Consider the following 129,658-nt stretch of genomic DNA (forward strand, 5'->3'; position numbering starts at 1 on the left):
GGTATTTCAGGCAACAGCTCTAGGAATTTTTGTCACACATGGCTTTGAAACTTAGACAGCATAAATTTCAGATGGTTAATGTTGGCAATAGATTTTGGGAAGCAGCTAAAAGCTAATGCTTCAAAATTAAATCAGCCTCTACCAACTGAGGAGCAAAGGTGGTCCGTAGTGATGTCCCCAGTATTAGGACTTATCTGCAATTTCTTTTTAAGCATCTTCTACTGGCCGGGGGTAAATCTGGCATTCAGGCAAAACAAACACTCCCATGAATGGAGGATTTTTCATCATTTTATACCAACAATATTCAATATTTGTTTGCTAGAAGTAGGACAAGATTTGTCTTATTACGATCCATTCTTCCAGGTTATAAATGTTGTCTCAATCCTTAGATGCTTTGCCTGGTTGAGTCTGTAGCGTGTTATGGCCACACTAATGCCCTCTCTGAATTCCTGCTGGAAATCAGCATTGTATGTGGAGAAAATTCTGTTTGTTAGCATGGAGGAAGAGCTCAGCAGGTAGAACAGCAGGGAACTGACAGTTTAGGTGATCGAGAAAGCATCTCCAAATATGCAAGGGATGCTTGGAAGCACAGCTTTGCACCTCACTCTATTTTGTTTGTACTTTTACAGCTGTTTTTCCTCTTTCTCTCTCTCATTCAGTGCTTTGTAAGATGGTCCTTTCGTGTGTTAATCCTCTTGCCTCTTCTCTGTCTCTTAGGAATATGCTCTCTCTAGACCCTGCTCTCACCTGCTGATGTCAGATTACTTTTCCCTGGCCCACCACCATGAAAAACTCTGAGCCAGTTTAAATAAATCAGTAATAAGTTAGATCTTTGACAGGAAATTATCTACCATCTACCACTTTACTTACGGACCTTTATAAAACAGCTGCGTTTGCCCATCAGTCTGTGAAATGCTTTTACCAAGGATTTCAGTGTTAGTCAAAGTGTGATTCACTGGTGACTGAGGAGAGCCCATGTTCCTCAAAGAAAGTCCTAGAATTCAAAATTCCTCACTCTGGATGAGCACTGGCCTTTGATCTATAGAGGCAGACTGAAAATGGGGCAGGGGATGCCCTCTGCTCCCGCCTCCTGGGTCTATTATTTGCCATGCAGACAAAATCCTTGTGAAGGACAGAGGTGTGGGGTCTTTCAGGGCTGCAGGGACTCTCCAGCCAACCAGCCCCACACCTCAGGGACAGTACAGTGGTAGCAGTTCTGTTGGCCATGTTTCCTGCTGATGTCCCTTGGGTCAGTGAGCACAGAGACAGCAATGGCTTGGTCACACTTGTGTGCAGGGAATAGGTCATGAGGAATATGCTCAGAGGGTCTGTGGCCCATAAACACTGAATCATCATCATGAGGCATGACTCATCCTAATGCAAATTTTTCAGAGCCAAGGAGACACTCACTTCTCACAGAACAATCCAAATTCATAATAAAAAATACAAATCTTGAGCAGAATCCAGACGTGGATTAGTTTTATACCTGTCTCCACGCAGACTAAATCACTTCTATCACATCAGGATGTGAATGGGCTTGAGCTACCCTACTAGTCTCTCCTAAGTACAGAGTCCACAGATCAATGAAAAAAAAAGCTGTTACAAGTCCCAGCAAGCTTCATAACATCAGAGAGTGGAAGTGGGGATAGCCTTACCAGGCAGGGTGTCAGGCCCTGTGATTTTCAGGACAGCAATATATTCATGATCTGTAATCTAGTAGTTTGTCAGATCCCAAATATTGCAAGAAGAGTCAAGTTTAGGGTTCTTTGGTACTAGACTGGTCCACAGGACACTGGACTCTGTCCATGCAAAATTAGTCCAGCTCACAGGAAAGGTGATGGAGTACAAAGTCTGGGGACTGAGATTTGGCCAACGCTTTCTCTCTGCCTCAGTCCTCTGCTTCTGCACATGCTGTGCAGAAACCATAGATGAGTCCAGGCTTGGGGCTGAGTAAAAAGGATTAGGCAGATGGGCTAAATAGATAGGATGAACTGCCCGAAAGCTTTCAGAGCTTTGCTTGAATTAGCAGAGCCGGCACTTACACACTTTTGACTCATTAGACAAGCAAATACAGACATTTCAAACACAGAAATACTTAGTATTGTTTCATCATCCTAAGGAAGAGTCTCTTTAGAGCCACTAAGTACAAATTACCACATTTTCAGAATATGTTAATTCTCTAGTGAGTTTAATATGAGAAATATTTTAAACATGATGATAATAGTTTGCTAATCAAACAGTATTATCTTCAAGATAATGATTTGCTGTGCACTTGCAAGATTAGCTATTTCAAGAGGATATTAAAAATGTGGACTTTTTTTTTGCTAATTTTCATATAGTACCTCATTTTCTGACAATTACAGAGTTATTTGGCATGTTCCAATACCACAAAATGAGGGGAAACATGAAAAGAAACCTTTTTTTTTTCCCCCCTAACCACCTTCAATTACATCATTGAAATCTGGAAAGGAGCTTTTGGTCTGAAAGGCATGAGCTGTTAATCCTTCCTAAGCAGCTAGACAAGGCAGCACAGGATAGAAACCTGGTGACAATAACTACAGAAATACAAGACTAGGGATGACTGGACAAGCAACATTTCTGCACAAAACAAGCTCAGTCGATATCTGGTCTAAAATTGAACATAAGCAAATTTTATCTTGTTTTAACAGAAAGGATTTAGGCATCTGATGTGTTAGTGTCATTTAGGCACAGGTCATCCTGCTAGAGAAGAGGGTTGTATCACCAACCTTACCAAGTCCCAAAAAAAGGCACAGCTATGTAGGACTCAAAAATCAAGAGTTACATGCTAAACTCATGATACCCACACATATATAGAAAATACTGATTGTGGGATTTCTGTTTCTTTGCCATTTCGACCATAAATCTTTCTCTGCATTGCAGAGATCTACTATTTCTCCCATGGTCAAATCATTCTGGGACAAGGGCTGGACAAAATTGCACACCACCACAAATATCACCAAAAAAGCATTTCTCTCTCCTAGACCAGACAAACCCACTGGAAGTCAGCATCCATAATGCAGTGGTTCTGCTGGCATGGGGCAGTGAAGATGAGCCTAGGATTTCTGTGTCTTTTTCTGGTTTTCAGCACAGGTAAGGATGATGGTTTGGTGCTCCCCACGGAATAACCCCCACGGTGTCTCTTTTCCAGTTGCTCCCACGGACCCATTCCCACATCTGTGGCAGGCTCGGTTCTTTCACCCTGTGTAGGCAAGGCTGATGGGCTGGAGCTCCAGGGCTGGTCCCATGCAGCAGAGCAGAACAGATTATGTCTATTCTTGGATCCCATGCCAATAATCTGGGGTCAAAAAGGCTTGTAAGTAAAGGGAGAGAAGGGTTAAAAAGGCTCCTAACACTTAGATTTTCAGTCCAAATTTAGCTCTTACTAAATGAGAGTTGTTAATACATCTGATTAATACTGAGGAGTCACAATTTACAAGCCCTGGACCATAGATTTCTCCTTTACACAAACACATACGTGTGTGTGTGTATGTGTATAAAGGGGAGCCTGGATGGATTGAGAAGCTGAAGCTTCAGAGGGACTTGGAAGTTTGGCATTTGCTAGCTTTTATTTGAAGATCCTTCTACATTACTCTTTGGCGGCATTCATCTCTCCACTGGTGGGACAGGGAACCTAAACCCCAAACACCTGTTTTCAACCTGTTCTGTGATGTCTAAATCACTGCTCTGCACCTCAGTTGGTTACTGAGCAAATTCAAGAAAGCCAGTCCAATCTCCTGAGCCCAGCTCCAGCTCATTCCTCTTGCAACACAGCTCTTGAGAACAGGTCTCAATTTCATGACAGCTTCGAATAACAGACATGCACACAGGCTGGGAATATTGGTTTAGATATGGCCTTATTTTACTGTGTGCCTTGCAGCAAATGTTGTGTGCAAGCCTAGTGAAGATCTCTACAAAAGTTTACTACTATATTTTTCTTTTGATTCTTGAGGGTCAAGCTCAGACATTAAATCTGTTTTCTTTCCTTAGCTGGCAGCTGAAGGACCTGGCAAGTCCTTTAGTACATCCTTATTCTCAGGCACTTGATGAATGGATGCTTGCTGGCCTGCTCTGCAGTGTTGATGTCCATCAGCTTCTGAGCTCTAATAAGCAAGAGCAGAGAGCTCAACAGAGAGTTGTGTGGTGTCTCAACAGGGAAAACTGTTCTTCAGTCTCTTTCTTCACTTTTCAGCTTCGTGCATAAGAAGAGAAAATAAGAAAGAGAAGCAAGTGGCAGTGCTGGCTACTGCAGGTAACAAGTAGCACGTCAGGAGACAGAGTGTCTGGGTGTTAATGGGAGGGCTGGGCATGAAGGTGGCAGCAGATGGACCCTTCTCCTTCAGAGTCTGTGAGCCCAAACCCACCCCTGCTGTAAGGGCACCTCACCCAATCCAGGACTTACCCAAGTCCTGGGCCAGGTTAACCACTATCCTTCCAAAATCTAATCTGCTTTCTCTTTTTCCTTTCTCTCCTTCCCTGCTCTTCATTCACTTTTGTTTTTCCTTTCCTCTCTTCAGTGCTGTGGACAACCACTGATTTTAACCCTAGGGTGCAGCTTGGCTTCAAATTGTTATAAACAACAGTGATGTCATTGGAAAATTGTATTTCTCCACAAATTTGATTTTGTTCTCATCTCAGCTTTCTGTGCTTCATTTTCCACCCTGTTCTGCTTTTCCTCTCTGTCATGCACACACAGACCTTCCTCCTCTCACACAGACGCCGACCTGCTCTGCTTTGGCGTGACTTTGTGTGAGGGAAGCAAGAGAACATCTTCAGAAATTTTGACTTGGGAAAAACAAATAAGCGACATCGACAGAAAGAAAGCATGATAAAACAAAAAGTGTGATTTGGCTGCGGTAAAATTATTCTGTTGTAGCAGTAGAGCCATTGAGGCAGCTGAAAAAAAAATCTGTATTTTTGTGTAGGGTTGGGGCAGGGGGAATATTTCCTGGGCAGTTGCTCTGCTGTTTCTTACCTGTGAAGGGAGATCTACTGCTCTGTTGGGAGATCTACTGCTCTGTTGGGAGATCTACTGCTCTGTTGGCAGCAAACACCCATTGCCCAGCAGGAGGGGGCACCAGCGCGCCAGGGCTGGCTGGGTCCTGCAGCTGCTCAAGGGCATGCTCAAGGGCAGAGCTGACAGACCTGAATTTTGGCCCACCGTGCACTGCTACTCTATCTTGCTATTTTCCAGACTCCTCTCTGCACTCCTGGAACTTTATTTCTTCATCAGTGTTTTTTTGGTGTGCTCTGGTACATAATCTGCTCATTTTGGTTCTCCCGTTCCTGAAGATTTCCACTGTACATAAGCAGATGAGCAGCCGTTTCCTCGCACCTTTATGCACCCCTTTTTTTTCAGAGCTGCCGGCAAAGTCCCTGGACCTGGCTGCTATTAACCTGACAGAGTTGGTGAATGGGATGCTGAGCTCTGCACTCAGAGGTAACGGGACACAGCTGGGGAGGTCACAGCCTGTCAGCCCAGCAGATAAAGCACTAACAGCATTAGCAGGAGAAGCTGTAAACATGTGCTATCTGCCTCCAAAATTGCTTCTAGGAGCACATTAGCCTCACACACTTATAATGCAGGTGGCTGTCTGACCCAAAAAACTAAGAAATTAGCGTGGGTTTATATACAAACACAACATAATTACTTACAGGATGCCTTTAGAAAGTGCTTTACAATCCAGTGTAGGTTTCAACTAAAAAAAAAAAAAAAAAGAAAGAAATAATACAACTGATCCTTTTCTCAGTGGAAATGAGAAGGAACTGAGTGTCAGGCAGCTGTATCATATCAGCACCTCAGGAATCCTTTAGGCATTAAATTAGCAGAGTCAAAACATGCTGTTCTCACAATTTGTTCCAACTGCTAATGGCATGGGCATGTGTTTCTGCAGGTACCAAAAAACTGTTCTCTTTGTTGAGTGTCACGTCTTACAGCTCATTCGCCTTCCACAAAGTGTCAGTCACCATTTATAACAGTGAGTGTCTGGTGCTTTGCTCTGCTCAAGGGTGGTTTCTCTCTCATAGCCTGTGCAACAAGATACTCATTTTTTCTCTCTCTTCCTACAGTCTCTAATGCAAAAAATGTTGACCCTGGCAAGTTCCCTATGCACTACTGCTACTGTTTGAACAACGTGACAAATGACTTGACAGGTGGGCACACAAGAGAGGTTGGTAATTGCATGTGTTTAAGCTGAATTATTTCCTTTGGAGCTGAAGGCTGTAGCCTGAATTGTGCAGACTGCATCCTTATGAGTAGCATCACCATACTGAGATCAACAGCCATAACTCATGATGAGTGGCTGCTCTGACTCAGTGAACCAGGTCTCAGGTGGCTGCATCCAGCCAGCCAGTCTGGGATGGAGCCATCAGTCAAGTGGCTGGAGTGGTTTGCCTGGCGAAAAGACCTCCCTTTCCTCCTCGGAATACAAATTGCAGCAGAGGAGAGACAACCACCAATGTATGATACATCACCTTGGCCACTTTTGCTCTCCTGAGATAACCCACAGGAGATAAACAAGGGCTTCTCTGTGCCAATGGACTCCAGCAACTTCAAAGAGCCCAAGAGAAGTGAAAAGCAAGGACCAATTTTATACAGCAGTTTGATTCAGTGTGAAATGCTTTTGGGCAAACTTAACCTATAATCCTCATTCACACCCCTGATCTCACAGTATTTGACATTTCAGGATGCATCTGAGCGTTTGGATTCTATGACTGATTAATGTAAGGTATCAAGAGTAGCTCAGCAGCTTGGGACCAGAACCCAAACCCTCTATGCTGCATGTGGTGACCCCATCTATGAGCCACAGTAGCTTTCATGGCTTTTTCTGGACCCACACATCTCACGAGCCTTACTGCATAATGACCCACTCTGCCTTGGACAAAAACAGAGAAACTTCAATCTTTCTGCCTCAAATCCAGAATATTTTGGTGATTAGAGCATTCTCCAAAGTAGTAAAAATTAAGGGCTCAACACAAGGCTCATGTCCATCACTCCCTAAGTGAGAACACTGACCTGTTACTGCTAAAAGGTACCAGTACAGCATCAGCAGCCATTTTTCAGGCTGACAACTTCATCTGTATGTCTGAGAAGACAGCCTGATGCCTCTTGGGAGATCCTACACGGCAGATAGTCAGTTAGAGCAAGCAAAGCCTGCAGGCTCTAGATCTCCTTCTACATTTAAGCAAACCACGTCGAGTATTACTTTAAAATGTTCTCTTGAACAGATAAATTCCATTCAATTTTACTTTTAACCACATTGTTGTTAATTTGGATATCACCTTTGAAATATATTTCTGCAGAATATTCTCATGGCTTCTTGAGTCCAGTCCCATCCAGGAAGAACATCGGGAACTTTAAAACATTTTAAACCTTGTCATATATGAGCATATATCCAAAATATCATCATGTGTAAAAGTGAATTTTTGACTCGGCATAGATGATGGACTATGTGCTTCAACAGTAAATTTTCTATATTTGTTTTCTAGATTTTACAGCTTTACTTGTTGACATCACTGGAAACTCCACCAGTTATCTCACAGAAATTTTTAAATCCACTTCTATTCTCTCAGGTTTGAATTTCTTTTTAACATTATCATTATCTTATTTGTCTCCTTTACTTCTGGCATGGAAACAAGCATAGAAATGCAGATAAAAGCCTACTGCTCTTACTCAGCAGCAATTGCTTTGCAAAGCATGGAACAAGTATGTATATAATGTGTGTGTATGTAATACAGAGACACATGTTTCTATGAGCAGCTATGTTTTGTTTGAATGTTTGGTTAATAATTACTAAAACCTGGTACTTTTGAGAATCATTATTAAATACTCGTATTTGGGGAAATTATGATTCCCAAGAATAATTATGAGCTATATTATCTGAATATTTTTTTTCCATATAAAAATACTTGTAATTTAGAATTTTTATTAGATAGAAACATTTTCCCTGAAAATCTTGAACATGTGAATTTGATGCTGGTTTGAGGTTTTGTCAAAAATCAGATGAGAAGGAAAATATTTGACCAGCTGCCATAACCACATACCATATTTTGTTTGTTTTCTCAACTGTTTAAGATAATGTCATATAATGAAAAGTGGTAACAATGATCTCTTTTACATTTTTTTGCCTTTCAGTACGTCAGAGCAATGACTCAGATTGTATCTATATCTGTGTGATGACAGGGCAGACAGGTAAAAGTTAAAACCATTCCACCCGAAAATATTGCCCTGTTTATTCTCAGTGATGACATACTAGGAAAAAAAGCGCCTTTCTTGATATTTGTAAGCATTTCTATTTGCAGGGAAAAATCTCTCTGACTTTTGGGAAATATTAGAGAAGTCTCCTGTTATTAATTACACATTTTCCAGTAACACATCATCTGACCTGGGTAAGTACATCCTGGGGTATAAAAGGAAACAGCAACAACAGTGAAAACCACATCCATGTAGCACTTGCAATGAGTACTCCATCTTCATAGTGTAAAAATACTTTAAATGTTATTTTATATTTTTATTATTGCTATATAAGCAATAATGTATTTACACATTATTACGTATTTTACTATAATTAAAATAAAATTATATTTTATATTATTGTATGTTTAATATAATAATCATATCATAAATATAAGTAAATTTTACAAACTTTTAAATTATTTGTTACAAGGTCTTATAGTGGAGGAATAAACGAAGCATGCTGTGATGAGAGCTTTCACAGAATTCAGCACTGGGCTGGGGAGGGTCCCTAGTGCTCTAATCTTCCTTAGCTCTCAGCACAAATAACCTCCCATGTGAGTTAGTTACCTTCAGAAAGGAGTGGAATATGGTCAGTGTGCTGCATGGTTCCTCCACCCAAAGATGCTTTGCCAGGTTGAGCTGCACTTCAGATGCTCACCTCTCACTTCTGCCCATGACTCTCATTTTCAAGGCTAGATTAAAGCAGGCAGATAGACAGTGAAATCAGTGGCAAGTTACATGTGCTGAAAGCTGTAGGACCCTTCTCTCCTGTTAAAAATAAAAAAATCAGGTACTTTGGAAAAAAATACAAAAAAAAGAAAAAAACAAACAAACCTTTAATTAAAAAAGACAACAGCTGTTTCTATGATACCAGAACCTGATTTCTTTCTTTTTTATCACAAAATACGTGATGGATGGTGAGTGCTCTAACTCTGCCTTCTCATACCTCAAAGACCTAGAATCGATTTTCTCAAGTTTCGTGAAATTACAGGAAGAGCCAAACAAGATCCTGGATCCATCAGCAGAACATGTGTGGACACTTAAAAGTGAGCACATATTGTCAGAACTAAATTTGTGCCATCCTTGACTAATGTCTTGACAAGTGATCATGTATGTTTGCTGCACAGCACTGTGATGTTACCTACAATTGCAAAGTAACATAAAAGTTTGTTGGAAATAATAGAAGGTGAGGTCAGTAATGCATTGGCTAGCTGGAGGATAGAAAAACTATTATAAAAAGTAATTTTATTAGAAAAATATGTCTTAAAAAGGGACAGAGAAGTAAAAAAAAAGGTTGTTGGCTTCAAACCAAAAAACAAGACTGTTTAAATTGTTTTCTCTTCTTTTTTATTGCAATTTTTCTTTGTATTCATCTCTATCTTCCTCTTTATATGACAGTCAGTTGTTTTTACCTGAGTATTGCATAACTTCAGTAGATTTAACTTTGCCACAGGGCTTCAAGATAGCAAAGTGCTGGTGTGCCACATTTTGGAAGCGAAAAAGCAAGGCTTTGCACTTGCTCGCACATAGTAGAAATCAATAGAAATTCCGACCTTGACTTCATACATCCTTGTCACTGCAGCTGCATCTCACTGCTACAAAATTTCCACATTTCCCATAGTCAGTCTGATGTCTTTTTATAAACTTTTTTAATTTCCTTAACCACATGCCAACCTTTATCATCTCTTCTAGCCATGAGTGTCATTTCAGTTCTCAAATGGCAATATTTGCCTCCAGTACCTGCCTGCTCACCTTCCCACAGAGATCTTTTATCTCTTTCCTCTGTAGTGAAGCAGCTTAGGAAATAAAAAAAATAAATTATGTAAAGAAAAGAAACAAAACACTTTGCAGTAGCATTTTTGTTTCTTTTTTTTGTTTATGAAAATTTGCACATTAAAATGTTCTCAGTTAAAATTTCAAACATTATTGGCACTCCCTGTGTTTTCATACTTAAAATAAAATGGAAACATGGTCACTTACCTGGCAGAAACACTCAAGGATTAGATGGGATTTTCTGGGTGTATTTTAGATATTTTTATTCCTCAGTGTGTTGCACTCTCTGCTGCCTTGGGGCACCAGCGTCCCCAGTGTGCTGGTGCCCTCCCTCTGTCTCTCTTGCTTCTCCAGCCACCAGGATCCCTCTTGCCCAGAAAGGGGAGGAAATCCCCACCACGAGGTTCTCACCATGGCCAAAGACAGCTGGAGCAAAAGGATTGTGGTTTCCATCACCCCACGTGGAAGCTTCCAGATCACAAGGCACAGCTGGATCCCCTCCTACACCTGGGAGAAGCTCAGTCCCATCCCCAGCCCCACAGCCCAGCCCCAGTGAGTACAGGGAGGAGGACTGGAAGCTGCTTCACCCCACTGGCTGTGGGGTTTGGCCAAATGTCTCTGGGGTGGAGGTTGGGAGGTCCTTCAGGGAGACTCACTCTGGGTCACTACTGAGTTGATTACTTTATTGCAGAAGTGCTAAAATCAGCTATAGGCAACCAATGTGTAGTTTCTTATCCTTTAGGAAAAAACTCAGTCTTGCTCCTCATAGATGCTTCTGCTGCTTGGGTCTTCCCTCACATTTTGCTCCAAATTTGGTGAGCAAACCTGTGGAAAAGCAATATAGAGCTGCTTCTCTTGGTCTCCTCTAAACACACCTTCTTTAAATCCTGCCCTTCCGTAGCCCATAGGCTTTTCAAACTCTAGTCAACTACAGCTTTTGTCCTTCCTGTTTCATCTTGACATTTTTATATGCTACTGGCAGTACTGGGTGAGGGACTCTGGCTGTTGAGCTGTCTCATACACAGCAATTCTTCTCAGTAGACAGATAAATAACAAATATGAATGACAGGCAGCGTGTCTCTCTGTTCCCATAGCTGACATGCCCATGTTTTGGATGCAGACAGTGTCTCTACAAGAAACCAGCAAACAGATGCAAACAGAGCCAGGTAAGACTGGTCTGGGATAGCAACAGAGTGTGTCAGTTGGCACATTTATTAAATAGAAAGTAGTATATAGGAATACGTGGCTGATAATGTATTTATACATCAATGTCTATGTAAGTGTTTATTAGTGAACTATGACTTCAGTGTTTGTTTTTTTTCTTTTCTGTTACTACTTCAGTCAACTTTCCTTTTTGTTTTAAGGCGTCAAAGCAAGTTATATTTGTTTCCTTCCCTCAGATTTGCCTTCCTCAGTGCTGTCTGTGCCACCCTCCTACAGACCTGGTGTGACACTGAAACTTTACTCAGCAACCAGTAAGTAGATGCACCTCATGCAGCAAAAATAGTAGTATGTTTGAAAGTAATGCGAGATGCAAATTTTCCCATACAGACACAACATACATGTTTAATTTGCTTATGATAGTTTATGTATATAAACCACCCAAGATGTCCAAGGAACTGCTTCCATAATTGTTTCATACACAATTGCATATTCAAAACATATATTATACTGTGCTGATAGATATAACATAGGTACTCTGTGTGCCAATTTTAGCATCGATTAGTTATTGGAAAATCTTAAAATTCATTCTGAAAGAAAATGTCATGCTTTAAATCTTCTTATTGATACAAGTAAAAAGATGAAGCCAACTCATACCACGTGAAATCTCCAGAATTGTTCTGAATTTCCAATACTGCAAACTGCTTCCTCAGATAAAGAAAGATCATCATCAACTAGATTTCCATGAAAGCTCATTCATTTTAAGCACATAAACAAAGGGTTAGAAATTAAGAGCTAGAGTAATAGTGTCTCTCTATTTATGTCTTATATATATATTGACAGTAAAACTATATTTACAGAGAAGTATTTTGTAAGAAACTACATACTTTGAAAAACTGGACCTGATTCAATGCCAGGAGGACAGTCTGAACTCTGGGAGAGACCAGGAGCTACTTTTGATGCTGAGCATGTGTGTGTGTCTGGCTGGTGTGAAAGCTCCTATAGTACAAGATGCTGGGGCAGTGCCTGTGCTCAGCTTGAGACTAGAAAAGAAATAATGGTCCTCACTTTTCCAAAAAAAAGCGGGTGGCTCAGTTCCAAATTTCCCCTTCATTAGGACTATGTCCTTCCAGTTTGGCTGCTTAGAGTTGTGATGCAGCTCTGAGCCCATGGGATGCTCAGGGAAGAGGAAGAGACCATTCTTCGTCCCTCCCCATTGAAGTTGACTCTCCTGCTACCTCAAATAAGTGAGAATGTGAGCCTGGCTGGGTGGTGAGGACTGATGGAGGCAATTTTGGAAGTCTGTCTCTCACTTGCTTGTGTTTCTGTGCGGTGACTGTCTCTGAAAAGCATAGATGCTGTGTAGAGCAAAGAATATATTGGACTAAATTGCAGGGGTCTTCAATATCCTTTGGATCTGCTATTACAGATAAAACCAGAGGAGTCTAAAGAACTAAAATAGCAGGCAAAATATATTTTTCAAAGGTCTACTTGAATATCCAGGAAATAAAACCAAGAAAAATTGGTAATACGAATGAGCAAAAAAAGACTTGCATAAAGACTCCGAAGGATGGTAGGTGAGAAGAGCAGAAAGAAATGCTGATTATATGGTTTGGGATGGATTAACAGGAAATGTGGAAAAAGTAAACTGCACTATTCTTATATTGTCAAACGAAATTGTGGGTCTTTGATATGGTTTCCTAATAAATCTGAATAAGAGAAGATTGCTGCCTGTCAAAACAGAAGAGGTGAGGTGAAAACTGAGCATCACCAGGCAGGTTTGTGCATGAAGGGAAACTACAGCCTTGTGGTCCTTCTCTGCTAGTGGAGCTGACCCTGAGCACCAGGGGTACCACCAGCTCCCTGGCTCTGTATAGGCAACCTTTGGATCTTCATTTTGGGATTATTTGGAGGCTCGAAATGCAAGCTCTGATCTGGATTCCCTGCTAATCTCACAATTTTTAGTCATATTTGGATTATTGACTTCTCCTGGCTCATTGATGAATTCCAATGTAGTTTTACTTATCTGTAAAGGTGTTTTGTGGGGGGTAAACATATGTGACTCCGAGAGAAAGGTTCTTTCACAAATCTTCAGTTTTTCTGTCACTGGGAATAATTGCACAGTGAGCAATAGTTTCTTACAATTTTGGTGTCATTTGCTTCTTCCGTTGGTTTTGCTGGTTTTGCCTATTGCAGCAACCCAAGACCAGGATCCTGTGCTGTTACTTGTTTTAGCTTTTGTTGATATAGATCAAGTTTTTCATAGTCCCATTCTGGTTGTCTGAACTATCAACATATGTTGGGTTGCTTGCCTTCCTTTTTTTTTTTCCCCCTCCCATACTATTAGAAAAGAAAGTATTTAAGGGCATATTGCTCAGTGGGTCATCTGTTTTCAGAATTAAGTAGCATTTTCAAGTTAAGATGATGATAAACCCCAAAGTTTGACAACATCCTCTAGTGATCATACAAATACAACTGCTGCAGACAGGCAGTGTCAGAGGGAGAGGAAATTATTGCCCAGGAGGCCTGAGAACACTGCAGTAAAAAAACTATAAACTGAGACTCATTTCCAAGGAAAAGACTCATTGGTGCTGAGCCAAGGAGCAGTTCTTAATGTAAAAGACCCTTCAAACCATGGAGATACGAAGCCAAATAACTTCAGATTTAATTGTCATCTTTTTAACTCTGATAATGCCTCTGATTTCTGAAAACTGATGATCTTTCTCTCATTTAAAGATCTCCAAATACCAGAGTATCATCTTACCCCACATGACATACACTGAAGGAAATGAGTCAATGCCATAACATGTGAATATAGTTTGACTTCTTGACACTCTTGATGGTGTGAAGAGAAGAATTTAGGATAAACTAGGTCTTCTTAAACTTACTGGGAGCAGAAGAATATGTTACAACAATTCTCATCCATCAAAGATTCTGCAAAAGACCAAAGTTGTCTGTGCGTCTTGTTTGCTTTGGGTGAATTTGAGTTGAGGATTAACCAGCAGTCAACCAGCTGGAAGTTGCTGGAGTGTGTGACTGGACTTGTGGTGTGCACAGTCCGGAGTTTGTTCATGTGCCCCTGCTGTCAGGTGGGCAACTCTACAGACCCTGGAGAACCTAGGACTGTGAACAGCCCATTTTGAAAGGTTGGGAAACATGGATTTCAGTGAGATCAGTGCACGGCAAGTCACCAATTGCCTCTCTGTCAGAACCATGATGGCAGAGGCTGTCTGCCTGTATCTAACAGTCATGAATTTGGGGAAATAAATCGAACGGTGGGATCACAAAGCAAGGAAGGACATCAACATTGTTCTGGGCGCTGAGACATTATTCTAGTAATTAATTTCTTGAATCACGAAAGTTGGTGCCAACTTGTAAAATATGCAAATGTGCATATTAGAGCATGAAGGGAGGGATATTTTAAGTCTGAATCATTTGCAGTAACCATAACGTTGCTTTTCACTGGCAGCAAAATTTAATCTCAGTGTCAGAGGGATGTGATATTGAGTTAATAAAGGAACTGTCTGTTTACTTCAAGAGTTGGTCACTTCTCTGCCTGTGACAGTAATGTGCCAATTTCAAATACACAGAGCAAAGCTCTGCACAGCAAGCTCTCGTCCCTGCCTTTTCTGGTCTCTTTTGACTGAATCAATTTCTTAGGAAAGAGCATTCTTAGAAAAGAAAGCTCTGAAATAATTCCTACTTTTAATTATTTTTTTTATTTCAATCCAAATCTATATGAGTTTATGAATGGAATGCAAAAAATACATTTCACAGTAGATATGTATTACAGAAGAAATATAAAACATGACTATGGATCACTGAAAATTTTAATTTCAATTATATGATGTGAGTATACTATGCATTCCAAAAGAAATTAAATACTACATGAACTGAAAAAGAATTTCAGCATTAAATAAATAGAGTATTATTCAAATGCATTGTTAATTTAAAATTAAGATGTTGTCAAAAATGAAAACTAGAGCAATTTCCTTAGCTTTTAGCTTTTTTATTTGACTTCTCTTTTCCACACAGATTCCACTCCAAATTGAAATTGCCATTGTTCAATGTACAGTTAGACAAAGCTGAATTTCTGCTGGAAAAAAAAAATAGTTTGAGTAAAGCATTTAACACCCGTTTGGCAGGATAGGAGTCCACACATTGGCAGAGGCTGAGATTCGCAGGACAATAGCCTTTAGGAAGTTTGGATCATTCACATCAACTGTAACATTACTTTTCAGGGGCAACTTACATTGAAACCTCATTGCCTCATGCTTTGATATTTGGTTATTAACATGAAGTATATTTACTGTAGCAAGAAATCATTAATTTTTTATTGATATTGAGTGAAAAAATGTCAAAGTGTGTCAAATACTATTAAGTGGACAAAGCCTAATTGCATTTATACAAAGTAGCTGAGGTTAAGAGAAATGGGGCTCCCTGACTAATTACACCTGATATTTGTGTAGTGCCTTTGATACACAACTAGTTTTCAGATGGGCCTGTGAGTTTGGGAGCTGTCAGTGTCTGCCCCTTACTCCTCCATGATTCCTCCTACCTTGAGCAAGCACTGCCAGAAGAGAAATAGTTTAGTAGCAATCTCTTTCAGGTTGGCAGAGCCTTTATTTTCCTCCTGCCCAAGAATGCCATTTTATATTAAACTTCTTGTCAGCACTAGATGACTCAAGCTTATTTCAACAGAACTTCATTAGTCCAAATTTAACCCCCATAACCTCTGCTATCACATAACATAAGATGGCCCAAAGCTATAAAGTGTGGGAGACATGTGAACCTGGAAATGCAATTACACTGTCTAAGGGGATTATGCTCAGCAGGTAAGTCAGTTTATCCACACATGGCCAAAGCCTGCTGCTAGTTACACAAATGGAAGAAATAGCTGACAATCACACAGGGGCCACTTTTGCACTGCTTGTTCAGCTCTTCCACCCCAATGGGTGCATGTGAAGGGGACACCCATATCATGCAAAATGTTCCTTCTCACAGCCTGTGCCCTGATTATCTTTTCAGAGCCCCAGGGTGGTGTTTTCAGGGGTGTCCCTTACTTTTCAGAGTGCTGGGGTAGGGAAGACATTGTTCTGGAGCTCATAGCCCATATAAAGTGTTGCAAGAAGTTTAGTGGGACGAGTATTTGGACTAGTTCAGAGCTGTGTTTTTTCCCCCAGGGTGCCCACAGGCAATCCTCAGAGAGCCTCGTGTGACCTCCCCTCCTGTCACTCTTATAGTGCAGAAGATCAACCCCTGTGTGATGGAGCTCTGTAGGTTCTTTCAGCTGTGCCTCTGTGTTGGTCAGAGAAGATATTCCAGAAAGGAAGCCATGAGGTAAAACCTGGCACTAGTTTCTCTTTCCTTCTCTGCTTTAAATACTCCATCAGGTTTTTTTCCAAATGACAATTTTCAATCACTAATGCTTATTTTTGAGAGTCTGTGGCTGCTGGCTGAGACCCAAATGGGTCCCAGGGCAATGATCAGTACCTGATCTGGCTTACTGTATTCAGACTAAGTGAATAAAGCCCAGCTTCATTTTTCCAAATATCTAATGACATCATTGTAGTTGGACTCTAGCCTTTTATTTCCATATTCAATAGTACCAGCATGGTATACTGTGCTTATAGAATCATATAATGGTTTGGGTTGGAAAGGACCTCAAAGATCATCCAGTTTCAATCCCCCTGACATGGACAGAGAACATGTTCCAATAGACCAGGTTGCTCAAAGCCTCATCTAGCCTGGCCTTGAACACTTACAGGGATGGGGCATCCGCAACTTCTCTGGAAAACCCGTGCCAGTGCCTCACCACCCTTCTAGTAAAGAATTTCTTCCCAATGTCTAATCTAAACTTGCTCTCATTCAGTTTAGAGTCATTCCCTCTTGTCCTGTCACTACACGACCTTGTGAAAGTCCCTTTCCTTAATGAAAGATAAGCTGCTACTCTCCTAACTTTAACTACATCTTCAGGTACTGTGTTGAATACTATTCCTGGTTTGTGAAAAATGCAAGTTATGTCTGTGAAAGAGTCAAAAGAGTTACTTACTCCCACAGTAAGTACGTTTTCTCTTTGTATCTCTATATCTCTACATACCTTATTGTGTAAATATAACAAAAAAATTTTACATATCCAAAGACTATTTGTTGTCTTTCATCAGATAGCTATTTTATCTGATAATGATCTTTAAGGGATTAAAAAAAAGGATTATTTGACCTTCATGTATGTTTTTAGTATTTCCTCATAAACCCTAATGAACATTTTCTTGTGTTCTTCCAGCCTTAAAGCAAAAATGCCTCAAAAACATCTGTGCGTCAGTTTAGAGCATGGAGAAATGATACTGCAAGTTGGAAGACTGTGGCAGTTTTAGTTGTCTTTTTTGATTTCTCAGTGTAAACACCAGAATGCAACATATTTTTTGCAAATATTTGTAATAAGAAAAGCTATTAACCAGATGTTAAACCTAGAAACCTCTCTTCCTCCAAGGCATTGTAAAAATAATGTGTACAAACAGATATATTTTATACAAGTGATGTAACTACAATAAAAGAATTGAAAGGCTTTTAAAAATCTTATTTTATAAAGGATATTTATGTGGTTGGCCAGTAAATGAAAATAGTTTATACTAGTTTTGTTTACAATTAAGACATAGTAATCAACATGAACAAATACAAAATAATTTAAAAGCAACCTGAAATACTGAAAACAAGGAGGACTTTCCCTAGTGTTAAACACCAGCAGATTATCTTCTAAATCAAGTTTCCCAGTACTCAGCAACACATGGATTGCAGAGGTCAACCCAGGAAGTGTTCAGGCCTCTTGTACTTTCACTCTGAGACATATTTGTGTGAGCTCACCAGGATTCATAGAAACAGAGAATCATAGAATTGTTTGGGTTGGAAGAAACCTTAAAGTTCATTTACTTTCAATCCCCCTTCCATGGGGATGTCACCCATGAGATCAGGTTGCTCAGGGCCCCATCCAACCTGGTCTTGGGCACTTCATGTCCTTCTTTATATGCAAATCTGGTGAACTAAAAGCCAGTTCTAAAAAATGAAACAATTACCAAATCAATTGCATGAGCCCATAGTTTGCTACCCTGCAGCAATATCTTTCTGCTATCTCCCCAAAGTGTATCATCAAGCCATTAATATTCTTTTAAATAAGAAGTTTGTTTGCACCCTATCTTGTGCACATTGATGTTTCACTGAAGAAATAAGTATTCAAAGTAAGATAAAGCTGAGGAGAAAGGTGGCACCATAAGGAATGCTGACCCCAGGGAGAGATGGGATGGCAGCAGCCCTCTTTCCAAATACATTTCACTGTTGGGCACATGACAGAAGCATTTCTGTCATGTCAAAGAGCAGGATAGATTGGAATAGTACCAATTACAGTTCATATTGAAAGTTAGGCTAATGGAATAAGTAGGAATGTCGATACATTGGGAATGTTAGCATGGCTGAGATGAGATTTCGCTCTGCAGCAGCTCTCTCAGTGTGTGCCCACTGCCTCTTGTCATGGGAGGCTCTTATCAGAGACTGGCTCTGTCCTCTTTGCACCCTCCCCTCAGGTGTTCATGGGCATTGATGAGGTCCCACTGCAACTTCTCTAATGAAGAGTCCCAGCTCTCTTGTCCCCTCCTCATGAGAGATGTTCTAGTCCATCACCTTTGTGGTCCTTCTTTGAACTGTCTCAAGTTTGTCCATGTCTGTCTTACACTGAGGAGCCCAGAACTGGACAGAGAGCTCCAGATGTGGCCTCACCAGTGCTGAGTAGAGGGGACCCACTCCTTCGATCTGTGGGCAGTACTTTTCCAAATGCAGCCGAGGACATCCTCGGCCTTCTCTGCTGCAAGGGCATGCTGCTTGCTCAAGTTCACCCTAGTGTCCAGCAGGACCCCAAGTCCTTTTCTACCAAGCTGCTTTACATCTGAGTGGTCCCCAGCATATATTTGTGTATGAGGCTGTACCTCCCCAGCTGCAGGACTTTGCACTTGTTGAACTTCCTGAAGTTCCTGTTGGCCCATTTCTTCAGGGTGTTGAGGTCCCTCTGGATGGCAGCATGACCCTTTGAAATGTCAGTCACTCCTCTCAGTTCAGTGTCATTTGCCAACCTGCTGAGAGTACGCTTTGCCCCATCATCCAGATCATTGGTGAAGATGCTAAGCAAGACTGGACCCAGCACTGACCACTGGCACACACCACTAGTCACTGGCCTCCAAATAGACTTCGTGCCACTGACTGCCTCCCTCTGGGCCCCACCATTCAGTTTTCAACCCACCTCACCAGGCATGTCCAGCACAGATATCAACGCCTTCTCTATGAGGATCTTATGGGCCACCGTGTCAAAGGCCTTTCTGAAAACCATGTAGTTCACAGGATCTGAAGGAGCCAAGCCTTTTCTTCATGTGAGTATTTTCACAATTTCAGATTTGTCAAACTTCTCCATACCAAAATTCAGTGAACAGTTTGCCTTTGTTGATGGACTCTTTACAGGGTAGTTGTGTCTGGCCCTGGCAGAAAGCACACTTTCCCAATGAGAAGCCTTCCCAAAGCTCGTTGACTCAACCTTTCCCTGGATTTGTCTCAGCCTTGGATCAGAGACTCCGTGGATAGACAAGAGCAGACTTCTCAGCCCTGAGGAATGCCAGTGTTTAAAGCTGTGTAAATTCTCACTCATCTTTCATCACTGAACACTACCTCTTGCTAAGCTATTAGAGCCACATTCACATGCCCAAGAGATTTCGTGAGTGATTAATAACAAAGGGATGATTGTTATTTAATTACAGCCAAGAGTATTAGGGAAAGTTATTATACAGTGAATGCACCTGCAGAACAGACTTCTCAGTATAGATCCTTTACATGGCTGGAGCCATATTGCTAAATACACTGTGGGCATAATGACTCTAAGGAATCTTATGCAAGAATTAATTAATAAATGTTGAAGTGAGTTTGATAAAGGAAGTGATCACATGGGTGACATCTATATACAAGTGGGTATAAATAACTTAGTACTGACTTTGTTGAAATCCATTTGTCTTCCATCCAACTGCTTTTGAATAATATCCCTCAAGGTAAGCCTTTCTCAGCGTACTCTACAATACGGGAATCAGGAGGAAAATGATGTAGAATAATCTATTTGTGACTGTGGAGTTGTAGAATAAAGGGTAGGTAGAGAAATTTGGGATAGTAGACTATAAATATTTAAAGCTGTTAGATTTATAACCTCACTTCCTGATGAAATATTACAAGATTTTATAACAGAAATGAATGTAATATTTGAACTTAGAAAACAAATAATCATCAGGAAGTACATATTTGAAAACTGATACATAAATATTCATTTATTTGTCTGTAAAAAGCTCCATGCCTGACTTACTTGGAAAATCATTCTAAATTTAGAGTAACCTGTGACTGTAGTTAAAAAACAATCTTCCATTTAATGTATATCAATTCAAGACTTTTAGCTTCAGAAGAATTCTTTACGCATTTCTGTAAGGTCAAGCACAGCCAGAACTTGAAGATCTCCAAACATCATGGAGATCTTTTCCTATCATTAGGAAAATTTATGATACGTTAGATCAGTCTCAACACAGGTTAGAAAAAATGTTTGACTACAAAGTGGGAGAGATTTCTGTGATATGAAACAAACTCATATAATGCATTGAAGATTAACTGGAGTTAATAGAAGTAATCCCAGAATATCTTTTCATTTACACAGTGTTTCATGATATCTGCATTTAAACATGCAAAGAATTGTTCAAACATCCTGTTAGATCAAGGAAAATGTGAAAACTGCAAACCAAAAGAATTTTGAATTGCATCATTTTGATGATAAATTGCACTTTCACAGAGTCTGTTGACTCACTTAAAACAACACCAAAATAAATATTTTCAGTCAGATTTGTAGAGGACTTTGGTAAAATTTGAAGGATACATAAATATCATCATTTCTGTAACATGTGCATTTGCTATGATAAGGGTAAAAAATTAATTGTATCAAGCAGAAATATATTCAGGCTACAAAAGAATGATTTTCTAAGCTAATGTCTTCCCACTTCCAGAGTCAAGAGATAACATTCTGCCTAATATTTTACTTAACTCACCAGGCACACCAGTCTGCTGTGTGGCTTTTTTTCTTGTCTTTGGATTAAACAAAAAATGATTGTAATTCTGCTGATGTCTATGTCTGTGGTGGTGTACAGTGGTAAGTGGCAATGTATTTTTATCATTATTTGACATTATGCCAAAATACTATTTTAAGTATGAGCATTTGGAAACAATCCTTTAGAAACACGCCTTCTCTCCCCTCAAATTTGGATGTTGTTGTTCAACATCCAAATGCACTTAAATAGGTTTATTTATGAAGTACTTATAAAAATATTTTTCTCAGGACATCTAGTGAAGCAAGAAATATTTAGTGGGGTTAAAAATATAACCAAAAAATTGCTACTTCCCTTTGCTAGCACTTGGTCTATTTAAATCTTTTAGACTCCAAAAATTGCAGGTTACATATACAGAGATTCTACTCATTAAGTACACGTGTATTGTCTTAATTCTCCAAACTACTCAGTGCATCCTGAAATATAACCTCTGTTCACATAAAGCTCCTCTTGCAAATTTTACTATGAATAGGATTTTTTTCTTCATGTAACTCATTAGATTTTATTGTTACGATTGAATGAACATCCCAGAGACAGGGATGGGGGAACATCTCAAATTTCTGCAGTCCCTGCACTGTGTATGAATGTCAGCAAGAGTTGTGAAAAGAAGGACTCTTAGAAGGTCTAACACCATTTCTGGTCAATCCACGGGGTTATTTCTAAAGGGAAAAAAAAAGCTCAGAACAAACTCTGCACTGACCTACTTCAGCTTCACCATTTGCCTCTCTTCTGAGTGTTGCTTGCATTGGAATTCAAAAAAACCCCTGGATCTAACACAAGAAACCACACAGGGTAAAATATATTGATGAAGCTGAACTCTAAGTCTCCCCTATATGGAGAGAAATCAGTGAGAATATTCACATTTCCCACTGCAGTGATAGAAAATGGTAAAATACCTGCACCATTTATTAATTTAAAAAATTATTTTAAATTTTTAATAGAATTTTTTAACAAAATATTTAAATTTTATTAATTTTTTTAATGTTGATAGTGCACTCAAAAATATCTGGTCACTCATAAATTTTTCTCACATAACATTTGAAAGAGACCCCAAAAAGCACAATCTAAGCACAAAGATTTAAAATGTTACCATGTTTAGGTTTGGAGAGGATAATTGATTTATATTTGTGTGGGATCTATTCTGCTGATCTCTGCTTTGAGACTGAAGCAAATATCCATACATGAAGTAGCATCTTTGAGAGGAGTTAATGTGATTTACCTTGAATAAATCAAATAGGTTGGGTTTGATGCACCCTGACTTTTCCTGGCACAATCGATATTTCTTCTCCCCAAGGAATATAATGACTGTAGCTGTGCCCTGTATTATGACATTTTAATGAGCCACAATTGAAAAAAAAAAAAAAAAAAAACAAACCTGGAGGTACATTGATGGTTTTTTGATGGACTTTTTTTCAGGCAACACTTCAGAAAACTCTTGTCAGACTAGGAAAGTCACAGATGCAGAAACAATTTTACACGTAACTGAATGTTGAAAGAAATTCCATGGATAACATATACAAAGGGAAAGCCCAAGAGCTGATGTATGACACAAGTCTCAGAATATGTGCCAAGCTTTTTAGCAGATTTTAGAGAAAGTTGAGAGAAGCTGACATCCTCAGGGGCTTCTGAGATTTAGAGGATTGAGTTTTGTAGTGCAACCTTTCACTGGCTGAACAGGGAATGATACAGGACCAGTAGCTCCAAATACATGATACCAAAAGAAGAAAAGAGAATAATTAATCCAGAAAGTATTTTCTCTTTGTTTCTCCCCCCCCCCCAATTTAAACAAAAGTGAGTAATCTTGTTAGCAAACATCGGTTCATTGATCTTGACTTAGTGACAATTGGAAATATTGTTCTTTGTAATTGAGAGGATTAGAAGAGCCAATGGTTTACCAAGCTGCTGCCCTTGTGGCAGAGATTCTTTTCCAGGGGGAACTTCAAACATTTATGTGTTAATTGTGTGTACAGTTCAGTTTGCTGAGAAGAACTAAGTGCAAGTGAAGGATACTGGAGCAATCACAGCTTCCAGCAGCCCTGGAATATGGCTCCATCAATATTCTCTTTTGATGCATTTCAAATGAATGGGATTTTCATGTTTTTCAAAGTTTTGCTGAAAAGACTAAATGATCAATGGCTGTTCATCAACAGACACTGTGTTTGAGCCATGGTGTTATGCAAACCTGGCCCTAGATACACTTGGTAGAACACAGCTCAGAGGAAGGATATTTGTCATTGCAGAGGAAATACAGGTTTTAAGCCTGAAAATAAGGATCAGTTTTTCTTTAGCAAGCATATATACAAATATAGCATTCAATGCTGTTTTTGAAAATCATGCCATTATTTTTCTTGAATCTAAATTCCTTATGGCCATCAAGCTTTCAACAGACTTGTTCCAGTTCTGTGAAAAGGACAGCCTTTATCGGGAGACCTTTTCTGGATTGTGGAAAGCAATTTTTTCCCCTTGGATCTGCTGCAATGATGGACATTTCTGACAAATTACTGTTTATCTGAAAGCTTCTTGTGACTAAGGCTTTCAGGAAAAGAATAACACAAGAGGTAGCACCTCTTTCTGCCTCACTCAATCCCCTATCCATATCTTGCAACTGAACTTGAGAAATGAATTGCTGGATTGTTACCATGAACGTCTTGTTCATGCCACAAAAGTCGTGGGCATCCTGAGAAAGCCCTTATATGTGATTAAAAAAAAAAATCCTATTTTTCCTAATCCTTTGCTAAACGTGCAGTTAAGCTTTACACCTAAAAAACCACTACTCTGCTTTACTCTCTTCCACCTATATTTATGGCAGGAAAATGTAACAGATGAGTAAGAGAACTCTTTCCCAGAATCTTTTGTAGAGAAAAGGGACAGCTTTCCTAATGCCAGTTATTCTGAGACATAAGATATGCCATATATTTAACATTATGGGTTTTTTTAGTTTTCAGTTTTTAGATTCTTGAGACAGTAAATACCCTTGACTTACTATGTTTTTTAAAGAAAAGCTAAATTTAAATAAATCCAAAGTAGCACATTTTCTTCCAAAATCATCCAGAGGAAAAGAACAGGTTAAAAAAATGGGAAGGGAGATAACAAGTATTAGATTTCACTCTAATTCAAGACTTGGCAAACAGAAGAAAAATGAAAGTGTTGAAAATATACCAAATATACCACAGCATCCTCAAAAAGAAAAAGAGATAATTAACTTCATGAATAAATAAATAGTGATAGGAAGAGAGGCAATGAGGCAATAAGGTAATAGCCAAAAAGGACTCAGAAAAACCAAACAACTTGTCTTCAGATAACCTTGCTTCAAATAAGAGCACAGGTTTACAGAGTAGAAATATTTGGGGCATAGTTGGGCACTAAAATAGTTTTAAATAATTCTCCTGATTTATCCCAGTAAGGGCTAATGTTCAGGTGAGCACAGGAAGACAAAGGTTAGCACACCCTCAACAGCAATACCTGTCTAATAGAGACTGGTTTTTGAGCTGAAGTGGATGTGACTTACCTCTATGCTTCTGGGCTTTCCTGGGTGTGGGTGGAGCTGAGCAAGTGCTTCATGGCTTTGATAAATCAGCTTGTCAGTGCAGGAAGGTGTTCAAAATGCCTGCAGGGTATGTGTCATAATGAAATATATGTTGCTGGTTTACTGTGTTGTTGTGGTTTTTTTTTTAAAAACCTTTTTCTTCTGAAATTTGTTTGCTGAGATAGGTGGCCAAGACCTGGAGCCACCAGCATTCCTGCCAGAGCTTCTTAACACGCCTGAGAGAATCTTGAGTAAGAATGGTTTAAACTATACTTTCTGTGTTCTTGCATGGCAGTGGGGAATCCCTCCTCCTCCAGAAGCATTGCAGGGAAGTGGACTGTGAGCAAATAGCTGGGAACTCATCTCAGAATGGTTTAACACCTGAAGCAAGACCAGGGACAATCTAGAGACAGTTACTGTCATTTACTTTTTTAAAAAATAAGTGTGGTTTGTTTATTTTTTTCGTTTAGATAATGCCACACTCTTCAACGGAGTCTTTCAAAATGTGGAAAGTGTTGCATTATTTTTTGGTAAGTATGTGTTCCAGTTGTACTTGAGCACTGAACAGAAATCCTGTAGAGTTTGCTTTTATATCCTTACTGAGAAGAAACAGGAGTTTTTGAAGCTGTAGATTTCCCCAAAGACTACTGTAATACTAAATACTGCTGAGTGCCAAGCACTGCTCAATGTCCCTGTGTTACTGCCTTGTGTAGGCTTCATGTGAATGTGAATGACCCACTCCTGGCTCACCTCCATTTACCATGTGTTTTATGACTGTTCCCTTTCCAGACTGCCTGGGTTCTCACTTCACCTGGTTACAGTCCATCTTCACTAACTTCCCTGCCCTTCTCAACTTTGTGAACAAGATGAAGTGTGTTACTGGGTTTTGCCCCAGGGATTTTGAAGACTATGGTTGCTCTTGCAGGTTTGAGATGGAAGGGCTCCCCGTGGATGAAGCTGATGAGTAAGTCATATCCATGAGATGTCCTTTTCTGCCCTGACTGTCTCTAAATACCCTCATGCTCTGATTATCCAAAGCATAACACGAGTGTAAATGTTTTCAAGACAGTTGTGAAAAAAAAAAATTATTTGGGAGTAAATAAGACCCACACCATCTGGCTCTGTTTAATTAATCATCACTCACTTGCCACTGGAATGTCTGATGTGACCAACGAAAGATAACTTCAAGTCTGGTCTATCAGCCCTTCCTGTGTTATTCCTACCTGCTGGTGAGCACTGTCTGCTTTGCTGGGCCAACAGCTCGTGCCAGTTGCCTCAGAGCACGGCTTGGGAACAGACCTTTGTGAACAAAACCTCATTCATTCCTTGGTACTGGGGAATTCTCCAGAACAAGTAAATCAGTGACAAAAACTAGAGACCCTGTTAATAAACAGAGTGGGGGAGCTCTAATCTGAGCAGTTTGGTGGGTTTGCAGTTTTACCAAACTGTTGGTATTGGGGGCTGTGTAATAAACCAGCAATCTAAGTTCACAGTGGACTCTAATAAAAATCTTGGCATCTGAGGGGGATTTAAGCATCAGCAGAATCAGGTTACAGCTAAGTATGACTTTAGGTGGCGTAAGGAGCTTAAGTAGATCATGCCCTGAGTGCCTTTGTACACGACAAGGTTGTAAGACATGGGAGCATCAAGGCCAGAGAAGAGCAATGTAGCTCAATGTTTCTTCTCAGTACCATGCACCAGGAAAAAAACCATCCAAACTCCACTCTGTGCTTTGGAGGGACATTGCCCCAGACTGACTGGGCTAGTGAGAAAAAATGTAATCTTGGGCCAGGACAATCAGATCATTGTTCACTTATGTCAGCAGGGGGGTTAAAAGGAAATTCAAAGAGAATCAAGATACATTTATGTGTTTGCAGAAAAAAGTGTTTCCAACAATATAGTGTATTAATTCCCTGCATGAAGACAGCAATGGCTCAGAAAAGGCTGATGCCTATAGCTAGATGGAAATTAATCCATCCACTTTGCAACATGGGATGACTGGGAGAATGGAGATCTAACTCTGCTGCTGGAAAACAGCCATGGAACTTCTCTATGAAAGGTTTTCTGAACAATTGTGATGACATCCTGAAATGAGAGCTCGAGTCAGTTCAATGGATTGATACCCAAAGAGCTGAGCACCTGGGCTTTTGCTTCACTCAGCTTTATTTTAATGTAGACCAGCATAAAACCAGAAACTACAGAACCATCCATCAGCAGGTTTGTCCTGAGAAACATCCACAGAGTCAGTTTGTGTTTACAAATTGGTTTCCAGCCCCAGGGTGAGGTATTCTTAGCAGCACAGAAATCTCACTGCCGTGTGCAGCGAACGGGGACTGACTATTGCTTTGCCACTGACACAGATGTGCCCTTGGCTCAAGAGAGCCTCCAAACCAGTGGCTGTTATGTGTTTGTCCCAGAGACAGTTCCCAAAGTGTTGCAACTTTTTTCACTAACTTATTTCTTAAAAACTAGTTTAGCAATCCTTGGGTTTTGTCCCTGTCATTTCTGTTCCACAGGAAAGGGCTGAACACCTCACTGCAGGTTCTTAAGGCATTAGAAAGTGCCTTAGTGCCTATAAAACCAACCCTTTCCTATTTCCCAGAGTAGTTAATTGTCATATCTAAATTAGGAGCCTAGTCTACCTCCATAGTCCACATGAAAAAGAAGCATGACCAGGGGACAATCCATGCCTTACAATCTCCTGCTTACAAAGGCAAAGTAAGTAAATTTTCGGATTAACTGGTGCAGTAAGTGTTGATGTAATTGTGATACTCTAAACAAACAAGAACTGCATGGAGCTTGTATTAGACTAATTATGCAGCTAGAGGAGCTTTCAAATGCTAACACATCACTAGACCTCAGGCAGAGACAGGAGTGTTTTGAGACATGTCATCAGCTAGATCTTTAAGACCCTGTTCCTGATGGAGCTCACAAACTTCAACCTCACCTCTGAAACAAGGCACGGTAGAATTTGTGGTGCAGAGGAGCCACCAGGGCCTCTCTGCTGAATGCTATTTCATTTGTTAGCTACATTATTTGGACTCCCCTGGTTGTGAGGACAAATTAAATATTGTAATCATTATTTATTAATATGGTAAGCTATTAAATATTAAATGCTTTCTAAATATAGAAAGTGAGAAAGTGCACTTGTAGCCTAGAAGGGAGCCTGGCAAGGGACAGGTGTTTGCTCTGTGCTCTAATCACCGCGGGACTGTTTTGTCCCCTGGTGCCTCAGGGCTGTGGGTGATGTGTAATAACATGTTTCACTGTGCCTTTAACAAAAATCCCACGTGAGCTTAACTAAATGCAACTCCTTACTTTGTGATCACAAGTTCACCCTTCCTGGCAGCAGCTGCTGGATGTGGGTGTTCATGTTGTCTTTACATTTGGCATGGTCCAGGCCAATGGCAATTCAATAACAGACCCATATGCTGAGTCCCTTTCTCTGAAATGAGGATATTTCAATCTCAATCTAACAGCAAACTTCTGTTTAATCTATACAACAATTTTACATGGTTTAAATGATGACTTCAGTCTTTTACTGGTGTTTCATTTACAGCTGATGTCAGTGTACACAGATGCTGCTACTATATAAAAGCAGATGATTTATCTGTACAAACAGGTGAAGAGAGGAGAGGATTGATGAAGACCTTGTTGTTTTACTTGAATTTTTATTGCTATTCACAGCTATAGTGGCCATGCAGGCATTTGAGGTTTGCAGGACAGCAACTGTGTAGGAAAACACAAGGTTTCTGACTGCCTGTGTTGTGTGGAGGTAGGAGAAAGCTGCTTCACTCCAGTGTGAGAAAATTATTTGTGGATAAATGATGCATTTTAATTCTAATTGTTGCATAGAAGTAAAAGAAATAGAGGATGACAGTACCTGTATTTATGCAGTCCCAATGAGACACAGGGATCCGCAAGGCATTGCAAAGCCATTAACCCTCCATGAGTGCCAGGTTCGGAGTAGTTCTCCAAATTTGCAATGGGAAAGGTTGGGACAGGACTGCATCCAAGACCTCTAGAGTCGAGCCATGGGACAATGTTTGTCAGTGAGGTGACAGTGCTGGGGGGAAGTATTTGGGCACTGATAGTGGATTTCTTATTTAAGCTGTCTGTAGACTCCTTGTAAGCTCAGGTACCACAGCAGGACAGAAATGTGTGGTCACACACAGCACGCAGACCCGCTCCCACAACTCAGTGCTGAATCCAGATATCTTTATCTGACTACTTTCACTCAGAGAAAAGCAGTACCCAGCCCTTCTTTTGTCTGGGGATCACACCATGGATCCCCCTTTTCTCCTTTAGCACCTTTTGCGTTGTTGTGCAAGAGCAACATGGCAGCATTACAGTCTGACTTCGAACTGAAACTAAATTGTGAGAACTCTCTGTTATTTCGTTCTTAAGATGCTGCTTCCAGCACCGCAAGTGCTACGAGGAAGCACTGGACATGGAGTGCACATGGGACCCATCAAAGATTTCTACAGATGTCAGCTGCTCTACTGAAAACCTGACCTGTGGTGAGATTAACCTGTCACAAGAGCTAACACTGGAGCCTCACTATGACCAGAAGTGCATTCTGGTCTATCTACCAAAAGTCATAGACAAATTAAACAGAAACCACCAGGGCTTGCCAGGGCTCCTGCAGCAGGCAGCCTCTCCCTGAGGTTTCCCTGACTTTTCAGGACCACTAAACACTGCTTGAGACGTCTCCACACAACAGAAATGCAGCAGATGCCGAGTAGAGACCTGAAAAACAATTCTCTTCTGAGGCGTCAAGGTCTGATTTTTATAAATGAACCAGAGAGGCAATAATCTTTTTGCCAGGCATGCCAGACTTCATTGGTTTGTGTTTCAAAACCAGTGCTGGACTATGAAACTTGACTGTGTTTGGCATGGAGAAGCTCAGTATAAATAGGTTTGCACTGATGAATACAGGCACAAACCTTACAAGGAGGAAAAAGCAGGTGGAAAATGTTTTTCAATAGTGCCTTGTTTGGATTTTTGTTTTATTTCCAGAGTCTGGGGATCCCTGTGAACAGTTCCTCTGCACCTGTGACAAAGATGCCATTGAATGCCTTGTGAATGCACATATTAACTCTTCCCTGAATGGGCTGGATGTCTCCTTCTGTCCATCTCCAATTACAGGTAATAATAAGGATCTGATCCACTGCCTCCTCCTGCCAGTTTGTCTGCCAGTATCGAATCTGACCCAAGGAGAATGAAGCAGTAGCTGGGTGCTTTCCCGCCATAAACCTGGCAGTCTGTCCTGTTCTCAGTTTCATGTGTCCTGCCCATTTTCTGCTACTCAAGTGAATATCAGGAGAGGAGAAGGCAGCAGACCAATTGCTGTCCTGGAGCAGGTCCAGGAGAGGTTATTGGGATGGGGAGGGGGCTGAAGCTCATAATGAAAGAGAAGGAGGCTAGGGGGAGATGTTTTTGCTGTCCTCAGTACTTAGTGAGGTGTGTAGAGAAGATGGAGCCAGACTCTTCCTGGAGGTGCATAGGGAGAGGACAAGAGGCAAGACACACAACTACAACAGGGAAGTTCCAGTTAGATACGAAGAAATGTTTTTCTTCGGGAAGGTCCTGTCAGCCTTGTGAGGCTTTTTGCAGCTGGAATGAATGAGTGATATGTGTGATGAGGTCACTAGCAAGAATGCTAAAGATATTGCTGGCCAAAATCTTCCCTGGAAAAGTGAGAAACAGGCTTATTCTGGTCAGTTACTTGGTTTCCATTTTGGAAGGAAAAATCCCTGCTAAAGGTGAAGGGGATGTTTATGTCCATTGTCATACACTGATCCCAGCTCTGTAGCTGAAATTACAGCCTTGCGAGACCAAATGCCTGCCCTGTGGGAGCAGGGCTGGATTAAAAACTTCATTCCTATGGATTGCAATTGGAGCATGGCAGGGGGAGGACCTTTGGACTCCCAAACTGAGGGAGATGGGAAAAAGCAACGTTAGCTTTTCTAATCCTTTTGGCTCATAGTCACAGACCTCGGTGCTGAGATCAGGCATCTGTATCATGCTCTGGATGTGTGCATCCCCTCCTGAGTAGGTCAAGGGAGAAGAAAATGCCCCAGGCAAGTTTGCATGGAAGCCAGGTTGTTTTTTTGGGGCTTGTTGTTGGTTTTTTTTTTTTTTTTAAGACATTAATCTTTCACTGGGATCAGATGGCCCTAATATACAGTATGGTAGTTCCAAGACACTGCAAATAAAGGGGAAATTGTTAGGTGCTAACAGGAAAATCATGCTGGTTTTACCACTGCTGATAAAGATGGATTAATTTTTAGGTCCTGGATACCTCCACCGATTTTAGGTTCTCGATTATATTTCTTGATACGAAAAAAAAGCCTTTGAATTAAATATTTTTATTTAGTATTCAGTCATGTTACTATCCTTCTGTGTAGCTATTCTGTTCAGTTCAGATTTTGGGGAGAAAAAATCCTATCTGGTAAATTTACAGGAAAAGGATTTTGGTAGATTCTTTATTACAGAGAAAAATTTTAGTGAAATGGGCATGTGTTTGACTAAACCTTTGTTTTAATAGGAATACATTCAATGAATGCCTGACCTATTCAGATCAAACCTATTCAGATCCCCTTCTCACACTTTATGAGAGACCTTTCTCTTTTTCAGAAACAATCAGCAACAGAGAGCTGACAACACGTCATACAGAAGGTAGGTCATCTCTATAATTCTTTGTCTGGAACATATTAAATTGAGACCAATTTATACTCAGAAAAATAACCTGCTGAAACAGGAATTTAAAGAATGGTGATTGCTAGCCAATTCCTATTTTTTATGTTGAAACTATTTGAGATTATTTTTTATTATTATACTCTATGTTGCTGAGTAGAATTTAGTATCAGCATGGTATAAGTACTAAATCAGAATTTTAATACTGCTACTGTAATTATAAATAATTAGGTTTATATTTTCTATATTTATATCATAAAATAACTGCACAAAAAGGACAATAATAATATTTAGAAATAAATTCTCTTTTGATGACTCTTATCATGTTATGCCAAGATCCAGCCTAAGGAGCATCCTAAGCCATGAGTCTCTGGAGTTAACAATGCTTTTCCTTTTGCAGAGCTCCTTCATCGTGGGACTGATGAAACATGGGCAGTGACTGCATCTGTGGAAGAAGGTTTGCAATTTAGAGTGCAAGAAGCTCTGTTTTCAGCTCCCAAAAGCTGAAAGAATACAAGCTGTTCACTTTCTTTCAGCCCTTCTAAAAGGACTGATGTAGAAGCAGATACAATGTTTTGGTGATTGAATTCAAGACTGAATGGGAAGGTGCAATTTTTCAATTTGTGCATGTAATGTGTTTAACCAGTGTTTACAGTAAGTTTCCCAAGAGCTGAGAATGAGCACTCTACAACAAAATCTGTTTTCACAAACAGCCTTTTTTTCCCCTGGGAACACAGGCTGGAGCAGGTGAGCTGCTTGGCAGAGACGTGCTGTGTGGGTGCCAGCCACTGGACCCACAGCTATTTGCATATTTCTTGTCTTTAAAGAGATGTTTGTTTAATTCCACAAGATCAAGCAAGAGCACGAGGAAATACTGAACATGGTTTGTGGCAATGAGGCAGCAGTTTGGTGATTTATTTATTTGTAATGCAGAGATCCAGGTTGAACTCTTCTCACTCTGGTGCCTCCTGGGTGAGTCCCTAAACCATGAGACCAAGTGGTTCTTGTGACAGTCTTCATTTTTCTTCCTGCTACATTCAGTGTTTGTCTTATTGAGGAGTCTATGCTTGCAAAAACTCATTGCTGCAGTGTTGTAGTTTGAGACCCCCAAAATCCAGTTCTTAAGTCCAAGCTCCCCTCCCCACATCTCAACCAGTGTGAGATGGGTTTTCCAGACACCACACAAGACTCAGTATGGGGGGAAAGGGGATTATATTACAATGACTGCACAAATAAATATCACAATACATCATATACATAATCTTAACTATCTTTCCTATGATAAATCAGTATTTACAATGGATCAATCTTTTCTCCCTCCAATAAAAGTCCAGAAGGGAAAAGGAAAGATCCTTTCCACTCTTTGAGTAGCAGTCTCTCTAGGGCAGCAGTCTCTCTTCTATCTTCCATGCAGCAGCTGTAGCTGGATCTCTTTCCATTACACACGAGGACGGTCTCCAAGCCCTTCTCAGCCCTTCGACTTCAAGCAAGGGTCTTTCTCTTCCGTGGGCTGCGTTCACCAGGACAAAGGTCGCTTCACCACGTCATATCACGAGTGCAGGAGTCTTCGTGACAGTCCCTATCCTCAGGGGATTCGAGCTCCCTTGCAGAGCTCCCGTGCTCTGTCTCAGGCTGTTAACTTAGCAGTAACAGTGGGGGGGGGGGGCAAGGTCACCCCCTCTGCATTCCATCTGGCCATCCCAGTCCAGTTCCGGGACATCTTTGAGCTTCTCAGCTCCTCTCTCCGGTGCATGCTGCATTTTAGGACTTCCATCCAGTAGGAGTGCACCCCCTCCACTTAGGAGAGGTCACAAAAGGGTTTTGGGGGGTTTGTTTTAGTTCTCACCCCAAACTTTGTCTCTGTAGGGCTTAGTTCTGCTCTCTCTCTCTCCATTAGAGATCTCTGTGTCTTCCTTAGCTGCATGCCATCCCTGCTGCTCCTTATCTCCTTCTGGCTCTCTGCCACTGTTCTCCGGTCAGTGCTGTTTCTGCTGCTGCTCCGTCTGCCCACTCACGATGAAGAAAACTCCTTCAGCTTTCTAGCTACAGATCTCAGTCCAGTTTAACACTGTCCAAGTTCCTGCAGCCCCCCAGCTGGGGCTGGGGGGGCCTAGCCCCCAACGGGGCTCTGGGCCCCTTCCTCGTGGCTCTACAACACGGCCACTTCAACAACAACTACTACCCTTCTTTTCCAGTCTGGCTGTTGATATGTTTATATCTTGCAGGAGCGCTCATTGGCTCAACCCCAAGGGTCACCACCCCCTGAGGGGGTTACCATTTCTTTTAACTCCAGCAGGAAAACTTTTTTTCCCCCACTACATGCAGTATGAGAAAACTACTCTCTTCCTGCCTGCATGGTGAGCACTGCAACACGAGAGGCCAGGGACAGAAGTCACCCAAAGCCCTTGACCTCTGGAAGGGCACACCTGATAAATGAGGGCCAAGTCCTGCAGGCAGGAAATAGAGACGGAGACAAGTCTTAGACCAGCCATTGCCCAGTTTAGCTGCTGAACTCTTGCTATGAGGCTCCCTTACAAGCAAAGCCCCAATGCCATGTTCAGAGACCCCCTATCTGCCAAGCATATGAGCACTGGGTGGGTACAACCAAGCCACTGCTTAACTCAGAAAATCACAGAATGCTTTGGGTTGGAAGGGACCTTGAAGATCAGATGGTTCCAATGCCCCTGCTGTGGGCAGGGACACCTTCCACTAGACTTGGTTGCCTGGGGAGAGGTGGAAAGTCGCATTTTTTTAGAACTTCAGGACCTGGTTTCAAGGTGTAGTGTGCTCCTCTCTGTGAGCCACTGCCCTAAGTGTCAATTTGGAATAATGAAAACCATACAGAATCTTACTTTTTTTTTTTTTTTTTTTAAGAAACAACACTTCTGACTTTTAAAGTTTTTTTTTTTCTATTATTTTTTTAAAAAACAGCACAGGCATAAGTGTGTGTACTTGAAAAGGCTGAGTGTAAGTGCTGGCTGTTCCTTCATATCTCTCCTGTATTATCAAAGTAGGTTTTTTACCAGATATTTCTCATTTTCACCTAGCAACAGCTCCAGTTTTGGTCCATGTTTTTCTAGCTGCTTCTGGGAAGCTTGGTAATAGAAAACTGAGAACTCCTGAAGGAGCAAGAGCACCTGTATTTGCACATCTGCAGCAATCTTTTACTTCCTGAAAAACAATTACTCATGCTCTCTAAAGAGGCATAAGTCCAACATAAGGCTCAAAATATTACGAAGGGATAAAAACCTGTACTAGGAATTTTAGAAAGCTGAAAATGTATCACAGATAACATACCTAGTCAGACTTTGAAGGAGACATTTGGAGAACCACCTACCATTTAATTCTCCTCGTTCAAGCCCAAAGGAGCTTCCAGTTTGACAACTCTGGAAGATGCATTAAACACAAGTTAAGTATCACTCAGAAACTCATTCAAAGGCAAAGGCATTCTTCTTCACATCCCAAAGCCCTAACAACACAAAAAAAGAGGCAGAGATGATTTTTTGGATCCTTTGATAGCCATGCTTCTAATTTGTCAAAAGGTAACTGACAAATGATCAGTTTATCAGGTAAAGAAATAAATTAGAGGTTAGGGAGTTATTTGGCCTTATAGCTGCCCGCCCATATCTGTGCAGGCAAACACAAGGTGTTCACAAGGAATGTGGCATCCTTCTGTGCACAACAGTGGGATTTCAGACCTAATCCTGTTTAGTCTATTTGTGTGTCAAATGGACTTCATTTTGAATTTCCCACTTCAGTCATATTTATGCAGCTTCTTTCATAGAAACATAATCCTATGTTAGTGCAAAGTCCATTATTTGCATGCAGCAATGAGATTATTTTATCAATAACACTTTGTCTACAACAATCAGTACACCACTGAAAAAAATAGGCAAATCTCTCTCCATGACATGCCTGGGTCTTCCTGTTTTCAGAATAATCTCTTAGCAACTATTCATAAGAGTCTGTGCTGGCAACTTGTTTTCTGAGTTTACATTTTCTATCTTCAACAGTGATTTCTTTTGAGCCCAGTGAAATGATCTTGGTGACTCCCAAAGCCAGAGGTAAGAATCTGACTAAACTTCTATTAAAAATTTGGTGGTCTTGACTCAAGGTGAAGTTGGATTTTCATTTATGAAGCTCTGTGGTGTCACAGTCAAAAATCTGCAGCACAGGATTTCTGGATAACACCTCTACTACTTCTGCTGACTCGCACATCCTTCAGCAAACCACTTCCTTTCTCCTAACTACCCTTTTTATAAAACCACGCTAATAGTGATGTTTGTTTAAGCTTCATAATGCATTCAGGAATAGTCACTCCAGAAATGCACAGCAGAAATGCAGCAGGTAGGTCACTACCACCATGCCTCTGTTTTTTGTACAGTAACCACGAGGGACCACAGAGGAACAGCTCCTGCTCCTCCCATCCTGTCGATAAAAGGTCAGTGACCCTCAGCTTTCCTCTTTCTTTGACTGACACAGCAATTCTTTCTCTAAAAGCATCACAGTTAAAACCCTGTGCATGGTGACAACAGGGCTGCCAGAGAATCAAATTTAGATCAGGGTCAGATAGCAGATACACAAACAATAAAACCAGACTGAGAAGCATTAGCTGTTTCTTGCCTCCAGCCACTCATTTGCACTCCTCACCCAAGTATTTCTGAAAACTTCTTCACATAAGGTTTTCAGATGTAATGGTTGGTGCTGTAAATTACATTCACAGCATCCGCTGCCAGAAGGGTTCACTTTGATTTTGCCTCCTCCTTTATTATAGATAATTTCATCAAATTCTTTACCAGTCTAAAACCTGTTTCAGCTTTCACAGGTGTCTGTGCTTCAAGCACAGCCATACCAGTAGGTACAGCTAAAAATGGAGCACCTTGGTAGACTTGGAACTTTTCTGTGGCCCTCTCTGTGTAGAAAGGATTATCCAGACAGAATGAAATGCACCAGAAAAATGTCAAGGTACACCGCATATGGAGAGTAGAAAGTAATCACTTTTTGACTCTGATTACACTGAGCAGTATCCTGTCTCCCACCTCAGTGCAGAAATTTGGCATTACTGTACAAACACTGGTGAAAATCACTAAATGTTCTCCCCCTTAATTTGAATGTATCAGAAAATCTGTGTATTGTGTTCCAGGCCCGCACAGCTCCCAGGAGATTATTTGTAATATTTATTCTTTGTGCAGAACTTCCCAAACTCTGGGTTTATTTTTTAAATCTAGCAAGAATCGCTTTCATTTCAACACATCACTGCCACAGTGGTATAAAATGTGCATCTTGCTGAGCCATCAAAACTAGTGTGTGACTATTGATCGCTTTCTGCCACCTTTCATGGGCTTTGTTGTGTTCTTAGCAGTACTTTCATTTCTTCTAATCTGTTCTCTTGTCCTATGACAGGTTATTTTCAAAACATACTAAAACCAGAACATCAGAGAGACAAGTTTAATGAATTTGGGTTTAGTCCAATTAAAAATTTCAGCCAAAGAATTCAAAAGAAAAGCTCTTAAAATATTGAAACTCAAGCTCACTGGTATTTTCAAAGTATTTAGTTTGTGAAATGCCACATGCTTCATATTGACATTTAGAAAAAATGAAACCATTTGATAACAGTGCTTTCTTTTACAAGCTAGCTTATATAAAAAAGGTTTAAAAAGAAAGAAAAAAGGATGTTAAGTATCCACAAATCTAACAAAACATTCCTGCTCAACAATAAATATATACCAATTTAATTTTTAAACTAATCTCCTGAAAATAATGTATTTATATGTCAAATTATTTTGCCCTTGGTATTTCCTTGTTTACAACTCAGTAAACCCTTCAGTCAGCCAGCTCTGCATCAGTCAAATAATTTCCCGCTTTCACTAATGTTGCTCCACATTTTGGAACCTTCAGGTGAACAGACACTTTTTTTAAAGCAATTTACTCAGAAAATGACATCTCATGACATCTCACCTGGGCTTTATCTCTCAGTACAGCTGACTAAGAAGCAACCAACATGGTTTTCAGCAACTGGCACAGCTCTTTTTCTCAGTACACATAAATAAAATTAAAATAAAAAATCAGCAGTTAAACTGATCATCGTTAACAACAGTCCCTCCTTCTGAAAGGCAAGGGATGTGAAGAAATGACCAGTGTGGATACTCTTTGCTTTTCCAATTTTCCTGTTGAATGTTTTTTCTCTATGACCATCAATTCCCACTGGTTCTGCCTGAGGATATTACTCTGACCAGCTATCTAAAATTAAAATCTTGCTGTTTATTTTCCACGTCTTCTTCTGCTTTCCTGTTTCTGCTTGCTCAGAAGAAGATGGATTTATGGCAGCTGTGGCCCCAGTGGAAGCAATAACCACCTCCCCAGCCTCATTCCCAGGAGATATTAACTCGATGCAAGTCAAAATTGTCCCCACCGAGAAGATTTCCACAGGCACATCTGCAAGGACAAAAGAAAAAGGCAAGTAAAAAATTAATTTATAGCACTCCCCTATTCCTGTTCACAGCTATCTGAGGAGTCAGCATTTTTCATGGATATGTAGACTAACATTATTTTCTCCCTAAATCTGGATAGGTTACATAGAATGCGGGGTGCACAAAACTGACTGACCCTGGAAAGGGTAGTCTGACTGGACAAGGAAAGCTTAACTGACAAGGAAAGCTTAACTAACATTTAATGAACAGCCTCCCACTACAAATTTAAAAATTTTAGAAGACTGCCAGTTGATTATCCTTCAGAATGTGCACACATCACTGAAAGAAGAATTTATTCTACCTTCACAAATGTAATCTATGCATCTGTCCTCTCCAGAGACAAGTCCTGCAAGGGGTGGCCCAAGCATAGCTTCCTCTGCAATAGCTCTGGAACCAGGACTGTCTGACAGGGGACCTAATGAACCTGCAGGAAAAGGTAAATAAGGGGTTATTTCCCCATTATAGCTGATAAAATATTCATCTACCTCTATATTAAAAGTAGGTATATATTACATATAGAGATTATAGTAACTCTAAACCAGTTAGATAAGCACAGATGTATTGGTATTTATAAGAAAGGAGATGCAGACATCTGCAAAACCTTTCGTCAGCTTAACCTCTTCTGCCAATGTGCTATCACTAACACTTAAAGAACCTACTTATTATTAGGTTATAAGAACATTTTTCATACAGTGCAAAATCTAAAATGAGCTCAGTGAATGTTCCCACTTGCTTTTAGGCAGTTCCTACTGCTTGTAGGCAGTAATTTAATCACATTTTTAAGTTACCTTGTTTTACAGCAGAAGCAGAAGCAATATTAGGAACTTCCTTGGTCCTCATTCTGACCGTTTGCAAGTCTTGCCAGAGTCAGACTTTTTCTCACCATTTCTGATTCTATTCCCATTCCTGCTCAGAGATCCCAGAAATCTCAAGACATTTCAGACCTGATACTGCTGTAGATTCACACTCATGGACTGTACCATCCATCTTGTTTGGTTTCCCAATGGAGAGAAGCAGCCCCAGAACTGGAAAAGAGCAGACATGAAGACTCAAACTAATCTTCCACCAAAGTGGAAAATTTGATTGTAAAATATCAGCTGTTAGAGAGCACATGTCAATGCATGAACCTTGTGGTTCATTCTCAGTGAATTAACATGAGAGAGTGAAGACTCAAGCAGGAATATAGGCAGAATTTCTTTTTGGAGGCAGTAAGCCGGGGTTGTCCCTGGAAGAAGCAGGGAGTCAGTCTAGAGCTGCAGAAGGGAAAATGGGATTACTTATGGGAGTGAGGAGGATGCAGAGGGAACAGAAGCCCTCCATATCTCTCCTCCAATCCAACCAATCAGTCCCTTCAAGTCCTTTCCCTGGCAAAGTCTCAGAAGAGTCCCCCTTGACATCGTTTTTCTGATATGGAACACTGTGTTCTCTCAAATCTTAGGAATAATTCCCACAACATCAGTTCTTCTTGAGTGGGGGGAGCCACAGAGACATTAGGATGGGGACATGGTGATGCCAAAACCTTGGCACCACAGTAGGCACTACAACAGATCATTCCTGCATCTGGACTAGGGGGATTATAGATTGAATTGAACTATATTTCAAATGAAACCAAAAAAGATACTGCTTCCTCCAGTACAACATGGTCATTGCCCAGCTATCACTGTGCAAGCACAAGGGGTATTTGCTGAATCAGCTGAGACAGAAGCCACTGAATACTCAGAAGAAAAATTTAGCCATGAAGGATTACAAAGGACTGCAAAGTATTCTCATTGCAATCCAATTTGACTTGTAATTATATTTTCAGAGGAAATCTCTCTCCCGTTTAAATATTTCCCTATCCTTCTGCTGTCTTGCTCAGCAGAATTCTAAGAGCCATAATTCATGGACTGGAGCAATAATTTACATATTATAAAGTGTTGGCTTTCAAAGTTTCTGACAGCTCTGAAAACACTTTTGTCATGACAAGGGAGCCCCCAAGCAGTGAAAACATGATGTGTCAAATAATAACTTTGCTTTACAGTGTGTGAGCGATTAACCTTTCTGCAAGAGAGGGGAAGTGGAAGAGCGAAGAGGGAGCTGCCCCAGCTTGGAGAAATGCTGTTCTGCTTAACTGAGCGATGCCCAGAGGAATTTGAGTCTTATGGTTGCTATTGTGGCCAAGAGGGAAGAGGTCATCCCACCGATGCACTGGACAGGTGTGGGCTCTTCTGTGTTTGCCATTAACTGTGGGCATTATCGTGGTGCCCAGGGACTAAAAAAGATCAGTGCATCTTTTGGTGGGCATTGAATAGCTACGTATCAGTAGTCAGGTCACATTTTGGGGAAAAAAAATCCACTTAAATACGTTAACACATGAAATACTCTGATGTCACTAAGACCCATTCTACTGTTGCGACAGCGTTTTGGAGAGGACTTACTAACTCAAAATAAGAAAGGAGAATGATGGCAGGTAAGCAGAGCAGAAGGAAGGGTATATTAAAAGGGATGAGGACAAGTGAAACTTGGCTAACAGGTGGTTTGGAAAGTGAGTTATGAAGAGTTAACATCCACCCACACTGCACTGTCCTTCAGAAGAGAGAAGAGCTGGACTGAAGTCCCCCTGGAGCTGCAGCCCAAAGCCCTTCCATGCCTGTGTGCTGTTATGGCACGGCTGTCAATGAGGAATAATGAAGAGAATTCAACCAAAGTAAAGACATCTCCTCTGAGAGTATTGTATTTACAAATAAAAATCTGTCCCTCTGTGGAAGTTGGGGCACATCAGGTCTAAATATAGCACCTGGTACACAGCACACACCTTTTTCCTACACTTGCACACAAGCAAGACTGCCCATGCACGAAAAATTAGGCTAGATGAAGGCTAGTGATCTGGCTATTGTGATGTAGTTTTCATATTTTCAGCCAAGATTTGAATACTGCAAGACACTTCTCATGGCAGATTAGGTCATGGTCACAATTGTAATTATGTGCCTTAAAATTAAAACAACCCCCCCTAAAAAACAACAGCATTGTTAAACATGTGAAACAAAGGAATTAGGAAGGAATTAAAAAAAGTAGGAACAAGTATAGAAGGTAAGCAGGAATAGTTCGGGTTTTCTTCTTTATAGAAAAAAAAATCCATGGTATGAAAATTTCTATAATTTCTAAAATTTCTTAGTTTTAATGGGCATAGAAAATAAAGGCCTACAAATAATTGTGAGCATTCTGGGATGCAGGAAGTCTAAGTATTTTCCATTTACATCTACTGTTTATTTTAGATGCTGCTTCTCTCATCACTGTTGTATGGAACAAGTTAAGAAACTTGGATGTCATGCAGAAAGAAGTTCCAGATCTGAAGTATTATGTATTGATCATATGCCAAAATGTAAGTTTGTGTTAGAGGAAATTCTCATGTCCTGACAGTCTATCAGCATGACAGACTGAGTGCCACCATGACTGAGAGCTGCTAGGGCTGAGTATGGAGACAGAATTATTTAGTTTAGAAAAAGTTTGCAACATTTACTTTAAACTAGAGCTTTTTTCCTAGTTGAGACAAAGATTATTACACCACTGTGCATGATGTGACCAGATCAGGGTGAGAAAATTACATTCAGACATTTTGTAATTGCAGACAGGAGTCAGCTCTTTGTGTCTTTACATTCACAAATTCAACTAAAGCCAGTTGGACCATCTGCTGCCGAGCACCTTGGTGTCAGGCTTGTATTTAGATGGCTAAAGGTGAATTTGGAGACTAAAATTTGAGGCAGATTTGAAAATTTTATCACACATTGGCTAATTTTAACTGCTTTCAAACATTAATTCTTAAACTCTTCTTTTTAAGGCATTGGTTGGAGCATATGTGAGAAACTCCTCTGTGCTTGCGACACGGCGGCGGCCGAGTGCATGGCCTCTGCCTTCTTCAACGAGAGCCTGAAGCTTCCACACGGGCGGGAGTGCCGGGAGGAGAAAGCCTTCTGTCAAAGTGACCCTTATGAAAGGCCCCCAGTAGGCACAGAGACAGGCACAGGTGCTTCCAGCTCTGAGGAGAGCAGTGAAGAGGAGGGTCCACTGCGGAAACAATTAAGAAGAGCAAAGAGAGGGACACGCCGTTCCGTTGGGAACTCCAGAACTGTGGGACGTGGAGGCAGATAACCAGCCACCTTCATGGGCTTGGGAAGCAGCACGGAGCCTTTTGCAGTCAGCCACCTTACTCCTCCTTACCCTCTACAGGCTGCCTTACACAGCACACAGATGATGTAATCATAGACTAGGAATTAGAGTTAGGCTGTATTAACTCATTACTGTAGGGAGGTCAGCACTACAGACCATCTATCTAGGTCAGATACAACACTAAATAATTATTTGACAGTGTTCTGTATAATTTCACTTGATTTTTATGTAAAACCTGTTCTGATCACAGACTGATTTTTGTTAACTCTGTGCTTGGTTCAGACTGAATCTCGCTGATGGTGGCTAAGTATTTCAGGTTTTTAATTAAACCAATCTGCAACTACTGCAACTCCTTTTGCAGACATTCTTCCTTTACTGAGCTTAGCAGGAAACACCCAGAAGGAAAGCTAAAGTAATTACATGAAGATGAGCTCCTTTTTCCATTCCTATCTATAGCTGTGTGTGACTCACTTCTGAGGGGAAGAGAAGGTCCAAAATGCTGGACAGACCCTTCTCTTAGGGAAGTGTCTTGCTTCCCTGGGGCCCAAGTTAAGGACATCACTAGGAAAATTCCCAGGTTGGTATGGCCCTTGGACTATTACTCATTACTGTTCTTCCATGTGAGGGGCGATGAAGTCATGACGTGTAATCCAAGGGTGATCAAGAGACTTCAGCACCTTGGAATGGTTGGTCACGGAATGTGGAGCACAGGTAATTTTTAGCCCCCAGAAACAGACAGACCCAGTCTATTAATATCTGTCTCCATGGTTGGTGTCACTGCTAGAATTTTGGGGTTTTCTGGTAACAGCACCAGACCTGCTGGTGTCAGATGGGATTCACCTTTCTCACAGGGGAAAGAAGGTTTTTGCTCATGAGCTATCAGGGCTGACAAGCTTTAAAACAGACTTGAAGGGAGAGAGGGGTAGTATCAGGCTGTGACAAGTCTTTAAAGGTCCCTTCCAACCCAAACCATTCCATGATTCTATGACTCACATTTGTTAGAATAAAAATTTTTCTACAAACTTCACAGGGATTCAGATGCTCTGAAAGGTCTGGATTTCTTCTCTATCACCTCGTTCTACAGGGCTGAACTTTGTCACCAAAGTTTTCCTTAAAGACCAATGACTGTATCCTCATGCTGGATACAGAGATGCTACCTGTGTTTTTCCAGATCATGCAGCAGTTACCTAAGCCCCAGCATTTGATCTGTGCAAACTGAATGGTGTGAGAACTGCAGATGAAAACTCCAGTGAATGTTTTTGGATGAGCAGTTTATATGGTATAAACCTCTGGCTGGTGCTAAACCCCTCTCAGTATTTTTCCTACATTCAAACTGCAAAGGATTAGTGCAGTGCAAAAAATCCCCCAAAAACCAAAACACAAAAGCAAAAAAAACCACCACACACACTCCCAAAATAAACCCCCAAAGGTGCTTAGTCACGTGAATCCCACTGGATTCCAGTGGCTACACCACCAGCACTAGTGAAAAAACAAAACTGAATAAAAGGACATTTTTTAAGGGAAGGCAGAGAGGACAGCCAAGTGATGTGAGAAATTCTATCTGCAGACAAGATTTTAATTAAGTTCCTCCTTATGCTGTAAAGAAAGAGGACATCTCAGTTCTGAAGCAAAACGCTACAACTGCAAAATGCCATTTTTGCCCTATGCTGAGGATGACATCTGCATTACACTGGAACTTTCATCAGCCTTTTATCTTAGGGATGAAAAATTATTTTATATTTCACAGCATTTATAAATAAAGACGGCAATGAAAAAGTGAGATAATGAGCTGAAATGGGAAAAACTGGCCTTTAAACAAGTGAATGAAGTGCACTGCTGAGCAATTATAACACCAGCTCATTTCTCTGATGAGAGCAGTGCTGCTGCTCTGAACACTGCACCTTAAAATAAAAACTCACTCCTTTCTGCTAATTATTAGAAGCCAGTATTAACTTCATGGTTATACAAATAACACATGCACATACTCACTCAACAACGCTGAATTTTCCGATTGCAGAGATAGGGATGGATCATCTGAATCGATCAAGTAACAGAGAAATTACAATATAAATATGCTGTTATTCAGGCAATGTTGTCATTAATTCCTTTGGGCTTTTTTTTCCAGTATCTCTTAGTTCAGGTGAAATTTAGCACCAAGTTGTGCCATAATTACTATCACATGAATTGTGAGGATAAAGAGAAGTCTTAAATAATCTAGCTATGATTAGCTGTATTTATTGATTCTCAGAGATCAGTGCTAAAATAACAGAAAAATGTCAAAAAGATCAAGAGCATAGCTTTCTTCTTTCTCTTCTCATTCTCACAGTCACTTTATCATATTTTTCACAGATTTTGGGCACAGATGGCTGAAACCTAGTTGAGGCTGCACTCAAATCTCTCTGTCCATGTCACTGAGAAAGAGGTTAAGAAGTGTCAGTCCCAATACCAACACCTGAGGATGCCACTCATCACTGGTCTCCACCTGGATATTGAGTCATGAATGCAACCATTCAGCCAATTCCTTATCCAATGAAGTGGGCCATCAGTCAAATCCATGTCTCTCCAGTTTAGAGACACCTCCAGGAATGGCGACTCCACTGCTTCCCTCGGCAGCCTGTTCCAAAATGTGGGACACCTGCTGAAGGAGGTGGGTGGTTTGGGAGAGCAGACACACACAGCTGAGGCACTCAAAGGGACCTCAGAGGTGATACAGTTTCTGCTAAAACCAGGTCAATTAAGAGGCCACACCTGGTACCTCAAGGCTGCATGCAGTTGGGTTTTGAAAACCTCCCAGCACAGACTGAACAACCTCTGCTGTGCCTTCCCATCAGCAAGGTCTCCCAGACTCTGTGTAGGGACAGGGCTCAAGAAGCAGGAACAGCAGCAGGTAAGCTCCGAGTCACCAGTCACTTGGGAGGACTCTGGGTTCCTTCCAGCCTGATTTATTTTATGACTGTACCTCCAAAACAAGGGGCAGAAAACTCACACAATTGTATCAAGTGACTAGAATTGACACTATAAACCCAACAGGTTTTTTAACCAGCAAGGCAGGCCTGAAAAGCACAAGTTATTTATCTTGTCAAAGCTTATTTGCTATTAGAAAATTATTTTTGTATCGCTGCACTCTCAAATTCTGGTGGTCTTAGTAACAGCAATGGTTTAATAGTAAATAAATGTAGTATTTTAATAATGCTGCAGTGCTGTAACGTTTGCAAAACCAAGTAAAATGCTGTGTAAAATGAGCTCTATTTTAAATGCTAAAAATGATGTCATTGACATCTTAACTGTGAGCAGTAAATATAAACTGACACACCTTAGAAAAGATTAATTTGAAATTTTGGTTTATTTTATTGCTTAAATATAGATTGCACAGTGTGTTCTTACATTTATTGAAACTGGTTCATTACATACAGTACAGAATATATGACCATCAGAACAACAGACAAATTAGCCCTACTGTGATTTTGGACAACAGGCTATTTCTATCTTTTGAAATTACCACAGATTTACTTTACCTTAAAGTGACCCACTACAAAAGCTATATTTTTTTCAAAATGACATAATGGGAAAGAGAACCCAAAGCACTGGAATACACTTAAACAGCTGGGTACCAATTCATAACCATTATGACAGTGCACAAAATGTTGCAGATAAAACAGGACCAGTTTGCATAAGGAGCTTTTAAAGCTCTGCAACTTGTCTGAAGAACATAAAGAGAGAAGTGAAACATAGCAGCTTCATACTGTACAACAAACAGCATTCTTAATTCTTTTGGTTTCATTCATTAGCTACCTATAACAATAGCTACCAAAACAATACATTTTACAGTCTCTCCCATCACCCATATGTCTAGAAAGGCCAAAGTGAACCAATTACCAACTTACAGACTCCCTGAATTTCCAGAAAGGAAGAAACTAAATATCAGGTGAACACGCAGAGTGTTACAAGCTCCTTGTTCCCTGCACAAAACCTGCATTTACCAAACAAAGCTCATTTGAACACTGGAAACATGGAAACCTGCCATTAGCATAAATGAAAAATACTTCATAAAAAGAACAGAAAATGAAATGCTGAATCTAGTTATTTTCACATGCAGCATTCATGCAACAGAATTCAATCACAGAAACAATCCTGTATTTACAGCATAGTCTTCATACTGCACAAGTGCAAACAGAAGTACATTCTTTATTACTTAGACTCCTTATTTTCTTTTTGTACAAAAGTGCCGAGTGATATTCTCAAAAAATTACAGCGTGGAGAAATGTTTTACATTGTATCCCTAGGTTAGATTTACTGTTTAAAAAATTACACTTTTTATATAGGCCAAAAAGCTATTGGTCTTACCTTACAAAAAAAAAAAAAAAAAGAAAAAGAAAACTAAAGGCTAGAGTCCTATTTATGTGTAGACTGTGGTCTGATCAGGCTGATACGCTGCAGCAGTAAAAATCGCAACGGAATGCTGTAGATAAGGGGCTGTTTCGTCATCCACTAACAGCTGTGATTGCACTGTTAAACTGAAAAGAAGGTCTCAATTACCTTTTGAGCTTTGTGAATGCCTTCTGAAAGTCTCAGCATGTCATCTCATAGGTTTAAGTAGCTGATATTTGTCTGATGTTATGTCACATCAGGCTTTTAAAAGTAGTTCAGCAGAATGCTGAACTACAGTTCAAAAAACTTAAAATCCTTCTTACAGTGGGTTTGCAAGTGCTTCAAACAGTCAGCAAATTAGCTGGGCTGATAACCCTTCAGATGGCAGAGTTATGCAATCAAAGATTAATTTAGGTTGGGACTTCTGAAAGTCATCTAAACCAAGCTCCTGCTCAAGGCAGGGCTAACTGAAGTTAGATCACTTTGTTCACGGCCTGATCATTGTTCATGCAAACCACTGGCTAAATTAAATGTCTACATTTATTACCGATTTTTGAGAGCATTCATTCATGTTTGTGCTGCTTCAGTCAGATTCAGAGAGATTAAGGGACTTCAAACTTAATATGCATGGGATCAATGAATGCTGTTTTTCTTTTTTGCCTGCAGAATTTAGTGAGTCATAAAGACAGTCTTGGCAATTATCATCAAATGTCAGTGATTTCCTGTATCACTTTTACTTTATTTACATTCAATAGTATGCTCAGATACATAAACCTATGAAAGTTACCTTAAAGTTTTGAGAAATGAAACAAAAACAAACACAGAGATGCATCTCTAAAAATGCTTTTGCTTGAAAATATATGTAATAAATTCTTGATCTTTAAATGGTTTCATTTAGTTTTCTTTCAATTTCTAAAATATCACTAAAAAGCTGTAATAAACTACAGAGAAATGCCTCATAGAATATATTTATAATTTCATTAATTCTTATTTAAAATGCCCTCAGTTTATTTTCTGCTATACTAAATATATCTCTCGTGTATTTATACTAAAGCAGACAGTAAAATACTACTATGTTTTCAAAAGTACAGTCTGTAAACCATACACCTTAAGACACGAAAAATATTGCACAATTTCTTGCTTCGAGAGGAGATTTCTCCTCTCTTATGCAAAGCATTAAACTTTTAGCAAGAAACACAGGACATATACTGGGCATATCTACCTAAAAAGCATGTTATGTGATGCATCCAAAAAATACTTAACAAGTGTCCATTAATTCATTCATTGTACTTGAACACATGTAAGGTATTGTTTTTTTTCCATATATTTCAAACCAAACAAGTTGACTAGCTATGACAGTATGAACAAAAGGGAGCTACCGGGAGTGCTCCACTGGTTACATTTAATGAGATGAAGCAAGGCAAAAGCATTCTAGTTAGACATAGAATTAAGGTGGAGATGAGAAAAAACCCCAACCAACCAAAAAAAAAGGGAAAAAAAAAGATTTAACAGGTTCTTCAGTTACAGTATCTCCAATTAAAGGAATTTGCAGCAACACAAATTCCTAGAGTAACTGAAATATTCACCTGTATGGCAAGACAAGTTTTATATCTGACTTTTACATGTACTCAAAGATGAAAATGAAACAACATGATCTATGAAAAACCTAATTTACAATATATTACAGAAGAAAACAATTCAAGACAATTTCATGAATTTGGCTAAAGTAATCTGTATTTGGCTCATGTCCATCATTATATTACTTAGTTTAGATACAGCAAACAATAAAATTTGAAAACTCATCTTGTTCTTTCTATTGTACTCTATTCTAAATAATGTCCAGCAGACTTCAGAAGACACTTAATACACACAAAGATCTGGAAACTTCATCTCATAGACTGGAACAGAATGGTAATGAGCATGTCCAGCAGTAATGGTCATCGTTCCTGAGGGGCTAGGCGGAGGACTGTGTGAGAAGCACAATCAATATATGTAATTTATAATTATATGGATTGCTTTGTTATAATTTTACACACTAATTGCTGAGAAACAAGAGTAAACTATCCCCCCACCCCCAACCAACAGTATCTTCTCCTCCTCCTGAAATTCTAATGAAATTACCATGCCCCAGGGATTTTTGTATTCTCGTCTATATCATCAATTTCACTGATGTTACAAAACTACCCAAATGCATTTTATTGCTAATAAATACTATTTATTCTGAACAATGGATGTGCACAGCTCTGTAATAACACCATGTACTATTTTGGGTTGTATCTAATTACATTCTCAAACAGATGCAGCAATGGGAAAACAACAGCATTCTGCAACACTACTGATAGACACAGAAATACTGTAAGACTGTGAGACACTGTGACATGGTTTCTGGAGAGTCTTCACTATCAAAAAGATTCAAAATAGGAAGAAAATCAAAGTGATTTGATGAAGAGTACTCTTTTTCAGTGTACTGTTTTTGGCTGGGACTGAGAATTCTTTTTACATTAGCTGGTCTGGGACTGTGTTTTAGATTTGTGCTGGGAACAGTGTTGATAACACAGGGATGTTCGTGTTATTGCTGAGCAGAGCTTACACAGAATCAAGGCCTTTTTTGCTGCTCACGCTGCTGTGCCAGTGTGAGGGCTGGAAGTGGGCAAGGAGTTGAGAGGAGACACAGATGGGACAGATGACCCCAACTGACCCATGGGATATCCCAGACCATGTGGTGTCATGCTCACCAATAAGAGCTTTAAGGAAAGAAGTAGGATAGGAAGGACATTCAGGCATTTGTCTTCCCAACAAGCCCTGATTTCCTGGAGATGGCTAAACACCTGCCCACCCATGGGAAGTGAATGAATTTCTTATTTTGCTTTGCTGGCATGTGGGACTTTTGCTTTACCTATTAAGCTGTTCTTATCTCAACCCATGCTTTTTCCCACTTTTACCCTTCCAATTCTCTTTCTCATCCTACTGAGGAGGGGTAAGCCAGTGGTTATGTGAGGCTGAAACGCCTACCACGGTTCAACCACAGCACACAGTTAAGCCCATTATTTTCTCCCTATTACATGTGTTTATGAACACTGTGACATAACCAACTGAAAGTAGCCACAATTGTTTTATAACTCATTTTTCACTCATGACACTCTTCCTGCATAAAGCCTTACCGAATGGTGAGTTCCAGTATCTGTGCAAGTCTGTCATGAAGCAAGTTTGCCTAGAGAAGAAAAATTAAAATTGAATTATTAACTCCTATATATTGAACTGAGCTCCGATGAATGTGCCAGGCCATACTCAGTGAGTGTGTTCTGCATTGCCACATGCAAATCTAGGCAGCAATTCCTGTCCCATTTTCTCACTGCTGAAAGGATTCGGAGCCTTGAAGATGCATTTGAGATTGAGTGAGCCTGTCCTGGAGTGCCAGGAATTATATAGCAAATTCTGCTGTTGCAGACAGGACTTTAGCAAACCTGAAATACATTTAGTTGTTCAAAATATATAGTGGGGTAAATACTGCTCCAGTTATCCCAGAATGAAATAGGAATGGACTGTGAATGTGGATTTCAAAGATAGCAAGGAAAGCATTAGGGTGAAGAATATATGAGATATCCATTCCTTTCCAAATGGTCTAGGAACAACCAAAAGTATTCTTTAAGTTACTGGAATCTCCCAACATTGACAACAGTGGAGAACAAAACAAAGAACTGAACTTCTTCTTTACAAGTAACAGCAGCAGTGACACAACATAAATCACCTGCAGCCAGCACATCCCCATTAATGCCTACAGCAATTTCTTCAGTGCTGTATAACATTTTCCAGAAACTCACTTTGGTTTCACACTGGGCTGCGATTTCTTCAAATGGCGCTTTTTGGAACTTTTCAATCACAAGACGCCTTTTTTCCTTTTCCTGTTCTTCAAGTCCATTGTTATCTTAAAAGAATAATAAAAAAAATAGAGACAACTGCAATCTTTGCCTATCAAGTATAACTGATATAAACGTTCATATGTGCACTGCAGAAAAAGCACTGTGCTTGAAGTGATGCACCCATTCTCAAGTAAGGTGTCATCTGGCATTGCCTCTAGTGAAATGCAGATAAAATTTCAGGGAGCTGGTCTGAGGACCCAGTTTTGCCCCTTTCTTACTAAGTGTTTTAATTATGAGTACATCTAGACTCCCTTTTGCTTTATTGCCTGGACTCAGGCCTGCACTTGGGTGCAAGCTGGTTCAGACTCAGAAGAAGGAAGCATCCTGCCTCCCAGTATCATGCTGACAGGTGGCCAGAATTTTCTAATAGAATTTGGGAAAAGTGAGTTCAACCTCCATAGACTGAGTGAACTTACAAGCAGCTGGAACTTTCCAGCATCTAATGAATTTAAGTACCTCGCGGAATTAGGCACATGTGGAAGACTGACAGATTAAATTATTGTTTAAAATATCAGTGTCTATTGTTTAACACATCAATGTTTAATCCATATTTTGAACAGGATTTTAGTGGACTAGACAGCATTAATTAGTAATTACTTATAGTAATATGAAATAAGGAATTCGAGTAATTCTGTGTTCTTGTAGCTGGGTCACTTGTTACAGAAATGTTCTTTTAAAAAATCTGAGTTTTTTTGAAGTCCACAATGTGCACCTTACAATCTGTTTCCTGAATGCATTGAAGACCTTAAAATCTTAATACAATATTTAATACAAAATCTTAATACAATCTTAATAAAAAATATTTAAGTTGCTTTATAAATAATCATCCAATATAGCTTGCAAATCTCATGTTATTTATGGCTTGGCCTGTAAGGCAAATTTAACAGATGACAGGCATTTCCAGATGCTTTTCATTCAGTCCCATTAACTTCAGAAAATGAATTCACTAACATTGTATCATTTCAGAAATTTAGAAATAAATAACTGAAGTTTTAAACAAATTTACTAGCTGAAGAGAAACAAATGTAATGTTTTCATTATGTTATTCTGGCCATTCCTTTTTTTCTAGCAATTACATAGTAATTGAAAACTATTCTGCATAAACACAACTGTAATAAATCTCACCAATGGCTTTCTTCAAAGCTTCAAAGGTGATTTCTTCAGTATTATCAATCTAAACACAAAGAAACAAAACCCTTAATCATCACATATAACATATAAGCTTCAAAAAAATAAGGAATGTGAAAAATACAGAAGGCCAAAGCGGCCAGGGCTTTTCTGCCCTACAAGTCTCTAATAGCTTTATCTGGAGTTTCTGTGACAGACAACAGAACACTAATTCACATTTTTAAAGCCACTGCAAATAGTGGGGAAATTTTTATCAAATGAGGTGAAGGAAAACTTTGCAAATTCTAGTCAAGATGCTCTATAGCAACTATACTTTGGAAAAGGACTTGAATTTTGGCAGAACACTCCTTTGGGTCAGGAATAGGCTGTAGTGTTTCTATACTGTAAAGTCTTAGTATTGGGTTCTTAAACAACTGATGTGAATAACAGCAACTGGTTCCTGAGACTTGTTACCAGCAATGTGATGCTAAAATAAGAGATGGCAGTAGAGTGGAGAGTGCAAAATGGTTATTGCTTTAGTCTAACTTTGTACCAGTATGGGCTCCAAATAATTTGGTGCTTATGTCATAAACACAGGAGTTAAAGGGCTCTTCATAACAAGCTATGTCTGATGCACTGAGAAAATCTGTTCATCTAGTGATATGAATATCCATTTGCTGCAGATGTACTTCATTAGGAACTGCTTGGGGCTGCAAAATTACCAAAGACGCACGACTATTTCTCTGAAGAGCTCCAGCTCATGGATCTTCGTGTTTCAATTCATTACAGACCTGGAGTTTCTGTAGAGTTTCTATACCGGTAAATATATTTACAGTGAAACCACTGTGATGATATTAGGGGAGAATACTTAGATGGCAGAACAGTGTTCACCTGAATATAACATGGTTCCTTGGCTTGAACTGCCTCACTTCAATCCTTCAAACATGTAAATAGGCAGCACTTTTATTTTTCCTTATAAACGCTAATTGTTTAGAATGGTCTAATATGATTTAAGACGAGAGATCTGTAAGGCAGCAAAAAGTTACTTCATCCAATTCAGAAGACTCTGAATTCTTTCAATATTTTAATTCATTGGCTTGAGCTATTGTAGAGGAAAAAGCCAGCAGAAATAGCTGTTTCCTTTTTACTTAAGTGTTATTTCAGGAGATGGAGCTGTAAATGATACTCTTCTATCATTTTACTACATTAGCATTGTATTCTCTACCTCTGAATATATAAAAGAATAATTAATAAACAGTGAAATACCCTTTGTGTCAAATATTTGTGATATGGCTAGAGATCAAGGGTATTCAGGTTCTGAAATAATCACCTTTTATACAATTCACATTTGGTGAATTAATCATTAATTCTAAAATTTCCATTAAGTAAGTAGGTAATCCTCTCAATCATAAAGCTTTATGCTCCTTTTTTTTCTGCAGTTTAGTTCTGCTGACAGTTATGGATTGTTATACTTACTAATCTACAAAGCAAGAGAACCAGATTTCATATATAGCTACGAAGGTGCAGTCAGTAAATTGGAAAATATTGGTTCTTCCTTTGCTTTGTAAACAAACATCCTAAGTAAGGGAGAAATACTTTGCTTCCTGTGTTTCTGATTAATAAAATTCTTCTTTTTAAGAGGTAAAACAGTAATTCATTATCCAAGACACTGGACCACATTAAGACCATATTAAACTGAGAACCCATAAAAAGGTTTTGATTTATCTACAACCACTACGACCACTTCAAAAAATGTCTATATATCAATGCTTGATATAATATCAGCATAATAACTTGAAATCTGAAGTGGAAACTTCATTCATTTAATTCTGCTTTCAAGAGAGTTGTTCAATCATATATAACCACATATAATACACAATCTTAAAATGAATACTAATGTCAAACACCCCCAATCCTACGAGGACCATTCACTTTCTTCAGAAAGCTAGAGATCTGATTGTCTCCCTTATTTTTCAAATACTTTTTTTCTTCTTTCTCCTGAACTTTTATCTGTATCCTTGCTAAAGCACAAAAGTGAACGAACACATAATATCATCTGAGGTACCATCAGCACAAAGCAGAAATAAATAATAATAATAATCATGCAAAATATAGATCATTCTGTCTAAAATGAAGCTTGCTCCTTTGCAATAGCACTCAGCTTGACTAAGTCCACATATTCTGCCTCATGTCTTTAGGCAGTTTGTGCTTGAATATGCCAAAGGTAAGAATCATCTGTACTTCCTCTGAGGTACAAACACCTCTATTTCAACAGCTAATCTCCACTGCAGCCAGCAGAAATCTGGTTAATAAAAATAAGCAGAACTTTGAAAAAGGTTCAGTAGAAATTTATTTTAAGAAATACTTCAAATGAAGTGTCAAAAGATGTGCGATAATTTTAATTATAAGGCAGTCTTCCTAAGGGATAATTAGCATCAGCTCCTGTACCCTACATATGAACTTTCTGTTGCTACTTTATCCTTTCTGTGAGTTTAAAGTGCCGTGTGCTAAACTCTGCTGGAAGGGAACACCATGGTGCACAAAGCCTGACTAATCTTCACCTGTCCCTCTCAGAGACGGTAGGTCAACCACTAGTCTTGCATCTCTCTGGTTTTACATCTCTCAGCACCATGTTGATGAACAAGTTTCTCAAATACTTCAAATGATGAACGGATACAGGAATTTACTGGTTGCCTCAAAAGGCAGATAAAACATTTCAGAATATTTACTCATAGAACATCAGTTGTTCAGTGTGTATATGTATTGCTACCCCATATTCTGCAGCACTATCAGTAAAAAACTACAGTGATAAAATACTTAACATTTTTATACAGCAAGACCAGCACCAGTGTCTTTGACAACACATTTCTGCAAAGACAACTTAAAAAAATCAACCCCTTGAAGTATTTACAATGCTAGAATAATCAGATATTAGACTTTCTGGAAAAACTTCACTTGCATTCCCCCACTCCCTCCAAGATGCTGCTTTAAAATATTCTGGGATTTTCATACCTTATCCTCTGTGTTGTTGCCAGGCAGAATATCCACCTGAAGAGACACCGTGTCCACAATGCTTTTTCTCCTGGAGAGTCTGTCCTCATCTAGCAGAAAAACAACTTCTCTCACTTTTTGTATAACACTTGAAACATGATCAATCAAATTTCTACCCATGAGATGCAAATTTGTTTCCATATGCCTATTTTACCCACGATCATCTATTTTATCATTTGAATAGTTGTGAAAAAATGATCAGTTACGGCTTTAAATTACTAAATATGAAAGAAAATAACGTTTTTATTGTCTCTTTCCCACCCCAGATCTTGCCAACTTTCCCTTGAAAGCCCAGAATTTTAAAAAATGAGATGAGCTCTTATTCAAATGCATAATAAGTAACATAGCACATGATGATATATAGCTGCAGAGTTCTTTACAAAAGCCTGAACTTATTTTCTTGGTTGTGAAATTTAAATATTAAGGTCTTAATCTGAAGGTATTCTGAAACAGAAAAGGGCTTCCTGGAAGATGACTCATTAACAGAAGAAAGATTTCTGAATGGAAATGAACAACAATCCTTCCTTATTCTTGTTGCTACAAGTACCATATTCAGCAAGTCTAAAAATCTACTGGGTGAAAAAAATTCTCTCCATTTCACACTTCCTACAAAGATTTTAGCAGGTCCAGCTGGCCTAAAAAGTTGTCAGAATAAGACCAACTGTGCTGATACTAAAAGCAGCACAACAATTTCATTAATGCATAAGCAGATTATGATCAAACCATCCATCAGTTGATGGATTTTCCTTCTGTGACTCCATTCCTGAGGCAGTGCAGCAATAATCTTTTCTCATTTTTAACATTTAGTATATTAACATGAGATTTTAATAAACAGTAAAAATGTATTTTAAGACATGTCATGAGAATCCTTCAATAAAGAGAGACTCGAGAGGTCTGACTTTTGTGTATCTCATTTACAAAACCATGAATTGCAATGTCACATTTTAAATTTTAGCCAAGATCAAGCCATTTGGACCTGGCTACTATTATTTGATGACTTGCACTGCACACAGTTAGAAGCACCTACAGGCACTTGAAACTAAGACTGAGAGAAGGATTTAAAATTCCCCCACCACAAGGTAATTTATGCTGGTTCTTCTACAAGCTTTGTTTAAGCCACTTCTAGCAAAGTGCTTTTGCTGTGCAAATATTGAGCATGAACAAACAGAATTCATTCCAGCAGAGCTGAACATCCTCAGCTTTTAAAAATCAGAAAAACTTTCAGAAATCACATAAATGAAATGTCATTTTAAGATCAAGAGGCAGTGAAAGAACAAGATTAGTGGAAAACATCTGAATTCTAGCTATATTTGCCAGGTTCCCAGAGACCCTGAGCATTTGAAGTGGCATTCTGAAGGATTTACTTAATTTTTAATCCCTGATGGCTCGCTGGTACATGACCCAGTATATACAGAGTCTGAGGAAAGCACCTCAGCCCTCAAAAGAAAACACAAGACAAAACTACATCTCTGCTGCCATCTTGCTGCTCTCTCTGTAACTGACACACAAACACCACAAGATACATTTTTGGGGCTACTTTGGATAGAAATCATTTTTGTAATGGATGCTTCACTGTACTTGACTGAGAAAAATACCCATTTGTCTCTTATTTAAACATATTAAGTGGCTAAAAAAATGGTGAAAGTTTCCATTTTTTCTGTTATATGATACAAAGCTCATTTCCATACACACAAAGGAGCCCAGAGGCACCAGGACAACCCCAACACCCACTGCCCCAGACCCTGACAGGCCTGTCCCAGGAGCCTTGGCTCCATGGCCTGGGAAGTGGCACCCACACCATGGGGCAACAGGAGCTGCTCTCTGCATCCACCTCACTGGCTGATCACTTTTCAGAAGGGCATGTAGGAAATAGGACAAGGGGGAATGGCTTTGAACTAAAAGAGGGTAGATTTAGATTGGGTATTTGGAATAAATTCTTTACTGTGACGGTGGTGAGGCACTGGAACAGGCTGCCCAAAGGAACTGGGGCTGCCCTGTCTCTGGAAGTGTTCAAGGCCGGGTTGGATGGGGCTTTGAGCAACCTGGTCTAGTGGAAGGTGTCCCTGCCCATGGCAGGGGGGTTTGGAACTAGATGATCTTTAAAGTGCCTCTTTTCCTGGGTGAGGAACTCTATTCTTTGTGCAGTTATGTGCATGGGGGTCTGAGCACAGTAACTGGAGTCAGACCACAGGTCAGAGGCCTGGTGGGTCTGGAGCAAGCAAAGGTGCACAGCATGATGATTCCCATGTGATCATGAGGGAACATCAAGCCGGACCAGCAGGCAAATAGGCCAAGTGGTCTGGGAGCCAGGGGTGACCGCGTGTGTCTCGCTCTGTGTGTTCCTGAGGGGCAGGCCCCTGGAGAGACCAGGAGGCCCAGGTCAGCTGTCAGGAAGACCATGGAGCCCGAGGGGTTGACTGGGATCCATGGACATGCACATGGGCATCACAGTGTGCAAGAGGGATCTGTACCAGCAGCTGGACTGGGGCTGTGGCACTTGAAGGACTCACATGCTCAGGTGCCAGTGACTGGGGAGATTGGGAACCAGGAGACAGCTGGTAGGAAGACAGTGTCTAAGCCCAGTCCTGGTGGGATGCACACAGCTACTGGGATGCAGACAGAACATATGTACATACACATGTTCTGCTAACAGACCTTTATCCTGAACAGCCAGTGAATACAATAACTCTTCATTCTTTGAACAACTGAGAGCTTCTTCCAACTTTCTACAAGATCTTGTAATGTCACTCAAAGAGGTAATTAGTACCATCACAAAAATGATACCTCTAGCCCTACTACCTGCTCAGGAAAAGAAAACAGGAAGCTACTACCATTGTAGAGTTTCAAATCAAGAGTAAACACAAAGGCAAACCTCACAGCAGCTAACAGTGCTACAGGTATTTCAAGGAGATGAACAAAAAGAAGCATATGAAAACACTAAGTACAGCAAGTACAACACAATTTCTGGCCTAAAGATCTAAAGGCCTTCTAAAAGCATTTTTTGACAGTGCACATCCTATAGAGACACCACAGGCAGCAGGAGAGCAGGCTGACCTACAACTCATTTTTACCTTTTGACTTGTGTTTGCATTTATGAGGTTTTTTGCCTGATGGAAATAGAGCTGAATTAAAAAAATATATATGTACTGACAAAAAAAATTATTAAAAGTACATTTAAATTATCAGTTTTCTCCCTCCCCCAAGTAAGGAAGAGAAAAAGGCAGATAAAAAAACCTGCAGATATGAATGTCTTTCAAACTGACAAGAAATATCAAAACATGAAACAAAGACAGGATGACAAAATTATGTCTACAAGCCATTGTTAAGCATTGTGTCACTGATATTTGGAAATACCAGAAATAATCAGGATGAAATATTTACTGGCTTTTTGGGTTCAACCCTAGATTTCACAGGAATATAGAAAAATGGATTATTTTTTTACTAAGATTAATGATTTCTTTTGAAACACTACATTCTAGCATTATAATATTAATAGCAGAAATGAAACATTTCATTGCATTAAAAAATTAAAAGCTTAGGAATTCCAAAATATCCAATTGTTCCTGATTTAGTTAAAAGAAAACATTGGAAGCTCAATATTCCACAGAATTAAAGATTAATGTATTTATTAGCTATGGCAACAGACAAGGAGAGAGTTTTGGTTGCTGCTCTTTACAAAAAAATTACAAAAAAACCCAAACCCATCTGACTCACATATACTAAGATTTAGGATTAAATATGGCAATTTCTCATCACGTGCAGAGGCAGTTAATCACATACTTGCAGGTAAACTCACTTAATCTCGCTGTCAGAACTTTCATGTCCTCCTGTGTAGGAATGCATTTTCAGCAAAGTATCCAAGAAAACCCTAACAAGGTCATTTGGGCACAAATACACCTTGGTTTCTAGAAGAGGCTTAACGTAAATTTCAAACCAATCTATCTTTCTCATTCCATTCTCATTTACTCAAAGTCAGTAACGTTTCCTTACTTGCTGGCTACCTCTTCTGCCAGTACTAAAATATAAAGTTAATTGTTTTTCTGGATGCCAGAAGAAGAAATCTGTGAAGGATAGGAACATTATCCTTTCTAGAAGACAACCAGCACAGACATTGTAGCTGTGTCAGAACATATCACTAGTGTGCCTGCTAGCATCTGGGACAAATCCACACGTGCTGTTTGCAGAACTCAATTCCTCCCATAGCAGCTATCCAAAAAAGACACTCAAGAGCAGGCAGCAATGTCTCTGAATCAGACTGCAAGAATGACAGATCTGGCATTCACTGTCCCTATGTACTATGATTCTTCCTATGTGTGAGCTACAGAACAGAGAAGTCACGTTTTTCTGCTTTAAAAAGGTCCATGCTTCAGGCTGGGGTGTCCCACAGTCTGTTTACAATAGCAACTGGTTACATAGAGCCACAAAACACACATTGTTAAGAAAAAAAATTCTTCAAACCATTTTTTGAGTAAGTTGCTCAATTGGCTGTTGAAAATATATTAAAAGCCAAAAGTACGTAATGTCACATACTTGCTAGTCCTCCACACACTATTCACGCAGCCTGTGTAGCTGGAACTCCCAGAAACCTTCCTCAGGCATTTCTACTGTTACCTGACACTAAGCTTGCATAGGTATCTAATGGAGAAAAACATCCCATTCTTGACTAAATTAGCATCTGCTCATTTAGAATTTATCTAAGGCAAATAACTCAGCACAAGACCATATGGCAAAAGCATGGAATATCTTTCATTTAGTGTTTACATAAAAAGAATAAAGTATGCTGGCTTGTATATTCTCAAACTAACACAGGTAGTCTTTTGAAAGCAAAGACTTCATTAAAAAGAGTCAAAGTGGGTTCAAGGCTTTTCTGCCCCTCTTTCTTTCTTTAAGGAAAAAAACCAATCTTAAAAGGACAAATAGTTGAAACCTTTTACAGTTTCATAGAGTAGGTAATGAGAGAAAAACACCCCATCCTGAGAAGACAAAATGATCTGATTAGGTTTTGTTGCCAAGCAGTCACATTACATTTCAGAGGCACACAACACATTAAGAAAGCGTTCTTAATAACTGGTACTTTGTGGTGTTGCTACTAATCAGCACTTACCTGTTACCTGGGGTACATACGGAACTGACAATCTGTCCACACTGTATCCACTGCCTCCTAATGATTCTGCAATCTGGTTCGTCAGGAAAAATAAGTCTTTTTCATGCTTCTCTAAGGATTTTGGAAGACTGTCAAAATATATATTTGAAATTATTGTCTACACATAGGTATTTGTTGGTTACAGAAAATATTCCTCCAATGTCTGTGAGCAACCAAAGGTAATGATTTGATGGAAATGAAGCTTGCTCAGTTTTTTAGGAATGAATATACACCCAAATTTAGTTTATTCAACACCTCTGCATTATTTTAAATTACCTTAACACTTACTGGCTAACCGAAATATGTTCCTCATCTATTCTGCTACATCTTGAGAGAAAATAGTCTTTGTTAAATTAAAAAAAAAAACCCTGCAGAGTAATAGCAATATTAATAGTAATTAATTAATAGCAACAGTAATATTTGCCATTTGCCAGCAGTGTGCCCTTGTGGCAAAAAAGACTGAGGTATCCTGGGCTGCATCCTGTATCCTGGCTGACAGGAGGAACATCGTCAGCAGGTTGAGGGAGGAGATCCTACCCCTCTACTCAGCTCTGGTAAGGCCACACTGGACTGTTGAGTCAGGTGCTGCAGTCGCCAGGGAAGGTGAGCCTTTACTTTAGGGAGTCCAACAAAGGGCCACTAAGGTGGATTAAGGGACTGGAGCATCTCTCCAATGAAGACAGAGAGAGAGCTGGAACAGTTCAGCATGGAGAAAAGAAGGTGGATCTTATCAATGTGTACAACTACCTCAAGGGAGGGAGGGTGGAAAGGCTTGTCAGTGCTGCTCTGTGACAGAGCCAGAGGCAACTGCACAAACTGAAACACAGAAGGTTCTGGCTGAATATCAGGAAACAGTTCTTTACTGTGAGGGTGACCAAGCACTGGCACAGGTTATCCAGAGGGGTTGTGGAGTCTCCATCCTTGGAGATATTCCAAAGCCATCTGGATGTGGCCCTGCTTAAGTAGGGACCAGATGACCTCCAGAGATGCCTTCCAGCCTCATCCATTCTGTGATTCAGTGGAAATGCATTTGGCTGTGTTAGCACGCACACCAAGCATCATATTGTGAGGGTGTAAGTGCCTCTGACTACAATAAAAAAGTCTGAAACCCACCTTTTTTTTCCCCTATACACGCATATGCTTTCAATATTTGGGTTTCTTCTGCCTACCCTGTACACTACTAAACCCCTAAATTATTTTTCACATATGTAACATATTTCAGTGATGACTGAATTTTAATAGTAAAAGAGGTACTTCACTGTCCACTAATTGACATTTTGTATCTCCTTACTTGCATTTGTCTTTGAAAATTGTTTCTGGGAGAAAATAAGATGCTTCCACACTTCTGGTTTCAATGACCTGAAAAAAACACAAGACAAACAGTACAAATGGAGTAGTTCCATAGCTGTTTTCTCCAATAACTAACTCTCACTAACACATCTACCTCAGCACAAATGAGGCCTTTAGAATTTCTTTTAACCAGAGAAAGAGACTCTGGCACTCACCCTTTGGACTAAAAATCTGGTTCTCATGGTCTTGTACCTGTCAGTACTTTTTCACCCAAGCCAGTGAGGTTGTAAAGTCTTATACCAGATGAGGATTTAGCCCATTATATAAGGTACTATAAACAAAGTAAAAATGCTATACTTTGAGAGAAGTTTATTCTGTTTATAATTTGAAGAGTCAGCAAGTAATGCCATCAGAGACTGAAGACCAAGAGCAATGTCAGTGGACACAAATATGGGAGAACAAGACCATAAGCCATTACTTGATACAAGTTATTTACCCATTTTACAGTAGAATGTGTAGTGTCATAAATGACTTATTTAATTATGTGTTACCTTGCTGACATGCTGACAAAAGGCAGGAACTGCAATCATCTGACTCAGAAAGTTTAGATAGGCTGCAACCAACGCCATGACCCCACAACGATTAAACATTGGCAGATTATCCTCGTTGATGATGGCAATGTCCTGAAATACAAGGGATAGCATTATGCTTTCCAAAGTTAACAGGCTGTCCTGAATATATGGAAGTCAAATTTATTATTAGTAACACTACCAGACATATGATGACGATCTGCTACTACTTAGTATTTGATACCTCTCATCTTAAAATTCTAGTCTTTTAGCTCACTCCTGAATTACAAATATATTGATCTGAAGTTAAAAAGCTTAAAAATTCAATCATTATGAAGAGAAATAAATTTACTCAACTCAAAATTCTGTTTCTCAGAAAGGAAGTACTGGTTTATAACTGGTAATCTCTTGTACTTATCACCTCCTGATCAAAACATTTTTTCAGGAAAATTAGAAATAGCAGTTTAATCACAAAGATCACCTGTGTGAGTCACAGATACAGCACCATAAAGGGAATTATTTCATCCTTATTAGCATTTCTATGTTTATTCAGACTGCATTATTTTTGCTCTAGTAAAACTCCTAATGTCATTTTCATTAAGTAAGGACTTGGTTCAGTGACAAATTTTATAATTAAGCATGCACACTGCATTTCAGAGGTTTCATAATACAGATGCACATTTGGGAATAAGATTAATGGCAGAGAGAACTGGGAATACAGGGCCTGATTTCATCAAATTTCCAGGGCACATGTTAGCACTCCTTTATTTTTTTTAATGCTTTGATTTCAACACAGACAAACTTAGTAAGTTTGACAGTTTCCCTGAAGACTGTATGCAAGTATGAGATAATGTATGATTTTTTTTAACAAAATGTTAAGGAATAAAGCCTATCAACACACTAACAGAATTTTACTCTAAGGTGAGATTAAATAGCTTGGTTTGACAAATATTCCCAACCAATCAATTATACAAAAGCTTTCATCCAAGGCAAGGACAGTTCATACCTTTTATACAGAACACTGATGCACAATGACATGTTGTAAGAACACCTTTTCAATCTGCTAACAAATATCAGTGATTCTAGGAAACATTTCAACAAATTTCCACATCTGCTACTTTTCCTGAACAGCACACGCTGTAGAAATTTGTTACAAAACTGATTAGCTGAAGCTTTCCCTATAATAAGTGGCATGTACAAAGTGTACTTCCTTAGTGGCTCAAACATGTTTGGACCAAATGATGAGATTTCCAATTTGAAGATCAATATACAAACAAAACAAGTTACTCACATATCCAATTACAAATATAAATTGTCAGTCAACAAACACACCACCAGCTCAGCCTCATACCTGCAAGGCAATAGCTAATCGAATGAGGTCAATAACCACTTCTTCATTGGCCAGTTCAATTGTGGTTAGAGCTAGAGATGTAAACAGGAGTTCAAAGTTTTTTTGGACATTGTCTTCTTCTTTGCAGCCTAAGTAGATGTGTCTGTACAACTGCTGACCATGCTATAAAAGACATAAAAGGGAAAATGATATTAAAATAATAGAATAATTTAGATTAGAAAGGGTATTTAAAGGTCTTCTAGTCCAACTCTCTACTCCAAGCAGGACCAACTTAGATTCCTCCTTTTCATAAATGGAAAATTATTTTTTTTAATATTTCAACAGGAAATGAATGCCAACATCTGACCACAGTGCAGTATTCATGCAATTCTCTGCATAAAATAGAACAGTACTGTGTTTATAAAGAAGCTGTTGTTAGAAACTAGTGGTAATATTGGTTAATCATACTTGTTTGTGTATGCATGTGTACACATGTATTTTATCCTTTTTTATTCTTTTAATTCTCTGTCTAATTTCACGCATACAAGGGTCTTCACCTAAGACATACATGGCAATTTTATTTCATGGAACCATCGTTAAAGTATCTAGAGCACCTCAACATTGAAATCACTGTAATTTGATTAAAATCATTTGGTACTGATCTTTGCAACTTCTTGCAAAAATACAACTGTAGAAGACAATCAAAGTAACTGGTTCAGTTACTTTATTTCTAGATAAAAAAAGTGATGTTTCACTCTATTACCTTTTTCATGAAGCTCACATCCTGCCTTGAAATCTTGTCTCTTTTTATCTTTAGATCGGAAACATCTGGTATTATTCTACAAACGTAAGAAAAATATCATTTTAGCAAAAAAAAAGTTGGAAAGGAAGAGGATGTGAAATATAGGAACTATTCAAACAAATCTTGATGCAATTTCCCTTTTAATTATATCCAGTCTTAACAATGGTATTCAAATTTCAGTTGAAGAAGGAGAACAATAAACAGAATTATGACAATCACAATTTTTTTTTTGCTACATAAAATAACATATTCTGTCTTCCACAGCTAAACCAGTAGATATTTGAAATAGTTATTTAAGGTAGGAGCACTGAGGCTTACCTGTAAAATGCCTGCCATCAATAAAAGACACTGTACATTTACCAAAACATTACATCAAAATTTCACGTTAGGAATAGTATTTAAAGATCAACAGTACTTATCATTCAGGTATTAAACTAGAATTTCAAGCAGGCCAAAGCAAACAAAAAGCAGTACCGTATCCCTCTGAGCTTCGCTCTGTTGTCGTGCCGATCAATGAGGTTATGCAGGATTTCCAGGACCAGCTGCCTTAGCTCAGAGTCCTCCATGAGTGAAGGAGACAGTAACGGGTCCAGGAATGGGGGAGGAAGTGCATTACTGATCGTTGTGGCTTTGTATCCTGAAGTCACCTGTTTGTTGTCGGAAGTTAAATTAATGTGTGTCGTTACTGCACTTTAAGAATTAACTGCATTTGTCACATACTTTTAGTGGGCTTGCTTTGGCATCTGAAAGGTGGATTCAAATTGAAGTATTGGATTAATTTTGAAAATTCCTGACCTCACTATGGATTTGGAAGGACTCCAACACACATTTTCAAATTAACTCTCTCATTTGTTAAAAGGATTGTTTCTCTGGATCCTTCCTTTACCAAGATACCCAGAAGAAAAAATAAAGGCATGAATTTTTTTTTTAAATGGCCTATGAAAAGTTGCAGGGCGTAAAATGAAGATAGTAATAATTACAATAGAGATTTTTCCATTTCAGGCTATGAGCTGTTCAGTTCACATATGTTACTAAGTAAGCTCATGTGAATTAAAAAAGAGAAGTCAGAGTCTGTATGTACACCTTAAACATTTATTGATACTACTTTATTGCAAAACATAACGTAAGCAGCAAACACCACTTTCTTAGAAATCTGGTACCAGAGTGGTTTTTTTTTTCTTTTGTTAAACTAATACAACTTCTGACTTGCCCCATTCAATTACTTTTAATTAAAGGAAACTCTGTAGGTACATAAAGAATAGTAAACTTCTACTGACAATTCAGATATGAATCCCCTGAATATTTACAGCAGTCAGATATGTTTATAATTTAAAATGGAGGTTATCAGAATACTAGAAACTCAAAAACAAAACAGATTCAGAAGCTGCAAAGTATAAGGTACCGAGCATGAGGGGAGAAAAATTATTCAAAATTTAATTACAATAAACACAGTAATATTTTTATCTCAGGCTTACTTAATAATTGTATCTTTATTATACATATTCCATACCCTTTTACATGTGAACTATGTTGTGCTGGTTTTGGCTGGGACAGTTAATTTTCTTCATAGTAGCACATATGCTGCTGTGTTCTGGATTTGTGACCAAAACAGTGCTGATAACATGGGGTTGATTTAGTTACTGCTGAGCAGAGCTTGCAGACTTCCAAAGGGATATCCCACACTAAAATGTGTCATCTCAGCAACAAAAGAGGTGGAAGTTTGCAAGGGCTGCCACTCCTCAGGGACTGGCTGGGTATCAGCTGGCTTGTGGGGAGCAACTGGGTTTTGGGTGAGGGTTTTGGTTTATTTTATTATTAGTTGATTTCTTTTCTCTTGGTTTCCTTCTTTTACTTACTAAACTGTTTTCATCTCAACCCACTTTTCTCACTGGTACCTTCTGATTCTCTCCCTCATCCCTCTGGGGAAGAGTGAGGGAGTGACTGGGTGGTCCCTGGTGCCTGCTGGGGTTAAACCACAACACGTGAGCAAGCACTGTGCCTGCAGCATAACTGAAGGTGTTCAAAGAGAAGTGGCTGGCAGAGGAGCACAAGGGCACATTAAGGTATCTAAGCAATCATTTTGAAAATGGAAAATGGCTAATATTACAGGCAGCAAGTCTGCAAATGTAAGTGCACACTTTTAATTAAGTGCCAGATTTCAACTGCCTATTAACTTGTCTGCCTGTGAGTATGCATGGGAACAGACTAATTATTTTATGAAATATTATTCTTTTGTAAAGAATACATGATGTACAATGCTCACATTTTTTTCACAATATTTATCAATGTCTGAGTAATTCATTAAGCATCAGAACATTCACTTTCACACCTTTGTGCCATGATGGGATTTTACTTCCATATTCTAAAGAGAAGGCAAATTTAAATTCAGTGTCCAAAATGTTAAATTCCTCTCACATGCACAACCTGAATCCCTTAAAGTATACTTAGGCTATGCAGTGCTCAAAATCATGAGAACAATTCTTACTGACTTGGATGGAACTTTAAGACTGGTGAGATGAATATTGTCAGGAATAGCTTAGGCATACCTGAGTCTATCTTTACTGGAGACAATGTGCAAAATGACCACCTGAGGCCCTCTCTAACAACTTTTCTATCTTAAATTGCAACTGTGAATGCTCAGGTCTTCTGCAAACCACAGTGTAGGATTTCAGATTTGGACAACCAAAGAATGGTTTAAACAACTTACCTAACACCACACACAAATTTCATGTCAAAGCAGGGACAGAAGCTCATTTTCCAGGAAAGTATTCTGCTTTAGTTGTGAAATCATTCTTTATGCTGTATCCCCTACTTCAGTGACTAAACAGTTTTCAGCTTCTGCAACAAAACAGGCCAGGCTTCTACTGGCAAGAGTTTCCTTTACCACCCACTTTCTGATTCTTACCATCTGTGTCTATTTCCAGAAATACTCTTTAAAGGTTTACAGTTGAAAAATGTATTTGTGATAAAACAGTCAGTCATACCTTACAAGAAACTTGGGAAATATTAGGAAGGAAAGAACAATTGTGTCTGAGGCTTTAAGAGCTTGGAGATAGGCATCCACTTCTGTGCTTTTAAAAATATTGTCCACTCTACTAATTACTGCTTTTCTGGGCTCAGAGACAAAAGTGATTTCACTTTGATATTGCCAGTATTGCTGGCAGAACTCAACCTACTCTATGATGTTCTTTTGGATCTGCAGATCCAATTATAACTGATATTCACTAATGTGCTCTAAGAGATGGAGGAGTATTTCTTGACCTGTTTGTAATCTAAGTTGGGAAAATGCTTTCACAATTTTACACAGTAGAATTCCAGATCTATGTAATAGGAATGTATGTTTAATTTCATAATCCAGAGTTGTTATACTGTACTTACGTGTGTAAAAATATAGATAAAGTGAGACATTATGTGTTTATAACATAGTATACTAAGCACAAAGGGCTTACCATAAGTAAAGATCTCAGTAACATGATCTGAATCCTTCTAGTTCCCAAATCTCTGCAATTAGAAAAAAAAAGTTGCAAATTAGGTTTTTTTGCATATCTTCAAAATATTACCTAGACATCATTCTAACAACTGCATTTCTACAAGTGAATACAGCAGTCTTGGAAGGGATGCTGGATGATCATAAATAAAGGGCAAATATCTCCAACTGAGGTGCAATAACTAAATGTTTTTGGAAGAGACATTTACAGAAAGGCTTAAAAAAATGGAGCTCGTGTAACTGAAGAAAACAGTAAACTGTATACTGTAAAGCAGATCTAAAATTCATGTTTCATTTAGCAATCCCTTTTTATCTAAAACATTCAACCACTACAAGCTTGACTTTCTTTTCACAAGCAGCAGCACTCAGAATTTCTTCTGAATTAAAATGTAATTGAGTCTTCTTAAGAAACAAGGACACCTCTTATTTAAATCAGACCTCAGAACTCTGAGACTGGAAAAAAATTATTTGCAAAATCAGTAAGGAAAACTGAAAGATCCCTCAGTTTTGGTATCACAGGAAGGTACACAGAACACTACTTAACCTGTTCTTCATCTGTTTTCATTTTCCGTCTGCTGGTACTAAAAGAAGCCAAATAGCTAATGGTACGTAGTCACTACTCTTGCAAGATCTTACGAGATAAAAGTGCACTTGGAATAAATTGCTCCATTCAAAGAGACTCTCTCAGGAAAATAAAAAAGGTACAAACCACTTTGTGCATCAGTAGCATAAAGAAAGAGTAAAACTATTCACAGGAGTTGGCCCCTGCATAACAGTGGAAACTTTCACCTACAGGGGCTGTAATCCTGGCTATTGTATCATTCAAATGTTCTGGGTAGCAGAGACCAAAATTTCATGCAATGCAAGACTGTATCAGCAGTCAGAACGCCTGCTTTATTCAGAATGACACATACACATCATACTAACACACTCAGGCGCATGTTTACACAGAACCCCATAAAAAGAAAATTGTGTAGTTAAAAAACACACCCCCTAACTGTTAATCCAAGCACAGAATTTTACATGGATTTGTTCTTCAAATACCTTCTTAATGAGTGATAACTGCCTGGCACAGACAGATTTCTGTCTTCCATGGAATATCATCCCATGGCACAGGGACACAAATACTGTACAAAAAGTTACCAAGAAGCCAGGAGAATGACAATGACTTCCTACTTAATCTAGCAGGGGACCAGTTATGTGGTGCAAAGTGTCCATGCACATCTGGAAAGAACAGCTGCAGCCTCTTCAGTGACTTTCCCCATACTGAGGAAGCACAGTCTTTTCAACATAATTGTTCACGTTACAGGGAAAAAATTACTTCAGTGTATGGCAACTTTTTAAATATGGATTTATTACAGAAATCTGACCACCTATAGCTTTTTCCTATCTCTAAATAAATAGGAAAAATTTAAAACAAATTCACTGGAATTTCTACAGTTTATTTTTTAAGCTGAAGTCAGCTCGAACAGAATGTATTAAAAACAAAAAAATTTGAAAATTATACAGCTATTTGCAAAAAGGTAGACATAGTTTAATTTCCCTCATTCCCAAAACACACATGTAAGAACTTATGGAATTAACCAGCATTCACTGGATAATTTTGGAAACATTTGTACAGATACGGAGAGAAGAAATGTTTTAGTGCAAAATAAACTTGATTCCAATCAGGTATTTTCTATCAGTATCAAGTCTGTAGGCTGATTTCATATTGCTGACACTGCGCTTGTCTTGGTTCTGCATAGTATTTAATACAGCCCCTAAGGAGTAAGGATTTGCATTTAACTTTTCTTAATGTTTTTCGCTTCATACTTTATCAAGAATCTAATAAAAAACGTAGGATATACAAACCCAAGGTGGCTGGTATCCAGTGATTGTGAAGTCCCCAAAACAGGTACTTTGCCCATAATGAACATCATAATCTCTGATCTCTGGTAATCTGGGAGATTGCTTCCAAAAAATCCTAAATAAAAATAGAATGAAATCACAGAAGAAAAGATAAATAGGGCCCTTCTCTTTATAAGGAAAGCCTTATAAATACAAGGAATATATTAACAAGGTCAAAATAGATGAGAAGAAAATTATGATTTGTTTTAGGCCATAATCTCACATGTTCATTTCTGCTGAATGGCTTTAGAGAGTCTTTTTGTGACATTTGCTTCCAACTCTGAATCCTAAAGCTTTCTAATTTTATCCTCCTCTAAATATACCATTTAAAAATTACATGCGTGGCATCTGTTAATTTGTAACTAGTGAGGAGCTGGAAGTGTTTCTCGCGGTGCACAGTGCTGTTACTTTTGTCTGTGAAGTCTCTGTTAAATGTTACAAGTGAGGGGAGAGAAACCCCAGACATACAAGTGATATATGACTATTGCTGTACTGAGGGACTGACGATGCAAGCAGCTCCTGATGGGAAGCGGAGTGCTCCAGGGAGGTCCACAAGGTGCACAGGGAGGGTTTCCTGAACCAAAGGAACCCAGGGGAGCAGAAAGGCCCACCTGGAGCCCACAGCCTGTGCCACAATGGCTGAAGGGGCCTGTGCAGGGCCAGGAGAAACACCAGGCACACACCCCCTCCCCAGCCTTAAAAGAATCCCTTAGGGGGTGCTAGCACCAGTTGGCACACAAGGAGGGTGCTGTAGCTCTTTCAGCTCAACCAGGGAGAACTAGTTTCTACCCACAGAAGGCCCTGGCCTCTCTAAGACCTGCACCCCCCGTGATTGAGGCAGTTGCCCAGTCAAACTTCCAGTAGGATCACACTGCCACCCCGACGCCAGCTGCAGGCTGAGCCCTGCTCTTATGGTAGCATGGTCACAGTTGTGGGACTGCGCCCAGGGAGGGGAACAGAGATAACACTGTTATTCCCAACATTCCCCATGGAAAGAGACCTGGGGTTCCTGGTCAATGGCAAGTTAAGTGTGAGTCAGCAGGGTGCCCTGGCAGCTAGGAGGGCCAACCATATCCTGGGGGGGCATCAGGCACAGCATCGTCAGCTGGTCAAGGAAGGTGACTGTCCCGCTCTGCTCTGCACTGGGGCGGCCCCACCTCCAGTCCATAGTTGTGGGTGGCTCAATATAAGAACATCAAACTACTAAGAGGCTGTTCAGAGAAGGACAACCAAGATGGTGAAGGGTGTTGAGGGCAAGACTTATGAGGAGAAGCTGAGATGACTTGGCTTGTTCAGCTTGGAGAAGAGAAGGCTGGGAGGTGCCCTCATCACAGTCTACACCTTCCTTGAGGGGGGCAGTGGAAGGGCAGGTGCTGATCTCCTCTCTCTGGTGACCAGTGATAGGACATGAGGAAATGGAATGAAGCTTCATCGGGGAAGCTCAGATGGGAAAAGGTTCCTTACTGAATGGGTGGCTGGTCACTAGAACAGGCTCCCCAGGGAAGTGGTCACAGCACCAAGCGTGACAGAGCTCAAGGAGCATCTGGACAATGCTCTTAGTTGCATGGTTTAGTTGTAAGAAGTCCTGTGAGGAGCAGGGAGTTGGAATCGATCATCGACAGAAAGAAGCTTTACTTTAAAAAGTTGGGTTGTGGGGTTTCCAGCATTTGTTTTTTTGGGGGGGAGGTTAATATTTTAAATTGGAGTTTTACTGCAATGATGAGAAATAATCTATTACATACTTGCTATTGCTCTAAAAAGCTTCAAGGTACAGATTAGTAAACAACATTTAAGAAGTAACACTGCCCCTTGTTCTTTAAGGAAAGGAATACACATCATAAATGCAATGCAATATATAATATCAGTACCACAAAGAGAAAATCTGAGAAAAGGGGAGGGGGTATTCCAACAAAATAATTTACAGAATTTGTTCCGCCACTTACAGTGCTGCCCGTTAAAGTACTTAAGTTGTTGTAGCACACCCGGCCATTAGGTGTCATTGTTGCTACTGTGTTTAACATTTGTTTCTACAAGTTTTCAGGCAGCTCCTACTAAAATATATTTTACTGTATACGATTGTTTGCAATATGATTTTCATAAAAGGACTAATATTAGTCCTAAGGTAGCGATTTATTTCTATATTTCAAGGGCCATATAATAATGTAACTAAAATTTAAGTCTACCAGCATTTTTAATTATCATCGAGCTTCTTCCCTATCTGCTCAGCTAGCATTTAAAAGAACAACCTTTCAGAAGACAAACACATAAAGTGAGCCTGAGAATGAGGCAAATACAATCAGAGATATCACACTTGGTATTATTCTTTTTGGATTCAAGCTGGTCCAATACCATCTCATTGTGGAAGGGGGAAAACAAGAGGGATTTTAAGTGAGCCTGTGTTACTGTCATTACTCACCAATTGTTTGAATAATTGCATTCTGGACAATCCTCTCATCGCTCTCCTTGGAGCTCGTGCTGAAAGCGGCACTTCCCGCTGAGCTGCGCCTGTCACCCAGCTCAAAGTCAACGCTGATGCGCAAGTGCTTCAACAAGGTATTAAACACCTCCAGAACTGTTGGGCCTGGAAACAACAAGTAACAGTGATTGCACCTGTCAAGGGAAAGATGTCTTAAGAAAATGAAAACCGACCTTTTCAATCCCTTTTCACAAGAAATCTGAGTAAGCATAAAAAACCCAAGTGAAATTCAGTGTTTGAGGCGTAAGGAAGTTTTGAAGTGTGCCTACATCTTGATGTTTTAGAAATTCACTTGGAATCAGGAAATGCAATCAGATACATCTGCATAATCCATTCTGATCAAGTGTACTGGGTCTGGCCAGGATGGAGGTAACTTTTTTTCCTTGTCCATGCAGCTTTTGCTCCACCCATTACACTGTCATTATCTTGATCCATGAGACTTCTCACCTTCTGTCTACATTGTCTTAGTCCTGTGGGAAAGGGGAATGAGCAAACAGCTGTTGGCCAGAATCAAGCCACCATGCAAGTTTCAGATAAAAAAGAGGAGTGGTTGCTGAAATTAAGCATCAACAATGGGTTAAACTGCAGGTACCCACCCCCGAACTTCAGTTATTTCAAAACCTGCTATTAAAATTCAGTTCTAAATATTGGATCAAATAATGAGCTCTTTTCATCATACAGTAAAAGGCTTCACAGGTCTGTGCATGCAAGTGGGTCTTATATAAAGAGAAAGGACAAGCTCAGACTCAAACTAATGAGGCAGAGCAATAATATTACAGCACGAGACCAAAAAAAAATCAGAAGCAGAGCACATGTGTTTATGTATCTTCCTAACTACTTCTATTTCAAGGAACTATATCACACTTAAATTACACATTTCACCTTGTTTCAGCTGCTTCACAGTTATTAAGGTAAAATTTCTCAAAGGATCATTTTACTCAACTCCCATATTACCACTCAGGTCACAGCAGCTGTGTCAAAAAGCGACAGTGCTCTTGACATTCTGTAGTCACACACAGTTCTCTCAGACTTTGCAAACTTCTTAACAAACAGGAATTCCGGCCTTTCATGACTTTTTCATTCAGTTCTTCAATAGAAGGGTTATGTAACAGTCAAACAATAAAGTACGTTTGAGTAATTTATCAGCACAAAAGAGAAAAAACGAGTAAATACAAAACCTTCTCAAAATAAATGCTTTCATTGAGTCTGAAACCAAAGCAAAAACGAGCACCATCCTGCAAATCTATCCTTTGACCTGATGCCTTGAATTTAATACAACTTACCTATTGATCCTTTAGCTGCTATTGCAACTGCTTCCAAAAGAACCTGAATAATGCCAGCACGGACTCGTGGCGAGTCCCTTTTGCGGACGTCAAGGTGTCCAAGGATTTCTTGTATGACATGATGGGAATACTGTGCCTATTAAAAAACAGACAGAAAAGCTTCATCTGTGACTTTAATGAGAATGAACTCATACACCGCTCAGCTACAGTCATGACCATGTTCCTGTTCTGCAACATGTTTATTCAGAAATTTATCAAAATTTCCATCAATGACTTCAAAAAAGTACCATAATAGATGAAGTTACACAGGTCCATTCAGCCCAGTATACAAAAGTTTACAGTCTTAAAATATCAAGGAACATCTACAGCACAGAGGAAGTGTGAAGTGGTCCTTCAGTGAGCTAACTGCAGTTCAAGGACTTCAGCACCATTGATATAAATGCTGAGAAAACTCAGCTTTCTTCTACAAACCTGGACTGTTATGACTTGATCTTCTGCGTGTCTGTTTGACACAAACAAAGAATCAGACTTGGATCATGTTTATCACAGACAATCATATAATCATAGAATGGTTTGGGGTGGAAGGGACCTTAAAAATCACCCAGTTCCAACTCCCTTGTCATGGGCAGGAAACCTTCTGCTAGACCAGGGTACTCAGACCCACACAGACTGGTCTTGAACACTTCCAGGGATGAGGCATCCACAATTTCTCTGGGTAACCTGTACAGTGCCTCACCACCCTCACAGTAAAGAATTTCTCCATAATATCCAATTTCCACCTTTCCTCCTTCAGCTTAAGGCCACAATACAGGCTGCTCATTAATGAAAATCTTGAGCACAACACAGTTCCATGTGAAGTTGGTTTCTTGAGCTGTAAAAGCAGCACAGCTGTACTGGCACACAGAAATGACCAATTTGAGAGATCTATTTGTCAAGCACAATGCCAGATCAGTACAGCTATCCTAGTCCTTGTTCTGGAGCTTGCTGAAGGACCTCTGCACTACCTGCCACTGGAGTTATTGAAAGGGATCTTTTGGATTCTTTGACTTCATCTACTGTCTACCACTATCATGGTAAGGTAAGCATTTAAACCTCTCTCATGTGCTCAAAACATGTATGCAAGGAAAAAAAAACGCTGGAGAAAATCCTACCTGTATAGAATACATGATGATTTTAAAGCAGGAAACAGCAAATTCATTAGGATCCCATAGTCTGTGATGGTCTAAATGCCTGTAAGCAAAAATCAAGAGACCTGAAATAATGACATTCTGCAGATATAACAAATGGTATCTTAGGGTTTTCTCAAAATTCATCCCAAAAGGATTATTTTCTTACATAAAACTTCTAAAAAATAACTTATTAACTCAGTGAGAAATCTAGAACTTAAAAAAAGCATTTTTTTCAAGGTTTAGGATGTGATCACAATACATGCGGCTGAAACAGAAATGCCTGAGCTTCTAGTTCCAGAAATTTAAGGAATCTTGTCACTCCAAAGATACGCAGTTAAAAATATACACTGTTTCCACACAAAATGCAAGCATAAAAATGGCTGTGACATTAGATGCTCGCTTATGTGAGAGATATGCTGAAGAGGATGTTTTAACACTGTGACAAACTTCTACTCTACAGAAGATAAATAATTTGTTTTTAATCACAAACTACAAAATAATTAGGGCTGAATGTTCCATTCAGAACAGAGACTCTAAGAACTATTTTTCTTTTCATGGTGGTTTCATGAATAAAATATGTGGAAAACAAAAAAAAGCTACTCTTTATGCATATACACCTTTACATCTGAAGCATTTCAACAGTTTCTGCAAGAAATATCAAAACAGAATCCAAATGATAAATGCACGGTTTTCTTTTTAAATGGGAGAGGAACCACAAATGACAAACTCTGTCAGAGTTTTAAGCAAATACAAGGAATTCTGCTTAAGCACTATGCTGAAAGCTATGAATAGGGCACACAAAGTTTTGCAAAAAGGAGATCTGAGTATCTGAAAAAGCATGACAAAAATAACTGCATTTTTCAATCTAGAAGACTGAAAGAAAAGGTAATTTTGGATGCATTTTAATTGCTATGATTTAGGTTTAAAAAAAACCATATGAAACCCAACAAATTCACCAAAAACCAACAAACAAACAGGCCAAACCAACCAAAAAACTTTCTAACAGAAACTGAATTTAGGTTGTGTTTCTAAACAGGTATCTCAGCTACAGAATCCTTACTGCTCTGCCCTTTCTCAAAGAACTTAGGAAATACATGCTTCAAACAGCAAGCTCAAAAGCCCACAGGTGAAAGGAGTCAGTGCTCTGAACACAGGAGGACTGACTGGATGCTTAAACTTTCTCTGCCTAGAATATGGAGGTCTCAATTCACTCACTGGGCAGCTGCTCCCAGCAGTGACCCAGCTGCATACACAGGTCTCCTTCAAGCTTGATTAAACCAGCTGATACAAAGCCACCCTCTCCTGTGCTCTAAATTATCTTGCAGTCCACTGCAGAGCTTAAAAAAAAAAGTACTGCCATTTTGACACATTACATACCTTTAATAGAAATCCCTACAGGAAAGAATGTCAGGGATTTTAAAGGTATTTTGCCTGTCAAAATAACAACAGATTTGCATTACTAAATATCAGACCTGACTACCTGTTGGGGATAACTGCCTTTCTTGAGCACACTGCAAATGCACAAGGTATAATTAATCCTGCCTTGGGGTAGAAAAACTAACAAAATCACCTCTTTAAATCCTTCAGGGCATAGAGGGTATAATGTATTTACTCATGTCTTCTTCCTTCTTAATATAATTTCAGTACAGTCCGTCATTTCTTGTACGTGATAGCTTATTTTGGCTAACCTATTTTATTTTTGTCTCATCAAACAGAAAATCATACTCTCCACTATTTTCTCCTGATTGGAACTGATCCCTTAATCTTTCAGGGCAGCATGTATTCTCTGTTACCCTTGACAGTTCCTATTTATCTGCCCTAAAGATCCATTCAGGCAGATTACGGTCAACCACATCTTATATCATGTTAAAAAAAACCAAATTCCTCTCAAAACAAGATATACAGTTTTCTTCTTCCAGAAAGGCCAAGTATTAGCTGCTTCAGGTAGATGAACTGATGGGATGACAGCAGGGGGAAGATGACAGCCTAGGTTAAAGACCTGTGTAACAGCTCAATGGGAAGCTTACTTTGTGTACTAGAATTTTCCTCCTAAGAACAGCAGTATTAGATTACTGTAGGTGACACATTTTACTGATTGTAACACAGTGTATTCAATGTAGTTTTGTTTTTGTAAAAGAGGGTAAAGGGTATTTTCAGCATGGTGCATTTACTTCGTTAAAATCGAGTCACACCTTGACTCCTTTTTTTATTTTTTCAAATTACATTTATTTCAATAAAGAATATCCAAGTAAGGTTACAAAAAATTTTACTGCTGGATTAACAAATGCCAAAGCTGCCTTCCATTGAGATCTGTTGCATATATGTGGCAAATGTGCACAACTGGGTTTCTCAATTTAAAAGGAACAGCAGAACCAATCATGCAAATTACTTTATGGAGAGAGAGACAGCCACTAATGATCCCTGAACTCCCTCTCATTGTCACACATGCAAGCAATCCTTACAGTACAAGATGATAAACTGATACTGAGGATTAGAAAGCATAACTGAGGCATGCATGTAAGGGAATACACAAAATAATCTGCATCATGCACCAGTCTGTTAGTATTTGAAAGCCTTGCAGAGATGATGTGATAACTGACAAGAAAGGAAATACAGTAAGATAAACAGTTTTTACACTTGGGAAGTTTTTTATATTCATTAGGTTCCTGGATCTCTCTGATTCTGCCTAATCTATTCACCACTGCAAATTCATGCTAAGTAAGTCTCAACAGCTTCTGACTGTTGACACAACATAGAAAATTTTTTCAGGTAATGTTAATATAATTTTTTTTTTTTACTTTCATTAAGCAATTTCCCAGATTCATCTGTCAGATTTCATTAAAAATTATTATTTCAAAGTATTTAGCTACATGAAGACATTTATAACCATGGAGATTTTCTACCAAAGGCAAGGAAAATTAAGGTCAACCCAAACCTGTATCAGGACACTGACTTCAGATTTCTACTATCTTCATTATTTTTAAATCCCTCAATCACTGAATACACCCAATTTCATGACAGAAGCGCTATTATCTCAGTTTTGCAAGGAAGTGATACCATGTTGCCTGATATTCCAGTGCCACATGAAGCAAATCTTCCAGTGGGGAACTGAATCTGTACCTTCAGTGTTAACATAAGAGGCCTTATCTATTGCTCCAGAGTTTTCTTAAAAGCTGTAAAATTGTTGAAAATTGTTAGGAGAAATTGTTTTCTAATCATAAGCTCAGTCAGGTTTTTCAATCCGATAAAGTACAATGGACTCGCTATCTTGAACTTTCCTTCTACCTGTTGTACTCACTCACAAAGTGAAGCTGATTAGATACAGCACTCCCTTTTTGTTTAGGAAAAACAGATTGAAATTGCATTTTCTGCATCTCTTTGTTCTTCAAAAACACTAAACCTTTACAGCAATCATTTCTAAAAAGACACATTTGGCAATTCTTCCTCAGAATGAACACAAAAATGGTGACCACAAAGACTGTCTATTTATAAAAGAGATGATATATTCTGAGCACCTGGTCATTATCTACTGATTTCAGTGCAGCATGTGGCACACTGAGGTGCACATGCTTTGAATACATCAGGCTTTAGACTTTCAACAGGAAAAACAGGTATGACACCTTCTCAAATCCCAAACCAAGCACTAACTCTTGTCTAGGGAATCAGGAATTATTTGTAGGAAACTTCCCTGATACTAAAATGATACAAAAGACTGCAGTTACTGCACATGATGATAAAGTTTTGTGATAAACCCATCAAAAGAATTTAAAAGTGGTAAGAAAGCAGCTGCAATGTAGTTCCAAATAGTCCATTCAGACTTTTTGGCACCTAACTGTTCACTCTGGTGGCAGGTATATGAGGAATGCAAATTTTAAATCTAGGGAAGAATGAGTATTTCTTAATTAAACACTCAACTTTGCAACATTTAAAATCCTATCAGGCTGGTATAACAGCTATGTATGGAAAATAAGAGAATAGCATAGTTCTTTGTATTTAATGCTTTCTGGGGAAAAACAAAAGGATACAAAAATTTTCTGCCCTCAATACCAACCCTACCTTCCTTTGCAATTTCTGTTCTTAACAGCAGTAACTTGAAAACGACTTTTGGAGCGAGTCTTCAGTGTACTAATAAAATACTTAATACTTGTGGGAAGAACTAAGGCCCTATAAGAGAACCTATTCCTGTAACAGAAGCATATCTTGAAAAATCTACAAGAAGCAAGCAGCTCTTCTCATCCCCAGGAAAAGCCAGGGTTTGAAGGTGCAGAGCTTCCTGCAAAGATTTATGCCTAGAACACGTGAACTTTCATAGAAACACAGAATGGTTTAGGTTGGAAGGGACTGTAAAGATCACTTAGTTCCCAACCCTGCTGTCATGGGATGGGACATCTTCCACTAGACCAGGTTGCTCAAAGCCCCATCCAACCTGGCCTTCCAACACTTCCAGGGATGGAGCATCCACAACTTCTCTGGGAAACCTGTGCCAGTGCTTCATCTCCCTCACAGCTAAGAATTTCTTCCTAATATCTAATCTAAATCTACCCTCTTTCAAGTCAAAGCCACGCCCCTATGTCCTACTGCTACACACACTTGTCATAAGTCCCTCTCCAGCTCTTTTGTGGCCCCATTTAGGCATGGAAGGGGCTCTAAGGTCTTCCCAGAGCCTTCTCTTCTCCAGGTTGAATAACCTCAACTTTCTCAGCCTCTCTTCATAGGAGAGGTGCTCCAGCTCCCTGATCATCTTCGGGGCCTCCTCTGGACTCGCTCCAACAGGTCCATGTCTTTCTTATGCTGGGGGCCCCAGAGCCAGACACAGTAAACACAGTACTCCAGGTGAGGTCTCACGAGAGCAGAGCAGATGGGGAGAATCCCCTCTCTCTTTGATGCAGCCCAGGGCACGTTTGGCTTTCCGGGCTGTCAGAGCACATTGCCAGGTATTGCTGGGCTGTTCATCAGCAAACAGTCCCAAGTCCTTTTCCCCAGGGCTGCTCTCAATCCCTTCATCCCCCAGCCTGTACTGGTTCTGAGGATTGCCCTGACTCAGGTGCAGGACCTCATGCTGAACCTCTTGAGGTTTTCACAGGTCCCACCTCTCAAGCCTGTCCCCGTCCCTTGGGATGCCATCCCTTCCCTCTTGAGTTTGACTGCCCGACACAGCTTGGTGTTACTGGACAATTTTATGAGGGTGCACTCAATCCCACTGTCTATATCACTGACAAAGATGTTAAACAGTTCTGTCCCATTACCAAACCCTGGGGAGCACCACCTGTCACTGATCTCCACTTGGACATGGAGCCTGGAAAACCTCCCTGTACGCCATGACCCTCTGCTCTGCTGTGCAATGTGCCTCAACAGAGCTGGGAGATAAATGTCTGCTTTGCAACAGACATTTAACAGAGGTGAAAGAGGCAGACTTAACTCATCTCAATGCTTGTAGCTTTTTTCACAACATATTTTTAAGGAATCAACAGGTCAAACGCAGAGAACTGAAAAACACTGGACTTGACTTGGAAGTATGAATTGCAACTTTTGTCGTGCTATTTGTATTTTACTTGGTTTGTCTCTCCACTGATTGCAACACTCATCTATGGGAAATTAATATCTTGAATAAACAGATTCACGTTGAAAAAAAAAGGCCATCTGAGGCAACGATCTATCCAAACCATTGTATTCACTTCTGAAATCAGTTTTCTCTGTAACTGCCTTCGAGTTAATATACAGGTAACAAAGAGGTGAGATGAAAAGAGGAGCAATTTTTTGAAGAAACATGAATGGAATCCTTTGGGTTGAAAAGGAGGAAGGAATTTAGTGCAACAGAAAAGAGGATGAAATAACGAAAACCTCTTAACGCGTCATGAATTTTTAACTTACGCAAAAACTGGTCTGACAGCATTATTCATATTTCCATAGGTTGCTCGTCCTAGTAGTTCTCTGAAACAATTCTCGGCCAGCAGAGCAGGATTTTCCTCTTTCTCTCCTCCTGTTGGAGAGGATGGAGGGCCTATTCTGCTGAAATAAGACAAAATATATTGTTTATCCTACTGATTAATATTCAGCTTCCTTACTGTACCCATCCTTGGTACTAAACCACTCATGAGTCACACTCTTGATCTAGGCAGAAACTGTATTTCAAATATGCATCAAACCAGAATTCTGAATAAAATATTTTATTCTCTTATAGCTAGACTATAAACCCACTCAGTACTAACCACTGTATTAGTATGCATTTATATGGCAAAACCAAAGGCTGCTAATACTGAGTTAAATTGTTAAATTGTTACCCTCTCCATTTTGACAAACCACTACCTGTTGCCAGTGATGAACAAAGGCTGTGAAACCATGGAAAAATGTCAGGCAGAATCTTAGTCATTTTGTTCGGATTAATGATCTCATTCACCTGCCCACTACTGAATCCATACTGTGTGGGTGAGTGTTAAATGAAACTCCAGTACTTCTGCACAAACAGATGGCTTGTGAGTTGAAAAAAAAAAAGTCTGATTGAAGTAATTAGAACATTATCACCCACACAGTTACCTCTAGATAGGTAGTGCAGAAGTTGGTCACATTTTAACTGGTGTCTCCCATCATTACAACGGACAGAGCACAGCTTAGCCCCTCAGCCAAGCTGGGGGTGCTGGGGTAAAAACAGTTCAGAAAGAAAGCAAACAGTTCCCCCTCAGGCACCTCCATTACTTATCAAGAAACACTGAACCTACAGGTGGTTTAAACACATTATAGAAACTTAAGTGAGGATTCATTCACCTACATTAACATTATGCACCTATGCATTAGGAGATTTATTTTAAATTGCAGAAATCAGTACACTAAATCTTTAAACATTATTTCAGCTCTGCAGCTAAAATTTGTGAGATAAATATGTTTAAAAATGTTCACCAAGAGCACCACCTTTAGTTAAGGTTCACTCTTCAGCATCATAAAACCTCAGCTTCAGAGCATTATAAAAAGTTGCAAACTGAAATACCACTAGTCAAATGAACATGTTGACATCATAGTTGTAATATATCTTCTGATAGCAAAAGATTTTCTACTGTTTCAATACTATTGACATCTAAAAGCAGCAATATAAGAATCCTGTTGCCTCTGGTAACATCGGTGTTTCAGAATTACCACAACATTGTCAGCTTGTCAGATTTTAATAACAGAAGAGCCTCAGGCACCCTGTTATGTAAGTAAGGAGAAATACTTTTACAAATGAACCATGATTAGAATTTTAAAAGGTATGACAATTTATATATAATCCACCATGAGTACCACTAAACTACAGCTTTATTCAACTGCTGTGCCACTTAATCTCCCTTTTCCCCCTCCCCGTATTGCCTAGAATCACATCTAGGCAGATGGGCATCCTTCTCAGCACAGAGAAGGTACAAATGACACCGTAGGTACTGTCATTCCCATTGCTGTTTTGACTGATTCCTTAAAATGCAGCAGCACTGCAAAGGTAGGTGGGTGGGGAGGAAAAAGCAAGCAGACTGCAGAACACACAGAGCGAGGCTGTCTGGCAGAACGCCAGTTAAAATGCAGTAAAAGTAAGTTATGTTTTAAGTGCTTGTATACGCAAACCTACAGAAGCTGACTTCTCAGCCCTGCCTGGAGTCTTATTTTAGAACAAGTTAAAGGATGAAATTGCAATCCAGTATTCCTCATATAAAACATTAGTCTCTGACTGCATAGGAACATTCAAAACTATCTTGTGTTGTCTGCAGGAATCACATTTTATTTTGAACAGCACCTACGTAAAAGTGTTTCTCATTAAGTGTTCCCTGGCATTATCGATGAAAGACAATGAATAGAAAACTATGCTTTTTAGTTTTAGAGAAAAGCTTCATGCAGCCTCTCGAGTTTCCATTCCAAATGAGCAATTCATACTCATTTTGTTTCACTGACTTGGCTTTTACAGAAATATCAGAAAACATCTGACAAATCCAACTTCAACACTTAAGAAAAATACTTTTATTCCTATGCATCTAGACTTCTTGTATTACCACAGGTCCAGAGGGCTGAAAATGCACTGAAATGGTCAAGAGCTACTCCCTTTAGCTGCTCTACTGGCATTATTGTGGGTAATCTCTAACAGAAGAAGTGGCAACAAGGAAATGGAAGGAGGATGTGTTGAAGTTCAGCAGTTTGAACAGCAAACACCTTATCAAAGGCTTGAACTGGCTTAGAGCAACTCAGCATCTCAAGCATTTAATACCACAAAACCAGGATTGGCCAAAAAAAATGACAGGACATGTGAAATAAGACTTAACCACCACTTACGAGCAGAGTAGCTGCAGGATTGTTTGACTATGATTTACTAACCCTGAGAAAAAAATACATTCTAACCTACCAATAAACCAGAATTTGTATGAACATTATAGATACATTAGAAGGATTCAAAGTCAAGTTTACAAGTGCTAGAGTGTCCTTCTGCCTGAAACAAGGCTGGCATGTTTAGCCAGTGAATTATCAATTTCATACATCCCTTCCCCATTTTAGAGATGCACATAAATAGACATACAAGTCACGTCATGTCTGATAGACAGATAACTAGACTGTGCATTCAGACATATGAACAAATAATGGCATCCAAGAATACAATTACCTTTTTAAAACGTTGTTTAAATAGTAAATTCTTAACTCCAAAAAGTGTCTCTTCTGACAGGTACTCAGAAGAATCTTCAATTAAGCTATTACAGTTCCACAAATTAAAATTACACTGACCTTTAAAGTAAGCTTTACCTTACATGTAGTTCAGCTTTAACCAAAAATCATTCTTTTCCATGGACCTAAGTTGGGGGTATTTTCTGGAATTTCTGCTCTTTCTCAAATAATGCTTTGATTCCATCTGCCAGAACAATATGCCTCCTACTCCTACTCTTCAAGATGGCTCTGTTTGTGCTCCACAAATATGAAGTCACCCATAAAATGAGAAATTCCGTGTAACACCACTTAGGGCCAGCAGATCAACCATTTACAAATACAGTTTTCAGCTTTTCTGTCATATGCACATCATACAAGGCCCTTACTCACCACTTAGAAAATCATTAGTCTTTTTTTTTTCTGTTGTATGTGCATTATAGAACAAGATTCAAAGAGACAGTTCAGATATTTAAGTAACAGTTACTTTTTGACAGATTTGTTTTTCTACCACCACTATTGCATTGCTCAACAGATGATAAAAATCAGTCCTGCAGGACATATAAACTGATCTGCTTTAAGTGGTTAATCTGAATCCTACTTCATTCAGCTTTCTATCAATAGTTATTTATTTTGCTATATAAAGGGAAGTGCACACCTGAGGGCTCTGTAAAGAATAACACAGGAAAGGGCCCACCTGCAGCCAGGAGCCCTCTAAGAGCAAGCAAAGGCAAATCAGATTCTCCTTGTTCAAAGAGCACCTTCAGAAACCTTAGTCTCTTACTCAAATCACTCTTCAGATGTAAAATTCAAGTAGGTATCTCAGTACATATTGTCTGGGCCCTCAGTTATATGCACAGATATAACTGGACAGACAGACAACTATTGATTTTAGTCATTTAGCCTGAAAATTTGCTTTAGAGAAGAGACAGGTACTGGGACTTAGAAATAAGAGAAGAAAAATAAGGCTGAGGAACGGAAAAATAAATGCCACCAAAACTCAAACCAAAAAAATGAAACCTGACAGAAAGCTCAGTGAAAGCATGAAAAGTCTGTTGTTATAGAAAGGCTGCTGAGCCTCTTGTCAAGCAAGTTTTGAAGCAGCTAGGGTTGGACATGGAATGAATATTTAAGCTTGCCTGCACAGCTGAAGTTGGTTTTACGGAAATTTCCCAGTGCTACCAATACACAGTTTTTACACCTACAGAGTATTTAACCACAAATACAGACTTTTCAATTGTAAAGTGACTGGCATCTCCTCAACTTTAATAATCACAGACACCTTTTTGAAGATCGTTTTGCATACCTGGCAGGTACTGTGCCTAGGAGTCATCAAAAGCAAAAAAAGAGTTTCTATAAGAAAACTTTAAATCCTTACTTTATGTACTGCTGCAGCCAGGACAGACAGTTGTTGCTAATGGTTAATGGGAATTAAACCTTCAATTTTTAACAAATGTAAGTAGCAAAGTCATTTGAGTCACCTAAAAGCCTGCACATAGTTATCTCTGCATCTGATATTATAAAACACTATTTTACAATTTGTATCAAGTCAAAACATGGATATAGAATTTCTGGAGCAACTTTTAGGCCAATAGAAGCTAGAACAAGTGAAGAAAAAGAGGTGGACACTACTTTGAGACAAGAAACATTGAGTCATTATGCAGAGCTGTGCTATCAGTTTCAACGAGCCTCAGCTAGTAAAGGTTAGTTGTTGTTTCCACTAAAAATAAAAGAAAAAGATATCCATCACAAAAACTAAGCCTAGATACTGCTTAAAAAAGCATGCCAGTGATAAGGAACAAAATTACCTGTCGATATCTTCTATTTTCTGCATGTTGAACAGCAATGATGGTACGATCTTGTCCATGTGCTGAGGTTCCCATATAGTTGCTCGAAGTTCATCGTTAACTGTTTTTCGAACCACTCCCTGAATGCCCCTGATTCCAGCAATTCGGATCCTAAGGAAGGAAAAAAAGGAATTACAGAGAACAAGAAACACAGCACCTCCTAGTATAGCTCTTTACCTACTGGGCAGCAGTAATTACGTAGCATGGAATTCCAGTAGGTTCTCACAAGCAGCAATCGGGAAAATTGGCCAATTCATTAAGGCTGCCCATATTTTCCCCAAACCCTTTTAAAGCCCATAAGGAACCTGACAAAACAAACAACTAAACAGAAGATGACCTGTCAGGATGGAGCTGACACTGATCAATGAAGACTCAAACTGTGTAGACCACCTCTGACAAAAGTCATGAACTCTTCCCCAATTTACTCCCCGCTGGTCGAAATTTTGTGCAATTTCAACCTATTCCAGTGCTAAAGAAAAACGCTGTGAAGTGACCACAGCACCACTGCAGTAACACCTGGCACAGCCATGGGATCAAGTCCTTAAAATTTGAAATTAAGGCTACAGATTAATCAGAAAAGATCTCTCCAGATTTCTTAAGGGTTCAGAAGATGGAGAGTAAAGAATGATTCTGTCACCTTAAGCCCGATGTATAAAAGGAATCACCACTTTTATCCTAAAACTGTTTGAATGAAACCAATTGAGAACTAATCAACAACAATGAAATAATAAAAAGAAAAAAATAATTTCAATAAAGGCCTTGGTCTAACTTCCAGCTGTTTTCATTATTTTGTTAAACAAAAATAGCTTGCAGGAAAATCTGTGCAATGAAATGAGTAGCAAAATACTCTTTTTTGAAATGGTAATAACGTATTAGCCATTATAATAAATGCTAGAAAGAAAATTTTACTTCTTGAGAGTGGCACAGCTGCCAGGTGAAATAAGCACAAGCTTCATTAATATTTGAAATTATTTCTATCAAAATCTATACCTCATTTTTTAAATCTTGATTTCAGTGTGGACAACACACAACTAGCCCTTGCTCAGTCAAATTCACTGAATTAAAATATTTGTAAGATGAAATACAGAGGTAACCAAATTTTATAATTAATATTTTTGTTTCTATTTCAATTTGTAAATACTTAAATCTGTAGCCTCCTATATTTTAGCTATTTCTGAACAAAATCATGTACACTGAATATGGATCTGATGTCATTCTAGACCTTTTGAGATAGTTTTAACAGGATTATATGCAAAGCAGGTAAGAAAACGGATGCATAAACAGATAGAAAAGCACTTGATATTGCTATACTACAACTACAGTGCAGTATCTAATGTTGAGTTTTCAATATTAACAACCTAAGATTGACATTTAAGACCCAGAGCCTTCAGAAATCTACCAATGAAACTTTTTTTTTAATTATTAGATCTTAAGGCAATCAAGATTTGCTGATATTGTGGCTTTAGATACATTAAACTCTATAACAAATGTGGATAGAGCCTTCCCAAATCTTCGTTCGCGAAGCCTAGCCATGATTGAGATACATTAAATACTAGCACTGACCTCCCCTGACAAAAGGGAAATCTCACTTACTGGGGAGATTCCAGTTCAGGCTCAGAAGCCCACTTTACCTGACAACAACCACATGTGTAGGTGAGGTTCAAGCTCCCACTCAAGCCACTCAGTTCAGTGGAACCTCAAGTCATGTAGGTGAACAGCAAATGGAGATGTCTGGTTTAGGATCAGATGAACTACCCCGTCCCCCATCAATGGTATCGACTGGTTGTGATACCTGCATTTAGAAATGTCCTCTGCAGTCACAGCTGATTGTTGAATTACCTCAGAACCAACAAACCTGCCGTGCCAACTCCAAGAATGATTGCTGCTCACAAAGATCTCTTTTAAAGAGATACATTTAAACTGTCTAGGATGATGTGGAAAAAGCCATATTGCTATACATTTGGTTACCCTCAGTAAAAAAAAATTTCACATGTGGGAAAAAGGCCACGCTTTTGTGTACTGGAGCGCCACTAGCACTAATTTCATGTTCTTACTATTGCACAAAAGGATGAAAAGCGTGTGTTGCAGTAGTGAGGAAAGTGCAGCATCAAATTTCATCGCACAGGAAAGGTTTCATTCCTCTAAACAAGGCTCAGACAGGGAGTAAAGCCAAGATTACATTTAATTTAAGGTCATGTATAATATTATGTCACTCAGATGAAATTCCTCCCTGTCTAAGGGTACATCAACATGGCAAACTGAAGCACAGATAACAGTGCAGGCTGCCAATCTGGAGAACAAAAGGTTAGCCCAGTTCTCTTACTCCTGGAGCAATCGCAGTTTTGAGGCATTTTACTCTGAGCTATCCTTGTGACAGGTAGATCATACTTGATATATGAATCAGGGATGTCCTAGTCACTTAACTTATTCCATATTCCAGTTCATTACCAATATTAGCTCTCATTTGCAAGGGGTAATGGAGGTGAAAGTAATGCTGAAAATCCTGAGCTGAGCTTCATGTCCGAACCTCTTACGAAACGTTTTAGGGTCAGTAAGTAGTTGAACATTTCTGGTTTAGTTTCACTAAACCTAAAAATATAAAATATCCAAAAGCTCATTGAAACCTTTATGAATACTATTTGCAACAATCAGCTTTAGGTAAATACACTGTACCTGACTGAAGCCTAAGTTATGAGGTAGCTGCATGATATACCAGCTTCACTGGTGACACCTCTTTAAGAAGTTTCCATCCCATTTGCCCTTTGGTCCCTGAGTACAAGTCCTTAAAAAATGGATGGTGTAAACCCAAATCTTCCTAAAGGGAAAGCTGGTGGGGCAGGGGTAATGGTACAGGCAAAGCAGGCAGATTTAATTCTGACCCTTTTAGAGTTTACAGCAGAACCCTACGCACAGCAGTAGGGCAACAAATAAAATGGCAGCAAATAACTAAATATAAGGAGGAATTATTTTGGGGGTTTATGTTTGGGGTTTCTTCCTCCTAATCAATGTACACAGTATTCATTCATTTTGAAAATACAGTTCACAGATTTCTGAAGCTGCAAATTTTCAGAAAAATCCTTATGCACTGCAGCTAATGTAACAACAGTACACCTGAAGGGTGGAATAAATGCTCAGCACACGGACTTGTCATAGTTGGATAAACAGTTTAAGGCACGGAAACAGAAAAAACTACTACAACGGAGATGTAAATAATATAAACTGAAAAGCCTTATGTTTTCCAAAATGCTCAGGAGTTAAACACCGATTACCGATTCCTGTGACGGACACACCCGCCAGGGGGAGCCGCAGGAAAACAAACTGCGGTGCTTACGTAAGAACGGAAAAATTTGGAATTCTCATCCATGCAGGCGCTTCAGTTTCACACCCGTGAGCATACTTTAGACATCTAAGACAATTCAATTTTAATGCGTAATTCTCAAATAGCAATCTCCAAATATGCTTTTGCTGTTCATATAAGTAGCCCAGTTATTTCTCAAGTAAGTTATGAACTCACACACTTACAGTAATAAGCGGTGCCTTTCTGGGGAGAACCCACACAGTCTGAGAGGCACTAGTCAGGCAAAATTACACTTAAATATTCTAGGAATGCCAGCTACCTAAGATTTGCAATATTTGGTGCTATTTAAAAAGTCAGACTTTCATTTTCTTACTGTGAACTACTCCACTAAATACCCTAATAAAAGCTGTATTACACACAATATTTATGTGTCAAGACAGTTTTCTGTAATTCATACAGAATGCACTTACTCAGTTTGTATTTCTGGATCGGGGTAACACGAATGACACATGGCACTGAACCGAGACACAAAGAAGTCGTAGCGTCTGTGATAGGAAGGTGTGTCTTCCTCAATGTTGGCAAATTTGACAAACTGGAAAAAGAAATACATTTTAAAAAGCTTTTAGTATCAATTTCCCCAAATAGAACAATGAGTACTAAGCTTCATTTAAGAAGCAACATAAACCATCTGTATTAATGTACGAATCTAGATTTGACAACACTTTAAAACTTCAGAGAAGAAAAATCTGAATTAGAGAATTTTCTTTTTAAAGTCTTTCCACTAGAACTTCATTTAGATAATGATGAAAGGGTGCAACTACATGAAATACAACATACTGTGCAATATGGAAACATCTAACACTTCAACACTGAGTGTCATCAATTGGTAGAATCATTAAGGTTGGAAAAGACCCTTAGGATCATCAGGGCCAACCATTTACCTAACACTTACAAGTCCACCAGTAAACCACGTGTTTAAATAACTCCATGGTGACTCAACCACTTCCCTGGAAAGCCTGGTTCAATGCTTGATAACTATTTCAGTGAAGAAATTTTCCCTAATATCCAACCTAAACCTCCCCTGGCACTTCTTGAAGCCATTTCCTCTTTTCCTATCTCTTGAAATTTGGGAGAAGAGACTGACCCCCACCCAGCTACACCCTTCTCTCAGGTGCTTGTAGAGAGCAGTCCAAGCAATCAAATGGTCCACTGACACTACCAGCTTACCTACATTCTGACTTACCAAACTCCAAGGGAAATAAACTTGGAGCCATACTGTCAATTCTATCTTGGCAAAAATGAAAAAGGAGTCAAAAGTTGACAAGCCAGTCAACTTTAATTCCATTCACAGAGAGACACTTAAAAAAAAAAAAAGCCAATTTGCAAACATCTACCAAGTATCGAAGGGGTAAGCAACAGTCAACATAGATTTGTCAAGAACAAATCACATCAATCCATCTTATTCCTATGACAAGGAAATAAATTTTGTGAATCCAGATGAAGTAGCATCTGTCAAATCTTAAATTCAGTGATGCTATTGACAAAAAAATACACAAAATTCTCAAAGGGAAGCTAGAAAAACACTGTTAAAAGAACACTCTCCATAAAGCAGACGGAAAGGAATTTGGAAAAAACCCCCTGGAAACTCCTGTAAATCATGAAAGTACAAAGTACTGAGTGAACTTCTGGAGGGGCCTGTCTGGAATACAGAAGAATTTGAGCTTCACTAGAGACTTGGACGGCAGAGTGGGCTCACCAAATTTGCAAAGAACACTAAGCTGGCCAGAGTTAAAGGCACACTTTAACTGGTTCATGGCAAACTGGAAACAGGACCTGAAAATGGAAGGAGGTTGCAAACGACCACTTTAAAACATCTGTACAAATACAAGCCAGAAACAGCTGAATGCAGAAAAGGAACTTGGTCAGTGCTGTAATAATGGCATGAAAAACAAACCAATATATTGTGATACATCTGTATTGCTCATGACACCTATGAAGAAACTTTTGCCATCTAATTGGGCCTAGTAAGCCCTTAGATGAAATGCTGCATCCAGCTGAAACATCAGCGCTGAAGATGGTGATTAACTGATACAGTCCTTCAATTATTGAAGGGATGAACAAAGCTTTAGATAAACATCTGTTAAAACAGACTGAAAGACATTAAATTATCTAGTCTAGAGCTGCCTAAAAGATATCAATCTGACAATGTACAGAAGAAAGTTATAAAAAAGAAAAGAAATAAATGGTTTTCTTTGTCCAATGGTAATAGGAAAAGCAATAATGGGCTTACACTGAAGCAAAGCCTATCTAAGTTAGACATTAAAAAACCCTCCTTTCTAAAGTGAGCAGACTGCCTAAAGACTTTTTGGATTCTCCACCACTGACAGTTCTAAGAACAGACTACAAACAGAAGGAAAAAGGAAAACGAAATGTCATCGGGAAAGGTTGAACATGGTGCAGGTTCTGCCCTGAAGCAGAGTGATGTCCCAGTAAGAACCGAACCCTCTGCTTTTCCCACTCCAGTGTCATTCTTACCAATTCCTAAGCACAGGCTGAGGCATTTCTTTTATACTTTCCATGATGCAGAACCTGCTTTTATCAGTACATTACCCATCTACATCTAGACAAGCCCAAAGCACTGTAGCATAATCTCCAGCACACTGATTTGGGGAAGTTTTGAGGTTTTCAAGTGGAAGTGAATGAAAAAAACCCAATCATGGGTTGAAAATGATACAGTTTGTCAAAGTACATTCTCAGCTATTACTGAAAATGGAGCAAAATTGTATAATACGAGTCCATTTTTATAAGTCATTCTGTTAGGAATATCCTGTATTTCACATGGTAAGAAAGTGACAGAAGTCAAAAAGTCAAAATTCAATTCTGTATGGACTCCTGCCACCCACTGAAAAACAATCCACAAACAGCACCCATAAGTTTTCTTCGATACAGTAAATAATGAAAATGAGTGTTTCCTTCTCAAGTGACCCTGGAAAATGCTTTATATGTCTTATGTCTCCCTGTTTTGTTTCATGGAATTGTTGATATCAAAACAGAGATAGATTTTTCAAATTCTTTTTGAAGAAAAGAATTTCTTTAGTTCTTACAACTTAATAAGGCATAAAGACCAACTATTATCAAAAATCCCAGACAATATGACATTTAGACATTGAAGTGTTCAAGTCTGCAACTGATTCACCCAGCAAACTTCCATAAAAGCAGGTAAAAGAATGGAAACAAAAAGTCTGAAGAACACAGAGCACTATGAGAATGGCTGTGAGAACAAAAATATTAACTCATGTAGAATTTAATATCAACATTTAATTTAATATTACTTAAACACAAAATTATTTGCTTGACAGGCTCTGCCAACATGAAAACTTAAACTCTAAGACCACTTTTGCTTGTAGAAACAAACAAAAAAAAAAGTAGATTTTTGCTACCACAAAATCGCTTTTTAAGAATAAAAGATGAAATGAGCCCAAGGAAGTGTCAGGAACTCCCTTCTCCTACATCGTGGTGCAGCTTTATAGCAGGGAAGCAAAGACCATGAAGTTACATCTCTTTAAATGGCATGCACAGGAAAATGTCCAGAAGGGACAAAGTTTTTTTATGTCCTTATGTCTATAACAAAACAATTTCACTCACTGAACATGCAGCATTTCTGAAGCACGTTCCAAGATTATCATTCAGATGACTGAACATTTAGGACACAGGAAAGCTGACTGCAATAACAGTTTTAAATTAAATTGTGCACTGTCATCTAGCTAAGTATAAAATTTCTGTGATGAAATGGAATTTTAAGTTTTTACAGTACACATTAATCTATACTTTCTCTTTGCTTTGCAGTGCTGCTCTGAAGTCGTTATTGTTGTTAAACAAAGAATATTTTACTCCTAAGCACACATTTTCAACCGTACTTCAAATATAAAAAATATTCCACCTAAAAAAGGATAAAATTCTTAAGAAAGTCCAACACTTGCCTCGGATTTACTTACAAAGCTTTTATAGATGTAAATATGTCATTCAGTCGTAGTAAATGCTTGCAAGCACCCAATGGCAACTTATGGAAGTTTTACCACTACAAGCATCTTCTATATTTCATAATACAGAAGGTACAGAAAGGAACTTACATTGGTAGTATCTTATTTACATTAATTTTGAAACCAAAAAATTTCAGTAAATATAAAAATATATAAATCTATCACAAAGTAAAGAAGAATCATATTATCTATTCAGATGTTTGTTCCAGCCTGAGTCAAGAAAGTTGGATCATATAACCAGGGAGAGAGAGATTGTGCAAGTCTTTCAAGTACATCATGCAAGTTCTCAAGTTAATTCCTAAGGACATAATTTCTTCTATGTATTAATGTTGTTTTACCACTGTTATGCAGAGAGTACATTAGGAGAAAAATAGTAACTTTTAGTGGTTCCTGGATGTCTTTAAAGAAGGTCAGGTTTTTTTCATGAAGAATCAGTTTTTTTCACACATCATATTTGAGTTTGGGTTATGTTATTTAAAGTATCCCCCTGTAAGAACAGCAGGCTGGATCTGAGCAGTATTTTTTTCATATTTGAGCTCCCTAGTCTGCCTTCTATAGCCTGGAATTTTCCCTTGCTTGAAATGGGGAAAGAGGTACTGACAGGTATCACCTTTTATGGACCAATATATATTATGGACCAAGTACGTTGTTATTATGAAACTATTACATTGGAAGACTTGATACCTTATAAACATAAGATTCTTACAAACCACACACAACAGGCTTCATAGTAAGTGTGAATGTATGTATGCACTTCACCAAACAAATGCCAGAGGACAAGCACTTCAACTTTCCTAAACAGAAAAGTTTAAAACACTGGATTCACACATTAACTTCACGAACACAGTATTAAAATTGTCACAGTAAATAATCCCAAGATAAGGTTCTCAGCAATAGAATCGGTGATTTAGTTTAGTTGTTAATCGTTAATTTTATCAGAATGGGATGGATAATTTCACATTCTGTTTTACTTTGTGTCACTCGAATGAAAATTATCCTGAAGACCACATGTAGAGATGTATAACAAAGTTAGCAATGGTATGCTGGCTCCCAGAGCCACGTTAGTAGGGCTACAGAACAGCAAAACCAGAGAGCACGTGTACGAGGGGGAGGAAAACTGCTTGTCTTCCTTTAAATAACAGATGATAACAACCAGCAATAACAGTCACCTCCTCGTGCACAGGAAGCTCAGCACTGTCACTTATGAGATCATTATTTCACTGCTCCTAGAAAGAAATGGCCTTTACAAAATGAAGCACCCTATCAACTAAAGAAAGCATTTATGGTAAATAATCTAAAATAGATCTGCTATTTTTCAGACAAAACCCCAGTATTTTACTGTCAAAATACAAAGAATTCACTCCATCAGCATTCCAAATTAGCTTAAAATGTTTCATATTCAACTGAGTTTTTTCAATATGGTTAAGATGAAAGTTTTACTAAATTACATATCCCATTGGTTTTGACCAGCTGCTCACTAAAGAAATTTTCTGCCTCTTCTTTCAAAAAATTGTCATAAAATTAAAAATAGATATAAATTGGATCTAGATAATTGTCCCCAACAATTTTGACCACAAGTTCAAAGACTTCAAAGCTTTTCACTTCTATCCTAGTAATATAACACTATGGAGCTAATCAATACATCTAATGAGATGCACATGAGAGATGGAGATGTTTTACATAACACTCAGTTACTGAAATTCCGCAGGAAAATAAAGAGAGAAATTTAGTATTGCTGTAAATTTCTAAGGAAAAGCTTGTTGCAATCAGTCTTCAGATCCTGTAACACTTAAGCCAAAGAAATATTACTTCTTCCCACCACGTTTTTTCAGTTTCTTCACCAGCATATGATATCCTAGCACATGGTTAATAAAAATATCTTCCATGACAGAAAAAGCCATTTTGAACCTCCCAGACACTGTCAATTTAAAATCTGGTCCAAATAAAAAAACCCCCAACAACTATTCAACATACCCACTACTGAATTTCACCTGTTTTCAAGTATCTGCCTACATAACAGATTCAAAATTATGTTACCAAAAAAAAAAAAAAAAAATCATTGCTGCTGCAGGAAATAAGCTAGCAAAACTTATATACGCAACACATAAAATGTCATAGGAATTAACTATATGTAACCTGAAGATCAGGCTTAAAAGTACATACATAAACCCTAAACAATTATATATCTAAAATGGTAATCTTCAGGTTTACTTTTTATAAGTAAATCAACTTAAAAAATGAAATTTAAATTCCAAAAATAATAAGACGACAAACAACTGAGTGAAAGTTTGAATTTTTTCCTAAGACATAAAGCAGCAAGTAGAATAAGTTCTGCATCCAAAACCAGATATTTTGAAGTCAGCAAAATACTTTTAGAAGACAGCTGGAGCTTCCAGATCTTTCCAAGCCTTTAAACTACTGAGAGACACCCAGTACACAGATTTGTTTAATTTGAAACCCTGACTTCTGAGCAATCACAAGAGTCCCGACAGCTGAAGCAAAATCTGCTTGTGATGCTGAAAAACCCTACAGCTCAAGTAAGGAGATTTGAATATTACTTCAAAGACATCACTGTCTTTGTATCCCAGCGAAGCTTTGGGATGGAACATAATCAAGATCTACTTACAGCTACAATATCTTTTTATGTGCAAGCAGACTACAAATTTGTAGGGGCCTTAAATTGAGTTTAAACTAAACATATTACGGAAAGTTTTCCAAAGGTTGCCTGACTTTTCACCAATTAAAGACATTTACTTCACATAAAATTCGGTCTTCTCTTCTAGACAATAGCAGTTTCCACTCCAAAGTAGAAAATCAGAATATCTAAAGCACATGAAACATTTATTCAGTCACTCTACCATCTATTATTGTTGGGTTTTTTTTAATTTGTTTATTTATTTCCTTCTGGAGGAGAGAAAAAAGGCTGAATTTGATTGCAAACTTTCTACATTCCTAATAAAATTTATTTAAGAATCCAGTAGGTCAGTGTCCTTGGTAACAGACAAGCTGTCAGTGCCAATACACTTTGCTCCTCTTGAGTCAACACAAAAGGACTCTATCTTTTGTCTTCATTAACTACAGAAGGCACCTAGGGAAATTAGCAGAGTTAGGCTAAAATTAGTTTTTGGAATACTGTTGAAGAGCTATAAAGATTCACTTTCCTCACAGAAATTCACATTTTATTTAGGAAAACTTAATTATTTTCTGTTTCTGAGTTTTACAAAAGACAAACACAAATTATCTCCTAATTCAGGAAGTCCATTAATCTCCTTTGCTCATAAAAGACTCCCTTAGGAAGTGACAGGAATATCAAACAGATTACCCTAGGGTGGAGTTCTGTACAAGAACATGCCTTTCAAAGTGACACATGTCTTGTACACCCAAGTGGAGGTTGGCAGTAACTGTTTGCCACCAGGGACTTCAAATGGCCAGTGATGTACATCTTGCCATTTGGCAGCCCGGGAAATAAGTTCCAAAGCTATTTCCCTAAGAGGCCTCACCCAGGCATTATTATACAAACAAATCAAAAGAAGAAGGGTAGCCTGGCTTGAAGATAAATAAATAAATAACATTTTGCATGTTTAATGAGATGTATATCTCATTACCCTCAGTAAAGCTGCCCTGTTAGTTTGGAGCACAAAAGGGACACTTCTAGCCTACACAAAATTCTGCATTCTGCGATATCAAGAAATTCTACTCCAGAGCAACATCACTTTACTACACCCTCCTATCTCCCTGAACTGCAACTCCCAACTGGGAATCAATCCCAAAAAAAAGCCCAACAGTTCTACTGAATCCATAAAGAACCCCATGCAAGCACTACTCTATATTCATGTAAAAACAATCACTCCAAGTGAAAACATTCCACATCACAATCCTGGAATTTATAAGATTCCTATTTTACCATCTGGGAAATACAATGGTTAGAAGGGAAGTATGATAGAACTGTAATGCTGATTGCACCCATCACTCTATTTGGAAAACTGGATCTCCAAATCTTCATTTTGACACTTTTAGTTATGCCCATCAAGCAGAGATCTGAATCCTGAAATATTTAAGCCAATAAGATGGCGAGGTGTTGATTCTGAAAGGTACTTTTCAGCTAACAGGAATCTTTCTGTGTAGTGTCAATGCTGGGGAGAAGGATGTTACATTCTCCTCGCACCATCACTCGTTGCTGGAGAGCCAAACACTGTCTCACCTATACACTGGTTCCAGGAGGGCTGCTTAAAGATTCAAAATATGAACTCACAGAACAGCATTCTTGTTCCTTCCAGAAGTCACTTCTGCAGGGAATGAACCCAGACATCAAAAGCATTTGAGACATTGAAAGGAGACAGCTGCTATTTGCTCTGTGTTTAGGCCCAAGTGGTACCTCCTACCACAGACAGAATCTTCTAAATTCATGTGAACTGGCAGACATTTTGTGACTTCTGAAACTACTTTCCCATGCAAAGGCTTACTGTGATTTGACTTAGTGTCTGAGCTTACTCACAGAATTAGTTCCAAGGACTTGCAGCTTTGGTTCGCCTGATTCCAGAAGCTTGGCCACCATATGAAGGAAACTTTCCACAAATGGTTTTATGCTTTGAGAATGACAAGCCATCAGAAGTTGGTCCAATGCCTCCATGGCAATTAAAACATAACTGAAAATTAATTAGAGAGACTTGCATAAAGACGTATTGCATTTATCATTAACTCCATTAGTTCCTTCTTTAGGTCCTTATTACCACAAAAATTAGAAAAGAATGGAAGGCATGTATTTCCCACTGTATAAAAATGAAACTTAGTGCTATTTCTGACATCTGTATTTTTTTGGGGGGGGGATGGGAAGTGAGGAATTGAGTGTTGGCCATTTACGCTTTCTATAAAGCTATAAAAATAGTTTTGGACATCACGAAGGCCAAAAAATGATGGTCTGTGATGGATGTTGCCCTTCTTTTCCAACTCCTGACACTTCTTTGATTCAACATTTCCCACTTAAACATGATTCAGCCAAAAAGGGCTGAAAAAAAATATATTCCTGCTTCCCTATATCCTGACTTACATTCAAGGGTGTACTGGGCTTACAAGGCAAGGTTTTGGCAGTGAGGGCTGCAGGGGTGGTTTCTGTGAGAAGACACCAGGAGCTGCCCACCATGTCAGACAGAGCTCCAGCCAAGCTCCAAGATGAACCCACCAGTTCCCAAAACTGAGTCCCTCAGGGACACTGGTAGTGCCCAGAGTAAGCAGATATCCGTGCTGCAGACCGTGGAGGACCCCATGTTGGAGCAGCTGGATGTGTCCTGAAAGAAGCTGCTGCCCATGGAAAGGCTGTGCTGGAACAGGCTCCTGGCAGAGTCTATGGAGAGGGGCCCATGCAGGAGCAGCTTTTCTGGCAGGACCTGACCCATGAGCTTTGCATTTTATTTTCTCCCATGTCTGGCTGAGTAGGAGGAGTGAGAGCAGCTGAGTGGGCACCTGCCAGCCTGACAAGGTTGACTGACCACAGAGGGACTGGGTCTGTCTTGCCTCCCAGACTTGACCAGAACAAACATGACAAAATCCCACGACATATAAGCATCTCTTTTCAATGCTGGGACCTCTCTCCTCACCCATAGCGGTGTCTGACGACATCCCTGCTCAGTCTCTCTGCCAGGTAAGCCCCAATTCGATCCAGCTTTTCCGGTGCAGAAACTGCATAGAAAGTCAACTTCTCCATGTCGGCCTTAACAAGACCATCCTAAAAGCAGAAATACAAATTATAAAATAAAAAGGTTCACGTAAAGTATGAAGCTTTTGAAGCGTTTTTCCTTTAGTCTACTCAACATTTAAAGATTTGAGCCTTATTGATAGGAATAAGCTACCAAAAAAACCCCAGTCTTTTGAGCAAAACTGCTGTTAGCTCAGCCGCAAAAATCAGCAACTTAAAAAAATTATGTAAAATATTTTTTAAGGAAATGAAGCAACTATCTTCCTCCTCCTTTTTGGTGAGGGAATGATTATTCTAAAAGAAGGTATTTAGTGAGAGATGTCACCAGTTCTAAGACACACTTCTTCCCTATTGGCATAATGTAATTTTTTTCTTTTCCCATCCCCCCAAAAGTTTATTTGATGCATAATTTTGACACTACATACAAACAAGATTGTAGTTTAAATATTTTAGATTGTAGTTTAAACATCTTATTTCTTCAGTGTCACATTTTGAATAATGCTGACCTACAGGGTACCCAAAAGCTATTTGCTAGAAAAAGATAAAAGATTAACAAATTGGTTCCAACATGAACGGTAACATGGATGTGCTCAGATGAAGTTATAATCATAACTATCAGGTAAGCAAGATAAGGCTTTTTTGTCTTTTATATTTTTTTATTTTTTCCCTGGAAGTTCATAAAAACATTCTCTTTTTCAAATTAATGCATTTTATCAACAAGTCCTCTCATACTTTGGAGAAGGCCTGCAACTGAGTGAAACATCATGGACTGGCCTGTGTCCTGCAATGAAGCGATGAATATTAATCAAAGCAGAGAATAAGAAGTGCCAACTCAGAGCTCCTGTGTGAGATTTAAGCCATAACATTAAAACTGTGGCAATTCCAGGTATTTCTACACCTGTATAGAAAGAGTAGATTAGAACAAATAAACCTATAAAACCACATTGTTCTGTGCATGCAATATACTGTATACACAGAAAACATTTCCTCTGAAGTCAGTAATATGCAGTAACTAGCACTCAGTAACAACATATTTTAAAGAAAAGCCCACATACTTTGTAATACATAAGCCAAATATTATAGAAACGCCGACTGTTTCTCTTAAACTATAACAAAAGATGAAAAAATTTGGTAACACATTTAAAACAATACAGTAGCAGAAGCATAAGCTCTTAATCAGTCTGAACTGTCACATTATTATGTATAGAAATAGGCATTACCAAATGGTAACACTGAAGCTATTAAAATAAATAACACACAGTGTAAGAGTTAAGTTTTAATAGAGCTCCAAGACTGTTGCAGTGAAATGCAAAGAAAAAACTGGACATGAGTAACTGGAGAATTTAAAAGACACCACCAAAAAAACCTTTTGGGTCACAACAGTCTACCAGAACAATGAAGTCAGTAAGTCAAGAATTAAAAGAAATCCTGTAGAAAACCAGAAAATGTGTACATGTGTAACCACACTAAAGCAAGTGTTTGTGGTTCAACGTACTTATGAAGTTAAGTGCTACCTCTGCAGCAGAATACCTTGTTGAATTAAATCTGTTTCTCTGAGCAAAACATACTAATTTTATTCTTCAATGAACAGCCCTGCTTTGGAAAGGGAATTAGACAAGATGATCTATATATGTCCTTTTCCAGCTAAATTATTCTACTAACCTCTGTTAAAGCTATGAAGAGCTAAAGCAGAATTTACTGTAAAATGTTAAAAGAGAAAAGAAAAAATAAAATTAAAAAATTGCTAAAGCATTAGCTATAACCAAGAATTTCCAAACACCAATCCCTTAAAATTTTCAAGTCATCACTCACTTTTGGATCTTCAGGAAATATGTTATCCACCAGACGCTTGTAGCGAGGTCTTAGCGCAGCACAGCAACAGCAAACTCCTGCAGAGGGAATTACACAACGGGATTTAGAATGCAGTTTTAGGGACTCGTTTGAAGGGACAGGCTGACAAGCACGGAGGAAAAAGATATACTGAATTCAGCTGCTTGTCAAGTCTCAGCAATAAGGCAGAATCAATGTAACTGAAAATTAGCACAAAAAAGTCAAATAAGCAGAACTGCTATCACAGAAACTGTGAGAAAATATGGAAGCAACTTGGGTACTAGAAATGCACCTGCTATCCAGCCATACTTAAAAACACACAGAAAAATCAAGACATTTTAAAATTTAGTCATATTAACCAAAGCTACTTTAGTTGCTGTTTTATCTTGATTCTGAATGACTATTTCAAAACATCAAAATGTGCACTATGTTCATTCTTCTAAAAAAGAAATCAACTATGAAGTCCTCTGTTTTACAAGCACCCGTATAAACCAATGTAAACCATAATACACAAAACAAGCTCTACCTTCCTTATCCCTTATCCTGTCTTTAACTGGGCATCAGTGAAAAGACAGTCACTTGGAAGTGGAGAAAGGCATTTTTTTTATTTCATTTCTACTTCTGTGAGTACTAATCCTGCACTCATATAATCAGAACAACACGTGTAACCCCAATTTTATTAATTTTAAAAGTCATACTGCCTGCTCTAAAAAGATAAACCTTCAAAGCATTGATTGAGTTTTTTTCTAGCACTCAGGGCTACTAGAACCTTGGAATTAAGTTAAAATTCAGCACAAAAATAAAATTAGGAAAAAGTTCCTAAATATCTGCCCAACTGTTTTATCAGGATACATTTATTCCCAACGCTTTTTGGAAATTTTTGAAAATGAGGTTTTAAATGTTTCAGCGGACATATTATCAGACTAACTCACTGGTCCGGCCTCAGATCAACACTAAAGCAGCTCTGATGCATAAGAGCCACTAAATAAACAATAATACACTCAATAATAATATATAAAGTACATGCAGATCAGTGGCTTTCTGGTCTTTCATGTCTCAACTCCTGAAGGATTCAGAGTAGCTAAATACCTTACAGATACCTTATTAAAGGTATCCATTTCCATATTCCAAAAAACCATTATACACTTTAATAAAAATAGTAAAAACTGCAACACGATAAAGTGTATACTGGTAGAAACTTAGACAATTATAATTTATCTGGAAATTTTTCAGGCTGTGAAGAAGCATTAGACAAATGTATTAGGACCTGTATTTTTTTTACTTAAGATATCTAAGTAACCTTAATTGTTTTTAACCATATTTATCAGAACATCTGGGAGATTCACAACAAAGACTTCCCCTGCTGTACTTGTTTTTATTACAAGTGTCTACAGGAGTAGACATTCTCCCTCTATTCCACCTGTTTATTGAAGCTATTTGTCTTTTGGACAAAAATGTATTCTGCTCACACTCTGACAACTTAATGCTTGCAATTATTTAAATAAAAACTACTATCAAAGACAGATCCGTGATTTTAAAGCCATACATTAACTCAAAGTTCTCCCCAGTGGTCTTGAATTCTCCCCAGCTCATGAATTAGAGAATCCAGTACCACCAGTAAGATCAACACTGACTTACGACTTCAGTTAGTAACTACAAAAACAAAAAGCATTTAAAGAATAAATGACTAGAATATTGAGAATGTTTGTGTTAAATAGTGCTTAGTTACCACTGTCAAGTTCTTCCTATGACTCCTGCTGCCATGTCCTACTCACCGAGGTCTAACCAATGTAAAAATAGACATTTACATGAAAGCTGCAGGTAAGAAGTAGCTAAAATCAAAGTTCTTTCATATGCAACTCGAAAATGTAGGTATCAAAAGAGATTAGAAATCTACTTGACTAAAAATTGAAATAATTCACAGTTCTACAAAAATATTCTACTGAGAGCAATGCTGTGCAACATTTTAAAAGTAAAATCATAATAAGAAAGGAACACTTTATTAGTGTCTAGGATATCACTTCATATTGGGAAACTCCAGTAAGACCACCAAAATCCACCAAAACAAGACCTAATATAGTTAAATATTTCTTGAGTTAGGTATGCAACTCTGCACCTGGCTCAGCACTCTCTGTACATGGTCTTCCTACTTGATTTTCTACCTTATGGTTGACCTCTAACTCTGGTCCAGAGTAAACAGCATTAGATGACTACTAAGTATAGAAAAACGTTCTTACACTAACTGTAGTAAAATATTTTGATACAACTACCTAAACTACAAAAAGAACAGGAAAATCTTTTAAAATATTGCATGCAAGACAGAGGCAATTAAAAATACATTTATAATTCGTTTCTCTAAGTGACAGAAGAAAAAAAATCTTTGCAAAGAACCACAATTTAAATCTTAAAATGGCGTTTTAAACCCATCATAAATTTAACATAAAAGCTGGATACTGTTACTCCTTTGAGATGGATAAAAAAATATCAGATAACAGTAGCAACTCATTCTGGCCCCCTTAGCAGGTGGTTTCAGTTAATGGAAACTCAGTATTATTGAAACACTGCTCTTCAAATTTATGGTACATAGTGAATTTTGACACAAGAAAAGGCCTAGCAGTAAGTATACTGAGTAAGTTCTAAAATTTTCTCTTCTCCTCATCTTAGATTTTTACATTGTTATATATTTAGTTATAGAACAGTTTACATGGAAAAAACCCACAAACTTGCCAAAAATCTTCTGTCATCAAAGTATAAATCTAAAAGTAATATGGATGTTAATCTCACTAAAAGAACTGCCTAAATTATACAGAACATCCAAATATCAGCAAATGAGAGTTAATCTATCAAGGCTTTGAGACTCCAAAGATATTTTCAGTAGAGAAATGTAAGCAGAACAATATCAGAAATCAAACTGACAGGCACTCCAAAGAACATAGAAAAAAATGAAACAAAAGCAAAAACCAAAACGATTAACAGTCATAACACAGATTTTGTGGGAAAACTATTGATCATTGCTCAGTTATATCATTTTGACATAACCATGAAAGATTAATAAAATTGCAGGAATAGGTTTAAAGAATGTATGAATATAAAAAGACAACGAAACACAATCCCACAAAAATCATGTCGCAACAACATACGTTAAAAATAGAATGAATTTACAAATAACCCATAAAATCTGGGAACATTTTTCTACATAGATCAGGAAAGATGAATGTTGCAAAGATGTACAGAAGCTGAGCAACTGAAAACAGATTCTCTACATCTTGGATAGCAATTTAACCCAGATAAAAATGTATCCAAATAAACACGTTTATTTCACACAAATAAGCTGGTTTGTAGGTCTATAGAACACAGTCACTAAGTCAGGTAAAAAGAACCCATTCCATTTTATGCAGGTTTATTAAGGAAAAATCCTATGACAATTCCTTTTCAGTGTCAGGCAAAATTTGCATTTTAATCATCTCGCCCTTGCAGACATCTCTACATCATATTATACCAGTAAATATAAAGGTTTAAGCAGTATCTATAGAAGTTCACATTGCTATGTAAGAGTCAACATGAAAGGATTAAAAAATACTCCTTGTTTACTTTTCCAATAGTGGGATTTTCCAAGTTAAAACATGCATGTTCTCTTCTGCCGAAGGAGTCCTATAACCTGCATTTTAGAGTTAAGGCTGTACACATTTACCAGCTGTACGGGCAGTTCTTGTGACACACATTTATTCTGCACAGCAGCAGCAGCAAGATACAGTCCCCGCTATCAGAAAATGGTAATTTCACCTACCCAAACACATACATGGTCTCGGTTCAAAAGCAGAATTATAATCATAGGCTTTTTCTTGCTCAACAGTTGGAACTTGCACATACTGCCTCATCTTGGATTTTACTCCCTGGGAACTCTCCTGGTTCAGAAATTTGCTCTCTCACACTCCCATAGCAGCAGTTCCCGCGAGGGCTCTGCAGCACTGTAAGCTTATCTGATCAGCTCTGTGACATCTACATAAAGCCACCAAACACGTGAAAAACATCAGTATCAAATTCTGTTAACAAGGCCAGGCACAAGAAGGTAGAAAAGAATAAAAGATGCATTGTCAGTGTGTGATTCACAGCTCCTCGAATGAAACTGCACGGAAACAGTTTCATTACTTCAGCTTTCCTGGTACACACAGTTCATTATTTCTGTGACTAGAAGTAAAAAATCCATACAGTTTCAGATAAAACTATGCTCAGTCAGCTGCCACATATCACTGCAGAGTGATAAATATTTTAGTAAAACCTACTCACTTGATCTTGCAGAAGAATGGACAGAAAGAAAAGTATTCAAAGCAGACTACTGACCAAAAAGACTTTTTAAGACAGAAGGGTTTACCTCTAAGATTAAAGAAACATTTGAAAATTAATGAAATTAAACATTATCTCTAATAATACTTCTGAGTTTAAGAAGCAAGGATTAGAGAACTTAAATCCTTAACATCTTTACTCACAAAGATTATGATACATCAGGTAGAAAACCACTTTTGAGTTAAACAATTCTGAAGTTACTTTTTTGCTTCCCATTAATTCTCAGCACTTTATTGTTTCAATTCCTACATTAAATCCACTTGGGCAACATAAATACAAGATTTTTATACCGGTATTTTTTTAAACCCTGGAAATCATAACTACTGGTTTTAATAAAAACGCAGCTAATAACATCCACTAAATGACAACTCCATACCGATTCCAGACGTAGAAGATTAATGTTAACAAAGTAGTGTTTACTGCTAATAAATTCAGAGAAAACACTAAGTTGCACAGAAACTGTCACTACATATTTCACTAAGGGAAATCCTAGAGTGCAAATTAGAAAAATGCACATTACAATAAGTTTTATTTCAAATTAGTTTGTCTGAATATTTGTGCTACCTCTTACTCATAAAAAGATTACAGGAAAACAAAACCTTCAAAGAGACTTTAAACATAAAGCACTAACTTCTTTCCATCAAGTTTAAAACTTCCACGTTATTTTCTTCTTCATGAAACCCTAGCAAAACAGAAAACAAATCAACTGTATGATTTATCTAATGCTAGAATTTCTTCCAAAATTTGGTAATGCTGTCTAATATTGTTGTCAACAGTTTGCAGAACATTAACAACCTGAAGCAAGATTTCACGTTCACTCACAGAATATTTTTGTCATGACTCACATTCGGATCTGGTCATTCATATCTTTATTGACTATCCTCCAAGATTAAAAAAATTGATCTTATTCTATCAAAAATAGTATAATTAACATAAAAGTTTGAATCTACAAATAAATGTTTTGTTAATATCAAGAAACTGAGAAATACTAAAATTACATTTGTTGTTCAATGTATTTAAACATAACTACGTTAAAATTTGACTTCTATACATTAAGCTTTCATTTTGTTTATTTTTCTGTATCCAAGATGAGACAAATAAACAAAAAGAAAGTTCTTTTAAATATTGAAGGAAAGTGCATAAAATAACACTACAACCATTATCACTTACTATACCTGGTTAGTTTGGAACTGTTAATATCAGTTGACGCATTTAATTCAGAACTGAAAAGATTTTCAAGGGTATTCCCCTTCTACTATGAAAAAGAGATCAGATATTTTAGAACAAGAAAATTATTCCAGCCATATAAGGGAGCTAATTAAAAATATTCTTCAATCTACTATAAAAAGAACAACTGCTGTAAGGATGGGCTCATCAGCCATTGCAATGTCACTGCAATGCACTCCCAGAGGGAATAGCCCACTCATCATTTAGACAAGATGAAATCTCATCCCTGGGTGAGCCTCTCCTCCTGCCACCCAAGTGACAACTGACTTCCATACACCTGGTTTCCACTCTCCCTCCACCAAAATTCAGCAAAAATAATGTCCAACCTGCAGATGAAATTTTTGTCTTGAGAACACAATATTCACCTTGATGTGAATTTCTCACCTGCTGACAGTAAAATCCCAGTAACAGCTAATGGGGAAAATTCCATCCATACGTAAGTTCGGCAATTTTGCATTTATTTTTAAAAATATTTTGGTGCTCAGTTAATTTGAAACAAGTGAAAAAAACCCCAAACTTTTCTCCCTAGAATTTATTCTTACCGTAAAGCTAATTATAAAGTGTGTAAAGTATCACATATAAGGTAATATGATTTCAAGATGTGTTTTTCTATACTGGAATCACAGAATCATTAAGGTTAGAAAAGACCTCTATGATCATCAAGTTCAACTGTCAACACAGCACGACCACCAGGTTCACCATTAAACCATGTCCACAACTGCCACACCCACATGTTTTATGAACACTATCAGGGATGGTGACTCCATCATTTCCCTGAGCAGCCTATTCCAATGCCTGACCACCTTTTCTGTGAAGAATTTTTTTCTGAATATCCATGTTTCTGCTCATCTGTCACTTGTTACCAGGGAGAAGAGACCAAACCCCACCTGGCTACAACCTCCATTCAGGGAGCAGTAGAGAGCACGAAGGTCTCTCCTGAGCCTCCTCTTCTCCAGGTTGAACACCCTCAGCTCCCTCAGCTGGTCCTCATCAGACTTGTGCTCCAGATCCTTCCCCAGCTCCATTGCCCTTCTCTGGACATGCCCCAGCACCTCAATGTCTTTCTTGTCATGAGGGGCCTGAAAATGAACGCAGGATCTGAGGTGTGGCCTCACCAGTGCCGAGCAGTTGGTTGTCCTGCCGAAGCAGGACAATCACTGCCCTGGTCCTGCTGGTCACACCATTTCTGATACAGCCCAGGATGTCATTGGCCTTCTTGCCCACCTCGGCACATGCTGGCTCACGTTCTGCTGCCTTTGACCAACACCCCCAGGTCTTTTTTTGCCAGCTTTCCAGCCAGTCTTCTCCAAACCTGTAGCATTGCACGGAATCAGCATGGAGAGATGCACAGCATGCTACATGTGAAAATAATTTGAGTATAAACTTTTTGTGAAAGCAAGAAATGGCAATGCATGTGAAGATACTAATAAGAAGCAGGAAAAAAACCCAAGCTAGTCAAATAATGCTTACCACTAAGCTTCTTCAATGAAGTATTCTTTTCAGAAGTAGCAATTAAAACAAATCCCTAGGAAAGATATTATCTTTGGGAAAGTGCCTTTTAAAGACTCCTGATCCATTAAAAGGAAGTTTTCCATTACATCAAATTCTCCGGTTGCATTCTTTTACACAAGTTCCACCACCTGCAGTGTTTCCATACTGTCTCTTCTTTCCTCCACCTCTGTTCTTTTCATATAGTAACTTTGTTTAACTTGCTCATTTCTGTTCTCCTCAACACCACCTCCACCTTTCCTACTCTAAGATAATACCAGCACTCTATTTTTAATACAGCATTAAAATTACCTAAAATTAATTTGATTCCAGTGAAAGAAGCTCTATGACATTATGAGTTTTGCTTGTTGGTTTGTTACTTATCTTCCTATTAAACTGGCCTAGGTCATTTATTTCTCATCACTGAAACAATATAAAAAGGAAGTTTTGTCCCTCTGACTTCAGGAGACTGGAAAGACACATCTACATAAACCTCCTTGACCCCTCTCCTTCACAGGTGGCACTGATAACCTAATCATGGTTTAAAAAAAAATAGGCAAAGTCCAGCTTTCATTCCTGCTTTCAGTATTTGGTTCACAATCAGGTAATGAGTTCTAGGTGATAAACCCAGCACAGGAAAAAAACACCCCAGAGCTTTTGTGTCATCACATTCCTATTTCTAAACAAATACTGATTTCATAACAAGGTGTTTCATCTGAAAAATGGGGACGTAAGCAAACTACTGGACTAACAGAGAAGAGGAGGGAAATGGAGGCTCATAGTGCTTTGTGTATTCTCTGAACCACATGAACTGGCATTATTCCTCCATCCAGGCAAGTAGCAGAGCATGGAGCAGACTCGTAACACTAACAAAACACCCACTGTACACATCCAGTAACACACTGAGCCAGGAGGACATTCCTTCCCTACTATTTTATTCAGAATAAAAAAGTAAAGAAGGATTGACATCACAGCAACCACTTTCTTCTCCTGCTACTTAACACAAATATTTTGATCTACCTCTGCCTGTCCAAATGTCTGGCATGCTCCAAGATCCATGGGTACAGGTGAATGATGTCTCCTCAGCACAGTGATGATTCTGGCATAGAAGTAACCACCCAGTGCCAGACTAACCTGTTGAAAGCCTGGCTTCACCTTGACCCTAACCTATTCTCTAACCCAGATGAGCCATTTTCAGAATGCTCCATCCTTGAACACTTCCCAGCTGCAGAAAACAGCTGCAGAGGGCAGAAGAGTGTGCTGTAACCTTTAGAGGAACACAAAGGCCAAATAACTTGCTTTACACTCCTCCCTGAGTTCCACTGAGGAGAGGGACTGCAACACCCACACCTCTCCTACCACTTTGTTCCCACTTTGTTGCAACTAAGGAGCAACACCTAACACTGAAGATCATTCTACAGAAGGTGCTGAAAAAAAGGACGGTCAGAACAGTTGTGTGACTTCTCCATCACAGGTATCCTATGACTGCAGCATCAGGCAGGGAGGATTAAATTCTCCACTCCTGCCCAATGGTGCCTTCCAGCACATGTTGCACAAACACACAGGGCTGAAAGCGATCAGGGAGTAGGTACCACATTGTCACTTCAAGTAAAATAAGGCATGAGAAGCTTTTTGTGAATGAAAAGGGCATGTATGTCATGATTAAAAGTCCTGATGATGATGAGAAAGCAAAGGTTCACAGGCTTTCTTTCTGGAACCTCAAAGCTAATGCAGTAGGTAAGTTTAACTCAGAGATTTTAACTAGTATGGCATAAACTGCTGAGCTGTACACAGGACATGTAAGAGCGTGTGGTTCTATAGATCCTTTTTCCTTTTAAGATATCCCAAACGCCAACATAAGCACAGCCAGAGCTTCAAAAACAAATTTTAACTTCATGTGAGCACATTAAGCTACAAGCTTCAGTACATATGCACAGATTTTGAAAAACATTTCCCAATTAAAAAGAAAATGTTCTGTTCACAAGTAGTTCAATACCACGTTACATAAATTTTATTTCCCCCAAACATACACATACATAGAAAGCAACATAAGAAAGAATAAATGAAAGCATTTTTGTGCATTCAGAACCATACTGTGGTATCTCCTCTGAGAAAACAGAGTGCAGCAATTCTCCCGAGGCACATACACAGGGCTCCAAACATGACAAAACATCTGCTCCTATTCAGCCACAAAAGTGTTTAAACTATATTGACATTAATGAAAAATAAAATGCTAAACAAAAATGTTGTAATGTTACTTTGAAAAATGAGAGTCACAGAGGATACTTAAGAACTCAAATTCTTGTTTAAATATCACCAATCTTCAATAAAATACTCTGTGTCTATTCCTACCTATTTCTTTGATTTTCCCAGAAAACATTTACAAAGTAGGATATGGCAATTTGGACACAGAAACATACACATTGTTTCCATTAAAAGAACATTAAAAGAATGTGGAATCAAAAATTTGAAAAAATCTTGTTACATATTACAAAAACAGGTCCTTGGAGCTGCCAATACACTCCATTTTCACGCTTTCTTTTCTTTGCAGACAGCTTTACCTAGTTCATCCTGCCCCCCACAGAAGAGAAGCTTTTGAACAAACCAACAAACAGAAGTTTATGCAACAACATCTCAATAACAAACAGTTTTAAACACAGACTTGAAAGAGACAAGTTTCACTAAAAACAGCCTCCTTCTAGGTTAATCTGAGTTATAAAATATCCTCATGGTTGTTACCTTTCACATTAGTTCTAAAAAGTCCTTCAGCTCAAATTCAGGTTTCCTACAAGAACTGAAAAGCAGCTGTTAAAAGGTTCTGAACTGTCTTCTCTCCCAAACAGTGAGATTTAAGGGTAAAACATATTCCTATCTAGAACCACATATCCCAGCTAACTAAAAAGCATCCTCCCCCCTCCTGTAACATGTAATGAGTCAGAGAGTACAAAAGGAACACACAGGCAGTGGATTGCTCTTCTATGCACCTTCAGTACACAAAGGTCACATTCCTTTACTACCACAACTTCTGTTTCCCACCAAACTGAACTGTTCAGTCTAGGAGACAGACAGCTTTGTATTTATACACAAAGAAGTAGTTTTTATAAACCCATTTTGTTAATCAGTAAATACTGAGTGTTCCAGCTTTCTGTAGAAACCAGATGGGACATCTGTGGGCACACAGGCTCATCGGTTTCTACAGCAATCCAGCAGTTCCTGCCCACAACCAGCACTTCTCACCATGGTGCAACTCCAACATCAGATTCACTTTGTAAAAATTATGTTTCGTCGGTTATGAAGAACTTCAAGCTCACGACTAAACTAATGTCAATAACAAATCACAAACTCATTTAAAAAAAACACCACATGCACGATAGAAAAGGTCTTGAATCCAGCTTACACTGCATTTATTACAAGACGAGGACTCTGCTAACTCAATCATGTCAGGCACAGATCGATTATAATTTAATAACTATTCATATTTTATTACATATGAAGTTCATAAGTAGTGTATCAGCATCCTAAAGTCCTTTTCTAATCATTAGACAGTTATAGTGCAGTTTACTGAACACAGGAAAATTGGTTTTAATAGCATAAATTATTCTGTATTTGTTGGTGCATTTGTGTAATTCTAACAAAATACCTGTGAAGCTTTATCTACACATATTTCCTTACCTATTAACAGCTTTACAAAACAATCAGGAAAGAGTACTGATTTAATATAATTATACAGCTAAGTGTTAGGTTGAAATTCCTTACCCATTCTCTTACTAAGGAACGAGCAAGCATTCTCAAACCACAATTGAAGACTCAAGGTGCCCATTTCAAGCCAAAGCACAGAGCATTATCAGCAAAACACTGCACAGGTCCCAGTACAATTCAGAATCACAAATGTGCTCTTGAAAAATGAAAGGACTGAGACCTTTGACAGATCTCAAGTTGGACATCTAAAGGAAGACCGAGTTATAAAGGCAACAACTATTTTTTGAAGTCTTGGAGTCTACAAGTTGTTAGAAAAAGAATCACAGAGTACTCTGTGTAGGAAGGGACCCAACAAGGATCATCGAGTCCAACTCCTGGCCCTGTACAGAAAAGCCCCAAGAATCACACCATGTGCCTGGAGCATCATCCAAACGCTTCTTGAACTCTTGGCAGACGTAGAATAGTCTTGTTCATCTACCTACCTCACCTTTCTATTCATTCCTGTCTAATTCCTGCACCAATTAATCTGGAAAGATGTAACTTCCTAGAAATGAAAAAGCACTCTCGGAAAGCCAAGAGAGCTAAACACAGTTACCTTTCCATCTGTAGGAACCTGATTCTCTAGAGAGCCACTGGAGTTCATAGTGGCTGATGGTGGGAAGGAAAGTCCATATAGCAAGGAAAGGAAGGCCAAAATACTTTTAAAAGCAGTTCATCCTGGCTTTTCCAGAGACATGCATTTAATCACATAATGGAAATCTTAACCCCCACTCACCAAAATCAATTTTTCTTTGTTGTCATGCACAAAAAAATAGGACACTTGCATGCATAGTCAGCATGAGCCCTCTTACCCTTTCGTCCCATGACTGAGAAATCAATAGCAAACAAGGCTGCACATGAAGGTTAATCGACTGACAGTTGCAAAGCGATTTCTGTAAATAACAACAACAGCCATATTTTAATAAAACCTGAGAAAACTATTAAGCTACATTTTAACATTTGGTGAATTGTCCATGTATAGTTTAAAAGCACATAAAGGCTTTGATGGGGACTGAATGGAGTTTATCTTTAAAGCATTTGATTTTCTATGTCGTATGCCCAGATTGTGCACATGTAATTAATAACAGCTGAAAAAATAAATTCCTCAGGTTATGACAACGAACGGTTGAAATAAAATTATTCCTTTCTTGGCTACACTAAAGTGTGTTCCAAAACAAATGAAAGAAATGGAAGAACGAATGATGATAATGATGTCACTGGACTTTATTTGCCATATCTTAATAGGAGTGTTTTCCACTTTCTATGGAACTGCTCCTAAACATTAACTTTCCCAAATGGGGTTAGGATGATGTGTACACAGAAATAACAGCTACCAGAAAACAACAAAAGGAACACTTGTCAAAGAAATCCATGCAGATTCATTAAAGAATATGGAAGCAACCAACTCACTGGCACTTAAAGTTGCCTAAGGTACCATGAGTTAAATAAACAGATGCACAAACACTACACTTTTCCAGTTGCAAGTTCCTGTTTTGTTTTTTTTCCTTAGCTTTGTCAAAGGACACATTTAGGGAAGTTAATAGTTTTTCTTTTCATTCTAGAAAAGATAATCCCCTAAAAATCAGCTGCAAAAATTCTATATCTAAGTGTTTACATATTGAAAGCATTTCTTGTATACTACTGTGCAAAGAATCCATTATATATTCTGTAGCCACAGCACTATAATAGTTACAGGTATTCTGAAACACATTTATTTTCCTTTTCTGGCCTAGGTCTTGCAAATGGCAAACTGCCAAAGGAGGCCCAACCATGACATTCCCTTGGCAACTGTTTTTCAAGTTTCTGGGTCCCTTCAGTTAGTAGTTGAGAAGGACTTGATACAGGGCTGCTGATGTTTCTCCTCCTGACATAACAGATTCAAGCTGCAGACAATAACTTCATATATCCCCCCACGTAACTCTTCCGTAATAGCCAAAATATGAAAATGTTAAAGAATTATAATCTATTTAACTCTATTGTAAGTAGTCAACGATGCCCTCAGAAAATTAATAGGGTTTCTACTGCCTATAAAATAAATTAAAACAACTATGAAAATTTCTTTAAGTGGAAGGTCCCATTTAGGGTTTTAAAGTGTGAAGGCTACAAGAGAAACATACTCCAAATGAGGAAAAAAGTATGTTGGATGGAGAGTAGAGACCATTATTAAGAACTATAGTTTAATTTTCAGCAAAAACATTAGCATGCTTAGCCCACGAAATATTTATATAGACACACCTAGTATCACATTAGGATCACATCTCTAGCCACCATGGGTTCAGAACTGTATTTCACAGGGAGATGAATCTTCCCTTTTCATTAACAATCTCATTAATACTTATTATATATAAAATAAAAACTAAAATAGCAAACCACAAATAAATGAATTTCCCAAAATTGCTGTGAGGGGAGAAACCCAAACCGAGGAAATTACCTGCACCTTAAAATGTGTTAAGAACATTAAATTCCAGTTAAGAATTCACTCATTTCAAATTCCATTTCAAGTGCTGTTTTCCCTCCTACACTTGGCAAGGAAGCTCTATTCACATAGCAAATTATACTTTTAAAAGTCTAGTGAGTATTTTTGATTTGGGGGGAAGGGTGGGTCGTTTGTTTATTTAAAGACTATGAAGTAACTGAAAGCAGTAACATCCCTGAATACAATAAAAAACCAAGCACTGTTCAATTGTTATGTCTTCTATTTACTTTCACCTGGCACCAACCAGGGAAGCCACCAGCACTTTCCATCTTCTGCCAGAGCAGCTGCCTCTGCACAGACAACTGGCAAAAAGCCACATGGTGTTTGGAAGGCCAAGGAAACACAAGGTTATGCAGTTTGACAAGAAGCAATCTGCACTAAGTATCCTTGGAGGTGCATTCTGAAGCTACCAAAACCGCCGCTTCATTGTAACCAAAACCAGGCCAAATCATGGAATATTTTCCTCATAACTGATACATGCCCCTCTTAAATCAGAGTGGTCTCTTTCCAACTGGCAAATATTTAACAGAATAGCGTAGGAGGTGTTCATAATACTAAATTTCACAGCAGAAACTCAAGGGAAGAATGTGGGAAAATAACATTTGGCAAAATCCTAATTTTTATTTATTTGCTCTCTTAATTTACATGTTACAGGCAGTCATAAGGACTTGATAGTCAGCAGCAAGAACAGTTCAGCATAACAATTATTATTAAAAAACCCTGAATAGCAAAGATATAATTAAGTATGTTAATGGCATAAGCCATAAAACAAGTAAAGGAAAAAAAAAATCACACACAGAGCTACCACAAGTAAAATACATTCTGATGTATTCTGATGTCGGCAGGTGCTCTCACCTGTATCACACATAATTCTTCTAGTTCATGCAATTTCATTTTAGCACAAAATCTGCCTTTAAGTTAAATGTTTAATTCAAGTCAGGGAATACAGCCAGTAAGTAGGTTAGTTCTTTCTGAAAAAAAACCTCATTATCTACCATGCTGAGTTTCAAGCATCTGATTAATAAGTGTGAATATCCAGAACATACTGTTCAAAAAGCAGAGTCTCTTAAACAACTGTTTTGATATATGACTTAGCTATTGCTTTTTTTCCTTAACAGAAGCATTTGTAACATTTCAATCCAAATACAGCCAAAAAAACCCTACCAAAACCACTGATGTTCCATAAGAGAAGTAGGTTAAATGAAATTATTTGCACAAGTTATTTAACAGGGAAATTGAGAGCACACTCGAAGCAAATGAAAAACACATACCGCCTGTATTGCAAAGGCTAACTGGTTATAAGTTCTTTGGTTTTGTTTTTAAATAAAAGGACAAATTAATCTTTTAATCCACAGTTTCTCTGTGATAAAGTACAGTTTAAATGGTTAATAAAATAGCTGTGGCTCACATCGCTCTCCTCGTACTGTATTATAATAGCAATGAGAAAACATATTTGATTTCTCAACATTTCAAAATTTGCACTTCAGCTGAAGACACCATGTTTGTAAGCATATCTCACATCAATGCCCATGTTACTTGCACAGGATAAACTCATAAAGTTTCATACACAAAGAATATAGAGAAAAGGCTCTATATTGGCAAGGTTGATACAAGTGCTGCAGCAATGATAGAGTTTCACACCTCCTCTACAGACTAAATGTCGACACAAATGCCATGCTATGGCTAGTCAAAGCTAAGCACTTTTACATCTTCGGATTTTTCACTATTTTGGACTATTACTGCACTGAGACTAAAATCTTAATATTATTTCATTAAGGACTCAATACAGAACAAAATCCTTGCATTCCTAAATGTGATCACTGAGCAGAAACATCCATAGAAAATCTGATAACCCGAATATGTGAGAAAGAACCAATCCAAAGAGAAGCACTCATGACTGAGTTCAGTGAGAAGGGCACTTCTCAGTGTGGGCTAACGACCCACATTCATCTCTCCTCCTCTCAACACCCCATCCCAGTTCTGACCACATGCCTATTTTTTTCCACAGTTAATACTGAACGAGATAAAAAGCATATGGTCCTGTGAATGTTTCAAGACTGACTTCCAAAATGTCACTAGGAACAGCTAAAGTCTCCAGAAAGACTAATTAAACCTTCTTATTCAGTCTTTATGTAATACCAGTTATCTTGGCCTCTCCTGGTATTTCCAAACTGCACTTTTAGATCTACACATTCCTTAACTACTGTACTGGAAAGAAAGGGGTAAAATTACCAGCAGGAACTGACATATAGACTCAGGAAAGCAAGAAGGGCAACACTGGATGAGGGAGTTGGCCAGTAGGACCCAAGAACTCCATCAAACTTTCCTGTTAACCAGATATTATTCTTCTACTTAATTTATAAAGAACTCATTCTAGCATGACAGAAACATTTAAGGAATATATCTCACAGTAACAGCCTTTTCCACATTTTATTCCAAAAGATGTTTGAGTTTCTTCATGCGTGGGATGAGAGAACTCCACGTGAAAAAAAATAATAAAATTTAAAACAATCCAGCCTTTTGAAACAACTTTTTTTGCATTTCAAGGACAAATACTTTAAGATTTCAAAGTAACACTAAATAGCAGCAGCCCAGCCCACCAAAATGCTCTGAAAAGAAGCCTATGGAACCTCTAGAGAAGCCTAAATTAGCAAGAAGAAGCTTTTCTTCTCACATGCAACAAAGCTGACATTCTGAAGGCTCTCTCTATCTCTATCTCTATCTCTATCTCTATCTCTGATAAATTAACCAGCCACAAAAAGATGCTTCTTTGCCTTAAAATCCAATCACGCTTCATCGCCATCACTTTTGGAAACGAAATATTACTAAAGTACTGCTATGAAATTTCTTAAGAATTGCAATACACACGCACACACACCTGTGAGGTTCCCTTTCCTTCACCTGTGCACTCAAACCCATTAAAGATAAATAAGCGGCTGCAGAGCTCCGGATGTCTTGCTGCAGATAAACACTGTGATCGGTTGTTTTGGTCTCCTCTAAGTCCCATCTGCTGCAGAAATGCAGGCTCTACACACGTTAGTACTGACGACCCTGAACATAAGCATAACCGGTTTAGAAGAAAAAAATATCACTTTTCAGTTTAATTGCTTAAAAAACCCACACACTCCTTCACAGCAGCAGTGAGTCCCATGAGAGGGGCCTCAGCAGCACTGACCTGCAGCCGAAGCCTCACCAGCAGGTCCCTGTGTTACAAACCTGAATCCCAGCTGACACAATCCAAGCCAGCAGCTTCTCATGTACATATATGACATAAAACACACATATGTGCCACTAGTCTGTTACAAACTCATGTCTATGCAGAGAAACAATTTCAACCTATTCAGTTTTTACCACAAAAGCAGAACACACCTAAATACAGTAAGATATTTTACATGACAGCGGTTCAAACAACACAACACAGAATTACTGTAAGGCAGTTCCAGTACCCAGTAGTCATAGCTTATTACAAATCATTGCAAAAAAAAAAGTGCTCAAACATTTCCTCATGAAATTAAACATCTACGAAATCCATTACAAATCTATATAATTAAAGTGCATGCAATATGACTGGTACTGTAACTTTATGAATACTTCTTTATCCTCTGGATAAAGCAGACTGCTTTATCCAAAGTCTGATGTTGGTAATCTTACTAGAGATCATGCAGAATTTTTTCTAAATGGAAAACAGAAAAGATAATCTTAAAAAAATTGTTAAATTAATATTATTATAACACATTTCATAACTTGAGCATTTGTGTTAGTGAAATTTGCCACTCTTGAAGGTAACTTGATTCTTAGAGACATCTGCCTCAAAAATCTCACTTAACTTTGAATGTTAAAATTTTAAGCCTTATCACTTTTTATCCCAAATACTGATTCTATGCCCTATAAACACTAGTTACCATTTTCCAAAGTTAGGATTATAGCTATATCAGAATACCTTTTTATTTTTTGAATACAACTATTTCAGAATATACTTTAAATCACAAAATTCATCAGTGTTAAACTGTGAATTTCTGATCGAAAAGGAAAATGCAGAGCCTATACTGGGTTCTTTGAAAAATATATGGAGATTTATAGAGACCAGATAACACAGAGATCTTAAAGTTCCTAAAAATGATGGCAAGTATAATGTTTCTTTTTTCCATTTTAATTTTGCTAGAATTTTTAGACCCCAAAGAAAATATCTAATAGTAAACACCCCTAAATATTGTCTTAATGTACTTAAGGTAAGAATACTTACTGGCAGGCATTATTAATCAGGAATCTGTCTTCAATTTTGCAAAAATATAATAAACTATAAAGAAAACAAACAAACAAACAAAAAGTCAAGACAACAGCTCTAGACAATTTACATCCAAATAAGCACAGTAACTTCTGCAGAATGAGCCAAAGTCACATTCTTCAGCTCCAACACCAAAGAGGCTGTTACCACAGAAACCCAGATATCATTTTATCTGACCAGACTATCTGTAGGTTTTGCCAGCGCTTGAAATGTAGTCATTCCAGTCTCGACTTTGACGCCGGAATAAACATTTTTCTCTGTGTGTGTTGGGATGACCTTTCCAACTACCACTGTTTCAGGAAGCTAAACTGGGTACAGCCTCACAGGATACTTCCCCCTCAGATGGAAATTACAGCACTTCCCCACTAAAATGCCTGTGAGAGGTTTCTGTTCAATGCTATGAAAAAACAAGGTGTGTAACACTTTCTAGGGCATTTTTCTCCCAGTATCAAAAAAGGCAGATTTTGTAGATCAGAGTGCAAAGTACTATAAACATCAGCTGACCAAAGGATTTTTGATGCAATTAAATATATTCATACAATTAACTCAATTGAAGTTACAACAAGCTACTTTGAGGATAGAAGTAGCCTAATCTACCGTTTAATTAACTAGCATTAAAGTACAAATCATTTGAAGATTTTTCTATATTAAAGCAGCGCATTTTGGGTTTCATTAACTGCCCAATGCAAACTCCCTGCAAATGTACCTTTCCACAAATGAAAACAAAATCTCAGTTAAAGACACTGAGTTTTGCTCTTTTAAAAAAATACAATAAAAAATTAAAGATATTCATCTAAGAATTGCATGCATATGCACACCAAAAAAACATAATTCCACAGACTGCTAACGTGCTAATGTGAGAATAAACATTTTATTTGGTCATATGTTTTAATGAGCACACATTAAAGCAATGCTCATAGTCACTAAAAATAAACTTTATTCTCATTGTACATGTATTTCAATCAAAGGCTGCAATTTGCTGACAGCGACTGTGACTAAAAATAGCAGGTCTAAGTAATTTATTTAAAATAACCCTTCCTATTAGAAAGCTGTGTGCGCCCCTCTCCAAGGACAGAGTGAGAAACACCGTAATTTTATAAAAGAAAACATGCTGTGGATTGTGATGGTCAACAGATACATGGAAAAGCAAAATCTCTAATTCAGAGTGTAGTTAATTTAGTTGAGAGATTACAGTAGTCAGATTTACTGGCATATTAGAACATAAAAACGCAAAGAACCTGGTGACAGTTTCAGGGAGTCAAGTGCCAGAGACTCTGAGTGTTTTACTGACCATCACCAGCAATCAGGAAATGACTGCTGCTGCCAGCAAAGTCAACTCACTTTGGAAGATATTAATGCAGAAATTACCAGAAAAGTTGTATAAGCAACTAAAACAAGCAGAAGACATTTGGTTCTGTTTTTAAATAATTAACTGGATTTTTAATAATTTTAAGATCTGTAACAGAACCAAAAATTCAATATAGAGGTGGCCTGGCTTCTACATGCAGAACAGACCACACAATTCCCTCTCCATAAAGCCTTCAATCACTGCCTCATTTCGCCTAGGGCAAAGTTTAATCCACAGATACTGTTTTCTGTTCCAGCAGAACAGAACTAAACCAAACCAAACCAAGAAGCTTCCCACCATGAGTCTGCTCAGTGGTTTGTCACTGAATTAAAATTTTACATAGTGTGAGGAAAAAAAACCCTCCACAGAATCTGAAGCAGAACTTGGCTCCAATTAAAAGAGAGAGATGGAAAATCATGAGATACCATTTAGATTACTAAACAGCGTCTAACACTGTTTTAACATATTCCATGTCATTTTGTGACATTTGAGAGATTAGCAGAAGCAACTTAAGGATGTTATATATGTATACAGTGTTTCTAGCACCAAAGGAACTGACTCTTGGATATTAAAATGGTAAATGAAATCATGTCTGCTTTTTTGTGGAGGATTAAAACTTATTTTGTTTTCCCAGGGATATAACAATAATCCTAAATACAATTATAATCAAAGTGCAATGATAGTGAATGTACCTTAAAAGGCCGATCAACATTTGCACGTCATGCAAGAGTCACTATTCTGAACAAAACCTTTTAGTTTAGAGAAGATTCTACACAATTTGGCCAGCATAGGAAACCCAATGTCAATGTGCTGTTCTATCAGAACAAGAATGAAAATACAGTTTGTTAGACTTGCTGATTTTTTTTTCATTAACTAACCTGGGATCTGAAATTAAAGGATAGTTTATAAGCACAAATTACTTATTATTATCACAAGATTCCATAAGTGGCACTGAAAGCCAAACAGAAAAGCAAAGATCTTTTTCCCGCCTAAAAGAGTGGATCTCTTTAAAAGACTTAAAATGGAAAAATGTACATAACCCTGTGCTATGGGCAAAGGAATAGAAGTCAGTATATCTGAGTTTTTGTACTTTCTTCTAATAAGCCCTCTAATATGTTATTCTATTATGTCACGCCGTAAATGTTTAACTTGATTTTAAGTCTTCAAAATGAAATTGTCAGCTGGGCACTGATTCATTCCTCCAACTTAAGCCAACGAAAAGCAGAGGTTTGAGCACCTCTGATAGTCATGCAACCCAAGCTAGTCAGGCATGAACTGAAAAATTAAAAATCCACTGCACATTAAGTTTTTACATCACTTGGTTCCCCACTCATATTTCCTATTTGAAGAATTAATCAATGCCTTTAGCTTTGAAGGTAGGAAAATGGCCAGTGCAATGCAAGATTAATAAGTCACATACTCATTCCTAAATACAGACAAGTCAGGCTCCAACTCCACCTACTAGAACCCAAAAATGCAAGATAAGAATGGATTTACATAGCACAGTGTAATTCTGTGAAAGTACCTGACTTTATTTTGAATTAGCTTTCTCAGGTGAAGAAGCAATGCCATGCATGAGCCCAGTTAATGAGACTACCCTGTTCTCCTCCCTAAGACAGAATACAACTACAGAAAACAGGATTTGTTTCTACTTAAAAAAATTAAGTATCTTCAAAGTTGTTTAAAAATTCTACAGTAACCTTACAAGAATTACTCCTTATAGTGTTAGGCTGGGCAGTTAAAAGTCACTGCTGTACCAAAGCTGTTTCGTACTCTTTAGAATTCAGATTTCATAATTAGAAGTGCAATCCCCTTTTATTATAGTTGAAGTTTGACTGCCAAGTCTGATTAGTATCCTAATGCCTCCCTCAACTTGCATATAACATGAAATTTGTTCATTCTTTTCTCCTGAACAAGTTTGGATCAGAAGTAGAGAGAAGGTACTGGCCATCATTAATCACAAACATTTTCATAACAGGATTAAATATAAAAATATGTAGTTTTAAAACAGTTACAAACTGTACTCTATTTCCCATCTTTGCAAAGTTTTGCCTGAATCAGAAACTAAACCATTATAGCAGCATTTTTTTAAACAAATATTAAAAGGCTTAATGGAGAAGCCCTTAGGCATTTCAGGGCACTACAGTCAAGGTTTCAACTCCAAAGTGCCAATTTCTCAGAGAAATTTCACCATATGTTTAAGAGCATCCAGGCAGAGTCTTCCAACAAGATGCCCTGATGTTATTTGAGAAGACACTTCAAATTATCTAGAATGAATTACAAATAATTCAGGAAGTAATTGTCTATAAAATCCCAAAGTCTTGGCTGCTAACTCTGGTTTTAGCTTACCTACTTGATTTGCACAGCAAACATTTGATGTAGCTTTACAAAGTATAAAATCTGGGCAAGCAAACTTGGTTTTGACAAAGGCACTTAAACTCTGGTTCTAAGTTAGTGGCTTTCCCACAGGTTCTACAACAGAGCAGAGATCTACGCAACCCGGGATCCTTTCTTCCCTGTGTATCAGCCAGAAGTACGACGGGATCCCTTCCTAGATGTATTCAGAGACTGTACTATAATTAGTTCTTAATAACAGGATTTGTGAATCTACACCCCAATTATTCAAAGCACGGCTCCGTGACTCACAATTAACTTTTAAGCAGAAGACGAAGCTACGAAAGCTCACAGTGTCGTCTGTCTGTAAATCTGCATTGCGTTCGGTTAATATCTCGCTGTGTTAACGTCCATTTGAGGAAAACCTGCTGAGGGAAATCCCAAAGCCACAGCCCTCCCCGGGGAAGGAGGGGGGATCCCCCCGGCACAGCTCCTGTGGGGAGCAGCCGCCCGTTCCGGGGACGGAGAGCCAACATTCCCGCCAGGACCACAGGGACACCCCCGAGCCGCCGTCCCAGCGGGTCTGGGCTGAGGCGATGCCCTGAAGATTCTCCTCCCGCCGCCGCCGGGCGGCCTGAGCCTCCCGCCACCCCCTCAGCGCCCGCCCCTCTGGCGCGTCCTCCTCGGTCCCGAGCGTGGAGAGAGGGAAGGGAGCGGAAGGTCTGGAAGAGTTGGCGGCTGTGAGGGTGAGCACGGGTGACGAGAGCGCTCCCGGGCTGCCCGAGACTCACCTCAACCACCGCTCCCGCTCAGCTCTGCAGCCGCCATCTTCCCCCCACCCCTTGTTGAGGTGCGCGGGGCGCAGTGCACGCCGGGAGCTGTAGTTCTGTTGAAAGCCGTGCTTTGCCCTCTCCGCCCATCTGTCCCGCACGGAGGAACAGCGAGGGCTCACGGCGGACGAAGGAGCGCCTCGGCACGGCTCGGGGGAACAGCCTAGGGCATGGAGCCGGCTTGGCAGCGCCAGGCGCGGGGCAGAAGGGCGGAGGCCTCCGCGGCGGACTACAACTCCCAGCAGCCCTTGCGGCGCGAACACGTCGGCTCCTGGGGGCAGAGTCCCGGGTCATGTGTCCGCGCACCCGCCGGGACAGGGGCGGCCGTGAGGGAGGATCCGAGACTTGGGTGGGAGTGTGTGCTGCTGTCCATCGGATCGGGGCTATGGGACCAGCCATGGCTGTGCTGAGGCTCCCCTCAGCCGTGGACTGAAAGAAGGAGAAGGGGAGGACGAGTGGTGCCTGGGGGCTGCGCTAAGACCAGAGCTCAAATCCACCTACACAGAACGTGGTGCCAAACCCCAGTGAGAATCATGTGAAACCCAAGGCAGCACAACCTCTTAGTCTGTTCTCCTGGAAATAATACTGCTGGCTTCCAAATCTGGTGACTTTGATGCCTGGCTTTCTAGACGGGCAAGGGGAAATCTGAAAAGTTTGTTTCATTGAATCATAGGATCGTTAAGTTTGGAAAAGACCTCCAGTATCGAGTCCAGCCTTTGATCGGTAGTCACCTTGTCTAGTGACCTTAAGTGCCAGGTCCAGTCGTTTCTTGAGCTTTTTCAGGGATGGTGACTTCACCACTGTCCTGACAGCCCCTTCCAATGCTTGACCACTCTTTCAGTGAAGAAATTCTCTCTGATGAACAACCTGAACTTCCCCTGGCACAGCTTGAGGCCATTTCCTCTTGTCCTGTCACTTGTTGCCTGGGAAAAGAGACCAACCCCCATCTGGCTACAGCCTCCTGTCAGGGAGTTGTAGAGAGCAGTAAGGTCTCTCCTGAGCCTCCTTTTTTTCAGACTAAACACCCCCAGCTCCCTCAGCTGCTCCTCACAGGACTTGTGCTCCAGACCCTTCCCCAGCTCTGCTGCCCTTCTCTGGACACGCTCCAGCATCTCAATGGCTGTGGTGGTGTGAGGGGCCCAAAACTGAAACCAGGATCTGAGGTGCAGCCTCACCAGTGCCCCCTTTGGCTACAGGGGGACGATCACTGCCCTGGTCCTGATGGTCACACTATTGCTGACACAGGCCAGGATGCCATTGGCCTTCTTGGCCACCTGGGCACAAAGTGGCTCATATTCAGCCACTGTTGATCAGCACCCCCAGGTCCTTTTCCTCAGGGCCACTCCCAGACACTCTTCCCCCAGCCTGCAGTGCTGCAGGGGTTATTTGTGACCCAGGTGCAGGACCTGGCACTTCACCTCAGCCCATTAATGCAGCCTATAGCCCCTAACAGCCCCTTTCCTGTTGTAGTCCCTTCTGAGGGAAGACATCGATCCAACTTCCAGGTTAGGTGGATGAGTCCATTTGAGTTTATGTATTTTACTGACTTCAGGTCTGCTCATGTTGCATCTATTAAAGACTAACATTTTATTTTCTTACACTTTTTGAATCTATTTTCTTTCCTTTCAACAATAGTCAAAACAGGATCAGTATTTCTCAATTGTGTTCTTGAAAATAATCCCTAAAAATGTGAAATTGAGGAGGTGAGATGTCTACACGTCTTGCAGTTTTCAGCATTATCCAAGGTATGTTAATTTGCAAAAATTGATCAGACTATCACACGTTGGTGCAACTGAGGGAGTGAAAGGAAGAAATTAAAGTCCTTCTTGTTTGCTTATATGATCTCTGAAATACAGCTTATGGTTTTGAACTCTTGGGGCCAAACATAATGAAAGTGATAACACACAGTGAACAGTCATACTCAATATGCATGTTGAGTCACTGCCTGCAAAGCAGAACATGTTGGAATTGCCATGCAATTTATTGATGTTTCTGCCAACAACAGTCAGCACTGGGATATTCTGTAGAGCTACATTTGTCCTTTGTCCTTTAAGTACAGCTGGTAGTAATAATTCTCCTCATTATTTTCAGAAACCTAGAGGAGAGTTTTAAAAAAAATTTTCATCAGCCAAAAATATGAATTAATTATCATGCCCTTAACTCATGTCAGATGCAGCTTTAGTTCAAAGATCATTCTTCCATCCATCAGCTCCAGGCAGTCTGCTCTGTTTATTGAAGTGTTTCATTCCAGCTATTTGTCTCATTTTTCTATTAGCTGTGCATAAGAGCATTCAGGCTCCAACGTGCTCGTCAAGCCATAGGGTTTCACCAAAATGCTGGCAGGTAGTGCAGTTACCAGATCTTACTAATTGTCTGAATGAGACAAGCAGCGAGCCAGGTTGGTGTTCATTCAGCCAATACTCACGGATATAAATGTAACATCCTAATTTCTCTGTAACAGCTTAAACCCAAAATTTCAGTTGCCTGATGACGTTACAGATCCTCTTTCTGTGATTAATACCTTTTATTCTCTGAGGCTTATAAAAACATTTTCCTCCATTTTTATTGTGTTGCAAGCATCTGTGAATATGGAGTAGCCTTATAAAGCTCAAATCACAAAATAAATATAGTGTTGGGATTGAGGTTTGTTTGAAGAAAGCTAGCATGTTTTAAAGCAGGCCTCTTTTATGACATTATTACATAAACCATGTGGTACCTAATATTCAATAAAAGTCAATAAAGCTCTTAGCGTAATTGTAGTGTTGTTATTCAAAACAACTGTTTTCCTAATTCAATTTCAAAACAGAGGAAACAGCTGTAGTCTATGAATATGCATGTGTTGATCTCTTTGAGCTTCCTTATGTGCTATATAATGGGTAACAAATTTAGTTGTGAAATACAAGAATTTTTTGGTTTAGTGAGGACGCCAGAAGAGTATCCAGATACCTTTCTGTCCAACACCAATTTTTCATTTATTGTCAATGAAAGACAGACTTGATCATTTGACCACACGAAGATGACAATCACACTACCCAGTAAGATTAAGAAAATGTTGAATCGCATACATATAATATTGCTGCATGACTAATTTGCAGCCAAACTGTCTTATTTTACTCCCCTTCATCCCAAGCCCAGGTAAGTGGACTGCCCAGCTTGGCTTGAACATCTCCTAAATCTCCTGGAGCACCAGTTCATACATGTGTTGATCCCAATATACACAAAATTCAAGTGACCTGCCTTTACATTTCTTTAAAAAGTGATTGTCATAATTTTGGAGTGGGTCCAACAGAGGACAGCAGAGATAATTAGGGGACTGGAGCATCTCTCTTAACAGGAAAGGCTGAGGGAGCTGGGACTGTTCAGCCTCGAGAAGAGACAACTGAGGGGACCTCATCCTTGCCTGTCAGTATCTGAAGGGAGGGTGTCAGGAGGATGGACCAGGCTCTGCTCGGTGGTGCCCAGCAATAGGACAAGAGGCAATGGGCAGAAACTGATGCACAGGAGGTTCCACCTGAATTATGAGTGACCATGCACTGGAACAAATTGCCCAGAGAGGTTGTGGAGTCTCCCTCACTGGAGATATTCAAGAACCGTCTGGACACACCCCTGTGCCATGTGTTCTGGGATGACCCAGCTTGAGCAGGGAGGTTGGACCAGACGACCCACTGTGGCCCCTTCCAACCTGACCCATTCTGTGATTCTGTGATCATTACATCAGCAGAGCTTTTAGAGCTTTCACCCTGGTAGTATCTAAAGTGTGAGACAGAAATGTCCTGTTCTGAGGCCAATAATAAAATGTGAATTGCATGAGTAATTTGGCGGCAACAGTTCTATGTTTTCTAATTGGATTACTAATTCACCTAAAAGCACAATCAAATGTTTAGTGTCTGCAGCAAGAAGCATAAAGTACCTTAGTTTGAAATGCTCATGGAGGTTCAAAAGGATATCAGGAATGAATAGTTAGCCTTAGATGGTCCAAGAGAATGAGCTCTTCAAGGAGTTTTAAAGAAAATTAAAAAACCCTGAAGGAATTAATGTATCCTAACAACCATATAATGCAGGAATGACAGGAAGTTAATATTATTTTTGTACAGTCAAGTTTAAAATGTTGTAGATAGAGAAAAAGAGATAAGGAAACGTACAGTACTCATCAACAGAAATGATTAGAGGCTGGATTGATGAGCATTAATAATTCAATTGCTGAGCAATTATAATTCATTATAGCATTAATTTTGGCTTTCATTAGTGAGAACACAGGAGTTTTCATAGCAATGACTCCTTTACTTGCTTGACCACCAGTAAAGAAAGCCACTCACAGGCATTTCACTGAAATATGTTTTATTTATAAAAAACGTCAGTCGCCAGAGGAATAATCATTTTGTTAATACATGTTTGTTGGTGTATTTTTCCAACCTTGTATTTTTATGGTTGATTCTGTAAATGAGTGGTAATTACAATATTTTATGAGCATCTAAATGTAGCTGATGATAGAAGATGTTTCTACCAAGTGTTGTTAGACTGCAGAGATCGAATCCTCAGGGCCTCTGTTAGGACTTTTACTCTGTCGTTGTTCATTTTGTCAGGAGTCATGGTGGATGCCAACTGACAACATTAACCAGCCATGAAAAGCAGAGCAGAGAGTTCATGCCAATTCCTCCCTCCAAACTATCCAGTAGTCCCTGGTTGATCTCTCTTTTTTTTTTCCCAGTCTCGTCTCAAGCGATAGCTCTCAGTGACAGCTCTGCTCACTGGGAAGACAGCTGTCAGAGGGACAGCAAAAATAGATTGGAATGACTACATTTTTTTTTAGAAATTCCAAGGAAGTGCTGAGCAGCCACTGTCAGAAAAGTGAGTGTCTTGCAGATGTCTCAGAGCAGGAATCTTACAACTGCAGCCAAAATCTCCAAATACTTTTCAAAACTATGGCCATATACACTTGGAGAGGAAATTCCATGGTTAAAGATGTCAATATTAGAGAATCCTCAGATGTGTAAGAGAAGTTATCATATCTACACACATTTGATAACAAATAATATTTTAGATTCAGAGATGTTTTATTCTTATGTCATTAATTGTCTTAAAGATGCTTTGCAAAATGGAGGAGACATTCTTATTCCATTGGATTACATACTTTCCATCCTTTCCTCTGGCATCAGAAGTGTCTATAATGATGATTTTTCTGGCAGATTGGAGTGTTTTTGATAGATTTTATATTTAGGATAGGCAGTGTTTCTATAAAGTAAAAGGGGTTATAATACCATATTAAAATGAGGTCTGTGTTATTAAAATTTGACTTACTTGTCCAACTGGGAACAGAAGGGGAATGAAGTACAGAGCTTTCACCAATCCAAAGTGGGTGGCAATGTGATGCCTCACACATGGCATGTGACACTCAGATTTCCCGAAGTGTTGTCTGTAAGGACACGTGCATGGGTCCCAGCTGATCCCATTGCAGTTTTTCATGATCCAAATTAGTAACTCTGTATATTAGAAAATTTCCCACTCCATTCCACTGAGCTGGAATGTACCTTGGCATATTCTGTATGTCTTCACTTGAAGCATTCTCTTCCCTCTGCTACAAAATAGAAGAGTAATGTCAAAATGTTTTATTACCATAACATCCAAAAATAGAATCTAATTATTCTCTTCCATTTTCAGCCTTGGCTAGATTATTTTTTTGAAAATCAATTAAAACCCTTTAGAAAAGAATGAATGTGCTCCAAAAATCTTTGCTTTTGCTGCAAAGAATGTTTGTTCCATGTCATTTAAAGTACTGTTAACAAATAATGCATATTATGTCCCATATTTTTTTTTTAATTTTTACTTGGTTTCTAGGGCTTTTGCAATCACGCTGGCCAGTCTCTAATAACCTGGGAACCAACAGGCCAAATTCAGCCACAATAAACAGGAATAGAAGTCTAACAGGTAAAACGGTTCTGGAGGATTTGTGAAAATTTTTTCAGTGGTTGGCAAGAGTGAACTGAATTAGTGACCTCCCTGAGAGAAAAAAGCCTGACATGAACTCGACATTTTTTTGTTGGCCTGGCCATGCTGTTTGTACAAACTACAGGCACAACCAACATCAGACAGCACAGACACACCAAGCCAGGCCTAATGTGTGCTTCTTTCATCCCAGCTGGCAGTGAGGGAATGTGGGGGGGGCTACTAAAACTATCAGGGTATGACATAATGATGAAAATAAACAATAGGCAGGAATATTTTTCAGGGAAATGGGCATAAAATTATCACATTAACTATATTAACTATTTTAAGTGTATCAGAACTAAGCAGGATATTCATCCCTTTCTGTCACAAAACATTTCCCAGTTTTCTTTACCCTATTAGTGGAAGTAGTATCTGTTTGGCAAGAAGACCTAGGCTGGGGCAAAAGCCTGAAACATGGACACAAGGAGGAAACTGGGACTGTGAGGAGGAGTCAGTGACATCCTGAAACATGGAGTGGCATTAGGAGAGCAGAGCTTGAGAATCCCTCTTGGTTGAAATGCACAGGGTCATCTATGCTCACTGCAGCATCCTCTCTCCTGTGTTAAGAACAGACTCTGAGGCACAGGAATCCCCCTGCCCCTCTGCTGGTACCTGATCTTTTTAAGAAGTACCGGTTAACTGGAAATACTGGGGCTAGGGTCTTGGATCACATAATTTCATATATTTTAAAAAATAAATTCCCCCCTGCCCCAACTACAGGTGATTCCATAAGTTTTTGTTTAGCTGGTTTATAATGTTTTAATCCTTCCTGTGTCATTTAGATAAATTTTGAAATAATACTATATGGAGCAAAACTCCTGGAAGATTTCATTTTGAAAATAACAATATAGATGTAATTTTTTTTCTACTTTTTCTAATCATAGTTTGGCACATACGTCAGATTTGCATTTTTCTGCAAAGTTACAATGTGGGCAATACATAAATAAGTCACCGAGCTCTATTTAAAAAATGCCAGGAGATGGCGTGTGACTCCTTAATTTCCTCCCTCAGACTAAAGCACATGGTTTTGCACTTTGAGTACCCGATCATATATATGCATTTGCTTCCACTTGGACTTCTTCCATGTTTTAGGTACATAGCAATTAGTGTTTACCAAATGAGAAGCTATTCTCTAATTTGTTTGCTTGTCACTGTTCAGCATATTCCTCAGTGGAGCATTTGTTACCTCTTCAGATTTTGCTTTTATAACTTAATTTCCTTGTGGACTTTTGCCTTAGTGCTCGTCAATACTTATCTGAGTTCCTCACAAAATGTACATGTTAATTTGCTTTATACAGCACCTTTTTGAGATGAGTACATAAGACACTTTTACCTCATTTGAACTGATGCACAGAGAGATTAAGGTCTGGGATACAGAGTTTACAATGCAGAAAACTTGTTGGGTTTTCTTTTCTGAAGTATTTATCTAGGACAATTGCTACTGCTATGCCATATGGCCTCTTGCAGAAGCAAACACTGTCAATGCCTACCTGCTAATTTCCAGTATCTCCAGTGGTTTCCCACTCCAATCCTGTCTCCTAGGTCTAAAATTGGACAACTGGAAAAAATGTAAAGTAGTTGCTAAGGGCAAGATAGGGTTTGTGGGTTCTGGGAGAGATGGGAGACCCATAGTTCAGGGGAACTAGAGCAAGAGGAGGGAGACTAAGTATAGGAGACGGTGGGAGAGGAGAAGGATAGGTGGAGGTAAAGCCCCTGTGCCCAACTGTATCCCAGTCTTCCAGAGTCATGCTGACATTACTCAGTATTCCTCAAAAGCCTACCCAAATTCCTCTGCTTGCCTCACAGTCCCTTGGTCTTCCCAGACCCTGCATGAATTTCTCATATTTTCCTTTAGTCATCTCCTGCCATCTTTCTTTTTCCCCACTTGCTGTCCATATTACCAAGTTGAATTTTGCCTACAGAGCTGAAAGGCTGTAGTGGGTTGACCCTGGCCAGTTACCAGGTACCCACAAAAGCCACTTTCTCACCCTCCCTCCGCAACTAGACAAAGGAGAGAGGAAAAAAAAAACAGCTAAGGATTCATGAGTAGAGATAAGAGCTGGGAGAGGTCAGTGACTGATTATGTTCACGAGCAAAACAAGACTGGGGATAGTACTTATATTTATTACCAACAGGATAAAAGCCAAAGAGTGAGAAATTTGAGTCTTAAAAACAT

At 38.9% G+C, this 129,658-nt stretch overlaps 3 protein-coding genes and 1 long non-coding RNA gene across 11 annotated transcripts; 2 read left to right on the top strand and 2 right to left on the bottom strand.

The window, feature by feature from the left end:
• Nucleotides 1-3,068: 3,068 nt before the first annotated feature.
• On the top strand, nt 3,069-17,515 carry HHLA1 (HERV-H LTR-associating 1). The gene is made up of 15 exons (XM_017818275.1): nt 3,069-3,111; nt 4,211-4,270; nt 5,378-5,458; nt 5,913-5,996; nt 6,088-6,171; nt 7,507-7,590; nt 8,153-8,209; nt 8,320-8,406; nt 9,208-9,300; nt 10,382-10,579; nt 11,122-11,193; nt 11,428-11,502; nt 16,372-16,528; nt 17,165-17,247; nt 17,472-17,515. Exons 1-15 carry the CDS (start codon nt 3,069-3,071, stop codon nt 17,513-17,515), a joined length of 1,302 nt encoding a protein of 433 aa, XP_017673764.1.
• A 3,837-nt stretch (nt 17,516-21,352) lies between these two features.
• Nucleotides 21,353-42,631, top strand: OC90 (otoconin 90). Its single transcript, XM_017818339.1, has 14 exons — nt 21,353-21,398; nt 25,066-25,131; nt 25,351-25,410; nt 25,670-25,844; nt 29,288-29,400; nt 29,900-30,028; nt 31,980-32,036; nt 35,593-35,643; nt 35,964-36,020; nt 37,886-38,035; nt 38,387-38,485; nt 40,070-40,244; nt 41,304-41,410; nt 41,867-42,631. Exons 1-14 carry the CDS (start codon nt 21,353-21,355, stop codon nt 42,175-42,177), a joined length of 1,596 nt encoding a protein of 531 aa, XP_017673828.1. The 3' UTR covers nt 42,178-42,631.
• Nucleotides 32,376-44,299, bottom strand: LOC108498977. The gene is made up of 5 exons (XR_001875369.1): nt 44,185-44,299; nt 38,838-39,074; nt 38,351-38,473; nt 37,538-38,014; nt 32,376-35,048 (listed from the first exon to the last, which is right to left on the bottom strand). It is a non-coding gene; the product is annotated as an uncharacterized LOC108498977 (long non-coding RNA).
• Nucleotides 44,300-45,519: 1,220 nt separating this feature from the next.
• On the bottom strand, nt 45,520-121,523 carry EFR3A (EFR3 homolog A). 8 transcript variants are annotated; one of them, XM_017818327.1, is made up of 25 exons: nt 121,459-121,523; nt 116,944-116,997; nt 111,037-111,117; nt 99,410-99,486; nt 97,500-97,627; nt 96,401-96,551; nt 88,336-88,457; nt 84,529-84,678; nt 79,949-80,086; nt 74,060-74,138; nt 72,909-73,044; nt 71,566-71,730; nt 69,114-69,225; nt 67,225-67,276; nt 64,250-64,422; nt 63,737-63,812; nt 62,995-63,156; nt 61,626-61,757; nt 61,076-61,143; nt 59,746-59,873; nt 54,603-54,691; nt 51,609-51,657; nt 50,385-50,488; nt 49,725-49,774; nt 45,520-46,709 (listed from the first exon to the last, which is right to left on the bottom strand). In XM_017818327.1, the coding sequence occupies exons 3-25, from the start codon at nt 111,047-111,049 to the stop codon at nt 46,592-46,594; spliced, it is 2,472 nt and encodes an 823-aa protein (XP_017673816.1). In that variant the 5' UTR covers nt 111,050-111,117; nt 116,944-116,997; nt 121,459-121,523; the 3' UTR covers nt 45,520-46,591. The 8 variants fall into 8 exon arrangements, with proteins under 8 accessions (XP_017673816.1, XP_017673817.1, XP_017673818.1 ...); XM_017818328.1 differs by lacking the exon at nt 111,037-111,117; XM_017818329.1 differs by lacking the exons at nt 111,037-111,117; nt 121,459-121,523 and adding an exon at nt 117,184-117,202.
• Nucleotides 121,524-129,658: the final 8,135 nt, after the last annotated feature.

This window comes from Lepidothrix coronata, unplaced genomic scaffold (assembly GCF_001604755.1).
Source record: "Lepidothrix coronata isolate B3197 unplaced genomic scaffold, Lepidothrix_coronata-1.0 Scaffold67, whole genome shotgun sequence".
Taxonomy (NCBI): Eukaryota; Metazoa; Chordata; class Aves; order Passeriformes; family Pipridae; genus Lepidothrix; species Lepidothrix coronata.

What these genes read in the sequence shown, in the direction of transcription:
- HHLA1 (XM_017818275.1), top strand. Translation starts at nt 3,069, where the DNA reads ATGAGCCTAGGATTTCTGTGTCTTTTTCTGGTTTTCAGCACAG. An exon ending in GCTGAGCTCTGCACTCAGAG is followed by an intron (nt 5,459 to 5,912) that starts GTAACGGGACAC and finishes GTGTTTCTGCAG; the next exon opens with GTACCAAAAAACTGTTCTCT. An exon ending in AGCCCCACAGCCCAGCCCCA is followed by an intron (nt 10,580 to 11,121) that starts GTGAGTACAGGG and finishes CTGTTCCCATAG; the next exon opens with CTGACATGCCCATGTTTTGG.
- OC90 (XM_017818339.1), top strand. Translation starts at nt 21,353, where the DNA reads ATGATTGTAATTCTGCTGATGTCTATGTCTGTGGTGGTGTACAGTG. An exon ending in CCCGTGGATGAAGCTGATGA is followed by an intron (nt 25,845 to 29,287) that starts GTAAGTCATATC and finishes TTCGTTCTTAAG; the next exon opens with ATGCTGCTTCCAGCACCGCA. An exon ending in TCCCATCCTGTCGATAAAAG is followed by an intron (nt 36,021 to 37,885) that starts GTCAGTGACCCT and finishes CTGCTTGCTCAG; the next exon opens with AAGAAGATGGATTTATGGCA.
- EFR3A (XM_017818322.1), bottom strand. Translation starts at nt 103,305, where the DNA reads ATGAGGCAGTATGTGCAAGTTCCAACTGTTGAGCAAGAAAAAGCCTAT. An exon ending in GAGACCATGTATGTGTTTGG is followed by an intron (nt 99,487 to 103,214) that starts GTAGGTGAAATT and finishes TTCCCTCTGCAG; the next exon opens with GAGTTTGCTGTTGCTGTGCT. An exon ending in TGCAATTATTCAAACAATTG is followed by an intron (nt 69,226 to 71,565) that starts GTGAGTAATGAC and finishes ATTTTTATTTAG; the next exon opens with GATTTTTTGGAAGCAATCTC.